We start from the raw sequence: 144179 nt of genomic DNA on the forward strand, positions 1-144179 counted from the left end.
TAAAGCCTTTTTATGCTGGCAGATAGGTGAAGAAAGTGTTGTATTTGGAAAAAAAATATTGTTGGGGTAAAAATTTTCATTTTCCACCTTGACAGCTTGTAATGGGATGGGAGATACCTGTGAGAACAGGTACTAAACTCACAATCAGAGCCTGGAAATGGCCCTGGCCCACTAACCGAGGCGATTACCACGGACCCTCCGGATTTCCACTCAGGGTTTGTAGTGAAACTATGTGGTATGAATATCAATAGCCTTTCCATGCTATTTCAAGCTTTTCTAGTGGCTAGCAGGAATCCCTCATCGTTCATCTCAAGCACAGGGTCGAACGAGGCGAGATTCCATTTTAACATTGGGGGAAAACAAGATTTAGGATCTTATTTTAAAATCATACAGCTCCCTGAGCTCTTTGATGAATACAATGACAAAAAAGACCAGCTCGGTCCAGTGTGAATTTTCTGTTTTTTAATGATGGTTAGTGCTGGTTTATATGAGGGTCACCAGTGCTGCTTTACCATTTACAGTTATTCATTTTTCACACACTTTTATCCAAAGTGACTACATCACAAGCAATTTGTCTCATATGAGTCAACAATATTCACAGTAAACAGCCAGGTTTAATGTATAAGAGGTGCATAAGAGCAAAGGTAAAATGCAAAAAAAAAAAAAAAAAAAAAGAAATAATTAACATAAAATTACAGATTTTTATATAAAATGCATTTTTATATTCTATATAATTTATTTTGTATGAATATTACATAATAATGAATATATATATATATATATTTATACTTAAAGCTGATTTTAATTCAATTTTATTTGTATTTAGTTTCTGTTCAATCTTGTGTATGGTGTATTTATTTAATTTCAAGTCTTTTGTAGATTTTAAGGAATATTGTACATACATTGCATGTCTCCTTAATCAAACGCACCTTATCCAGGTCATCAGCTCATTATTAGAGACTCCAAGACCTGAAAAGGCTGTGTCAGAGAAAGGAGACATGCAAAATCTGCAGTGTTGGGGTGCCTCCAGGACCAGGATTGGGAACCTCTGCCTTAAACAAAGGTGTTGAATGGGCTTTATCTTGCTTGTCTAGTTGGTTTAGTAAAAAAGCAAGGGTAAAATAAGTGGTTCCCCTCCTGTCAGGAAGTTATCCCTAAAATTAATCCACGGTATTATCCTCACGTTCCCCAATAAGAACTTGGCGCATCTGGTGCAATAGTCTTGACAAACGTTCAAATTCTCCCATATCCAAGTTTTATAAAAGTTTAATTCCATTTCCAGATATTGCCTTCATTTGTCTTCCACATTGCAGTTACTTTAACGGCAATTGACATTCCCATGGGATTCCTTCTCAGCCTGCTCACTTCCCCATCTGATTCACATCTAATATTCACGCTGGTGATGGACATTCACCAATTGCGTGGGGACCATTATGTCTCTCTTCTGATCATCTGTTATCTGTGCCTGAACATATTGGGTCATTGATTTTAGGAATTGTCGACCCCCATGTCATGTGTCAGAAAAGAAAAATAATAATCTTGAGTTTCTTCTTAAATATATATATTTTTTTGCTTATTGGTAATATACATAAGGTTTATGGTATATCTCATGTTGTTAAAATGCTAATTGAATTAGTGTCATGTGAGTTACCATAATTGAAAGTCATTTGGAACAACTTGAAGGTGAGTAAATGATGGCGATTTATTTTTGTGTGAACGATCCCTTTAGCAAGACTTCCATGGAACTGATATATTCTTTTATAATTGCTGTAGCAATGCCCAAATCAGAATGCTTTACATCCTCTTACTTTTGAAACATTGTCTGTATATTATTCTGTTCTAAACATTGCGTGGTTTATAAAGCAACAGAGCGAATGAGAAAGGGCAAGAGAGACAGAGAAAACAAAGGAGGATGCTTTTTGACCCTGGTGATTTTAGGTCACTCAACATAGGCAGCGAGAAGCGAACACGCAGCTCACCCACAAGAGGATTTACAGACATACACGGATCTCTATCAGATCGAGAAGACGGGGAGGGGGAAAAAATAGCAAAGTGCAGCAAGGTCATAGGAAAGCTGTTAATAATGCAATAAAACATGTACACGTACACCCGCACACAGGCAAAGACAGGACCATCTGGTCTTGGACATGTCCTCTGTGGAGATTAATTGGTGATGGGTAGCTGTAGTCCTTCTGTGAGGAGGGAAAGATGGAGGAGAGGTAGGGGTACTTCTGGTGCTGCCATGAATCAGTACATCTGTTAGGAAGATAGGAACGATAGGAACACCCACAAGAGGAAAAGACCTGGGGCCACAAATGATGCTTATAGATGGATTTGGTGTTTGAGAGTATTTGTGTGGTCTTGTCTAAAGTCAGGATAATTATTATTATTTTTTTATCACAAAGCATTGCGGATCTCAGGACTACAAAGATCAAAGTTTTTGTATCAAGGAATGAATTTGGAGGAATCTGTGTTCTCCCCTTGTCTATCACTCAACATGAGATGAAAATAACACTATGATGATGAAAATGTCAAATTTATGTAATAAGGATGTATAGTATTTATATTTTATAATATTTATATTTAAATGTTTAAAGAATAGTTTACACATCAAAACTGTAAATTTGAATTTAGATATTAAATGGTATTGTATAAATTATATTAATGGCATTAACTATAAAATTCCAATTCCATTAATTAAATTCCACTTAGCTTCTTCTTATGTTGCTATAAGTAGTAGGACCTACTGAAAATGAAAGAAAACATCTAAAAGTCCCAACTGTATTGCAATTTATGACAGTTTACATGATAAGCAAACACATAAGCAAAATTAGCTTTAATGTTGATGGTGGTTTTTTTCTGTAGCATTAATAAGTTGAATATATATATATATATATATATATATATATATATATATATATTAATATATATATATATGTATATATATATATATATATATATAGAGAGAGAGAGAGAGAGAGAGAGAATTTTCTATATTTCTGCTTAAATATAATTCAAAAGATCACCAGATTTTCATGCAAGTCCAGAAAGTTGACGGGGTAACCTAATCAAAGAAATAAGATGAAAATATATACTTTGTCATTTATTAATTCAGGAAAATGATCTAATATTACATATCTGTGAGTGGCAAACGTATGTGAATCTCTTGGATTACAGTTCTTTTGAAGAAGAAATTAGAGTCCATCTCTTTAGAGGTGTTTTTAATCAATGGGATGACTATCAGGTGTCAGTGTGTGCCCTATTTTATTTTAAGAACAAGAAGATCTATCAAAGTCTGATCATGTTTGTGGAACTAAATCATTTCACGAAAAAAAAAAAATGGAGGAAATTAAAGACCACTGGTCCACCAACAAAGATCACTCCAAAAGCAAGATGTGTAATAGTCTGTGAGGTTGCAAAGGAACCCAGGGTAACTTCTAAGCAGCTAAATGCCTTTCTCACATTGGCTGATGATAATGTTCATGTGTCCACCATCAGGAGAACACTGAACAACAATGGTGTGCATGGCAGAGTTGCAAGGAGAAAACCACAGCTCTCCAAATGAACACTAAATTCTTAATTATACCAGCATATTCTAAAGGAAAACATCAGGACATCTGTCCAACAACCGAATCTCAAGAGAAAGGTTATGCAGCAAGACAACGACCCCAAGCATACAAGTCGTTCTACCAAAGAATGGTTAAAGAAGAACACAGTAATTGTTGTGAATTTTGTAGAAGGACCTAAAACAAGTTCAAAGGAGAAAACCAGTGTTGGGGTTAACGAGTTACAAAGTAACAGATTACAGTAACTATATTACTTTTTTGGGTAATGAAGTAAAGTAACGCATTACACTAATAATATTGGTAACTACGCTACTTTACTACGCGCTTTCCTGCGTTACACATGCCGTGTTTGCATGCGTGCAAAGTTCTGGGCCGGGTTTTCCCGATAACGATTGATCTTAGTGCTTAAGAGTTTTCTACGAGTAATTTTACGATCGTTCATTATTGTTTGACGTGCGTTTCCCAACATTGGACGTAAAGCAATCGCACAGCTGTGCTTCAAGTGCTACGTAGGAGTCGCTCTCCGTTTGTCAAGTGCTGAAATGTCATCTTATAGACGGTTTCATCGGGCGCACGTGCCTGGCCCTAAATTAACTTCCGGTCTGTGTTGTGTATATCGGTCTGGCTGCGGTGCCTTCTACAAACGCAGTTAAAGTCAAGGTGATGAGTAGACTGAAGATGGGCTCAGCTGGTTGTGATGTGGGATGTGTTTCCCATACATTTATTTATTTTTGGAAACGATTTTCCAAAAGGCTTTGTTGAATAAACATGAGCACGTACTGCACGTTTAATAATAATAATAATTCCTTACATTTATATGTTTAAATATCAAAACAAGACACAGGTGTTTTTATAATCGCTGTATTTCTGAATGAAGACTTGCATGTTATATGCCTGATAAAGCAGTGTTTGTGAGCTCAGCGCTACTTTGTTTACAGCTGTTATTGGGGAAACCTCTATTTCTCGCGCTTTAAAGCATCTCCTGCTTAACATTTCTTCCATGTTTTATTTTTAATAGTAAATCCCCTTTGTTTACCAAAAAATAAAGTTTGCTTAATTTTCAATATTTAAAAGAAAATCTAAATGAATGTTTTATGCCTTCATTTGATAACCAGAAAAATTTCTCAAAACAGAATTTCTGAGGGGAAAAAAACATTTCATAAGGCTATTTTAAGAAAAATTGAATAAATGAAGTTGTTTTTATGCATTTAAATAATTACACATGCTAAAAAATCAAACATATGGTGAAGAAAAAATAAAACATTTCATAGGGCCCTAAACATGTAATTTTTTTTAACTTTTAATAAATTGCTATGAAACTGTTATGATTTAAATTAATTAGACATTCTTTTTGATGAATACAATTAAATTTAACCATTAAAAAGGTGTTGAGAAAAAAAATAAAACAGAAAACAGAATTTGGAAAAAATTCCCTAAAAAAAGTAAAAAAAAAAAGTAAAGTAAAGTAATAAGTAGTGAAGGTACTTTTCAAATGCAGTAGGCTAGTAAAGTAATCTCATTACAATTTACAGAAGTAACTAGATACTAGTAGCTAATTACATTTTTTGAGTAACTACCCCAACACTGGAGAAAACCAACCAAAATTACAGAGTTGAAGCGTTTTGCAGTTCGTCACACTTCCGTATTATGTTTTCTCAGAATATGCTGTGTACATGTATACAGGAATGTTAGAGCATGTTAACATTAATTTCAATGTAAATGCTCAACTTGATGCATGTTTGTGCTTTTGTGTGTGTTTTCTGTAGTTCTGCCGCTGGGTATATTTTTAGAGAAGCATCTCATCTGTCACTGGTTTGGTTAACGCTCAAGTAGGAGTCAAGCTTTGACTCACAACCTCAAATGTCACAAACTGAACCCGCGTTCTAAACCCGACTAACACGTCCTCCTTGCTGCCCTCAGAGAGACTTTGCTGTCACATATCATCTGTCTCTGTGAATTACGAACATGCAGTGCTGCTAATGTGACTAATCAGAAATACACACATAGGGATGGGAACCGAAAACCTTTGAAAAAAACCGGAACCGAGAGCAATTTCTAAGTTTCGGTTCCGAAAACGGTTCTGGTGCAACACGTGACCAAGCGCTGTGAGCAGCCTTGCGCCGGTGTTCTGAATATTCGACGTTTCCCGTAAAGCAGCGGTTCTCAATTGCAGTCCTCGCGCCGCACTGCTCTGAACATTTTGAACGTTTCTCTTAGCGCTTCAGACATTTGTTCTATTCAAACATAAGTGCCCTGCGAAGTGGACATCACAGGATATTCAGCCATGATTCCAGTTCGAAGCGAACGTAGCTATATGTTCCAATCAAAGTGCACTGAAGTGTGCAAGACGTGAATTTAAATTGTTTTGATTTACAGAGGTATATGATGTCACAGTTGTCCATGTTTAAAGATGCTGCACAGCACAAATCAGTGAATGAATGTTTCGATGTGAGGTAAACTTCAACAGATTTCCCCTGCTCAGGGAGTAGGGAGCAATGAACAATTGGAACACAGTTCATGCACGGAGTTCATGTCTAACGAGCTGATTATCTGAATCAGGCGTGTTAACAAAGAGAAACGTACAAAATATACAGAGCAGTGGGGCGCGAGGACTGGAATTGAGAACCGCTGCCGTAAAGGATGTTACGAACCGAATAACAGACACGCCTCCCTGCCTCTTTAATTACTGAGCACATTCATTCCAATGACGCGAATCCACAGACTCATTGCGCTGTCCCACCTTTAATTGCCGAACACATTGTTTCCCACGACCATGCGCGTAATTTGCAGGGGGGTTACGGGGGTCATGACCCCCCAAAAATCAGATCCAACTAATATAACCCCCCCAATATCATCACATCATTCAGATTAAAATAAATATGAAATAGTCAGAATGAATACTTTTGTTCATTTTCTTTATTAATTTCATTTGCCAGCAATAAAGATAGTATCATATTTTAAATAATTTGTAATGTACCCCCCCGCCCACCGAACCGACTACTTGGTATTACCCAACCTGCTTTCTCTACCAAGTTTGTTCACTATTTCGCGCAGTCGATGGGATGAATGGTTGGAGAAAGCTGACGGAAAGATGAGAAGAACTCTGAAAGGCAGCCAGACAACGATTTTTCATTGTTTGTCGACACCAGCCAAAAAAAAGAAAAGAAAATCCCTGACCGCTATTGCTAAGTTAGCTGTTAAGTTAGCTCAGCGTTTCTCAAAGTGTGGGGAGTAGAGACATGACAAACAGGTTTGGTGCCCATCTTTTTAATTCCTTTATTTATTGACCATACACTCAAAACAAAACAAAGACACATTTAAATGTAAGCCTTACTTAACCTTTTCTCACGTAAGTTTAAAAGTTTTTCAAGGCGACCGTTATTGATCGTAGTATCGCTTTATGGTTCCCATGGAGATGAATCATTCATTGCTTGTCAGCGCTGAATGACTGATGATCTGCTTTTATTTCCTTATATATATCTCATATTCTGATTGTCAAATATGTGCAAGTGGATGTGTTTTGTTGTTCAAACAACTTTAGTTGGGCTGTATTCGCAACGTATTTTAGGGATCTATCTTATTAAAATACCTAAAAAAATACGTAATTTCTGAATTTGATGTTATCAGAGGCTAAATGCAAACACAATTATTATTTTTTTAAATCTACTTTTGAGTCGTATTTCATGCAAAGTGATAATATAATTGCACTTTCATTTTCTCTGTTTGAAAGTTTTTAATGCAGTTATTTGATGTTAAGTTTTTAAAATGTGATGTTAATAAAATACATTTTAACAGTTAATCTTAAAGCCTAGTTTATTAACATTTTGTTGGGGTGATTGGGGACAGGTGGGGCTCGGAAACCTCTCCTATCTCTGAAGTGGGGAATGGCAGAAAAAGTTTGAGGAACCCTGAGTTAGCTGATGATGTGTTTTGTTGACTGGAGTTGGCTGGATAGATGTTGGTTTTCCAGTGTCGCATGAGGTAAAGCCAGAGGCTGCCAGGGACTGTGTAGAACCAGTGTCACTCAATTGTAACTTAAGTTGCTGTTTGCTCCAATACAGTCACCCGTTTTTTTTAATAATTTTTTTAATAATAATTAAATTATGCAAATTAGCATGTTACCTTTTACACAAGAAAATTATTCAATAAATAAATAAATTAATAAATATGCCGCGAGTTTAACCCCCCCAATGGTAGACCCAAAGTTACGCCCTAGCCCACGACTGTATGTGCACTCGCGCCTTTGATAACTGCACATCGTTTTGTCTGACTGTACATCTAACAGCAGCGCGCTGCACCTGCCGCCACTAAATTACATTATATTTGTCCCATATTGTCATTAATATACATACTGGCTTCATCTTGGACCACTAAATAAATAGACTGCTATTGTTATGCAAGTATGAGGGTTAGATTATTTAGTGTACAGGTCATTTCAAGAGTGATAAACAAAGTGATAGAACATATTTATTTTAATGCATTTTAAATGTTTAAAAATGTGGAAAAACCACTCATTGCATCACACCATCTCCTGACTGCATTATTATTTGTAAAATAGGGACTTTATGGAGAGTGTGTATACATGTTTAAGTTTAATCTTTTATATTTCATTAATTAAGGGAAATTAACAAGTGTCTCAGCCCTCAAGGGAATATTTGGCCAACAAGCTTATTCCTGCTTGAAAAGCAAAACGTTATTAATAGAGTAAAAAACATCAACTTTGAAACACATGCTGATTGATGGACTAGCATTACTCAACATTACTTACTACCTTCTAGCAACGCTACATTCAGTGAAGGTAAAATAGTAAAAAACCAGAAGCCGAACCAGAAAATTTCTAAAAATACCCAACCCTACTTATGAAGATCTGTACACTGTAATATATGTTGCATTTTGACATTGCCAACCTTTAAATTAAGTTGACAGTAAGTAATAAACAGTATTGAGCATTGAGTAGTTGAAGTGAAGTGACATTCAGCCAAGTATGGTGACCCATACTCAGAATTTGTGCTCTGCGTTTAACCCATCCAAAGTGCACACACACAGAGCAGTGAACACACACTGTGAACACACACCCGGAGCAGTGGGCAGCCATTTATGCTGCGGCGCCCTGGGAGCAGTTGGGGGTTCGATGCCTTGCTCAAGGGCACCTAAGTCGTGGTATTGAAGGTGGAGAGAGAACTGTACATGCACTCCCCCCACCCACAATTCCTGCCGGCCCGGGACTCGAACTCACAACCTTTCGATTGGGAGTCCGACTCTCTAACCATTAGGCCACGACTACCCCCAAGTAGTTGAGAATTGTGCATTTTTCCTTACCACTATTTCTCAATAATTGTTTAATGATTTTAATGGAACCGTTAGGTGGAACCGGAACCGGAATCGGAACCGGAAAATTTCTAACGATTCCCAACCCTATACACACACATACACACACAAACGCATATGGGTGAAATCTGTGCACACCATGTGACATGTTTAGCCCCTTCAGCCTAGTGTGGAAAAATCCCCTGAGGAACAGTGCTGAGTGTCAACCTCTCATGATGGCTAATTACTGTTGATGTATCCTCCATATAAACCAACCACATACAGAGAGAGACAGATGGAGAGAGAGGAAGAAAGAGCAAAAGTAGAGAAAGTGCAAGGTGGAATTTACTTGGGATTTTCCCCTCTGTCAGCAGGATTGTGGGGTATGTTGAAAAAAAAAGGTATAGTTCACCCAAAAATTGACATTTTGTCATTATTTACTCAACCTCAAGCTCTTCCAAACCTGTATGAATTTCTTTCTTTTGCTGAACACAAAAGAAGGTATTCTGAAGAATGTTGTTTACAAAACAGATGACGGTCCCCATTGACTTCCATACTGAAATTTTTGTAGAAGGACCTGAAGCAAGTTTATAGGAGAAAACCAGTGTTGGGGTTAACGAGTTACAAAGTAACAGATTACAGTAACTATATTACTTTTTTGGGTAATGAAGTAAAGTAACGCATTACACTAATAATATTGCTAACTACGCTACTTTACAATGCGCTTTCCTGCGTTACACATGCCGTGTTTGCATGTGTGCAAAGTTCTGGGCCAGGTTTCCCGATAACGATTGATCTTAGTGCTTAAGAATTTTCTACGAGTAATTTTACGATCGTTCATTATTGTTTGACGTGCGTTTCCCAACATTGGACGTAAAGCAATCGCACAGCTGTGCTTCAAGTGCTACGTAGGAGTCACTCTCCGTTTGTCAAGTGCTGAAATGTCATCTTATAGACGGTTTCATCGGGCGCACGTGCCTGGCCCTAAATTAACTTCCGGTCTGTGTTGTGTATATCGGTCTGGCTGCGGTGCCTTCTACAAACGCAGTTAAAGTCAAGGTGATGAGTAGACTGAAGATGGGCTCAGCTGGTTGTAATGTGGGATGTGTTTCCCATACATTTATTTATTTTTGGAAACGATTTTCCAAAAGGCTTTGTAATAATAATAATTCCTTACATTTATATGTTTAAATATCAAAACGAGACACAGGTGTTTTTATAATCACTGTATTATCTGCCCTCTAGTGACATCAAATCGAATTGCAAGAGTGATGATTGTTTTCAAACAGGTTTCCTAGACATTTATATAATATATTATTATATGTAATAGTAATAGTATTGTGAATAACATAATTTCCAATAATTCATTATATTAAACTACAGTAGTTGGGACATTTTATATATAGTAATACATGTACTGTACAAAACATCTTTAACTACATTTGTGTTTTATAAAAAAACAAATAGGTCATAAAAAATAACGAAGACATAATATGCAATAAAACTCTTATAACATGAAGAGTCAGAGATAAATAATATTCCTATCCAAGCCAAAACTATTCCATCCAATCCTGCATTGGATTTACATATGCAAATGTGAGGCAGCTTCGCATGCAGTTCCGTAATTAAATAAATTCCAAGCTTACAAACAAACGTCGCTTTCTATTTCCTTCTCTATAATAGAGTTACCACAGCAACGTGCATAAGCGGCCAAGCTCATCAGCCTACAGTTCTCCAATTCCAGTCTGTCTGGTAGCTGGCTAATGCTAATTTTTGCCATGTGACTGGAGAGTACTGTCTGTCTGTGAGGATCAAACACTGTGATAACATCAGTCCAGATTCTTGACTTTGATCAGTCTGGTGGTGAGATTAATGCCAAGACCTTGAAAACTTTTTATTAACTAAAGTTCATTTGCATTTAAAGGAGTAATATCCTAAAAATTTGGAAGTAAAAGACTTCAGTGTTAACATAAATAAAGAGAAAGAACTTTCAGTCCTTCTACTTAATGCATAGCTTTCTTCTTCTTAGGATACATACAGATTCTTAAATATTAACACAAAAGCATGAATAAAGTAAATGTTAATGTTGATATTAATATAAATTAAGGTATTTTTCTTTTTTGTAGAAACCTCTTATATATGTTATGTTTGTAATAACAACTAATAATAAATAATTAGGGCAGCTGTGGCCTAATGGTTAGAGAATTGGACTTTTAACCTGCAGGTTCGAGTCTCGGTGCTGGCAGGAGTTGTAGATGGGGGAGAGTTAATGAACAGCGCTCTCTTCCTCCCTCAATACCCATGACTGAAGTGCCCTTGAGCAAGGCGCTGAACCCTCAGTTGCTCCTCGGGCGCTGGATATATAGCTGCCCACTGCTCCGGGTGTGTGTTCACAGTGTGTTCACTTCTCACTGCTGTGTGTGTGCATTTGGATGGGTTAAATGCAGAGCACCAATTCTGAGTATGCCATACTTGACTTTCACTTAACAATATAAAAAGACAAAATCTCTAGATAAAGATGGCTACTAGAAAGTGTCATACAATTTACAGATAAAAAATATGACCTAGAATCAGAGTTATGTATTTTTCTGCTATCATATAATAAATTGATCTTATAAGAAAACTCATAACTTCTTGAGGTGAATAAATGAATGTTTGCTGGAACCACATAGTTAAATGCCAGCAATGGAAGGCAAAAACAGACACTGACTGGCTGTGTTTTTATAGTTGGTGTCTTTGTTTTTGCTTTCCAGCACTGACATTATTGTTTTCTAAATCTCAAATTCTTAACATGACAAATATAATATGATCAATTATATTAGGCATTTTTATTCAGTCAATATTTTTACACTTCCATTCAACACTTGTGTCCTTTAAGTGTCAGTTATATGTGTATTTATTTATGTGTGTGTGTGTGTGTTTATCACATTTGGTGAAATGTTCTCTCTCTGTGTGCTGAAATCAGTGTGATCTTCAAAAGATTTAGGGTTTTTATTTGAGCTTGGAGGTCACCACGACCTGCTCTACACCGTGTATGTGTGTGTGTGTGTGTTCGTGCACTCCGTGGACCTCCTCTACATATGGAATGAGAGGGATTAAAAACCCCATTTGTGTTTGAAGGCAGAAACGGTTTCGACCTAAGACCACCAAATCCAGGCCACACATTGCAAACCTCTCTCTTTCACTCTCTCTCCCTCTTTCCGTGTCTCTCTCCACTCAGCTTTTTGATACATCTTTTTCATCTCAAACCAAACACTCTCCTTTTTCATCACAACATGGATTTTTTGGCCAGATATGAATGTAATGGATGAATAGATATTGTTCTGCAACATGGTGTGGGCTTTTCGTTTTTGCTGATGAAGTGTTAGGACACAGCTTTGTGTGAAATGTTGAGTGTCTTGTGAACAGGCCAAGGACACTATAGATAGACAGAGTGAGCTGTTGCCAGAAAGAGAGATCAAATTGCAGCGTTGCGTTAGAGTTTGCATATTGATAACATTTCTATCTCTCAATCAACCACACACACACATACAAGTGCTGGTAGCACCTCATCCACACTGGCTCTAACGAGGTGTAATAAACAATTTGATGGCATCTTAAATGAGTCCAATGTTGAGCTGTTTATGTTGTAGTTTACCCATCTCTAATAATGGGTAGAACCTTTGGGTTTGCACATGTGATTCGTGATTCGTTCGTGAACTGGATATGACAAACTGCTTTGTTTTGAACTCTCTCTCACAACAGACACGGAAGAGAAGACAATGCTGAATAAAGTCGTAGTTTTTGCTATTTTTGGACCAAAATGTATTTTCGATGCTTCAAAAAATTCTAACTGACCCTCTGATGTCACATGGACTACTTTGATGATGTTTTTCTTACCTTTCTGGACATGGACAGTATACCGTACACACAGCTTCAATGGAGGGACTGAGAGCTCTCGGACTAAATCTAAAATGTCTTAAACTGTGTTCCAAAGAAGAACGGAGGTCTCACGGGTTTGGAACGACATGAGGGTGAGTTATTAATGACATAATTTTCATTTTTCGGTGAACTAACCGAACTAACCTTAAAGTATATTAAAGAAACACTCCATCCAAAAATAAAAATGCAATCAAGCAGTGCAACACAAAAGTAGATATTTTTAAAGAAATATAATTTACCCCAAAATGACCAGGGACTATCAGTCTCTGAAAAGGACAAACAATACCATTACATGTGTTTATTCAAGTGCGTAACTGTGATCTGTGGAGTGTTTTCTGCTGAAGAGATGAACATATTTCCTGTCTTGTTCTGCTCTGGCCTGGAAATCAGTATTCCATCCTTCCACACAGCGATTAGAATTCCACGAGTGAGACTCTGGAAACAGGCTACATCCTTACATGCAGCTTTCAGATCAAATACCTCAAATGCACTTTTCATGTTTCATGGGCTAATTAAGATATTAATAATTGACACTCCTGAAAGTCGACACAGGCTGGAAACTCTGAAATAGCTGGGCATTCTTCTGGAGAGTACCGCAGGATCTGCCTGAGCTGTTGTAACATATTGTAAAAGCTAAAAATCAATAATAGTAGTGCTGTTATTGCTAACTAAAACTAAATCTGTTCAATCTAAATATGTTACTGATTTTCAGTAATTAAAGCTGAAATAAAATCTACATATAAGATGAAAATATTACTTAAACACTTATTACAAATAGCACTTTTGCAGATGTTTACTTAAAGTACCACAATCACTAAAACTAAACTAAAACTAATAACAAAATGACTAAAGCTTAAACTTAAAATAACATCTGATAATAAAAAATTAATTGAAATAAAAATCTAAATATGAACAAATAATACAATATTGACACTAGAATAACACTGCAATAAAATTATATATGTATAATATTTTGCAATCTTTATAGATGTAAACATTTTTTTATGTTTTATATATATATATATATATATATATATATATATATATATATATATATATATATTTTATGTTATATATTTTCAATGTTAATGTAAAGTAATATTGAAAAAAATATTTTTCAGCCATTTAATGGAGTTGTGTTTTATTTAAATGTAACATTTGAACGTAGCCTCAAATGTTTCTCCATTTGCTCTCCTTTTATTCTCATTGCTGCAGTGGAGAAAGTATTCCTCTCTCATTTGTGTTTTTTGTCTTTCCTATCGGTTCATAATGAAGATCTTTCTCCTCAGCGAAGTGTGTATGTGAGAACATTTCAAGCTCATTTAAGCTTGTCATTAGAAAGGGAGGCTGTGCACACATGGCACTTGCATTTTCTCTCCATGTGGTAAAATGGAATGAGCTACACAAACAACATTTGAAGATCATAAGACTCTCTTCCAATGGTTGCCTCTAATTGGAAGGAAACTGTGTGTATATTCATATTCATTTATTTGTATTCATTGCAGTGTGGGTCAGAGCTGTCTGGTGAAGAGAATATTAAGAGGCCTTTTAAGGCAGTAGATTAAAACAGTGAGGCAGTATTAGAACCAGACGAGTAAATATAGTTCTAATTTGCCCCTGCAGAAGAGCAATAACTGGTCAGCTCTAGCACACACACACACACACACACACACACACACACACACACACACACACACACACACACACACACACACACACACTCACACACACACACTTTGTTTCTGTCTCACATTACTGAGAACTTATTCTCTTTAGAAGACCACAAAGATGCAGTTCTGTCACAGACCTTTGTCACCATACGGCCTGGTGATCCGTTTGAATGCAACCAATAGTTTTTGTTGTTCCCCCCTGAATGATACTCTTTCTCATTCTCTGTTTTTCTTGTTCATTTGTTCAGCAGTTTGATTTGTTCACTGAGGGCTTCTGACTGTTCCCAGAGGAGACGTGGGCTCAAGCATCATAATCTGCTGTGATTATGTGTGTGTTTGTGTGTATATATGCGCCAGTTTGTGTAATGCCTCAGGGATAGCCATGGACTGTTCAGCTAACCACAGTTGTAAACGTTAACAATAGATGAAGAGAGAAACAAATGAAAGGGGCCACGACAACGAATCTACTTATCCTTGGTCTTTTGAACTAGTTCACTGTACAGTGAAAAAAATTATGTGACTTTCAGAGCTTTCAGAATAACTAAGCTGCAAAAATGAGTCAGTCTGACCTTTTGGATATATTTTGGGTTATCAAATAAACACACATAGATACCGGGACCACTCACATTTACAAAACATAAGGCATAAAAATGTGATAGGAGGACAGCTTTTATGATGTATATTTAGCAAACTTGCCAAACATCCAAAACAATGCTGTGCTGGGCTAAATGCGCTCATTGTATGCATGTACACATGGTGGCATTTTCTTAGCTTATCACTCACAAAGAGCTTATAAAACGTGTAAAAGAGTCAAAACATAGCCCAGAATTCCTCCGTTGTACACAAATAAAGATCTGCTTCAAGGAGACGGCCGATTCAATGCCTGTACGAACTGTAATGGGCAACACAAGATGAAGGAGCATTCTGTATTTTTTTAGGGTTGCATCTTGTGACATTAAGCCCTGTTATGTGTTTGTTTAGATGTCTTTGGCTCATGTTGTGTTCATGAAGTGGACCGAGACCCATTTATGGGGGTCTATTTCGCTGGTTTGGTGCGCACCAAGGTTCAGAATGCAGCATTGAGACTTAAAATGAACCGCTCTAACAGAGCAATCGCACCAGTTAGTGTGAAAAATTAACTAAAACTAAATAAAAAGTTAGTTTCAATCCAATCAAAGTGTAAACAGACCCTTAAAAAGAACAATTGTTTTTGTCAGTTTTTTTTCCAGACTTAAACAATCCAAAGAAACATTTTCCTGCTATAAACCATGTAAATAGTAACTTTTTTTTTTTACTTTTATTTTGAATTATGGATTTTGAAAATAATAATAATAATAATATCTGGTAGGAAGACAGAGAAGAGGAGTCAAGTGAGAGGGGAAGCATGCATATGAAGAAACACCTCAATGTCTGTGGATATGCCCACATTCTTCACTTAATATACATTGTGTGGGTGAAAGGCATAAATACTTCAAAAAATATTTTCTGGCTTTGTAAATATCTTTATATGTGTGTGCTATTGTGTTTGCATGTATTGCTTTCCCTGTATATATGTGTGTGTGTGTGTGTGTTTTTGAGTTCCTCTTAGAACTGATAAGGGGCTGCTGTCTATTCCCTAACTAATTATTATGCAGATTTTTTTCTGTGAACATCCAGCTCTCTGTGGATCACAAGGCATATTTGCACATTACAGCAGCACTGCACACATACACACTGTTATCGGTCCAACAAGCACAAAGACGTTTGAGCTTTTCCCTCAACTGAACTTGCCATCTTTGACATTTGGACTTATGTTGACATTTGGAGCAGGGTTGATAAAGATGTGTCAACAAGAGCCAGAACCAACTGAGTTTAGTTTCCAAAGACTTTTTAGCCCTCTTTTCAACTATTTCAGTCTGTTCTCTCTCTCTTTCTCTAGCCCTCTTCAGCTCTTTTGTTTCAATTGCCTTAATCTACGGCATGCTTGTGCAAACAACACATTCGGTAATTATACTGCGAGCGCCTTGTCAGAAGAACCTGTTATAATTAATTATTCATATTATCTGCCATTGTGTTTTAAAGTGCAGCCAAAGAATCAAATTAGTTCTTTCTTTCGCTCTTTTATATATTCTCCTTCCGCCACATGTCGTCTGATTTACTGTTTTTTTTTTATAAAGCATGACCTTCGACGGCCCTTCTTTTAGTACGGAGAAACTGAATGGGAAAAAAAACAAGGTGGCAGTTATCACACGCTCACAGGCAGATCCTCGCTTAATGCTCTGTTAGTGTGTTCATAATCCATTACATATTCCATGGAAAATACACTGATACTGTTGTACCTTCCTTTATTTGTCTCTTATCATCTCTCTCTTTTACTTTAAGAGTAATTGTTGCTATAAAATCACTCATAAAGGGGCAGAAGAGATAAAACAAACCTGACATTGAGTTTGTCCCCTTTGTATGAGCCTGATTCACAACAAAGAACTGTAAAGTTCTTCTTGAGAAGGTTTAGATCCAGCAAGACAATTTTTTTTTTTTTGTGAATTTTCTTTAGGATAATGTCCTCATCATGTTAGGTTTGATTGCTGTGTCTTGGCATGCAGACTTTTAATACCAGGTGGAGAAGAGGACATCATGTAAGCAAAGCTGACAAACCATCCTAGAATTTTAAATCAGCTTACCCTCCAGGAAACATATTCCAATTATTTGTATAGAATTGGTTGTTCCGCTCACTGATTGTTCACACTTTGCTCTTGTTTAAGATGCACTGTGTAATTTTGCCTCATTAAAAAAAAGTTTTACACATAAATAAATGGAAAGTATCTTTGAAAGTACATTTTAAATTGTCTCCTCTTCTCACAGTAGCCTAATGAAAGTGGTTTTATTTTACATGGAATGGCTTACCTTATTTTACCCCCAGCCCCAGCGAAGCACCGTCACCAATTCTCTTGTACACTCGATTCTGATTGTCATCCATGGTATGCAGCAGTCATATATTTCCTAATATTTCCTGTTATCCATGGTAGGCAATTTCAGAGAGGCTAGCAATAGCAAGCTAGCTTTGAAAGCATAAGATCCCACCCTCCCTGCAAATCACTTTCCTAAGCCACGCCTCTTCCAAAACACATGAACGAGCAAAGAACAGACCAGAGGCTAACCAGCGACACGATGAGAGACACAATTAGTGAAGGGTTGAATGCAACATTGTCAGATTACTTCATGTCTCATTCAGCAGTCAGAAAACTTTACAGTACAAATTGCATAACATTACAATAATAACTCCATTCTTGATCGGTCTTCAATGGCGTAATGGAACACGCTGATGACGTATCATGTCTGCACAAACAGGGTCCATGGAGGTATGCAAATACGTACATTGACAGGCAGGTAGGAAAGCCTATCGTAGTCCTCGGACTGAGGGACATTTTAAGTTCCTATGTAGAGTATTTTGTCAAAATAAACCCTGTCATAAACTCACATTTTAATTGTATATGGACTTTAAGACAAAACAACCATGTGAATTCAATGTACCTCTACCTCTAAGAGCCTTGTTGTTGTTCGTCAAATAAAATATGGTGTCCCTGACCAAGGTCCATAAGCAGACAAACTAGAAAGCATTCTACCATGGTAACTGGATTGTGCTAATGTCCAGTTGTGTCTGTTCATCAGAGATGAGCCGTCTTTTTCATCTCTCACACAGTGTTCATTCCTCCCCAGTGTAAGCTAGCCTTACATCTCTCACTGTAATGTGCAGGTAACCCAATTCCTCTCTTAAGATGCTTAATTCTTTTTTGAGGGGGGCAATGGAATGGTAAGTGATACACAGACACATGGGTCGGAAATAGTGGGTGTGGGTGTAAATCATGCACATATTCCCTGGTTAATATGTGTGAGGGTACGGCTGCTTTAATTACACCATAATACACCATAATTACATGAAATATATTCCATTCATATTCACAATTTTGAGCAGATTATGAACATGAAATTATCCAGCCATGGCTTCCTGTTTCAAAGAAGTATAAATAAGAGGGAAAACAAAGGCCAAATTCCAAATTAATCACCCATCACAATGAGAAAAACCAAAGAATATATTTCTGATGTGCGGCAAAAGGTAACTGAGCTTCACATATTAGTGAAGTGGCTTTAAGAAAAGAGCTAGAGCAGTGAAAATTCCCATTTCCACCATCAGGGCTATAATTAAGAATTTCCATTCAACAGAAAATGTTATGAATCTGCCTGAAAGAGGATGTGTGCCTATATCATCCTAATGCACTATGAGGAGGAGAGTTTGAGTGGCCAGAGACTCTTCAAGAATCATAGCTGGAGAATAGTACAAAAAGGTTGAGTTTCGGGGTCAGAAAACCTTGAAAAAAATGCTAAAACAGCACCTATCACCAGATTGGGAGGGCTTCAAGAAAAGAAAATGCTTTCACCAAAAAACAATCTCCAGCATCTTCAGTTGTCAGACACGACTGGAACTTCAAATGGGACTGGTGGCTACGGTAAGATGTAACTAAAAAATAGCTTTTTAGCAACAAACACTCAAGATGGGCTTGTTGCACATAGGGATAAAAAGTACCCCATGTGTACAATGAAATATAGTGCTGTATTTTTAATGTTGTGGGCCTACATTTCTGCCGGAGGTCCTGGACATCTTGTTTAGACACATGACATCTTTGATTCTATCAAATACCAACAGATAAAAAATCAAAAAGTGACATCTTATAATGGGCCGTATTTGGATCTTCCGACCAGACAATAATCTAAAAACAAACCTTAAAAGCAACACAAAAATGGGTCACTAGGCACAAAACCAAGCTTCTGCAATGTCCATTCCAGGTCCCTGACCTGAACCTATTGAAAATGAGTGTGGTGAACTGAAGAGGAGAAGTACCCTCAGGAGCTGGGAATCTGAAGGATCTGGAGAGATTCTGGATGAAGGAAATGTCTATGATTTCTTTGTCTATTGTCTTTCCTGTTATCTATGATCTCTTGACAGGTGTTCTCTAACCTCATCGGGCATTATAGGAGAAAACCCCTATACTATTTTGGCAAATGGAGGTTTCAAAAAGTATTGAATAAAACAGAAGGTTGTATATTGTGATTCATAATCTTGTTCACAAGCGATGTGTAATTGGCATACCACCATAGGCTATATATGTGGTTCATTCAGTCAGCAGCTTCCTCCACAGTGTCATTTCTCCAAAATATTGCTGTTATGAACAAGGCTTCTGAGGACTACTTAACTATTTTTGAACCCTTTGGTTTTGCTTTATTTTATGTTTGATTCATTATGGATTCCATCTTATCCACCTTATCATATATATATATATATATGATATTATGTATAAAAAAAATGAAAGATGAAAGGTAGAACTACTGTATATGCTAGTGGAACCTGGTACAACCATAGTTAGCTAATATTGCTTTTGGGAAACACAACCCAGAATAGTATGTCAGGACATCATTTATCTGTGGATCCAGAATAATTAGTCACATGACATTTATGGCTCAGGTGATTGGCTAAAAAAGTAACCAGAACTGAATACCCATGAGAAAAGATGGCAGACAGCCAAATAACTGAAATTGAGATGAATGGGAATGCCAGCAGATAGCTTTCTCCAAGTATTATAGACCTCCTTGGTACTGTCAGCTGAAAACGGAAACTCATTTGAGAAAAAAAAAGTTATTACGTTTTTATTAAAAAATATTAAGGAGACAGATATCGTTTTCTTTGCAATAATATGCAACAATGAATTTTTCACAATAAGACCAAGGGGCAGCCGGCAGGAATGTATATTGAGAAAATAAACAGACCATTTTGATTAATGTTGATTCAAAATTTTTTTTTTAAACATTATGAACATCAAAACATTATTAGATTAATCTTGATAGCATGAACATTTCAGCTGTGTACTGAGTGTTTGAGCTTTGAAGTAATGTGATTATCACTCTTGTAAAACACCCTTGACTAATGCTGTGAGAGTGTCAAGCACTGTCAATACTGTGTCATTTGTGGATTGGATACACTGGCCTTGCACGCTTTAAGTGGTGTCACAGATTAACAACAGAGAACTCTAAACAGCATTCAGGTATCAAGAACTCTAGTTCAACACAATTACCAAAGTTAATGGGATCATAAGGGTAGGCTAACATCTTGTCATGAAGAGTGGCAAATGTCATCATTCAGGAAAAAAAATATATATATACATAATTAAGATTATCATCACAGCTGATTACCTGCACCTCAAGGCCACAGCCGAATCACAGCCATACTGAATGCCAAAAATCAAAAATGAAAAAGGAACTCCAAGGCACTCTCAATTACAAAAGTAAAAAAGCCTTTATTATTATGGCTTGGTCACATTAACCTTCTAAAAAACTTGTTTTTTAGAAGGTTCTCCAACACGTTTCGGCTACATGCCTTCTTCTGGGAGTTAACTCTCAGAAGAAGGCATGTAGCCGAAACGCGTTGGAGTTTTTTAAAGAGCACCTCTATTTTAACCAATTTTGGAGTCCAGGAAGCGCTCCTCTACCATTCCTTTTTCACAGCCATACTGATAATCAGTTCAGTAAAGATACTTTCTGTGATATTTATTTCATACAATTAAATAAACAAGATTTTAATATATAATTCACGAGTTCATGTGCCCATATAATCTTAGCGTAAGTGGTAAACAGATTTGGCTTACTGTCTGCTATAGGGGCTCAGAGAGGACACTCTACACAAGCTCCGTTTGCCCCCCATAACAGGCTAAATTTTACAAAAATGGATGAGAAGAGGAGGAGGTGGGATGCCGAAAGAACTAACAATGGGAAGTGGTAAGATGCTGGTTTTTATACATTTGGTATATCAATTGGAAGATTAGATGGGCATACTCCTTCCAAATTTCTGTTTAATAACTTCACTAAATGACATTTCAGATACAGTTCACGCTTAAAAATAAAGGTTCTTTATTGATGTCAATGGTTCCATGAGGAACATTTAACATCTATGGAAACTTTTTTTAGTTTTTTAAATATTGGAAAAAAAATTCTTTAGATTATACAATGTTCTTCATACTAAGAAATGCGTTGTTTTTTGAGAACTGTTCACTGAAAGGTTCTTTGGGGAACCCAAAATGGTTTTTCTATGGCATCACTGCAATAAGGCCCTTTTTTCGTTTTATGAGGTTATGTCTAGTTTTTTTTTTTGTTTATTTTGCTCCATCATCAAAAATAGATCGTTTGAGTACCAAATTGTTAAATTAACACAGGCAAGGCAAGTTTATTAATATCGCACAGTCCATGCAATAATTCACAGTGCTTTACATAGCCATGAAGAAAAAATATCTAACAAACACATACAACTGAAAAGATAAAACTATTATTGAAATAAAAGCACAATAATGAAAAAGTTTTATGTTTTTATTTTATGATATAGGCAGGCACATTTACAAAACTTCTATGGCAAACAGTGAGTTTATGCCGCCCGTTTAGGTTTAACAAACAGTGACATTCATGGTTTGTGAGGCTTGCATATTTTTCTCTTTCCCTTGTGTTTTTAAATATTATTCCCTTTTTGTTCCTTCCAGCTCTTTTGTCATCTTTATTTTTTTTTTTTACAGAGTTATTTTTTCATGAACATCTGCTGGTATTGATTCATGTCTCCCTTCAGAGCCTGAATTGGAAGAGGAACACATGCATCCAAAAACACCCAAACACCACACTCCTATAACCTCATGGATTAGGGGAAACGCACACGACCTGTTGCCACCCACCCACTCTCACACTAATGACCTTCACAGAATGACACAAAGGGTGTGATATAAAGAATGGTAAAATGAAATGAAAGAGGATAGTGAGATAGTGAGAGAGAGAGAGAGAGAGAGAGAGAGAGAGAGAGAGATTGCTTGTTTATGAATTTGTGATAATTATTGCAAGCAATCAAGCACTAGCAATAAATCTTACCCATCATAAACACTGCCAAAAAGACATTATGAGAAAATCTGACATTCACCCAAACATCATAGTTAACAATAAATAAAACTATTGTTAATAATGATAATAATAATAACTTAAGGAAAAAGAGTGATCACTATCAGCAGTTAATGCCATACTATGGAGTAGACCAAATTTCAATTAAATTAAACTCAGCTGAAAAATAGTTATTGTCATCGTTTTTTTTAATGCAGCAACGCCAAAGCAAACAAAAAGTGACAAATAAGTAGTAAGAAAATAAATAAATAAAATAAAATAGGGTATTAGTAGTTATTACTTATATAATAAAATGAATATGAAATATGAATTACTAAATATTAATATTAGAAAGAAGATTTCTTAGACTGCTACTTATATTTCTCTAATACATTTTATTGAAACCCACAGATGACAGGGAAAATGTTTAGAAGTATATGAATCTGTGCTTTAAAATAGTAATTACACAGATATTAAACTGATATTTACACTGATGTGACAGCTATTGCACAGCGCGCGCGCCCGAGCAGTACGTACGCGCTCCCGTCCTCCGTCGTTGAGTTAACCCGGACGTGAAGACGCTCCATAGAAAAATATCCGATACGGTAAAACAGCTTACCTTCAAACAAAAAGGTAAGTGAATAAACTCAAACACACCACAACACACCAGGAGAAGTCACATATTTCGGTTTTAGCTTTCATTTATCTTCGTAAGAGTGAAAACAGCGCGTTAAGAGGATATGTGTCGTTTAACGTTATATTTCAGCTGGTTTCAGGCTGCTGTTGTGGTGCTATCTAGCTTAGCCTCTTGTTGCGCTTGCCAGCCTTATTACTTTATGACTTTTATATAACAGCTATGTAATGTGATTTTAGCAAAGAATTTCTGTGTATTGATAGTGGAACATTTTAACCTACAAATGACTGAGAGTTTGTAATCAAATTGGTGATTTTATGACAACTGTCATGTTACAAATGAGGTTACTTGCTTTTCCACCTGCTCCAGTGTGTTGTGTTTACTTTATTTCTTTTCACTAAGTGTGTTTTGTACGGACATATGTTAAATGCCCTGTATGCGTTTGTGTGCAAATGTGTGCACTGTCACATCGACTTACTGCAGTACTCCAGTATTGTTGTAAATGCTTGTAAGTTGTTTTTGGGCAGAGGCCTGGGTGTCAGTGACACAGAACTTGCTAAATACTAATCCCGCATTGAATGTGACTAGATGGATCTCAGGGCGCATGCGCCGTCTACACCTAGCGCATCCTGCCAAATAGAGGGCCGTGGTTGTGCACACGCGCAGTGTGACGCTGCAGGGGCGCTCTTTGCCAGAAATTGAGCCGCGTTCATGATCGTGTTCACGCAGACGTGTTGAATGGGTTGCTGCATTGCAGAAATTAGGAACAGCTGACAAGTTGGGCTGCCTCGGGTGCTTGTGAAGCGGAACAGTGTGCCACTCACGGATTGTTTGTGAGGGTGGTTTCAGATCAGCTCTGGGTCCCCAGTTGGTAACTTACTCGGGAAAAATGTGCTGTTTTGTTGAGTTTGTAGGAATACACTCCACTTTAACATATCAGAGCTGGAGAAACCTCTAGTGTTTCACACACACACACACACACACACACACACACACACACACACACACACACCCGGCACATGTAATATGACTAACCCAATGTACTCAATGGTGTGGAAGAAACCTGCTTGGTACCACCAAAAACACCTGTTTTGCCACTTTGGTGGTGTAAATGTCCAGCACAGGGGATGGTTGTCATTTTGAACTCTGATTGCTTTTAATGCATGGCTGTTTATGTTTACATTAAATACAAATATTGTGTTAATTTAATACATATGTTAATTTAACACAATATTTATAGTTAAAGACACAGTACTGTTCAAAAGCTTGAGGTCAAGAAATAAAAACTTTTTCCAGCAAGGATGCATTCGTTGTGTAAAATTGACTGTATGTATGTATATATATATATATATATATATATATATATATATATATATATATATAATATAAATAAATAAATAAATAAATAAATTGTGCTTTTGGTGAAAAGAAGCTGAATCAAGGCCACACATTAAAAAAATCCAGTTTTTAAACTTTCAAACTTATCAAAGAATAATTTTGTACTTTTTATTAATGCGTTTATTTTTTTATTATATTTATTTTATACCCACGTTTTATTTTTTATAAGATTTATATTTTCTTTTATTTCCTTTTTACTTTTCCACGTGACACATGGACATAAGGGAAGCTGTACTTGCGGAGCTCCAGTGAATCATTGGTTGAATGCTCACACTGAAGCATCAGTTCAAACTAATGATAGAGTTTGGAGTTTTCTATGGGATGTGTCAGATCAACTGGACAGTTGCAAGATATTTTCACAGATTCACATTGTTGAATTATTTTATAGTGACTGAATTCAGTTTCTTATCCTCATAATTTTGTCATTAAGCTACGTTGTCATCAATGTCGTTGATGAGTTCTAAGGTTTGTGTTCATTTTGTAATCACAGAAAAAAGACTCCCAAAAGTATTGTGAGCCTAAGTTTATTGTAAACCAGTTGCATCAAAGGTTTGGAAATGTGACCCACTGGCATAAAGTTGGTTTGATGTTGGACATTAGATATTTGCAAGTTTTGCAATGATTCAGCGGAGCTCCGCAAGGACCGCCTCCCTCACTTCCATGTTGCTCAAGGAAAAGTAAAAAGAAATAAATGAATAAATAAACCTGGAAATAAATACATGTGGGAATAAATGAAATAAATAAACGCATGAATAAATACATTTAAAAATAAACAAATAATAAATTAATTGAACAAATAACAATAAATGAGATAAGTAAATAAAAGTTACAAATAATACATGTAAAGGAAAAAAGTAAAACAAATTCAGGTATAAATTAAGTTACAAATGGACTATATTTGTTTTTATCAAGTCATTTATTTCTTTATTTATTTTCCTGTTATTTTATTTGTTGACTTATCTATATATTTATCTATATACATTTTTAATTTCTGCAGGTTTGGTCCATCATAACAGTCTTTAGTTCAATCCTGCCTTGTAACTCCCATATGAATGAACTGAAAATGCCCACTCACTTTTTGCTAGTGGCTTCGTTCATACAGTTACAGAGAGCAATTTTTTGAGTGTGTTGGAGAGATATGGAGACACAGACTGTGTGAAAATGCACAGCTAATGCAGTTCTGGAGATACGTGTTTTTCTAATCTCTCCAATGCCCAGTTCTTAACCCCAGCTATGAAATAATAATGCAACTGAAATGTTGAAACTCCTCTGGGTATGCTGCCCTTTTTAAAAGCCTCAAACTTCTGCCATCTGTTGTTGCAAACACGTTCTTTATTTCCATATTTATTCTGGCATTTTAGCATACGTCCTGAAATCAGTCTGACCCACTTCCCACTGTTTTGAGAATTTTAAAGAGCTGTATCTATCTCTCCTTGACTGTGATATTCATGTGAGTTCTGCTTTGCCTTCCTTCTATAAAATAGCACAATGAAACATCTATTTGCATCTTTAAATCTATTTTGAATAATTCTGCAGATTTTTTTGTCCCTAAGAAATGCTCATTAGGATTCATCCAAGCTGCTGGCATTTAATTCTAGCATTTAATACAATTTATAATATGAGCCTCTCAAATCTCTCTGAATAGTTACATGTAAATTTAATTTACAGTAATAACACTAAAATCTGTGGCTGTTATGAGGAATCTGGGGTGTCTCAGCAGGTGTGTCAGAAATGACAAATTCTTTCCTGTAATCAGCCATGTAAAATGGGGCTGATGGAGCATCTCTGAATAAACTCTTGCATTAGGCGCTGATTAAAGTCTAGGGTAAATGTGATGGTTTCTTTCATTTCGGAGAGATTTACTACCGCAACTCTGACTTGGCAGTTTCCGCTATTTGAAAATAAAGTAATCCATCAATTAGTCTGCAGCTCTATCAAAGCCAAGATATTAGGCACCAAATTGCCTCGAATGATGAACAGTTGTAATTTATGAACGAACCCGAGACCAGGCAGCAAACTGCTGGGCTGAAATATTCAGATTGTTATTATAATTTTTTAAAGCTGTTGTTTTTAAATAATCAGTAATGTTAACAGTAGTAAATGGCTTGCTTGGGTGTAATAAACATGGATGAACCATATACTCTCAATGTCTGAATAATATGCAAAATACAGCTGGTGGCTTTGAAAGAGGAAGGAATATAAAACATTATAGCCTGATGATTTTAAATGTATAGTCCTTCAGTCCATCAGTTAATGTCTTGTGAAACAAAAAAAGTGTTTGTAGGAAACAAATCTCTTAAAGGGAACATCGGATGCCCACTTTCCACAAGTTTGTAGTATTCTTTAGGGTCTTCATGAAATGTCTGCAACAGACTTTGGTTAAAATTCCTCAGTAGTCATGTGTAAAACAATACTCTTTTTAGCTTGTTAAAAACAACTTTCTTTGACCCGTTTCATTGCATGTCTCTTTAAATGCTAATGAGCTCAGCTCAACCCGCCTCTCTCTTCCTTCTGGAGGTGCAGCGGGATCACGAACAGTGGGTACTGATCCATTCTTGAGTTTTAACTTTTAAGCAAAAGTACCTCTTGTAAATAAAAACAATTTAAATTCATGTCTCAGCATACTTCAGTGGACTTTGAATGGAACATATACATTTGCTTGAACTCGAAAAAAATGAAGACTCTTATGTTCACTTTTGCATCATGGGGGTCTTTATTTTTGTTCCAGCTGTTCGAGCACAGAGGAAATAGTGGACAGCGTACAACTGGCTGAGGGGCTGAGATATGTTAATATGGGACAGTCCATCATTGGACGTGGGCGGGGCTTGAGCAATATTATGTCATATTGATCAGAAGATCAAAATGGCTTGATAATTGACACTGTTTAGGTTTTTTGGGGAATTAAAAAAGTATTGAATGGATTTTTATCATTGTAGGGGGGTTGTGTCCACACACTGCTAAGACATTATGATGTAGTCCTCTATTCTGTAGTTAAAAAGTCATCTTGTCTGAATCAGTTGAGAGATATGCACAGATCAAGCATTGCTTACAAGTTAAATACAGTTCTTAACAAATATGTTTGTGGATTTTTATATGAGAGGACAACTGGGGATATAGGTTTTTTTTTTACTGAAGGAAAACTTATGGATTATAATTTTTTTTTTCTGATGGTACCCATTCACTGCAGAGGATCCAGTGGTGAGCTAGTGATGTAATGCTGAATTACCCCAAAATTGTTTTTGGAATGAAGAAACGAACTCATTGTCATCTTGTTTAAATCTGCTGATCAGTTATCATTCAATGGCATGACTTGTTAACTGTATTTCTTGATAAATTGTGGATATTTAATTGTATTATATAGTAGTTTTTTTAATGTAAGTGCTAACGAAAAGCTTTCTTCAGGTATTGTAGACCTCATTAAGTAACATTGTTATAATTGAAAGTGGCAGGGGGTTATGGGTAACAGAAAACATGCTCTGCACCCATTAATGTGACAGTTTACCTATCATGGCCAAAGAGCATGTATTTCGGCTCAAGCTGATCTAAAGTTAAATTAATCTTTGGATTTATTCTGTGTGTGTGTTATTTTCGAGGTTGACTCTTGTAAGATGACTTGTAAGATTTGACAGTGAATGGTTTATAAAGAGAGATGGGCCGGTTCAAGAGTGTGTGTTTGCGTGCATGTTAAAGTTCTGGGAGTGAAGGAGTCACCATGTGTGGGTGAGAATAGGCTCATGTTTCACACAGACGGTTGCACTGAGGACACGTAGTGGCTAGGGATGTAATGGTATTACATTTTTTTTATCATGATTATAGTGACCAAAATTATCACGGTTTGTTTAAATGTGTAGAATCCACATAAGCTTGTTTTTCATCAGCAGGTCAAACTTTACAGCAGGGCATGCAAATTCGCTCTGTTTTTTTGGCCAGATGGAAGCTGCTCATAGACTGAATGTAAATATAAGTCTCGGTAAATCCACTCTCTGACAGCAGGTGGCGCTTATTGAAAAGCTTAATTAGAGCCATTTCCCGTAACCTTCGTGAACAAAGCAGTATTGCGATTAAAACACTTCCTTTAGGTATTAATGGAGCGAAGATGAAAACAAAATGCCAGCGAAACGTTTCTGAAACCAGTCAGAACCTTCAGAGGTACATTCATATAATTGATTCATATATTCATTTGTATAATTCCCTTAGTACTCTTTTAAAACCTCCCAGTTTTTTCCGCCCTGTTTTCATTCAAGACGAAACTACTCTGCATGCTGTGCGCATGTGAGAAGTTTCTGAAAACTGTGGTTTATGCTGAACAGTATTTATTTATTGTGAGTTTTTCAAATTGTGGTAATCTAATACGGTTTTATTGATAATTAAAATATGAAATGGTAATACTAACCGTGGGGAATTTTATCATGGTTTATCATCAAACCGGCATTCGTTACATCTCTAGTAGCAGCGATTGAATTAGTTTAAATGAGAGGATGGAAATTTAAATATCGATTGGGGTCTCAAATGCCTTGTTAGCTTCCACATAAGGGCTAAAATATTTTCCTGCTCCTTGTCTGAGCATGCAAGTGTCTCTGTCCATGCTCACATCAGAGTGAGCTTATGTCTGATTATATTTGGATGTAAGGAGCCACAGAAGGCGATGAACTGGATCTCACTATATATCTGTCTGGAAGGACTTATAGTGTGCAAATTGTAAACTCAGTAATTAATTTTTCCCTTGTTGTTATTAGGGATGCACGATCATGATTTTTCATGGCCGATTCCGATACCGATTTTTTTTACAAGCAAACTGGCCGATTCCGATACCGGATTCCGATTTTTTTTTTATCTTTAAGCAACAAACAAGAAAGAAGTAAAGTGTGCATAAACAAGATGTTTATTTGGTATTTAATAGACCAAACTGGCTTTTGTCCATTGAAAACAATAACCGAAACCATCTGAAATGATTGGCAGTAACTGCACAGTAAGTATCCTACATTCGATACAAACATAGATGGCACAGACATCAACATTTAGCTTATGTTTTTGAATTGGGTTAAAACTACATAGAACTGGCCTTAAATTAAAACATTAACTTTAATCATATGAAATTAAAGGCAACAACTGCATAGTTCTACAGTCCAAACACCACAATCAACAAACATTCAATACGATGTTTCTTTATCAGCATTCAGTATTTTAGTTTTTAAATTTGGTTTAAAAAAAAAAAAAAAAAAAGGTCGTTACCAGTGAGACTAAATAAAAGTATGCTATATAAATACATTATACATTATTATTAAAACAAAGATGCAGTGTTTCATTCTTCCAATAAAAAAAACTTGGGTAATGATTCACATCTATATTTTTTTACTTGAGCCAATGAAAAAGAAATAAAAATTGTCTCAAGTTAAAAAATATAGATGTGAATCATTACCCAAAATTTTTTTAATTCGACTAATGAAACAGTTTTATCAGTGTTACAGCAGGTGATTTTTAAATCAAATTAAGTAGATGTAATTTTAAGGTAAAATAAAAATAAAGTTTACTTCTGGCTTTTCAAACGTGTATGTAAAGTTCTACTTTACAAAAAAATAAAAAAAATAAAAAAACATTTCAGTTTTGTCACAGTTTAGACTTTTTCATTTTTCATCCAACAAGTGAGAAGTTGAGCTGAACGGTCTCCACTTGTGCAGTGCGCGGACAAGTACTTCAATGAGCGCAGGGAATGGACTCTTATTTTGTGCAGTCAGCAGTTCGCTTCCTGCTGTGCCAGTGCTGAACGGCTGTCTGTGTCCTGCGCACAAATGACATGATAGTGAATGATTACAATGTAGTCTTTGCACGCAGGCGCACTAACCGGAAAAATCGGCCGAAAAAAGACCAAAAACCGGCCGATTGCCGATCGCGTATTTTAAGCAAAAACCATCCGGTTCCGATTTAGGGCCGGTCAACCGGTGCATCCCTAGTTGTTCTCATGGAGACACTGTACAGTTTCTCCCTCTCTCTCCCAGACTTCAGAATTCTTGTTGCCCTCATTAGTATTCATGTAGACGCTACGCACTAAAAACATAGACTGTTTTTTACTCTCTTTTTTGTAGCATATATATATATATAATGTTTATATATTTATATATTTTTTTTCTCTGAAGTTAACTCATAACCTCAGTCAAAGTTTCTTGCATGGAGAGTGTGATGTATATTTAGATGTTTTTCTCTCTGTCTGGGACCCTTTGAATTAAAATTAGATAAGATTATTGCTGCTGCTGTATCTTAAGGCATTAGGGCCCTAGCCACTAGGGACACTAGATTGCAAAGATCTTGAGTTTTTGTCTAAAGGCATATCCCTGGGAGCCTGACTAAATGTAATGTTTTGATGTCATGCAATAGACTACTTTTAGCCTTGTATTTTTGGCAGGACAATCATGATGGACAGAATAGGAGGGTGCCAGAGAGGAAGGCCTTGGGAGTATGACTTGCCCATTGGACTGTTTGATTGTCAACTATTTTTCGGACTATAAGTCGCACCTGAGTATAAGTCGCATCAGTCCAAAAATACGTCATGACGAGGAAAAAATCATATAAGTCGCACTGGACTATAAGTCGCATTTATTTAGAACCAAGAACCAAGAGAAAACATTACCGTCTGCAGCCGCAAGAGAGCGCTCTGTGCTGCTCAGTGTTGGCTACAGGAGCACTTTTGAGCAGCATAGAGCGCCCTCTCGCGGCTGGAGATGGTAATGTTTTCTCTTGGTTCTTTTCTCTTAGTTAATTTCTCTTGGTTCATGTCAAATTAATTTTGATAAGTCGCACCTGACTATAAGTCGCAGGACCACCCAAACTATGAAAATAAGTGTAACTTATAGTCTGGAAAATACGGTACTTGAGATTCTAGATCCCTAACAGCCACTAATGTTCTAACACGCACATACACATGCTCACTGAGAGTTGTAAAAAAACATTTAAAGCTGTGTCAAAACAGGCAGTTACCTTCCTGTCCAGACAGTCAATGACTTGCTGGACAGCACTTTTAAAAGAAGGCGCCAGACTGCTTTCCAGGTGTCACATGTAATGATCTAAAACACATTGAAGTTAGCTTTAGAAATATCCAAGGGAGTATGAAATGACTGTTGAAATTAATGAAATTGATGTTCATAAATTAACTTACAAATTTTAACTGCTCCATCAGATGCCATTGTTAATTTTGTCTTTTTTTCTTTTTTCTTCAACCAACTGCTGACCTACACAAGATTGTGGGATATCAGACAGCTTAGAATATATCTACGCTAAAATTGACCAGATGGAGTCATCTAAGTAGGCAGGATGGATTTGTGCCTTGTCGAGTCGTTCTACCACAGTTTATTGTTCAAGTTTCAAACACAGACTTAAAACTTTGTATATTTCAGTCTGCAGTGAAAATAGAGGCATGAAAAAACAAGTATGTTTGCATTAGTAGAATGTTTTGGGGCAGAAAAAGGTGTGTGTGTGTGTGTGTGGGGCTGTGCTGTATATCGATCTCTCTCTTTCTACAATCTGGTGTGTTTTCTCACTTGTGTGGTAATGAGCTTGATGAATATTCATGAGGCAGGGCTGTTGGCAGCATGTCTCAGGATTCCTGTGAAACTGTTGTGCTGGAGTGTCTGAAGGTGCAGAGTAATGCTGCATGTCTTTGATTTAAAAGCTCAAATGGGTCTACCAGTGACCTGCGTGGTCTTAAAAAATGTTCAGATTTCGCTTTTGCTAGGCTTTGTGCACTTCATTTATAAATATGTATATAACCAATATTAATTTACTAAGAATTTTATTATTATTATTTATAATAATAATAAATATATACATGTATATTTTTTAAATGTACGGTAGTAATAAATTACCCATTCATGATGATATTGGTTTAGCATAGTGATCATGTAGTTATTACAAATAATAATAACAATACAAAAAATTGGTTATCAGACAAAGCAAAGTCTGTATTGTTCATAAAAAGGTGATATTGGTTTATTGGTCTGTAGTCCTCCTGTTTTTTTTTCTTTCTCCTTCACTATTTTCTGTTCTTCTCGTGTTGTTGTTTAGAAGTTGTCTGCTCTACATTATACGTAAGTACATTTCTGTTAGGTTGAGGCTGTTTTACACTGAAAGCTGTTCAGTAGAAAGCCAGACTGTGTTGTTGTGGAAGTTGATAACTATCATTTTCTATATTTTTCGGTTTGTTTGCTTTGTTCTGCTCCTGTCTATCTCTTTCTACTTTCTCTCCCTCTTTGGATGTCAGCTTCTCTCACTCTTTCTCTCTGTGACTCGTTTAAATACCTGTCTCTCCCCCTCTCTTTTTTTTCTCCCTCTCTGTCTCCCGCTGTTATGTGTCTAACTGCTCGTTAAGCCATCTGTAAAACCTTTGATCTCAAAGCTTTGCCACTCAGCAGACAAACAGAGAAGTGTGTGTCCGACTTAGTTTTGTTACACGTGTGTGAGAGATGAACAAACTCTGAGCACGTGTGTATATTTAGCACAGCATTTCTCAAGAGAGTTTTGGAATGAAAGTCCAGCAGGATCCATATTTTGAAGCACTTAATACTAGCTTCATTATCGTAATTTGTGGATCTTGCAGTATAAACTATTTGAATTGAAGTGAGGTATTTATTCCAAACAAGCTCATGAAAAGTATTCTCTTCAAGAATGAGTGACTTTATGAAACTGATGCAGGTGGTTCAGGAGTCATGAAGTGTAGTTTTAAAGTTAACAGTTAACTTCTGACTGAATCAAAGCAAGGTTTAGGATGTGAAGTGGAAATGTACCATTGTAAGTGATTGGAAATGCACCTCTTGCTTCAAATTCCTGGTGGGTTGTAGTCTGCTATAGCAGTCTGTCATTCCTCTTCTGGCCTTGCCTAGACAAACCTTTGACTATTGGCATAAGTTTTATTCTAGTGTTTGACTGATAAGGGTTTTTAGTAATGGCCACTATGATAGGTAAAGTGCAATGTGGTCAATCAATGATATAATGCTGAGATATGCATATCATTATATTCCATGTGCTTCCTGATTCCAGCCAGTCAAACCTAACTGGAGTTAAGCCAGAGACGGAGAGAGATACCAACCTCCTTGACTCTGCCTTTGAAGACAGGGTAACTGTCGGTTTGGATGTGCCTTGATAACCAATCACATTGTAGCCTTGAGTTATAAGATAAGTACCATTTTAATAAATAAGTGCTGTAAACTTTGCTAATCTTGGAGGCTTTCCTTAAAGCTCCATTTTTAAGCCACATTTTTGTGAGCTAAATTCTCCAGATGGAGCTTGAAGTGTTGTAGGCATGTCCTCTGAGGCTTAGACACAACTTTTATCTGCATATCACTGATTGGCCCGCTAAGATGGCAAAACAGGCCTAACCATCTGTAGCTGAAGAATCCGGCCTAACTTGAGCTTTCTTACTGTTGTTGAAAAACCCACTGAAAATTAGCATTGGATATTTGAAGTTCTTAATTTATATTAGTCCCTAACATTCTGTTTTAAAAGGTAATACATCAGCATAGGAATGAAAAAAAAAAAAATGCCCTCAAGTCATTTCATGGGGTCTTTAAACATTAGTGGAGATGAGTTTATGTTTGCGTGTGTGTCAGTGGCTGAAAAGACATCTTTCAGTCTTATCTTTTCATCAATGAGAGGGACCACTCAGAGCGGACATGTTTGCTCTCCTTCATCTCACTCTGCCTCTGTGCTGTCCATCCAAACGGGTGACCTGTGGTCTCATCTCATCAACACGTCTGCTAGTGTAGAGAGCTATGCTTCTGATCAAAGCTATTTGTGTCTCTAAGGGCTCTGATGTCATTCTCATCAGATATGATGTCTGGATGCTAAATAGACCTGCTTAGAATACCTCCTGACAGCCGTGCACATACACACTGATGCCTGTTATAGCGCTTTGTCACCTTCGTCTTAGGAGCAGAATCAATTAAGTTAGTGTAAAAGACTTTATCACTCATTCAACCAGACAGTTTTTTTTTTGTTCATCCATCTCTGGTGATGTCTTGGTTCTTTCTTTCATTTCAGTTCTTCTCTCTCTTTCTATCACTCTTGTCATCTGCAGAAAATGCGTGCTTCTTATCAGTCTCAGTCTTCTTAGAAAGCAGAGGCAGTTTTATTGTTGTTTGAACATGTTAATTTGTTCTGGGTAGAATGGTGTAGTTTTGACTAAATTGAGATCTCATTCTTGAGTCTACTCGTCTTGCATTGTGCACATTTGTTTTTACTGCATGTCAGGCATGTGATTTCTTAGCATAAAATATATAATAAGTATATTTATCAGTTATTTTTTGTTTTCGAAAATACATAAAAAATGCAGTTCATATTTGAATACACCTCTATGAATGTTTTTATTTTCTGAAAGTTTTTTTCCCCTGAAATTTTTGTAAAATAAATTATTGAAAAGAAACCTTTATTCAGAAAGTTTTTTTATTTTGTTACTTATTAGAATGTAAATATATTTTAAACCTGCTTATTGCATATGTATTATTTGAAAATTATTATTTATTTATTAAAAATACAATTTATTTACTGATAGTAAATTTGAGGAAACGGTCTCACGCTCCTTCCTTTTTTTTTGGAGCTGGAAGTAGTTGTTTTGTCTGCCTGTAAAAAGCCTGTTAAGTGACTGTGATACAAATACCTAAGTGTAAACACCCTCCAAAAATGTGTGACAGAACATTTGGCTGCCCAGCAATAGGATTGCCACTGAAATAAACTGTTATGTTTGCAGGTAAAGGAATTGTATATCACAATTATTTTGGTTGTGCAGAGACACTTTTATGTGGCCAGGTAGAAATGAATTGTACATCCCCAATTGGCAAACAATCCAAAAAGCTCAATAAGCATGAATTGCAAATACCCCCCACAATGCCCCATAGAAGTTTTTTCATCTCTAAACCTCCGTGTGGCGACACACATGTGATCTATTAGTCTCATTAAGCCAACAAAAAAAAAGTGTATGAATTTTTTTATGAGAGGTAGTGCTGCACATAGTGTGAGGGTTTTCAGCAGGGGGTCTGCCAATTATTTTATTCTCAAAACCATTAGTGAGAAAATTAAAATGTGTTAAAAATATAACATTAATTTAACTACAGTCCAAGCTAAAGTTCAGCTGAATGAGTCATAGTCCCTCCCACATTAAAATGATTATGTTAAATTTAAATATATATCACCATTGTTAGAAATACGTGTGTATGTGTAAATGCAGACTGTATTCCTTCACACCACTCCACACAGATAGGATAGAGAGTTATGAAATGCAAATCAAGAATGCAGATAAAGCATTAGAAAGGAAGAATGTGGTTGATTGGTGAGAGGACTGGTAGAAACAGGAAGAAAAGTGAAGCACTTTTGGCAGAGAGCGTCTGATCATGACTTGTTGCCCTTGAATGTCTTCTGTTAAATGTGTGAAGGGGAAGCATTTATCTTCTGTATACCTGTGTGAGCGTGTCTATCTGTCCTCCAGCTGACAGCAGCACTCTTCATGTTGACACGTATTCTCTCTTATCATCTGTTTTTACACACTACAGCTTCACTCTGAAGAACACACCTGTACCTCTTGCTGCCTAATGCTGCCTTCAAATTCTTTTGTGAACCTATTTAGATGTTCCTCAATCTGTTATTATGAAGTGATGGCCGTACAATTAAGATTTAAAAGTGTCATATTTTGAAGGGTGCTTTCCCTTTTAAGAGCACCGCATGTCCGAGTGGTGTCTATTCATGCATAAGATTATCTGTAAGCACTTTCAGAACGCTTACTGTTTTTTATAAATAAGTCGTTCAGATCCACTTGTTATAACTCTCTGAGCTCTATCCACTAACAAGTGTTTTTCAACCATCTAATCCTTATCCCAGAGTTCCCTCCTTTATTATTGTAATGACTTTTTTTCTCTCATGCAAACAGTATACACACTGCAAAAGCTTCAAAAGCTTTGGATCAGTTTAAAGCAAAGTTTTTGAAAGAACCGCTAAAACTAAGTGAACTTGTGAAATTTTATTAAAACTATTTTATAATTTAAAATGTGATTTATTCCTGTGATGACAAGGCTGAGTTACTGAGTTTTCAGTAGCTATTACTTCAGTCTAGGGCTGAAACGATTAGTCGACATTATCGACAGTGTCGACAATAAAATATTGTTGACATATTATTGTTGTTGAGTAGTCGTTTGATTTAATTTGACCTAATTTAGAGCCTGCAATAATGCGGTTTGACCAGTGTGGCGCTGTAGCGCAAGACTGTAATTCAGCCCTCCTCGATGCAATTCAGAGAAACTCACCCGAGCCGAACCGAATGAAAATGACGCACACTGTCCTCTCAATAACGAAATAAACAACAACAACAACAAAAATCACTGCAGTGTGAAAGCAGCAGTTAAAAATGCATCTTATTACACCGATGTGGATGTTTGCACAAGCTCAGTAAAGCGTTCACGTCACGTCTATAGTATGTTATGCAATACCTTAAATCAAGCAGCTTTACGGCATTAAACATTATTATCAAATATTTGATAGTCTGATAGTTTGGTTTGCAGAGATCAAAGCTTAATCTAGCTCAGGGCTGTTTTGATTATAATAATCCAGTAAGGTATTTTAAGAGAGATTACTCTGCCAGTCAAAAGGTTTTTGAATGGAAACGTTAAGGTTTTTTATTTTTTAAAGAAGTCTCTTCTGCTCACCAAGCCTGCATTTATTTGATCCAAAATACAGCAGAAGCAGTAATATTGTGGAATATTCGTATGATTTAAAATAACTGCTTTCTATTCATTTATCATTTATTATTATTATTATTATTATTATTATTATTATTATTATTATCAATATTTAAAACAGTTGAGTTGTTGTGTTTTAAAAAAAATTCAGGATTCTTTGATTGATATAAAGATCCAGAGATCAGAATTTATTTGAAATAAAAAGCTTTTGTAACATTATGCGCAATACCATTCAAAAGCTTGGAGTCAATATCATTTTTTATTTTTATTTTTTTATTGGGGTCGGGAGGGGGTTATTGTAGAAATTAATACTTCTATTTAGCAAGGATGCTTTAAATTGACAAAAACATTTATAATGTTACAAAATATTTATATTTCAGATAAATGCTGATCTTCTGAACTTTCGATTCATCAAAGAGACCTGAAAAAATTATATTCAGCTGTTTTCAACAACAACAATAATAATAATAATAAATGTTTTTTGGAGCAGCAAATCAGTATATTAGAATGATTTCTGAAGGATCATGTGACCGGAGTAATGATGCTAAAAATGTTTAAAAATCCTTCAAAATTTGACTGTTTTTGCTGTACTTTGGATCAAATACATGCAGGCTTGAAGAGCAGAAGATACTTCTTTAAAAACAATGTTACTGTTCAAAAATATTTGACTGGTAGTGTATATTGTGAATAAAATTGTCTATCCAAAAATTAAACATCTAATCACTTACCTTTATTTTGTTTCTTATCCATATTATATATTTACAAAAGGAGATGTTAGGCAGAATGATGTGTCATTCAGTTAAGTTTCATACAGTAATTAAATGGTAAATAAGAAGGTTTCTCCGTCATCTCATTTTGTGTGTCAAATATACTTTTTTGTATAAATTAATTGTATAATAATTGTAATTACATAATATTATTACCCAAAGCTGAAGTGATTAGACTTTATTTATTTATTCTTTTATTTATTTATGTATAACTGTATTTTAACTAATTGCAAGAGCTGAATAATCAATCAAATTCTATTGATTAATCAGTGAAATAATCAATGTTTAGTCAATTAATCATTCTAATAATCGTTAGATTAATCGATTATCAAAATAATCGTTTGTTGCAGCCCTACTTCAGTCTTTATTTAGTGTCACATGATCCTTCAGAAATCATTTAAATATGCTGATTTGGAGCTCAAGAAACATTTATAAATGCTGAAAACAGCTGTGCTGCTTAAATTGTTTTTGTTTGTTTGTTTGTTTTTGTGGGAACTGTGATTACTTTTTTTTTTAAAGGATTGTTCAGGATTAATTTTTAAACAGCATTTATTTGAAATAGAAACTTGTTACATTATAAATGTATTTCCTTCATTTTGTTATTTAGTTTTGATCAATTTAATGCATTCATATTGAATGAAACTATTAATTTCTTTTTAGAAAAAAAAACAAAAACTAAATCTTGTTGCCCAAACATTTGAAAAGTATATTTTTTTGTTAATAGATTTCAAAAGGAATATTTAAAATTGGTTTTATGCACTCTTACCCAAGGGTTGGGTAAATATTGGACAGAACGCATAATTGGTTGATTCATTTTTACTATAATACTAACATTTATTTTACTTTATACATGAATACATTTTTGCAAATTAACTTAAATAAAACTTTTGTAAAATACTATGCGCATTAACTTGTTTGCTTCATAAGATCCTTTATTTTCCTTTAATTATATCATATTTACAGTATAGAATATTTTATATATCGTTTTAATATGTAGGCCATACATATTGCCTATATTTAAACTCCTTCAACAGACACTAAAAGTCAAAATTAAACATTTAGAAGTAATTCACATGTAATCAACCAGTCTCTGTAATCCTGGTTGATTACATGTGAATTGATTACACACCATAACGGCACTGGTTCTTGTGCCCGAGCTGGAATTGCGTTTGGTGGCGAGCTGCTAACTTCAGACCTCAACCCTACATTTCACTCACAGTCATAACCTAAATGCGCTGTGGCTGAGTCCATAACTTGCCCATAAACATTCAAAGTACAAACCCGATTCCAAAAAAGTTGGGACACTGTACAAATTGTGAGTAAAAAAGGAATGGAATAATTTACAAATCTCATAAACTTAAATATTATTCAAAATAGAATATAGATAACACATCAAATGTTGAAAGTGAGACATGTTTAAATGTCATGCCAAATATTGGCTTTGTGAGCTAACAAAGTTGGGACAGGTAACAATAAGAGGCTGGAAAAGTTAAATGTACATAAGGAACAGCTGGGGGACCAATTTGCAACTTATTAGGTCAATATGCAACATGACTGGGTATAAAAAGAGCCTCTCAGAGTGGCACTGACTCTCAGAAGTCAAGATGGGCAGAGGATCACCAATTCCCCCAATGCTGCGGCGAAAAATAGTGCAGCAATATCAGAAAGGAGTTTCTCAGAGAAACATAGCAAAGAGTTTGAAGTTATTATCTACAGTGGATAATATCATCCAAAGATTCAGAGAATCTGGAACAATCTCTGTGCGTAAGGGTCAAGACCGGAAAACCATACTGGATGCCCGTGATCTTCAGGCCCTTAGACGACACTTCATCACATACAGGAATGCTACTGTAATGGAAATCACAACATGGGCTCAGGAATACTGCCAGAAAACATTGTCGGTGAACACAATCCACCGTGCCATTCGCCGTTGCCGGCTAAAAACTCTATAGCTCAAAGAAGAAGCCATATCTAAACATGATCCAGAAGTGCAGGCGTTTTACTTTTCTGTGGTCAGATAAATCCAAATTTGAAGTTCTTTTTGGAAAACTGGGATGCCATGTCATCCGGACTAAAGAGGACAAGGACAACCCAAGTGGTTATCAGCACTCAGTTCAGAAGCCTGCATCTCTGATGGTATGGGGTTGCATGAGTGTGTGTGACATGGGCAGCTTACACATCTGGAAAGGCACCATCAATGCTGAAAGGTATATCCAAGTTCTAGAACAACATATGCTCCCATCCAGACGTCGTCTCTTTCAGGGAAGACCTTGCATTTTCCAACATGACAATGCCAGACCACATACTGCATCAATTACAACATCATGGCTGCGTAGAAGAAGGATTCGGGTTTGGGGTGGCGTTGGCGCAGTGGATAAGACACATGCCTTTGGTGTGAGAGACCCAGGTTCGAATCCACTGTGAGACACCAATGTGTTCCTGAGCAAGACACTTAACCCCGTAGTTGCTCCAGAGGCGTGCGACCTCTGACATATATAGCAATTGTAAGTCGCTTTGGATAAAAGCGTCAGCTAAATGAATAAATGTAAATGTAAATGTAAATGTAAATGTACTGAAAATACCAGCCTGAAGTCCAGATCTTTCACCCATAGAAAACATTTGGCACATCATAAAGAGGAAGGTGCGACAAAGAAGACCTAAGACAGTTGAGCAACTAGAAGCCTGTATTAGACAAGAATGGGACAACATTCCTATTCCTAAACTTGAGCAACTTGTCTCCTCAGTCCCCAGACGTTTGCAGACTGTTATAAAAAGAAGAGGGGATGCCACACAGTGGTAAACATGGCCTCGTCCCAACTTTTTTGAGATGTGTTGATGCCATGAAATTTAAAATCAACTTATTTTTCCCTTAAAATTATACACTTTCTCAGTTTAAACATTTTATATGTCATCTATGTTGTATTCTGAATAAAATATTGAAATTTGAAACTTCCACATCATTGCATTCTGTTTTTATTCACAATTTGTACAGTTTCCCAACTTTTTGGGAATCAGGTTTGTGTTTATGTTCTGTATCTTTATGAATAAAAATCATTGATTTTATGCAAGGCATCAGGCCTTTCCATCATGCGAAAAAAGACTGATGCAATGCTCATTTAGGTGACTCACAAAACACCCCATATGTTGCTTTGCATAAAATTGAGTTATATATATACAGCACAGTAACGATTTTATAGATAAAATGAGATGTACACAAACCTGTATTTTACAGAAGAAATGCATAAATTTGATTGCACTTAGAACTGCTTTTTTCTGAAGAGGATGCAAAAACCCCATGATAAATAACTCAACAGCTGGGTAACGTCTTACCCAGTTTCAGTTTAACACAAAAATTACCCAAACAATGGGTTGTTATGTTTGACCGAGGAGTTGGGTAACAAAAACAAACCAAATACTGAACAAATAACCCAAACCCAGCATTAGGGTTGAAAAATTGCATGTATATGTAAAATGGCAGTTTTTTTAAATATCTGAATGTACACTCCTAACTTTAGTCAGTCAAGCATTATAATAATGAAGTATTATTTAATAATAGAACTTGCATATTTGTCATTTTAACTGAACTTCGGACTGGTGGTGGTGCTTTATTTTCAGTGTTTTGTAAAAACAATTATTGGGACAAAACAAAAATTCTGATAAGATAATGATACGAATTCTACTAATAAGAACAATATAAAACACAGTAAGGATTAATTCATGAATATTAATCAGATTGTGTGCGTTCGTTCAAACTGATTTGCTGAAATCAATGCAGGCATGATAATTAATGAGCACCAGCCAATGAGATTTGCCATTTGTGCATTAGCTCCACCCACTACTGGAGAAATCTTCAGTTCTTAAAAGCTGAAGAATTCCAAAGGAACGCCGTTAATTTGACTGGATAATACAACAAAGAAAATCGTACGTTTAATGACCCACTCCTGATAACCGATTCATAATTTATGGCTGTTATCAAAGAAAATTTAATGCAGAGACAGGGTGTATTAAACAGTCTTTACACGTGATCCATCTCTTTCTTTTTTTATTCTTCCAATTTTATTCAGCTCACTCTTTCACTGCGTTTTAGCTTTTCTCTTTGTCACAATTTCTCTGTCTTTCTATCTCTCCCAACAGTAGATTGTTGTCCAGTGCTGAGTTGATCATCTGTCTCTTTCTGTCTCTTCCACTCTCTCCCTTCATCTCTTTCTCACTCTCATCGCTCCTGCTCACAATCATTCTTTGGGTACTTGAAACACCTTTTGGCAATAGTTATTTGATTAATTGTTGAATCTAATATTGATTGAGCTGCACATGATGTTTAAAACTGAATTGGCATTAGTGTTGATCTACTTTATTTTTATTGACCTTACAGGCCTCTTTGTTGGGAATAGTTTTTTGCCTTCTTGATTAGGAAGTGTTTGCTTGAACCTTCGTCTTTGAGAAGATCTGTTTTTGTACTGTTTGTTTGTGAGAAGTAAATCAGGAAACTATTTGTTGTCTCTGATTTGTGTTTATCGCTGTCTTTCAAAACTTACTGAGCTGCCCACCATGGGATAGACATCATAGATGATTCTGTGACACCCAGAAGTGCTGAGTGGCATGTTGGCAGCACACTATATTTTGAGACGCAGCCTTGTCTAACCTCCATCAATCCTTTGTCAGATGAAGGGACTTGTTTCGTTTAAAACTCTTTGTGGCAAAAGGCGTGAAAATCAGTAGTATTGTGATTGTTTTGTGTTAAATAGATACGCTTTAGGCTCAGTATCAATTTGAATTATTATCATGCATGTCAAGCAATTAGCTGTCTAAAGCACATTAGATGGCATAATAACTTACTACTTCAGTCATAGAGCAAAGGTGAGAATTCTGTGAAGCGTAGCACAGCTGCACTGGTTTGAAATGCCTTCTCTGCTTCCCATCGAATGTGTTTGCTTTTTTTATTGTGGGAAGTGCAACTGACATACGCGGTTTTAAGTTGATCATATTTGAAAGTAATACACAGTTGGGATGGTTCACCCAAAAAATTATAAATACTTAGGCTACGTCAAACGAAGCCAGAGCTTTCCCTATTCTATCTTTTTTTTCTCCCCATCTCAAGAGATATAAATGCCGTATCCGTCCGGATGAAACGCCTATGCCATACAAAATGTATGTGTATACTAAACGCGTTTCTGTGTGGACGGGTCCTTAGTCCCCAATGAGGCAAGTCCTCTCATTGAACTCAGACTTAGAATATAGCACCCAAGCACATTTTTTTTTTTTTTATCTCTACAGCATCTTTTCCCATTCCCATTTATTTAAATGAAAAAGTGAACATTCTTTAAAACTTTTGCTTTGATCCACAAAATATTCATAAAGGTTTGGAATGACATGAGTGCCATAAGTAATTTACATATGTAAACTAGTCATAAGGGTCCGTTTGAGATTTGAGAAATTGAGATTTTTACATTATATGAAAGCTGAATACATAATCTTTCCATTGATTTATGGCTTGTTAGGATAGGACATTTGGGCGAGATACAACTATTTGAAACCTGGATTCTTTAGAAAAATCTAAACATTGAGAAAATCGCCTTTTAAGATGTCCAAATGAAGTCCTTAGAAATGCATATTACTAAGTTTCTTACAGCATTAAGTGTTTTCTGTTCTTAAACCACTTTCCCTCAAGGAAACTTAAAGCATATGAGATAAGCTGTCTTCTCGGCTCATAAAGGCTACATCTGTGCAGATGATTCTGTGATCAAATACAATCAACTATTTAACATGCTCCACCGCACCACCCAGTACATTTAGTCAGAACTGACTTTTAGTTTGTGTTATTAGGATTTGTCATGGATTCCCTGCATTTACGGCCAGCAAAGCAACATGTGGTTAAATTCGATTAGTGTTATTATTTTTTGAATAATAATTACAGATTGAATATTCTACTATATGAGCAGACCCCTAATATATAAACATATTGATTTGACTGTTTGAAACATTTTATGTAAGTGAGGGAAAGTTGAGACAGTGAAACATTATTGAGGCAGAATTAATCTGGGGCAAACCTGTCATGGCAATGCAGGGATTGCATAGATCTTGTGAATCTGCTGGTAATCATTGGTTGTGCTTTGAAATGTCAGCGGCAAGTTGGGTTGTTGGAGTCATCTGAACTTTGAGTGGCACTAAAACACTTGACTGGAAGTTCTGTAGCTGATGCTTTGCTCCAAAGCATTGCAGTTCAATGACATGAGTCATCTTAAAAGGGCTTAATTCAGTAATTCAATGATGAGTGCATCATGTGACCCAGAAATCTGAAATCCAGAAAAAACAACCTGCTGTACTATACTGGACACACACACACACACACACACACACACACACACACACACACACACACACACACACAGATACTAACTAAAGGAAATGAAGAATCCAGCCCTCGGTATCGCTGTGAGCAGGTTTTTGGATGATAATGGTGTTGAGCTGGGGAGATTTGGGCTTCCCTGGTAGAGGAGAGCAGTTAGAGCTGAGCTTGTGTTTGATGTCATGTCTAGGGGATGATGGGATTGATTTCTGAACTGGTCCGAGTCCTTCAGGGCTTCAGAACGATCAACTCTCCTTGATATGTTCCTCTGCTTTAGATACCTGATCACCAAGCGCTTTGGCAAGACATTTTAGCATTATTGTGGGCTGATTTCATAATGGAGAAAAGCATGTAAAGTTTGTACTCAGTCAAGAATGTTATTATAAAATTCTGTTTAATGATACTACTTTTACAGTTTTCGTTACTCAAGTGTTGCATAACTGCAGCTTTATTTCAGACCTTTTGTGATGAATAACCATGTCATTTGGTTTGTGGCCAGATTTCAGATATAAAGTACAATTAAAATTCAGTTGTACAGTGTTATGTGTTCTGTATGAAATGTACATTTTATTATAAAACTATTCATAGCATTGTTTTTTTCTAATTAATGCTAAAATAGAGTGGTTTCAGTTTTATAGTTCCCTTTATCTGTACTCTCATTTCATGACATGTCTCGATGACCTCACAGCATTTTCACAATTCTCTTTTCTTCTGCTTCTTTTCTTAGATCTCTTTCTGAATCATTAAAAAAAAATCAAAACTCATAGACTCACTCCTCAGAATCGGTGGAGCTGTGAACTTCTGTTGGAGGAAGAGAAAGGCTGCCACATGATGCCACATCTCTGCCTCATCACCAGAAGGTAAGAAGAAACATCCGGCTGCTGGGTAAAAGACATGCTAGGCCTATTGAACATGATGAAGAGGAACAAAACTTTTATTTGGCTGTTTTGTATTTTTGGTATAATGCATGTATTTTGTTGAAAAGCTTAAATTAGTCTCAGGGACACTTACACTACAAACTAGACTGCACATGAGTAAAGTGATTCAAATGGGGAAATGGAGTGGTTTAGAGAAGAGCAGGAAGAGAAATATAAAATGGACCTCTTTAATGGCCAGAGAAGGACACTGGGAGATTTTGCTGAGATGTGAAGTGTAGGCAAAAAGAAAAGGAGACGAGCAGAAATGAAAAGGTGAAGGTTTGGTGTTGAAGGATGCATATGTGAAGCATTTGGATGAGAATGGGGTACTGAAAGTGGCATTTTTACAGCGAATAATGGACTGCTGGGTGCTGAAAGGCTGCTGCGTGGAAGTAGAGGAGGGTAAAATCTGAAGGAAAGGAATAACACGTGAGAACTTTTGTTCAGGAAATAATGTGTTTTACATCTATTTTTCTGTGTCAGACCACGTACCAGCATCCAAGAGGTGAAGGACTCAGACCGAGAGCACAAACAGACTCGTCTGCCAAGTTAAAACGCACCGCCACACACCCCTCTCTCAGGTGCGTGTAGTACGGATGACCCTGTGGTGATCACAGGCTTGAGTGCATTACTACCGACAAGATAATTAGCTGCTCATGACCTCGTGTCTGTTTTTATCCCCGTCTCTGTTCTCTACATCTTTTTCAGCATTAGCCTATGGCTCTTTTATCTCTTAAAGGGGTGGTTCTGAGTTTTTTTTCTAGGCTTGATTGTGTTTATGGGGTGCAGTCTAACATGTTAATGCTTCTTTAAAAAAAAATAAAAAAATTCTTTATTCAACACCGCTCTGCTCTAAGAAACTCACTGATCATTTCCTGCTTTCATGAAGCGTCTCCCTCAGAAATAGTTGATGGGCTCTGATTGGTTAGCTAGCCCAGTGTGTTGTGATTGGCTTAACTGCCTCTAGTGCATGTCTAAACGTCCTGCCCCTCACGGCATGTGCTCCGGTTGTTTTGTAAACAACGGGGTCGTTAATATCGCTTATCAGTTTGAGTCCGCTTGAGAAGCAGAGGATATTACTGAAGAGGATCGTGCAGAACCTGTGTTTACCTATTGTAAAATTAAGAGATTAATGTTCAGACTTTTGCATATTATAACCAAGAACTTGGATGTGGGAAATAATTGCATTAGATCCAAAAGATAGTTTTAGCAACATAGCGCAGATGCTACAGAACACAGTTAGCTGACTAGCTATATAAGATTGTGTGCTACACTAATATTAGAGCTAGACGATAGTATCATGTATCGACGATAGTAGGATATATCAACGACAGCAGATGTCTCTGTCGATAGTCAAGATGATATTAGGCTCATTCTCCTATTAATGTATTAAATAATAATAATATAAATAATAACTATTATTATTTTTATTAGGCGGCCTATTATAATTCGGCTATCAAAATGTCCAGCTATTTCACTTCAGCACCGCGTTTCTCACACACACACACAGCGCGCGCAAAAGTGGATGAGTCTGTAGCCGGTGAATGAGTCTCCATTCACAAACAGACGTAGTTCGTCTGCAGATATAAGGTATTTCATTGCAATTTAACAAGAAATCTGAATGGCCTATATATGTGCAATATTTTAAACGAGCCCTCACTAACTGAGTTTAATGCCCCAGTTATGTTAGAACGGTCCGGAGCGCTGTATGACTAAAGCCTCTGTTTATACTTTCCGCGTACGCGAGTCCGCTATGGACCGCTAGTTAGGCGTGATGGAAAAATCATCATCGGAGAGTGTGCACGGAGGCTCTGAGCGGACGACCGTGTGTCTCCTATTTTCTATGACCGCGTGGACAAGTGTCAGTTAGTAGGCTTCAAAAGCACAATTGCACATGTGCAGGCAGTGTGAAGAAGCCCACTGCTATTCGAACCTGTGCAATCCATCAATAAAAGAATATAAAGACAGCCAGATGGGCAATAATTCTGTGCAGTTGTTTGTTCACATGTTTGTTACAGAGTGGACAATCAGCATACGCTTTCTGAAGTATAAATGGAAGAAGTCTGCGTCCGCGCTGTCCTTGTGTGCGTCCGGATCGCTCATGTGGAAAATATAACACAGGCCTAATGCATCAATTCAATTGAACTTTACTCCAAATATATGAACTTACCTGTTTTGAATACTTTATATTTAACATGTTCGTTTGTGTCCAATATTAGTGTTAAACTGTTGGACTTTAAATGAAATCTACTATTGATTTTCACCAGAACATTTAGACTGATAACTTCCATGCGCAGATGCGGCAAATTTGTCACAGGACGCGCGATATGACAGTTGCATCTGACTATATATGAACTAGCTGAACTAGCTTTAAATACATTAATTTTATATTTAATGTTAGTTTATCAGTATGTCTGAAAGTATATTTTTTCAATTATTGGTGATTCCATAGGCTCTCTCTCACGCACCTGTGCGGTTTAAAACACTAAATAGTTATGCTATGACAAGAACAAAAAGTCTCTCTCTTGCTCTACCCATGCTAGCTAATATATTACTTTACAGGCATTACTGGCTTGTTCTTTTACATCTATAATATTATAAATTGACAGTTTATTGCTGGTCTGTCGTTTTACATTGCTGTAATTTAAAGGGTAATTGCAAAGCTTAAAGGGTACACTATTATAAAAAAATCACAGCTTCAGTGTGGCATCAGTAAGAAAAAGTATAATTTCATAGATATTGTTTATAATAGTTGTTCATGTTAAAATATGTATGGACTTAATAATGACCTAGACTATGTATTTAGCAAAATCTTGTCATTTTTATAATTATTACACGATTTTTTAAAAAAAACAGATGTTGCTGCTCCAATTAAGCTCAGTGTGATCTTTTTAAGCTCTTTTACATTGAATTTCTATGTAAATACTTCATAAACGTACTTTTAAAATATTAACTGATGGTCGTCACTTTAAGTTAATCGATTTTCTATGGATTCTGTCAACTCAAATCTTCAGGCTCTGAGCTTTTGCCACTAGCATCAGCTTCTCCAGACTGTAAATCTGTGGAAAATCGGTGCAAAAATCGTGCAATGTATTCCAGGCTTAAGATACTATAGATAAGTTGAAATCCATTTAAAAAGAGGTTTCTTCTGTGTTCATCTCCATGAATTAAATATTTTATTGGTTTGTTTTATTAGATTTTTGAATGTAGGTTTTTGAACGTGGACTAGTATAGATTTTGAAATGTGCTGAAATGATACTTCACTATGAATATATAACTGATCGACTTGAATGCCTTGTTGCTGGATTTTAGTGTTCAGTTTCTATTTATTTAATTTTTTTGTGATTGACTTAGTACCTTCAAAGAAATATACTTTTACAATTATTCTTTAAAAGTTTTAAAAGATTTTTATTTTTATGTATTTTTTTATTTTTTATATATAATTTTTTCTACTGAAACCAATATCTTGTGCACTCAGTGTAGATTTTGGTAAGCTTTTCCCCGAATTTTTCAAATGTTTTTTTTTTAATCAATGACATGCAAGACAAATTATAAATGAACAAATGTCCATTGGACAAAATGGACAAAATGCTGAACATTTCTTTGTGAAATTGAAACATAACATTTTAAAACAAAATCTAATAAATAAATAACACGAATAAAAGAAATCTCGTCATGTAAAGAAACCTGTTAGCTTTGTCTGTGCTGTTTCCATTCAGTTAGAGGCAACCACTGAATTTTAAACAAAGTAGTGCAGCGCTTGACCCTATTGATGAATGCTGCTTTAACATGCATTATACAGATGAAAAGAAAATATCATCTAAACTTTTCTAAAGACAATCAATTACCCTCAGAGATACATTCATAAAAAACTCCTACCCAGTACCACAACTCTATCACAATTCATTTAATATCTCAACCGATTTTAACTGTCACGTATTTGTATCGATTTCAACTGGCTCATGGTGCATTGTTACATCCCTGTTATTATTCTGTTTAGAATATTATGCTTCAATACTACGTTTTATCACTCATTTAATATTCCTATAATTCCTTGTGCAGTTCTTTGAAACAGTGATATAATGAAACCCTAGTGAGGTAGTGAAAGCATGACAATTACTGGCACTGAGCTGAATCCATATAGATAATGAAAGTAGATGTTAGAGGGGTTTTATTTTGCGTTCTGGGTGTTTTTTCATTAAAGAAGTGGTAATTTAATTTTACAATACCATTTTCCACCCATTCTCTGTCATTAAGTGTTACAGTGTTCATGTGATTTTGTTTGAAAACACCAGTATGTACACTACCATCAGAAGTTCAGGGTCAGGAAGATGTGTTTAATGTTTTAGAAAGTCTCTGATGCTCACAAAGGTTGCATTTATTTGATAAAAAAATACCATAAACCAATGAGAATTTCCTGTCGATCCGCTTTAGACACTTTAGTATGGTGATTTTTTTGATTCAGTTTCAGTGATTACATCTTAAAAATGCTTTCATGCAGTGTGACAGTGCTTTGCAGACGTCGTCGCAGACGTATAGTGGAAATCCCGGAGTGTGAAGAGTCAGTTTGTTTGCAGTGACAGAAAGCCTCTGTTGGGGATCGGTTTGCACATTACAGCACTCAGCCGAATTTGAACAGTGACTTCCTCCCGATTATTCAAGAGGTGTAAACACATGCAGTGTAAAATCCTTCCTGTTTCAGATGTTGCCTGAAACAAAGGCTGCGTTCAGAGGAGAAAGTCTCACACTCTTACAGTGTTTCACATTCTGCTTTTTAAAAAATAAATGACCATTCGCAGCTTATTTAACTATTTGAATTTTATTCCCTGTCACATTCTGGTGTGTGTACATAAACACTAGATGTAGAATATTCAGTGGTGTGTGTGTCTACCAGTGGCTAGCGGTGACTTTTTTTTTAAACCGGGTATGCTGAGTGCTAAGATTAAGACCAGACCCCCCACCCCCCTCCTCATTGCTTTTAGGACACATTCAAAGAGGAAAACACCATGGCAGGTGTCGATTTAAAAGTATGAACATTCCTACCTTATTTGTCAACAAAAATTAATCTCTAATCCTTCTATCATTTCAGGTTTATCCATAGTAATTAATCCTCTGGAGTCGATTAACGCGGATACGCGTTATGAGGTATTTCCTCCTGATAACCCCAAAAATAACTTAAATTACTCTTTCAGTTTTTATCGTACAGATAAGAGCAATACATCAATTGAATCTGTAAAGGGTCTACTTCTTTTGTATACAGACAAAATAACAACAAAATTTTGTGCACTTATAAAATAAAGATAACAAACAAAGTGTGCTGTCTGCAGCCTTTGTCTCCACTTATCTTTATTTACAAACACGTCATTAAAATGAACTGTAACTCCGTGAATACTCAACGAAGAGACATGAGAGAGATATCTATAGAAAGCCTGACACATCTACTTTTAAACTAAATAAGTGCTGCCGAAAACAAATATTCTGTGTTAAAGTAATCCATATGAAAACAACGCGATGTCTGTTTTTCATGTCTCCCTTCATTATATCTAATGTGACCGCGCCGAACGCGCTATTCAGATTCAAACTGAAGCGTGCGGCTTGAATACGCCCACACCACAGAAGACAACGCAGAGAGACTGTTCAAGTTTTTTTATTTTACTGTTTGCTTCACGATGAGAGGAATAAGACATAATTCACCCCAAAAAGATGTGACGTGGTTGAGGATTTGAGAAATGGATTTCCTCAGAAAAAAATAATGAAGCACTTTATTCAGCAGAGATCATAAACATGAGTAAGTCTCTTTTTATTTATTTATATACTTGTACTAGTTTTCACATAACGTGTAAACATTTTCTAGTTTTCTAGACTTTTTCCAAACTATAATTCCTGACTAAATGTATAATCAAGTGAAACATTATGAAGTTTCAATAACAATATACAATACTGTACCATTCAAAGGCGTGATGTAAATAATATAAATGTTACAAATAAATGTAACTGTAACAAATGAAACAAACAATGCTGTTCTTTCAATTTACCCCCCCCCCCCCCCCCCCCAAAAAAAACTGAAAAAATATTCTCAGCTCATTTTTAACATTAATAATAATAATGATAATAATAATAACAAGAAATGTTTTTTTTTTTTTTTAGAAAAAAGATTGTTAAAAGGATTTCTGAAGGTTTGTGTGACTGGAGTGATGATGCAAAAAAAAATAGGTTTGAAAAACAGCTCTGATTTTTCCTAAACAAACTGTTTAACTGCTCCCCCAAGTGGATATTAAATTATGTTGTGGGATAATTAAATATATTCTAAATAAACTACAAACATAAAATTATATAAATAAATCTTGAATATAGATTTATTTTGTCGTCACATTCTTTCTTGTAACTCCTTCCTCTCAGTGGCATAGATGATTGAATGGCTCATTATACAGCTCATTATGCAGCTCATTATGCAGCTCATTATGCAGGCCTTTGTCTTCTCAGGTGTAAATCACAATGATATTCATGATAGTTGACGCCTACTCGCATATGACTTTTACCAACAAAAAGTGTCTTAGAAAATTTAAATCAATATATTGTTTTCTGTGAGTGAGTAAACAACATGATTTTCACATAATTTAGAAAGAAAAATTCTAGGCTACAAGCTCCAGTTCTCAAAAATCCCAGGAACCAATGTTCTCTATGTGTTTTATGGCCTTATTCAAGTGTTTTAACATTTTTAGTTTTTCACTAACCACGCATGTTTTTTTTCTCAAAAACAGAATCATGTACATACATGCTGCTCACATATTATTATAGCCCGGTTTGTGCTGATTACAGTGAGATTAGACTTTAGCCACTTAGATGTGTATAAGAAACTGAAAAAAGCACAAATGTCAGGGCATGACAAAACTTCTCCGGGCCCCAAAGATAACCTTAGGAGGGTTAAATTGCTAGAAAACTTTTTCCAAGTAAAAACCGCCAAATAACGTTTAAACGTAGTTCCATTATGATATTAAGAGGACATTGAGTATTCAGAGGATGGGGAGATGGGTAATTCCCCCACTCTGCATAGACTGAATTGTATGTATGTATTCATTCATTCATTCATTCATTCATTCATTCATTTGTTTATTCCCAGTGAATGGGAGATAAAACTCCCTCCCCGGTGACACTACTCCAATAATAGACCATGCAAAATACAAATGATAATTTTCCCATTCCCAATAAATTTCCCATTATTATTTACCACTTATACATTAACTTCTTCAACATTGTCTATTACCAGATTTTTTTTTTTGTGGACTTTTGAAATTTGCTTAGCTTGAGAAAGCATGAAAATATACAGTTATGATGTTTTTTTCTTCATATGATTTAGTCGAGTTAGTTTTGCATCAAACGCAATGTAATTTTCAGCAATCGAGATCTGGCAGCAACAGCTAGCGCATTTTTCTTCTCGGACAGCTTACCTCGTGCATGAAATCAGCCCCATACCAGAAAAACACTGAGAACACACTACAATCCTGAAGAGTCATAGCTGCAGAGTGGAGGTGAAAAAGCTGCACATAATCTGCTTGCCTGGAAGCTTCCGTCACGGACTGGATTTACAGAAAATTACAGTTGTTTTTAAAGAAATAATTTTACATACTTATTCCCAACCCTTTTTAAGCTTGGTCACATCTCAAATGACAAGGGATCAACTTATAATTATGTTTAAATTAATTAGTCTGGGTATGCGGCACATTCACATATATGGACGGAACGCCACTGTTGTGTACATCAGGTAATTGGGTGGCAGAGTGTTGGTAGGTCTTAGTTTAAAGCCACATGCAGGTTCCATAACTATACAATCCTACACACTCTTTCATGCAATCTCATACATTTACTCCGTAGGGGTGAAAAAATTCCCATACAAAAAATAAGAACCATATGGTTAGCCACCCACAGTTTGTGCGCATGTTTGAACCATGGTTCATCCTGTGTTTAATGACGCTTCTGAAAATATAAATACAGTCCATTTCTATGAGTTGTTTGTCAAATTTTAAAGGCAATTACGATACTTGGAGAGGGAAAGAAACGGCAAACCCATGTAAAATTAACTTTGCAAACATATATGAGCATACTTTGTAACATGTCTTTGCATAGAGCAGTCAGAGCCAGACATACTGACAAACCTGTTTGAAGAGCTCACCAAATATTTATTTGCTGTAACAATAGGTTCTGCATTTACAGCTTTGAAACATTTGTTTTTTCTAGATTATTATTGATTTGCATTACTTAACCTGAACAAAACCTTTAAGATAGTCAACAAATTAGATGCTAATGAGTTTTCCAGCAGCATCGTTTTTGAGCCTGTATTGGGTATCTCTGGTTTGTGATGCTTTACTTTAGTTAAAAAGTCTATCAAATTAAATCTATTATTCTATTAAAAAATAATCATTTATGAAGACATCTTAGTGATCTTATTATGAATGACTCATCACTGCATGTTAATTTTCTTTTTAATTTGATCTTGTGATATTTTTGTGAGACAACCCTAACCCAATCATAACCTATGAAACAACACTTCTCTCAGATGAGGCATGATACACTTGTCCAATATTTTAGCATAACTAAATCTCACTCCTTTAATACAATTGACTGCAAGCTCACATTCAGATCAGCATCCATTTAATAAATAACTGATGGCTGTTTTTTTCTTTTTTGATTATGTGTATCACCTGTACATCAGAATACAGTTAAAAGATGTGATGCTCCACTGATCCACTGCATCTTGACTTTTAAGGATGGAATTGCTAGAAATGTTCTGGTAACTATTCATCCTATTCATTGCATTTCATTTCCTTCAGTTGCTTGACAAGTTAAAAAGAATTGGCTCTGCTGAAGGCACTTTTGTGTGTTTGTTCAGGCCCGTTTAGGGGCCAGTTAATTGAAGTTAACTTTTATAGGGTGGGTGTTATGTGTAACTGGGGGGGATTAGTTTATTTCTGTAACTTTGAACTCTGCTGGACTACGGGAAGGACGTTGTCGCCCCAATCTGTTTTGTATTAACTTTGTGATGAGGTCACAGGGGAGAGGGATGCTAGGTGACTCAGCACGGCAGGTCTTAAACAGGTCTTTGTTTGTCTGGTCATAATAATCAAACATCTCATTGTGCTTTACTCTCTCTTGTTTAGCCGTCTTCATGATTTCTGAACAGTTGGAGCTTAGTTTAAATGTACTCACTGCTTTTTGAAGTGAAATATGACTCAAGTCATTGCTGGCAATTAAAAATATTAGAAATTACTTAATTGTTCATGTGCCATTTATTCATAATTAACTTGGAAACAGCTTAATGTATTATTTCCTATGGTTTTGTAATTAAATATTACAAAGAGTTGAGTTACATGGATCATATTCAAAATATAAATTGTTTATTATATGTTTAGGTGAATTTCAATTTAAGTGAGGGGAAATTAGGTTTAAAACAGATTTTTTTTCTTCTTTTGTTGGCTCATTTGAAATGTGTCCCCTTCTCATTTCATGTTTTTCTTCAGCTACTAGTTATGTTTCAGAGTACGCTTATGAAGAGAAAAAAGTTGTTTTTCCTTTCGACTCTTGAGTCTCACAAGAAGAAGAGTTAGACAGAGACACAGAGGGCTTTCACACATGGCTCAAGCTCGGCTGTTGAGCAGTATTAGGATGTGTGAGAGTGTCTTTTTTTCTGTATGTGTGTGGAAGGAAAGAAGTAAATCAACAGAGATGAGAGACAACTGTAAGGACAGCCAAAGAAATTAGCAGCTACTGAGCTACTTTGTGTTTGGCACATTGCATGAGCGAGGGTTCCTGCTAATTATACCGCTTTTATGCTTCTAAAGAAAACCTTTGAAATCTATTGAAGGGGGATAATTGAGCCTGGCAATGTGTTACCTGGCAAAGTCAAGTTGAAGGTCATTACTAAAAATCTAAAAGGACCTGATGATCCATTTGAGAGCAAATCCTTTGTTCCTAATGTAAAGATGTTTTAACTCTACTGATGTGCTTCAAACACCAAATTCAGCATGAACAACAAATTAGAAAAGGACCTGAGGGTGAGCCTTGGGGAACGTCTGACAATATGATGGGGTTTTAGTGGGTGCTATTTCCACAAAGCAGATTGGAAAATCCATATTTTTTTTTTCCTATTTCTAAATTGCATTTAAATCTCATCTGTCTCATCTTCTTTGTTGTTTCTTGATGATGTTTTTTAATGTGCTTTCAGGTGGTAGTCCTCAGTATTTTATTCCAAGAGAGAATATTTTGTAGACTCGTTTTGGATGATGTACAGTGCAGAAGAATAAAATGCACCTCTGTCCTGCCAATGTTTTCAATCATAGGTAGAATTAGATTTGGGGCATATGAAAGACTATATCGACACTCTTAAATTGTTTTATTGAGCCTTAAAGACCCTACAAAATGACAAATTAGAACAACGAGAGACACGCTGAAGAGGGTGGTATTAGAATAAGAACAACAGTGCATTTTAAATATACCATATTAACAAGCAGTGAGTTAACAGTTCTAACCCACACAGCTCCTCACCTCTGTAGCTTTAGAGGTTGTAGATGTAGCGATTATGACTGTGGGTTTTGTCAGGTTGCAGCTGAGTGTTTTTGCTAACTGTATTGTTGTGATGGATAGCAGGCGGCAGGTCTCAGGCAGGGGGCCCCCCTGTGGGGCCGGTGCCCTTTCAAAAGTGACACTCACACTCATGCAAACTGCTGCAGTGGAGGAGAATAAGAATATAACTATACTACTTAAACGTGGAAGGATGACAACCAGAAGTCATGTTTAGACAATGTGGTTCATGATACAATTTTTAATGTGGCAAATAAGCAGCATGTGATAATGTGCCTTACAATTTAGTTATACAGTATTTCTATAATACAAGTTTTTAGAAGTTTAGTGTTGGTTTTATTTTTTATTTTTCATTTCAAGTTTTTAAAATCTCTTACAACGTTTTAATGTGATCAACAATAGAGTAATGTGAAAAATTACAATTTAACATAACTTTTCAATTTATTATATTTTAAATAAAAATTTGAATTTATTTGTAACAATGCAATTCAATCAATCAATCACTTTTATTGACCCCAAACTTTTATGTGTTTTTTTAAATTTAACATTTGATTAGTTCAATGCAAAGCATGCTGGGAACTACTAGTATCCTGATCTGTCCAGTTATATTTATTAAGCTAGAATTTTTTTTATCCACAAGTAAGCATTATTTTATTAACCACATGTTGTGAATCAAGATTGTGTCGAATGATGATATATGTTTTACAAGTGTAGTGAGCAGCAAAGCAGCCTTTTTATGTTAGAAAGACAGATACAGGTTCCATTATAGTGTATTCCACATTTTGTGTAATTAGGTAACCATGTTGAGATCGACAAGACTATATATATGTATGCATGTGTTTGTTTACAACCTAGATATTTTTGGGGGTTTTACTGTGGTGTAAACTTGAGAGAGTCAGCTGTCTAATTGATCACACTGCAGCAGTGTGCAATGGCAAACTGTTAGCACACACACCACGGCTCCCTAACTGTGTCTTAACCAGAGAGACACTGCCACTCTCTTTTTCAGTAGGGGAGAAAAAGCGAAGGGGACTTCAAGGGGTTTTCTTCTACTGCAGCCATTTTTCTTGACTTCATGATATCAGTTAAAATTAAGCTGCAATTATATACACTTTTTAGTTGAACTTGGTAATGATTAGATGTGCATCCAATTTGGACATTTCTAGTTCCACACATGCTAAAATGTCCAAAAACAATCTCCAGCATATTCAGTTGTCAGACACGACTGGCGGGTGTCGCTGTTGGACAGTGTTTTCTCTACTTCCTGTTGGCCTTGTGTAACATTTTGTAGCTCCGTGTAGCTGTTTTTATTTTATTTTTTTCTCTAGAATCTTTATCTTACTATCACTCTCTGTTTTTTAAAGTGGTAAAATATAACTTAATTCACACCATATTTCTGATATTATCGATCAATCTTATCAGATTAACTTTGATCGTTCACTTTTATTTTATTTCCGTGAGTGCAGTACACCTGCAAAGCGTTAGCATTCGTTAGCTTGTCATTAGCGTCTTCATTCGAACCTATCGCTGTTTTCTTTTCTCCTCTCCCTCGCTCCAGTTTTTCACAAGTTCATCAAACAACCGCAGTAAGAATTTTCATCAAGCACGGTGAGTAATGGCTTCTCCTATCATTGTTTCTTGCACCTCTTGCCACATGTACAGTTTATCTATCTCTGTCGCTGATGAGGGATTCACATGTGATAAATGCAGGGAAATAGTTAGGCTGACAGAGAAGATTTCAGAATTAGAGACACGCATCCAAACTTTAATTGAGGATAGTAAAAATGTTAGGGCTCTAGATACGGCTTTGGATGCGTCTAGCTCAGGGATTCCTGTACATTGTTCGGTTCCGGAAACAGAGCCCCAGCAGCAGGGCAACTGGGTGACAGTGAGGCAGCGTAGTCGTGGGTCAAAACACCGCTCTTCTGTTCCGATCAAAACATTAAACAGGTTCTCCCCACTCAGTGATGCACCCACTGAGAAACCTGATGAAAGTGCTCTAGTTATTGGTGATTCTATTGTACGGAACGTGAATATAGAGACACCAGCCACCATAGTCAAATGTTTACCGGGAGCCAGAGCGCCTGACATCTTGGCAAATTTAAAAGTGCTGGCTAATGCTAAACGTAAATACAGTAAGATTGTTATTCATGCCGGCGCTAATGATGTTCGACTTCGCCAGTCGGAGATCACTAAAAATAACATTAAAGAGGTGTGTGAACTTGCAAGCACGATGTCAGACACTGTAATATGCTCTGGTCCCCTCCCTGCTTACCGTGGTGATGAGATGCATAGCAGATTGTCATCACTCAATGGCTGGATGTCTAAGTGGTGCCCACAGAATAACATAGGTTTCATAGACAATTGGACGAGCTTTTGGGGCAGACCTGACCTGTTTAAAAGAGATGGTCTTCATCCCTCCTGGGGTGGCGCCACTCTTCTCTCTAGAAATATGGCAAATAGTCTTAGTGTTTATACTTGACTAACTGGGGCCCAGGTCAGGAAGCAGACAGACTGGCTAAACCGACCGTCTGCTAGCTGCCTCCCGTCACAGAGGTCAGTTAATTCTCAGCACATAGAGACTTTTTCACCTAGATATCACACTATAGAGACTGTGTCTGTTCCCCGAACTAGAAAAAACAAAAAACGTCCAAACCAGGTTAAGATTAACAATTTAATTGAGGTTCAACAAATAAAAAACAGAAGCAATATGGATAAACAAATGATAAAGCTTGGCTTATTGAATATCAGATCCCTTTCTACGAAAACACTTTTTGTAAATAATATGATCACTGATCATAATATAGATGTACTCTGTTTGACAGAAACCTGGCTAAAACCTGATGATTACATTATTTTAAATGAGTCCACCCCCCAAGATTACTGTTATAAACATGAGCCACGTCTAAAAGGCAAAGGTGGAGGTGTTGCTTCAATTTATAACAACGTTTTCAGGATTTCTCAGAGGGCAGGCTACAAGTATAACTCGTTTGAAGTAATGGTACTTCATATAACATTATCCAAAGAAACAAATGTTAATGATAAATCCCCTGTTATGTTTGTACTGGCTACTGTATACAGGCCACCAGGGCACCATACAGACTTTATTAAAGAGTTTGGTGATTTTACATCTGAGTTAGTTCTGGCTGCAGATAAAGTTTTAATAGTTGGTGATTTTAATATCCATGTTGATAATGAAAACGATGCATTGGGATCAGCATTTATAGACATTCTGAACTCTATTGGTGTTAGACAACACGTTTCAGGACCTACTCATTGTCGAAATCATACTCTAGATTTAATACTGTCACATGGAATTGATGTTGATGGTGTTGAAATTATTCAGCCAAGTGATGATATCTCAGATCATTATTTAGTTCTTTGCAAAATTCATATAGCCAAAATTGTAAATTCTACTTCTTGTTACAAGTATGGAAGAACCATCATTTCTAACACAAAAGACTGCTTTTTAAGTTATCTTCCTGATGTATCCAAATTCCTTAGCATATCCAAAACCTCAGAACAACTTGATGATGTAACAGAAACTATGGACTCTCTCTTTTCTAGCACTTTAAATAAAGTTGCTCCTTTACGCTTAAGGAAGGTTAAGGAAAACAGTTTGACACCATGGTATAATGAGCATACTCGCACCCTAAAGAGAGCAGCCCGAAAAATGGAGTGCAGCTGGAGGAAAACAAAACTAGAGGTATTTCGTATTGCTTGGCGGGAAAGTAACATATCCTACAGAAAAGCATTAAAAACTGCTAGATCCGATTACTTTTCTTCTCTTTTAGAAGAAAACAAACATAACCCCAGGTATTTATTCAATACAGTGGCTAAATTAACGAAAAATAAAGCCTCAACAAGTGTTGACATTTCCCAACACCACAGCAGTAATGAGTTTATGAACTACTTTACTTCTAAAATCGATACTATTAGAGATAAAATTGCAACCATTCAGCCGTCAGCTACAGTATCACATCAGACAGTGCACTATAGACCCCCTGAGGAACAGTTCCACTCATTCTCTACCATAGGAGAGGAAGAATTGTATAAACTTGTTAAATCATCTAAACCAACAACATGTATGTTAGACCCTATACCATCTAAGCTCCTGAAAGAGGTGCTTCCAGAAGTCATAGATCCTCTTCTGACTATTATTAATTCCTCATTGTCATTAGGACATGTCCCCAAAACCTTCAAACTGGCTGTTATTAAGCCTCTCATCAAAAAACCACAACTTGACCCCAAAGAACTAGTTAATTATAGACCAATCTCGAATCTCCCTTTTCTGTCCAAGATACTAGAAAAGGTGGTATCCACACAATTATATTCCTTCTTAGAGAAAAATGGTATATGTGAGGATTTCCAGTCAGGATTTAGACCGTATCATAGTACTGAGACTGCTCTTCTTAGAGTTACAAATGATCTGCTCTTATCATCTGATCGTGGGTGTATCTCTCTATTAGTTTTATTGGATCTTAGTGCTGCGTTTGACACAATTGACCACAACATTCTTTTGCATAGACTTGAATACTTTGTTGGCATCAGTGGAAGTGCATTAGCATGGTTTAAATCGTACTTATATGACCGCCATCAGTTCGTAGCAGTGAATGAAGATGTATCCTATCGATCACAAGTGCAGTATGGAGTACCTCAAGGCTCAGTACTAGGGCCGCTACTCTTCACGCTTTATATGTTACCCTTGGGAGATATCATCAGGAAACATGGTGTTAGCTTTCACTGTTATGCTGATGATACTCAGCTCTATATTTCTTCGCAGCCCGGTGAAACACACCAATTTGAAAAACTAATGGATTGCATAGTCGATATAAAAAACTGGATGACGAGTAATTTCTTACTGCTAAATTCTGAAAAAACAGAGGTGTTAATTATAGGACCTAAAAACTCTGCTTGTAATAACCTAGAACATTGTCTAAGACTTGATGGTTGCTCTGTCAATTCTTCGTCATCAGTTAGGAACCTAGGTGTGCTACTTGATCGCAATCTTTCCTTAGAAAGCCACGTTTCTAGCATTTGTAAAACTGCATTTTTCCATCTCAAAAATATATCTAAATTACGGCCTATGCTCTCAATGTCAAATGCAGAAATGTTAATCCATGCATTTATGACCTCAAGGTTAGATTATTGTAATGCTTTATTGGGTGGTTGTTCTGCACGCTTAGTAAACAAACTACAGCTAGTCCAAAATGCAGCAGCAAGAGTTCTTACTAGAACCAGGAAGTATGACCATATTAGCCCGGTCCTGTCAACACTGCACTGGCTCCCTATCAAGCATCGCATAGATTTTAAAATATTGCTTATTACTTATAAAGCCCTGAATGGTTTAGCACCTCAGTATTTGAATGAGCTCCTTTTACATTATAATCCTCTACGTCCGCTACGTTCTCAAAACTCAGGCAATTTGATAATACCTAGAATATCAAAATCAACTGCAGGCGGCAGATCCTTTTCCTATTTGGCGCCCAAACTCTGGAATAACCTACCTAACATTGTTCGGGAGGCAGACACACTCTTGCAGTTTAAATCTAGATTAAAGACCCATCTCTTTAACCTGGCATACACATAACATACTAATATGCTTTTATTATCCAAATCCGTTAAAGGATTTTTAGGCTGCATTAATTAGGTAAACCGGAACCGGAAACACTTCCCATAACAACCTATGTACTTGCTACATCATTAGAAGAATGGCATCTACGCTAATATTTGTCTGTTTCTCTCTTGTTCCGAGGTCACCGTGGCCACCAGATCCAGTCTGTGTCCAGATCAGAGGGTCACTGCAGTCACCCGGATCCAGTACGTATCCAGACCAGATGCTGGATCAGCACCTAGAAAGGACCTCTACATCCCTGAAAGACAGCGGAGACCAGGACAACTAGAGCCCCAGATACAGATCCCCTGTAAAGACCTTGTCTCAGAGGAGCACCAGGACAAGACCACAGGAAACAGATGATTCTTCTGCACAATCTGACTTTGCTGCAGCCTGGAATTGAACTACTGGTTTCGTCTGGTCAGAGGAGAACTGGCCCCCCAACTGAGCCTGGTTTCTCCCAAGGTTTTTTTCTCCATTCTGTCACCGATGGAGTTTCGGTTCCTTGCCGCTGTCGCCTCTGGCTTGCTTAGTTGGGGACACTTCATCTACAGCGATATCGTTGACTTGATTGCAAATAAATGGACAGACACTATTTAACTGAACAGAGATGACATAACTGAATCCAATGATGAACTGCCTTTAACTATCATCTTTGCATTATTGACACTGTTTTCCTAATGAATGTTGTTCAGTTGCTTTGATGCAATGTATTTTGTTTAAAGCGCTATATAAATAAATAAAGGTGACGACTGAAACTTCAAACAGGACTGGCTTCTATGGTCAGAAGAAACTGAAAATGATCCAAAACAAACATCGAAAACAGCACAAATGTGTCATACTGAGCACAAAATGAAGCTTCTGCCATGGCCTTTTTAATCCTCTGACCTGAACCCTAAAGTGGGGTGAACTGAAGAGAAGCACCACCAACATGGAACTGGGAATCTGAAGGATCTGGAGAGATTCTATATGAAGGAAATGTCACTGATCTCTTGTCAGGTGTTCTCCAAACTCTTCAGGCATTATAAGTGAAAATTCAGAACTGGAGAACAATAGGGATGTTGCAATAATTGTGGCCAATGTGAACTAGAGAAATACTTCTTGGTATTGTAGTACTTTTAAAGTTTTTTATCTGGTGAATGACACATGATGTAGCCCAGCGGTTCCCAATTACAGTCCTCATGCATTATCAGGTGTACAATGCATTTTCTGCTGGTTGATATTCCAAGACGTGCTTGCGGCTAAGTTGCTGGAGCAAATTGCTCGTGTTGCCGCCTTTGGCGACAATTTTAGCCCGACAGCACTTGCATAAAATGGATATTATATATGCATAATCTGCCTGCAGTGCATATTCAGTCTGCAGCACGGACTCATTGTGCTTTCACACAGAACGTGTTTGCAGTCCGCTACTGATCCGCGTCTGTTTAGTCCAAAAACACAACATTTGTTCATTGTTTTGATTTCATATCATGTAAAAAAAAAAAAATATATATATATTTTTTTTTTCAGCATTGTAAATCTTTTATCACAGAACAGTAACAATCTTTCATATAGACATTAGTTTAAACTCAATATAAACAATGCATTATTCATGCATTTTTACTTCTAGGTTTGTATAATGAGATGCTCAAGCAGGCGGCAAAACATTTAAACACAATAACTAGCCTACTTGTTAAAATATTTACAATTAAAACACCACAGACAGAAACAGTCTCGTGCATTTTGCATTATCACAAGCATTCCCACGGGTCTTAATGAACTTTGTTTTTCTGCTTCCATAAAAGTGAACATAATATTGTTTTCCTTGTTTATCTAAAAGTGCTCTTTTTCTTGTTTTAAACCTAGCCAAAAATGTGACTGCATTTCCATGTCAATCCATGTTAATTTTTCCCGCGAAAAATGCACTTTCACTTTAATTCAGCGGCCTGTAGCACAGCAAAAATAAAATTTTACAGCAAAAATATGACTCAGTACGTTAACAATCGCTGCACTGCTGCAGACGCAATGCTCCTTGAACGCACTGACGGACCGCAACCTCGTGCAGTATGAACACTGGAATCCGTTAACATGGGTGTGTGTGAAACAGGCGTTATAATGTAACACCAGAGCACTGCTGTGTTTACCCTCACCACGCCTCGCAGTCGCTGCTTAGAAGTGCAACATTGTAAAGGGTCCGTCTGAAACATTGTCTCGCGGCTGCGGCCCAGCATAACGTTCGTTCCGAACGCTGAGTAATTAAATACACCGGTATGGCGGTATATTCCAAATTAACATCGTAACGAAAATATACACCGGTTTTCGGTAAGAATCGGTTTACCGCCCAGCACTACTTGTGCACATATTTTGCATGTCTTGATTGGTTAACACGACCAATTCGTTAGAAGTGAGCTATGTGTATGAACTGTGTTCCAATCGATATGATCCCTACACCGTGCTCATTGCTCCCTACTCCCTGCTCCCTGAAACAGAGGTTTACTTCATTTCGGAACATGGACCGGAATTGGGAGCCACTGATGTAGCCTGTTGTACAACCCGAATTCCGGAAAAGTTGGGACGTTTTTTAAATTTTAATAAAATGAAAACTAAAGGAATTTCAAATCACATGAGCCAATATTTTATTTACAATAGAACATAGATAACATAGCAAATGTTTAAACTGAGAAATTTTACACTTTTATCCACTTAATTAGCTCATTTAAAATTTAATGCCTGCTACAGGTCTCAAAAAAGTTGGCACGGGGGCAACAAATGGCTAAAAAAGCAAGCAGTTTTGAAAAGATTCAGCTGGGAGAACATCTAGTGATTAATTAAGTTAATTGATATCAGGTCTGTAACATGATAAGCTATAAAAGCTTTGTCTTAGAGAAGCAGAGTCTCTCAGAAGTAAAGATGGGCAGAGGCTCTCCAATCTGTGAAAGACTGCGTAAAAAAATTGTGGAAAACTTTAAAAACAATGTTCCTCAACGTCAAATTGCAAAGGCTTTGCAAATCTCATCATCTACAGTGTATAACATCATCAAAAGATTCAGAGAAACTGGAGAAATCTCTGTGCGTAAGGGACAAGGCCGGAGACCTTTATTGGATGCCCGTGGTCTTCGGGCTCTCAGACGACACTGCATCACTCATCGGCATGATTGTGTCAATGACATTACTAAATGGGCCCAGGAATACTTTCAGAAACCACTGTCGGTAAACACAATCCGCCGTGCCATCAGCAGATGCCAACTAAAGCTCTATCATGCAAAAAGGAAGCCATATGTGAACATGGTCCAGAAGCGCCGTCGTGTCCTGTGGGCCAAGGCTCATTTAAAATGGACTATTTCAAAGTGGAATAGTGTTTTATGGTCAGACGAGTCCAAATTTGACATTCTTGTTGGAAATCACGGACGCCGTGTCCTCCGGGCTAAAGAGGAGGGAGACCTTCCAGCATGTTATCAGCGTTCAGTTCAAAAGCCAGCCTCTCTGATGGTATGGGGGTGCATAAGTGCATACGGTATGGGCAGCTTGCATGTTTTGGAAGGCTCTGTGAATGCTGAAAGGTATATAAAGGTTTTATAGCAACATATGCTTCCCTCCAAACAACATCTATTTCAGGGAAGGCCTTGTTTATTTCAGCAGGACAATGCAAAACCACATACTGCAGCTATAACAACAGCATGGCTTCGTCGTAGAAGAGTCCGGGTGCTAACCTGGCCTGCCTGCAGTCCAGATCTTTCACCTATAGAGAACATTTGGCGCATCATTAAACGAAAAATACGTCAAAGACGACCACGAACTCTTCAGCAGCTGGAAATCTATATAAGGCAAGAATGGGACCAAATTCCAACAGCAAAACTCCAGCAACTCATAGCCTCAATGCCCAGACGTCTTCAAACTGTTTTGAAAAGAAAAGGAGATGCTACACCATGGTAAACATGCCCCGTCCCAACTATTTTGAGACCTGTAGCAGAAATCAAAATTGAAATGAGCTCATTTTGTGCATAAAATTGTGAACTTTCTCAGTTTAAACATTTGCTATGTTATCTATGTTCTATTGTGAATAAAATATTGGCTCATGTGATTTGAAAGTCTTTTAGTTTTCATTTTATTAAAATTTTAAAAACGTCCCAACTTTTCCGGAATTCGGGTTGTAATAATGTTATCTCTGGTATTCTGGTCTGTGAACATAAATGCGTTCAGAGGGCGTGGCTTTGGATGGTGATTGGTAATACTGAACAGATAATACTGGAGGACAGTTGTTGATGGCCTATGGTCCAGAAAGGAGCAACGGGTCTAAGAAGAAGAAACTTTTGAATGTCCTTGTCGAATGTCCTGTTTGATTTGGAAATGTCATCTGGAAATGGGTTGCAATCAACATTTCATGTTGAGTTTAAATGTGTTTTTTAGATGTCAACCTAACATTAACCCTAAATGTATTGCATAGGGGTTTTGAATAAGGTCAAGTAAAAAAAAAAAAAAACGTCTGGTACTCTCTTCCAACATATCTCTTTCATTCTGTGTCTGTGGAGAGAGAAAAAAAGAGACCGGATAAAATTAAACCAGAAAGAAAAAAGTCTTTGAGAAATTTGACCCATCTTCCCAAAGTTATATCCTCTCTGTGGACTCCTCCCCAAACCCATTCTAAACCCCTCCCCTTTCTATATTAAGCCACTCCCCTTCTGACAGTGTCTAGTTGATTTGTTGGAAGAGCTTAAATAAGTGAGAGGTCATCTGATGGTTCTCATTTCCTCACAAGAAGCTCAATCCAGTAGGCAGAGTCTGCTGGGCGAGGCTGTATGTTTCTCTTTCAAGTCTTAACTAAAAGAGAATTTCAGTGCAGAAACGCTGTGTGCTTTCTCTCCCTCATTCTCTCTCCCTTCCCCTCATTAATTATTTTGACTGGGTAACGTTTGCAGTAATGAATTCCTCGAGGGCTGAATCCCCTTGCCTGGCACCAGTCTCATCCCACCCGCCTCGAATGTGTCAGCCGATCAGATCTCAGATGCTGTCTGACACTCCTGTAAACTGTCAGTTGTATAAGTGTGTTGTAACACTTGTTTCTATTGCTTGGTCGGACTTGAGTTTGATCAGATATTGAACCCCACATTCTCTGTATTATTGAGCTCATAGTCCTGTTAGATTTAGCATCACAGTTGTGCGCACGCAGAATGTCCCGTTGTCTGCTGTAAATGCTATGAATCTGCTATGAATCACAGAAGGATGCAAACATGTGAGCTGCCTTTTGAAAGCTTTTTATTCAGAGAAAGCAGCAATGAATAATGCTTCATTTTAGGGCTGCAACAACTAATTGATCAAATCGATTATTATCGATAATGAAAATCATCGACAACGATTCTCAACGACTCGCATGTACAACTTCAGCCGGTCGCAACAAGTTAAAGCACTGAATAACGCATTTCTATGCACAAAAATGCATCTAAAAATAGTGGAGTAAAAGTATGTGATCCAGGCTGTAATCCTGTCATTCACTTTGACAGAGACATGCGTGCGTCCTCAGCACAAAAAACCTTCAGTTAACGGCAAGCCTTTCCATATTTGTATAACGGCACGTCCTGACAGTCTGGGTTAAGTTGAAATCTTTACTGAAACACAGTAGAGAGGGAGACACTGTTCAGCGCAAAAACATTCACTGTGCTGAAATATCCATTGTTGAACATTAAATTTATGTATGAAAGTCAACATGAGGTGCGAGTAATTTATGAGAGTACTAGGAACTGCGAAGGGACAGCAGCGTGTAATTGTCTGAATATAAATATGAGACGCTTTTACAGGAAAAAGAAATGACAGTAAGAGGAGAATGTGACTGCGATCAAAGTACATGCCTGGCATGATTTTGCAGAACATTACTGTGATTTTTATTTGTCTTAATTATTAGTGGTGCTTGCCGGAGGCAAGGCATCACTATTACTATTCGCCTTGACAAAACTTTGGCGCGCTACTCCTCCCGCATTTTTTGTCACAGACCCATGAATGAGATGTCAAAACGTGCGGCTTATTGAGGAGAGGTGTGCTATGACTTTTCTAAGCAATCGGAAGTACAATATTCGTACAGCGGACGAAGAAAATGTGTAAAAATATTCCATTGACTTAACATTGGAAAAACTATCTGACATCATATCTTTGGATCAGAAAGTCATAGAGGCTTGGCAGAGGGCTCTTTTGACTCGGCCTATCAAGCAGTCCATAAGTAGTGACATAACAACTTCATAGCCACGCCCTAGCAACCACTTTTAGCACCCTAGCAACTGTTTAACAACATATAAAAGCTATTTGTCAGCAAAATAACTATATAGAAACACTAGATCTGGCTTTTTGGATTCAGGCTGGCAAATAGTCTTTAAATATCACCCCATAAACTATATAGCCACATCATAGCAACCATGTAGAGTACCCTAGCAACCATATAGGAATATAAAGAGCATATATCTTGGATCCACAACATCACACAGGCTTCATGTGTGGCTACCGGGAGCAGAGTTTTGCCACTGCAAGCACCACTCACATTTTCTTCAGGAAATGTACATTCTAGTTATCTTTATTATTTACATTTTTGATCTAGAGATTTAAACTATATTGCCTACAGTGATAAACACATTTATTAAAACAAATGTATGTAAGGTTTTTAACCAGTTTTGTAAGGTTTGTGCTAGTGTTGTCAAAAGACCCGGTACTTCGGTACCAAGTCAGTACTAAACAAATTTAAATGTGACGGTACCAGGTTTCTTTAAGTACCGGTAGTACCGAGGACCCGTTCAAACCCGGTTCAGCGCTATGATTTCCGCGAAGCAGAAAACGAGGACGGAATCTCAAAATCCAGTCATGAAAATGAAACTTACATTTTAATATGGACAGTCATAGAATTTGTCAAAGTTAGCATAAATTAATCAAATCAAATCTCCATATGGACCAGTATCTGTAAATGTTAAGCCGCAACTGTTGCTTGAAATATGAATCCGTGTTCTGCGCGTCTCTGTGTGAATTAATGAATGACAGAGACGTGCGGGTTTGTTTACTACATAGACTGAAGCGCGTGACGCTTGCATTAATTTCAGCATCTGAGCTTCAGAGTTCTCTCTCCATCAAGCGATCTTTTCAGTTTCTCACACATGCAAAAGAGAGAGAGAGCGAGAGTCTTACCACGCTGAATCGACACGCTATATGTAAACTATTCTTTATTGTCTTTTCCTGTAATGGAGTTCATATAGAATTATTCATATTAATTTTTGAACAAGCAGAAGACATACCGGTTTCTCCGGTAGTGGGCGGAGCTAATGCGCAAATGGCAATTTCATTGGCTGGCGCTGATTTTGTACCGTCCCTGTTTTGATTTCAGCAAATCAGTTTGACCGAACGCAGACAACGTGATTAATATTCATGAACCAGCAGCTCATCAATTCATAGTGCATTGGATATACATTAGTATGATAGTAGAATTAGTAGTAGTATTATCTTTTAATAATAATAATTATGAATACTAATTAATATGATCTATTACTATTTTTTTACAGAAACCCTCAATGACCAAAAATATCTTAAGCATCACCACCAGTTTTAAGTTCAGTTAAAATGACAAATATGCATTCATTAGGCCTAAAAGTTAATTTTGTGCTAGAAATATTACTATTATTTAGTAAAATGTATGTGATACTGTTACTACTGTTGAAAAAATTTATAAAACTTTATTTTTTAAAGAAATAAATCACAATATTTCTTACATGTTTTAATTTTAATAGAAAATCCCCTTTATTTACCAGAAATAAAATGTTTAAATTTCATAAATTAAAAGACAAATTAAATTTGGGTGAAACTTGTTTACTGTTTTTCATAATTATATAACTTGTAGAAAAACTTTAAACACAATTGTAAATAAGTATAAAGAATGGCATTGGTTTTATTTTTAGTGCTAAAAAGTTTTTTTTTTTTAATTAGCATATTTTTGTGTTTTGCTTTGGTACCGAAATTGGTACCGAGAACCGTGGATTTTCACTGGTATCGGTACCGAATACTGAAATGTTGGTACCGTGACAACACTAGTTTGTGCCATTGCAGCTCTTAACTAACAGTACTGGTAATTACCAAAATCTATTTTTTGCTTTCTGTATTGGTTAGTCCTCAAATATGCGTAAGCTCTTTAGTTACAGTAGTAGGCTATTTCTAATGCTATAATATAATTATTTCTGTTATCTATGAAAGAAAGGCAGAACAAATAGTCAAATGCTTTATAATGTTTTTTTTTATTCAGATAACCAATTAGTCCAAAAGTACATAAACAAAGCCAGCAAGCATGCAAGCTGTTATCAAAGGCAAAGGAGGCCATTTGTGTTATTATGTGAATAAATACTGTTTAGTTGTTTCGGTTTGTTATTTGGCCAATAAATGACAATAACACTTTTAGATTCAATTTTTTTTTTTGACAGATTCCTAAAATATTTGTGTTTTCTCTATTATGACAGGTGGTCTAATAAATTGTTAAGCACTGTATTTTTTCATAATGTTAGTTGCAGCCCTACATTATGTCATAATTTGTGTGTCTGGGGGTGTGCAAAGATGCTAATTTATATATATGTTTTTGATAGGGTATCTGATCTTTTTTTGCAGACTCGGGTGTGAATTCCATTGAAAAAAAAATGCGTTCACATCAACCAAACAAACTGTACTCTGACTTCAAATGGATTTTGATTATCATAGTTATGTTTGTGAACTGTGTTACACATCAGTAAGGGCTCGACAGTGTGAAAAGCGCTTGCATGTGTGACTAAAAATAAATGTGTAAAATGCATTTAGGAGTGTGTAAATAAAAAAAATAGGCTCCTCTGGATCCTTATAGTGTTAAATTCAATGTTTTTCAAATATAAGGTTATAAAAAAAAACTTTAAACATCTTAAATGGTACAACATATGTCTTAATTAATTTAAAGAGGTCCTGAAAGGCCTGCATTATTGGTAGTAGTTTAGGGTAGTTTTCAGGAGTGATGATATTACTACGCCGAGGTCGAAGTGCTGCGAAGTGCTCTTCTGCCATACGTTGTAGTTAGAATTATTTATCCGCGTAAAAAAATTGCCACCTTAAATTTTGTGCCACCATACTTACACGTGTAACTACTCATGTAACCATCTTCAAATAGGGAAAACATGGAAGTGTTTGGTGGCTTCTAAATTCATCCCTGTTTGGATCCTAAGGAATGAATGGTGCTAAGCTAAATGCTAACATAGTGGTGCTGTGTGCTACAGTGATTAAGTGCATGCACTGAAACGGTAGAGAGAGGCTACATATCAACTCGTCTAAGATGAGGGAAGAACATTGGAAAAATGGGAAAATGGTGGTGTTTTCCTTTTAAGGTTTAAACATCATTGTCTCTTAAATTCCTACATGATGTGTGTGTGGTTCAAATTATGAAGTCACATATTGAATAGTTTGCAAACTAATGAACAGGATATTCCCCCTCTTATACCTCTCTGACAGCTGAAGTGTATGTGTGTGCATCCCAGGTTATCGCCTGTGTAGACCCAGACAGAATCACAAGATTTTCTAATTGGAATGCATTTAAGTGTGTTAAATACACCTGAAGATGCTGCACTTTTAATGGTAACTGAAAACCAATCACCAGAACTTTATGGATACAGACTAGAACTTTGCAAATAATTATATTTTTCTGGAAATACTTAAGATTTCCTGTAGTTGTGTGTAGTGGTCGACCGATAAGTTTTTCTGCATGGCCGAAGCGTTATTTTGATGGCGCACCAGACTTTTAATTTTACGGACCTGAGAACACACGGTGCTCACACTCTCCCTCTTGATCACGGTCTTCTTTAACAGTTCTGTCTAATATGGATAGAAGTTCGTCTAATAATAAGATAGAAAGGTTTAACAAAGGAATTAATGTATACAAAAATGATTATAACAATTGCTTTTATATTATTAGTAATAGAAAGGCAAACGTTATAATAATTTCTCATTTGCCATCAGCATTAAGCAAATACACATTTTTATCATTTAAACAAATCTTTGAATGATTAATGAACATTTAATATCACAAACTTTGCAAACTTAGTCGAATCCAGATGTAAGATCTTATGAATTGAATGCTTTAAACTTTAAACTCGTGATTTCAAATTATGCTGCGCTTTATGCATTTGCCCACTGTCATATTCATGTCATTTTCTCTGCTGTATGTAAAATGAATGTTACCTTTATTTGAAAAATATGATTCCCAATGCACACAAACTTCCCAGAATACTGAGTGTCCTGTTGGTTACAGTGTTTACTTCCTTTTTAATTATATTTTTATAAAAATTAATGGTTTGTGAAAAAATACTTTGTCATCTAAAGTATAAGTATGTTTATTTTACACATTTGTTTTTTAATCCATTGTCAAATGATTTCAAATTTCTTAAATATGAATTAAAAAAAAAAAAAAAAGTATATCAGCTTTATATCGGCTATCGGGCTCCTTGCTTTCCAAGATATTGGCATCGGCTGTCGACAAACCAATATCTGTTCACCACTAGCTGTGTGTATGCTGAATCTGTGAGGGCCTTTCCGTTGAACTTACAGTTGTGTCATGTAACTTGTTATTTGTTTGTTTGTGTGTGTGTTTTCAGTGCTGAAAGGTTGTTCGCTGATTCGTGAGTGATTATTGTGTTGCATAAGGTGAGTTTGCGTTCACAGTGCCAAAAGATGAGCATACAAAGACAACTGGAAATGAAGTTCAGAAAATAGATAATTGGAGACACATGATGGGAGACACGCACGTGGAAATTAATTGGCAGGAAGTCAGTGCTGATTTGAATTGCAAATGGACACCAACTTGTTCCCTGACATGAATGATTAATATTTTATTGTGTTACTGAGTGAAATGCCACAAGTGTTTTTCAACAGAAACAAATAGCACAGAGGAAGGAGGGGAAAAAAAGAGTGATTGGCTTAACTGAAAACAATGAGATACAAGTTAGTGAATATTGGCCTGGGCAATACATCCAATATTATTGTTTTCATGGTGAATTTTCTGTATAAATTTTAGCAATATTGTGAATACCACAATTGTTTTTTAAATAAAGTCAAATTTCACAATGTCTGTTGTCTTTATATTGTCTCTTTTAACTTTAGTAGCAAATATGGTGAATTGGTAAGTTAGAGTTCTGTAAATGCAATTGTTAATTGAATCAAATTTCAGCAACAGAAAATGTTTGAAAACGGAAAGAAAATAAAACAGTAATGTACAGTAGTTAGTGCTTGTCCAATGACATTTTGACTACCAGTGTCTGTTTTGTGCACACAATGAGGTTAAGTCATAACAGGTTATGTCTTGGGACCAAAATGCTAAATGCTAAAGTAGCAATATGTCAAATTTGTTAGGGGCGGTCTGTCACCAACGAGCATTATTACAACTGGTTTAATTTATAGATGTTTTATAGAAAGTTATAGATTATAAACACTTCATTAGCCCGGTTACCAAAATTTATTTATTGAATCTTTATTTTTGGCTAAATAGACATAATTTAGTTTTTGATTTTTAAAAAATAAAATAAAAAAATGGTGCATTACAAATTTTTGGTAAAACTCTGATTTAAAAAACTTTTGTGTCACACCCAAATATATCAATTGTTCAAGGGTAAAATTTTATTAAACAGTGTAAATTTGTAGCATTATTACTATGTATTATTATTTTGCTGCATATAAATAATTACATATTCTTCCTTGTCTTCAAGATGTTTATTTTTAAATAGATTTTACTTCAACATTTTGAACCTGCTTGACTATTCAGTCAAAATGATTCTACCTCTAATTGGAAAATTCATTATTTTAAGCTGTTTCAGAGCAAATATATGAATGTTGAGATCTATTTTCTGTGTTGTTAAATAGCTGAAAATTATTGGGTTATAATTTAACTATGACCCAGCCCTAGTGTGGAGCTGGGAAATGGACGAGTTGCTCTGTACTCCTGGAAAGTTTTGAATTGACCTTTTTTTTCTAATATTTTCTTTTTTTTCCCCATCCCCACAAATACTTTGTTTTGCACTTCATTTTTTCCCCTCCACAGCTCCACCATATTCTCTCTTATTCTCTTTTTCAAATCCTCGCACAATTTACAGATGGTTCTGCCAGGCCGTGGTCTATCTTTTCAGTCAGATGCTAATTAGGGGAAAGAAACGTCTCCATCTCTCGCGCGCACAGATGAAGGGACGTGCAGGTTGAGTGAGAAAAGGGAGAGAGGAGCGCAAGACAGTAAAAAATGGAGAGAGGAATGAGAGATGAAAGGGTGATGAGGTCGCATCAGATTGAGAAAAGAGAGGGACAGTACTTGTATTTTTTTCTTTTAAGTTTAGCTAAAATCAAAGGTCCCCCAGTCAGCGTGTCTGGTAAATGTTCAACTCTTCATAACTCTCTGATCTGACAAAAGAAAATTGTGCTCTTCAGTGAAGTAAATGAAAAAGTTATCTATAAGTGATGTATTTTAATAGAGATTTTTCTACCTAGCTCATGACCGTTAGGCTCTTTGACCATGTGTTCTTTAAACATTTATAAATGTCATTTATGGAGCGAGAAATTTACTTTTCTGTTTTAATTGGTTATCAGTCACGAACTTCCCTTGGACTGTTTTTATATCCATTAATTAGCCTTATTAATGACTTAGTGTACTGTTTGATAAGTGGACAGTTTGGTGTTTCTGGTCAGTTCATTAATGGCTAGGGTGGAACCAGCTAACGATCAAAGTTCCTTAATTAGCAGCAACAAGAGGAAAAATAAGGATTAGTCCTGAGGTTCTGTTTATTTATTTATATATTGGTCTGAAGAAAAAAGATTGAAAAGGTTCAGAGGTTTGAGGGGAAATGAACAAGAGGGCCAATAAAATAATGAATGTGCTTTTCTCCTGGAAAAGAGAGGGAGGGATTTTCAGAATTTCAAAATTAATTGTTTTTTCTCCAGCATTATAAACACGTAGCTTGACTGATTTAAACTCGCTGTAGTTGCTGATGGTGCTTCCGGATCTGGTTTTTGCTCTGACACCAGTGGCAAATGTAGACGTATCAATCAGACGGAGATCAAACAGGACACAAGATGTGGTGGTTTGTTTGATATAAAATATAAAAATATGAAATGATATTCAATATAAATAATAAGAGATATAAATATAATATAGAAATATAATAAATAAGAGATAAATTGTGCTGTGTACAGCCTCATTGATTATAACAGGACTTCGTGAAATTGCATTAAACTGAAATTTTTCAAAACTTTTCGTTTTTGAAAATCGAAGTTTAAAGATTTTGAAATAAGTTCTCAATCTGTTTTTGCTGTCTGTTTTCTCTGCTACAGATTGTAAAACGAATGAACTGGACAGCTCACTGAAAAACACCCCAAGGTTCTGCCTGCATTCCTTTTATGTTCTCTGGGTTACGCTGAACACGAGTGTTTGCCCGGATCCTGGCGGCGGCTGTGTAAAACACATGTGTGCATGAGCATTATTTGCTTTTGATTGAGAAATCACGTGTGTGTGCTTTGTCGGGGACGTCCTGCGGTGGCTGGCGTAGTGACCATCCCCATACCCCACCCTCAACGTTCAAAACTGGCGATGTCCAGGGTGCCGAGTCCTCCGCCTCCTGCAGAAATGACCAGCGGCCCTGTGGCCGAAAGCTGGTGTTACACACAGGTGAGTGAGTGAGTGAGTGAGTGAGTGAGTGTGTGTGTGTGTGTGTGTGTGTGTGGTTCTGGGTCAATAGGTGAATCTGTATACTCTGCGACAGGGGTGCTCAATTCTGGTGGTCTACCTTCAGAGTTAATTCCATGTCTAATCCAACACACCTGAACTAGCCAATCAATCTTCATGGGTTTACTTGAAAATTACTGGCAGGTGTGTTTGAGTAAGACTGGAACTAAATTGTGCAGGAAGCTAGATCTTCAAGGTGTAGCAGCCTTGGTGTACCAGACACATTTTAAGTCTGAAGTCTGAAACTGTTTTCTATTTGAATCTTTTATAATGTTTATTTTGTAATGTATATAATTTATTCCTGTGATGCAAAGCTGAATTTTCAGCATCATTACGCCAGTCTTCAGTGTCACATGATCCTTCAGAAATTATTATGAAATGCTGATTTGATGCTCAAGAAACATTTCCTATTATGTTGAAAACAGTTGTGCTGCGTAATATTTTTGTGGAAACCATGAACATTTTTTTAAGGATTCTTTGAGTAGAAAGTTCATTCAAAAGAGCAGCATTCATTTGAAACTGAATTTATTTATAAGAATATAAAAGTCTTTAACTGTCACTTTTGACCAATAAAACCCTTGCTGAGTAAAGTATAAAAAAAACCCCAATATTTTATATAAATATAAATAATATAGGCATATTACATTATACTAAATCCAATATGTGTTTGAGAAAACATCTCTGTATGTATCTGAATGATCTGTGTATATGTCTGTCTAAAAAGATATATGGCTATTATCTTCTCTGTGTTCTGAGTGTGTGTGACTTCACAGGACCCTCCTGCGTGTTCAGAATCCCCACGACTAGTGAAACATGTTCCATTAATGCTTTCATTTATCTTGCCATCATTCTCTCCCACCGTTTTTGTTTGAGGTCTTTTTATTCCTTGTTCTACCCATCCTGTTTGTTGTCAGAACATATTAAGATAAAAGGTGGTTTTGATGTGTTGCTTTTTGAGGTCTTGGCCAACACTTGCCGATCTAATGTAGGAATGGGGGAAAAAGTAGATGGATAAATGGAAGAATGAAGTGTCTTGTTTGTCTTGTGTGTTTGTCCAGATCAAAGTGGTTAAGTTCTCCTATATGTGGACCATCAACAACTTCAGCTTCTGCCGGGAGGAGATGGGCGAGGTCATCAAAAGCTCCACCTTCTCCTCAGGGGCCAATGACAAGCTTAAATGGTAAGATGGGGAGGAGCGCACATGGATTTGCATCTTATTTTAAGTTGTCATTTTAAGTTCTTGTCAGATAAACTCTATAAAGTATAAATCAAAGTCTAGCTGTTGATGTATAATTCTTTGTGTTTGAGCAGGTGTTTGCGAGTGAATCCAAAAGGTCTGGATGAAGAGAGTAAAGATTATCTGTCACTCTATCTGCTCCTGGTCAGCTGTCCCAAGAGCGAGGTTCGGGCGAAGTTCAAGTTCTCCATCCTTAATGCCAAGGGCGAGGAAACCAAAGCTATGGGTGAGATTGCAAACTCCTAAGAATATATATTTTTTTATTTAGTGAAGAAAGCAGTACAATAACGTATATACCGTGCTTTTAGCTTCCTTTATTTAAGTTGTCTCTTGTTTGATGTCCATCCAGTTTCAACTAAAAATATATAAACCATTTTTAAATAGATTTTTCAGCCAAAATAACTATATAATTTCAGTGATATTAACTCTTTCCCCAACATTGACTAGTTGAGTTATATTTTGGTGAATTGCATATTCAAATATTCATACAGCAAAAAATATTCTGTAGGCCATCAAATTTGAGTGAAAATCTTCAAAATCGCTGGCGGTGGCTGGCAAAAAAAATAAAAAAAATGCTGGCGGAGAAAGTTAAATTGCTCATACAGTATTTTTTGTCATGCCGTCCACCTCTAATCTAGTGTATAATTTGATCTCCTTAAAAGAAAAAACATGCATTAGCAGAAGTAAATTTCGTTTCCACATAATCATCACAATCAGCATTATGAAACATTTATTTAATCAGAGAGCATTTTTTGCACAAGCTCTGTATGGCTTGATTCCTTTAGAGACCTGTAGATCCTACAGACACGGATACCCATACATGCCAACCCTCCCTAATTTTCCGGGAGACTCCCGAATTTCAAAGCCCCTCCCGAAAATCTCCCGGACCGACCTTTCTCCCGAATTTCTCCCGATTTCCACCCGGACAACAATATTGCTACACCATCCGTCACTGGGCGCCGTTTTAGACCAAACGCTTGCGCTCCCAAGGCGTCTGTCGTTGCTATGCAACCAAACTGCGCTCTCCATGATGACGACGAAGAAGTATCAGCAAAGGATTAATTGATTTCTAGCCTCACCTCGGCTCGCATTAGCTTTACTACTAGATATATTTCTGGAGATGAGAAGGAAAAACCCCCCTGGAAAAAGTAGCGCACCGTTGCTTCCATTATGAGCGTGCTCACCGCGGCCGCGCACCTACGGTTGAAATAACGACCTTGAGCGCGAAAAAGATGCGATATGTGAACGGCCCCTAGAAGCAGACGTCTGAAATGAAAGGCAAGAACAGCTATTTATTTAGCTTTAGACTGTTACATGAAAATTTAAAAATGAAATGTCATAATTATAATGTTTTGAGGGTTTACTTATGTAATTGTTGCATTAGGCTATGAATTAATAAATGTTTATTGATAAGATCTAGCTATTTCATATCTCTTCATTTACAGTAGCTAACAAATTAGGGTCTAACCTCCTGAGGAGAGGCCTTAAGGAATTGAATTTGTCAAATAAATGAATTTCATTTTTCTTTGCGTTTGTGTATGTGATATTATATATGACGACACATCGTTTGTGTATGTGATATATATGACGACACACAACATCCCCCCCCCCCCCCCCCCCCGGTCCTTTTTAATATCTCCCTAATTCTGAGGTCTCAAGGTTGGCAAGTATGCGGATACCTGTGAAACAAAGTTCATCTCAGAGTGGCATGTCTTTGAAAGTGTGATTTCTCTTGTATTTTTTGGGAAAGTAATAACATTCAATGTGAACTTTTCCCCTTATAATATTAAATTTTAGGCAGGCGGCAGTGTTTTAATTGCGATTTTTGCGAAGTGCGATTGTCTGCAAGTGGGTTTCAGAGGGTTTGGCCTTCAGTGGCACTGAATTATAGTCACTCAGAACACAGAACAACTTTATGCCTGATTTCGCTTTTTCTGCCAGCTTTTAAACCAAGTATTATTCATAGTTGGGGGTGTGTGTTTCTGTAAGGTGGTTTTGTTATTCTCATAGGAAAAATATTTCTGACATCCTGGCGTGGATGTTAAAACCTGGTGAGTGCGCATTTATAAATGAAATATTGAAAAGATCAATATGCATATGATATGAGTGTGGGTGTGTGGTAGGTCAGTGAACTCTGTAGCTTGCAGGGTCGTGGAGTTTATTAGTATAGAGAAGAAATGGTGCAGAAGAAGTGTGTGTGTGTGTTTGGTTAGGAGCTTTAGTATACAACTAAACATTCTACTTTTTCAAACAGTTGAAGAGTTTTTGCTCTGTCCGAAAGTTCAAAATTCGGCCATCATTTACACACCTTAATGTTAATCCCAATGAGTTTTTTTCTTCCATGGAACATATATTGTAAAATGTAAATGTGAAATGACTGTTTTCAGTGCACCTACAATGAAAGGACTATACTTTTCAAATTGGATATAAAAAGCAACAAAAGTGAATGATAAAGTAACTCAGTATGTTGTGCATTACAGTATATTATAGCTGTTTTGAAGGCATATGATAGATTTATGTGACGAACAGACTGAAATTTAGGTGGTTCACCGATAATCTCAAATAATCAAAATAATTAATTAAAGTTAAGTATTCTTTAACTGCTGCAACTGATCGGGAGATAAACTTTTGAACCAGATTAGTCTTAGTCATGACAGAAATTGTTATTTTTTTATTACCCTTTTATTTATTTATTTTTTATTTTTTTTTGTACTGAATCATTTGCCAAGTGCAGCTGGGGCAAATGTCAAGGTTTTAATTAAATTTTAGTGTGTTCCTTACACACAGCCTCAGAGGACATGGAATATAGCACACAATATTTTTGACGCCTAAATGCTGCTGTTTTTGTGTAATTTTAGAGCTTGACGTCTCTAGTCTTCTTCATCCACTTCTGTTATACTGAAAGAATGTCAAGGATATTCACCTTTTGTGCTGGACCAAAAAAAAAAAAGATTGGGAAATAAAGTAAATGATGACAGAACTTTCTGAGTTCTTTAAAGCTCTCCTCACTAAACATCTGCCCGTGTTTATAAGGGACTTACAGTAGATGCTTTCTCTTATCTTTGTTTACAGTGAACAGCAATTCACTAAAACAATGTTGTATAGTGCTGTACAAAAAACAAATGCACATTAGCATTGAAAACCAATGTTCTTCAACATGTTTTATACAAGCCTGTATTAAATGTTATACAAAAGGTAGCGAGCTCCGTGTGGCCTGGAGAGATGAAACTGATGTGCGAACGGCAGTCACACTCATCTTTTTGAAGAATCTCATATATGGGCAGAAAATCCGGAGCGAAAAAAGAGAAAAGGGTGCCATATTGTGGCAGCGAGATGAGATGAGAGGTTGAACAACCCCGTCTCTCATTATTTTCTGCACCTTAATTGGTGAGAAGGCGCTCCATGTGTTTTGCCCCACACTCCCACTTCTCCTCCAACTCTTTCCTCTACTCAACGTAATCTCCATTTAGCGCCCCTCCGGAATTGGGGAGGGGGATGACATGCTTGGGGCTTCCCCAGGGACATGGGTGTGCCAACAGCCACCGTACATTGATGGGGAGAGTTTTAAAAGCGGGACGGAGGATGAAAATATGGCAGCAGAAATTGCTCTATAGGTTCTGGATCATTTAGAATCCAATTTAATCCTGGCCTCCTCCTGGGGGAGAGTGAGATGAACGAGAGAGGGGTGGGGGAGCAGAGGTGGAGAGAGAGAAATAAAAACATAGTAAAGTGCTTTAATTAAGAGGGCTGTGAGAAGGCACTGGGACTCTGCAGCATGACTTGTGTTTATAGAGTCAGTCATGGGCATGATGATGAACAAATAGAGGTGCAGAGGAACCTGTTCTTCTCTGAGGATCAGTATTCAGGTTTGACTGACAGATGAAACCAGTTTTAGGAATATATTTCAGTTTATGCCACATATTATAGACTCGCTGAGAATTAGTTAATCTCTCTTTTTTTGTGAACAGGCTTTTAGAAATAAAGATGCTGAAGGTCAGAGGCATTGGGCTAATAAAGAAACTAAAGATTCACACAGTTGTGGATTGGATGGATGTTGGGTAGTGTATAAACTACTCAGTTGATGGGCCTTTCACTGCATGCTGTGTGTAGTTATTAAGATGAGACTGCATGCTGGCAGATATTGATTCGGAATGTGCTTTATTGGCTATTGACCATTTGATGAATATTTACACAACAGAGCTTTACTGCTGTTGCTCTCAGCCCCGTGTGGCCTGTAGCTGTTAATAGTCGCATAGATCAACCTTTATAACACTAATGGTTTCACTGTAAAGTCACAGAAGGATGAGGATTTCATTTATAGTTTTTTTAGCAACATTTGCTGAAGCTAATTGAGATGTGTAGGTCCGACATGCACATTGATATAGAATAGTTATAATAGTTATAAAATTATATAAAATAGTTCCTGGTAAAGTCAATTCAAGTCACCCGCCACATCTGTGCTAAAAGTATCTCCATTCAGCTGGAAGCAGGTGTTAATTTTAATAACCTGCTAATAACCTGCTATTAAACTGTGTCTGTTTTTGTTGCTCTAATATATAGTTTTTAGTTTAACAATACGCAGCCGGACGATTGAGTAAAATAGTGGGGTTCACGTAGCAGCTTAGTCCAGCCGAGAGCCACCCCGAGACATTTTTACAGATCTAATCGAGACAAGCTGATCAGAGCTGATGGTTTATCATATTAGGGAGTTAAAGGTGTTTTGCTCTCTGTCTGTTCGTATAGGAGTGTCAAGGATAGAGGACACTAGAGGATTGTGTTGATGCTGTTGTGAAAATCAGTCAGTTTACTCATGTTGTTGTTCTGACATTGTGCTACTAAACTCTCTATTAAAAGTCAAAAATGTTTTTGTTGTTGTTGAGATCTCACTATATTTTCAATTTAAGTGTAATGTTGCCAGACTTCTGACTATTCTTGTAAAATCTGTCCAATTTACAGCTTTTTCTGTAAAAGAACTGCTCGTTTAGACGGTGAAGCGACCATCTAACTAAAAGACCATCTGCTAAAAGATATAATTTGCTTGCTACAAAGTGGCTTGAGTATATTTCTTGGAATTCTTTCAAAGACTGGATGCCATGGTCCTTGCAAATGTTGGCAAATCCAATGAGGAAATCTTCTTCAGCAGTAAAACCAGTGTATCCTGACACCTGAAAATGCATATGTGCAAGCCAACTGGATTAGAATGGGCTATTTCAGCCAACTTTTGCTTTGTGTGTGTGTGTGCGCAGTACACATCAGGTCGTCGTCTGTTGGCAGTCAATGGGTGTTTTGTCTGAGGCTGAGACTACTTGACACCCTCAATGTCTTTCTTAAGGAGTTTGAAATTGTGGTGTTGCAGTTTAAAATGGTTTGCTGTTGAACTCAATTGATGCATGCCCACAGAAATTCATCAAGTTTTGTGCGCTTACAGATATGTTTTAAAGTATGGGCAAACAGAACTTGGCCTTTCGACCTTCCTGGCTTTCTGTGTGTGTATGCTTAGTGCATTTGCGATCTGAGCAACCTTCTCTCTTTCTTTCGTCTGAGTGCCAGGACATTAGGCACTGTGCCCCAAAACCCAGCGCTGGGGCCTGAATATGTATTACCACTGACTGCTCTTTCTATTTCAATGCTTTAACTCTATCTTCTCCCTCTATATATGCATAATCCATCTGTCAGTCCTTTTCATTGGAGCTGTATTCTGTCAGATGTCCTGAAACACTCCTCCTTTCTGCTTGTGTATTATTGTCTACAGAGGCCTGACCTTGGTTGGATGCCAACAGGAACTTGCCCTGCCCTCCTGCAATTGGTTAGTTGCTAGATGTCCCCAATGAAAGCACAAATTTAGCCAATGCCCTGATCTGACCCCAGACCCAATCAGCGTCTCTCTTCTTTCCAACTCTCTCTCTCTCTCTCTCTCTCTCTCTCTCTCTCTCTCTCTCTCTCTCTCTCTCTCTCTTCTTTCTCTCGCTCAGTCTTCCATTATGTGCATCTGTGGTCAAGGGTTATGCTTAAACATCTGAAATAGTACTGTTTTTGGCCTTTTTTGTCATCAAATGACCAGTAAAGCTGATTTCACCTGAAGTGTGTTCATGACCGTATGGTGTGGGGTTTGAAAATTAATGTTTTGAAATTCTGCTTCTCCTGTTTAATAGGTAAGTAACTTGATTTACTGAGGAGTTCTTGATTCTGGGAGGGTTAATTACCCAGCGGTCCATCAGCGTCTTCTCCAAAGCAGCAGAATCAAACCTGCCATCTGTGAACGCTCCTGTCTGTCCAATTCGAGACATCACAACTCATGAGCAATACACGCAGTCCTGTAAGCAATACTTCAGCAGAGGCATAACTTAGACCGATAAATTGGCTGATACTTGACTATTTTGTGATGTATCATTTATGTATGTCTCATTAAATTGCACTATAACCTCTTGTTCTCTTGCTATATAAATCTGTAAGATGTGTCCACTTAACTAAAAGACAACATTTGTAATTTGTTTTAATTTAACACAAATAAATTAATGTTAATTTTATTAATGTTAAAATAATTTAATAAATTAAATTAAACACAATTTTGCACATTTCCCAACACCCCCTTATCCCCCAATTCTCATTATTGTAAATTTGTGAATGTCAAATTTTCAAAGTGTTAATAGATCTAAAATACATTTAAAATATGTAGTGTTACATCTGTGTAAAAATAACCTGGAGTGGACATGTACTGAATTATCACATTTCAAAAATACATGTTTCTAAAATTGGCTTTTTTTCCCCTATATGTCAAATATAGTTATCATAATAATTATCATTATATTGACCATTCTGCTGTTGGATACCAGCAGCAGCTATTGCAAAGTAACTGTGACTTAAGTTCTGATTTGAAAGGTCTTCCTGAGGCATGTCTTTGGTTGCCCTTCCATTGCGTAGATATGTATGACTGTCACAGTTGAGCTGTAAACACAGCCATTTCACACCATGTACACACACCTGCACACACACAAACAAACAGCAGCAGATTAACCAGCAATGACTTGAGCCCCAGCTGCACTCGACCGACAGAGAAAAGAGGAAAGATGCTTCACTAGAGAACGAGTGTAACGCTTAGGAATAGAGGATGTCACACTTGATAGAGTGGGCTTGTCACACATACCCACTGTGCAACAAAGGAATCTATTCAGCTCTCCTTTTTTTCGCTCTTCCTCACTTTTTGTGTCATGCATTTCTCTTCTCTCCCCTTCTGTGTATGAAATCAGTGACTAAGGAGAAATCCTCCAGTAAGATTTTTGTCGGCACATCTTGATTCAGCATCTATTTCTTGTGCTTTATCCTCTTCTTGTTCCTTTTTCTTCTTTTTGTTTTGGTTTCTTCACTTTCTTGTCTTGTTTTTCATTCTCTTGTAAATTCTTCAATTCTTATTCTTGTACCTTTTCATCTTCGTCGTCTTCCTTTCTCTTCCCCTTGTTCTCCTTCTTATTCTATCTCTTATCTCTTTTCTCTTCTCTTATTATTATATTTTCAAAATACCTTCCAGCATTGATTATGTGAACCTGATCCTGCGGGTCAGCTGAAACATCTGCAGTCAAGATGGAGTGAAGGTTTGGACGTAATAGCTAAAAAAATACAAATGAATTCATGGATGTTTAAGTTGCTTTGAAAGAAACCGCAGGAGAGTGAAAAATCACAGAATAATCAGACTGGTTATAACGCAGAAATTGATGGAGAGCTAGATTATAGACCATGCCAGATAGGCAGAAAAGCCTCTTAAAGAGTATTTGGATTCAGATTAGTCTGAGATATGTATGAGATGTCTTGCATAGATTGTTTTTACCTCACTCTAATACTTGACTGAATTAGTGCTTGTTCTATATTATGGTGAAAGTTCCTTCGATGGGATTTTGTTAACAGGTCATATAATTACAGAGACCTGGAGCAAGGCTGGTTTTCTGTGTCCATCTAATACATTTTTGTGCCAATATGCTGTATTTTTTTTATTTTTGTGCAGAGAGCCAGCGGGCGTATCGCTTCGTACAAGGAAAAGACTGGGGGTTCAAGAAGTTCATAAGGCGAGACTTCCTCCTCGATGAGGCCAACGGCCTGCTGCCTGATGACAAACTGACACTCTTCTGTGAGGTCAGTGATCCACGAACAATCATATGCTGCACTTCCTTTCATAGGTTTATGATATACTACTTTTCAAAAGTTTGGAAAGGTCTGTAAGTTCTAAAGTATCATACTCAGCCAGGTTGCATTTTTTTGATCATTAAAACAGTTGTATTGTGAAGTATTATAACATTTTCAAATAACTTTTTTCTATTTTAATCTATTTTAATATATAATTCATTCCTGTGATAATTTTTTTAAGCAACCATTACCTTAGTTTTAAGTCTCATCATTCCAATATGCTGATTTGATGCTCAAGAATCATTTCTTATTGTTATCAGGTTTGAAAACAGTTGTAATCTTTTTATATTTTTATCAAAATAAAGATAGATTTTTTGATAAACAAAAAGTTAAAAAAGAAGGTAGATCAAAAGTGACATTAATCCATCCATGCTAAATAAAATTTTTATAATCTTACTGACCTCAAAGGTTTGAATGGTAATGTAAGTAGAGAAGTTTTTTTTATTTGAATACACAGTTGAATTTGCACTATAGTCATAGACATTCAGACGGATGCTTTTAGTTGTAGCGTGTTTTTTTTTGTAACACTTTTTTTTTTTTATACTGCTACAAAGGTTGTTTAGATAATGTGTTAAAAACAGTGATAAAAAAGTCTCAAGGTCCTGGTTTTTTTGGGCTTCGCTCCATCTAGCTGTTTTAGAACAGAAGAAAGTGCTTTATGTAAACAATCCCAAAGAAACATATCTGATAGGGGTCAGGTGAACCTGAAATCAACTTATTTATACAAGGTTTCCTTAAGACTAATTAGTCTGCTTGTCTTGAAAATGTGTAGTTTTACACATCCTAATCAAGATGGGCAAACTTTCTTCTCCTCCTCCTCTCCGCTCTCTTCCTGTCTCATTATTATTTCTCAGCATTGCCTCCTCCTTTCTTCCTCCTTGCACCATTCTTTACTCAGTTTTCCTCCCACAATTCCTTTCTCATTTTTTTGCCTACATTTGAGGTGTTTCTCTCTATTTCTCTGTGTTCTGTTATGTGCTTTCTTTTTAGGTGCTATCTCCTTAAATAAGGGCCTGAACATACCTTACCCTCTCTCTCGCTCTCTTTTTCTCTCTTGTTTTAAGGAGAGGGGTCCCATTAGAGGTGAAATACTTGGTGTTGTTGTGGCCGGTGAGATGGAGGGATTTAATTCTAATTCTGGTTTCTTTTCTCAGCATTTTAAAGATTGCTGAAAAATCAGTCTAATGACTCGCTAGTTTTAGCTAATGATTCGTTGACTTTGGTAGCAATATTTTCTTGTCCGACCCACCTTTTCCTTTTCTCATTGCATTTCTCTTTTTTTTATATTGTTCTCTATATTCTCTCTCCTTCACCTGTACTTGCTTTCTCTTTCTTCTTTTTCTTTCTCACCTCTTCATCCTCCAGCAGGTAGATTGCTCCTAGTAAATAAATGAGCTCTACACTTCACTCTCTCCATCTGACAGCAGCCATCTTTCACTCAGTGCAGCCATATGCCACACTGAATTCTCTGAGATCCACTACGGATGCAACATCTGCTGCTGATATATATGTACACACACACAAACACACACACACACACACACACACACACACACACGCGCGCACACACACACAAGTTTAGACATGGTATCAAGTTGGAGTAGTTTACTTGAAAAATGAAAGTTTTTATTATTTACTCACCCTCATACTTTTGCTCTAGCATCTTTTTTGAAGCTCAGAGCCTTAGTCTCCATTCTTTGGAGTCGTATCTATATGAGTGATTACAGTAAAGTACATTTCTTCAAAATTTCACCAAGATTTTTTTAATGTTCATTTTCATTGGTAGTCCCTTTGCCAGATGTTATTAGGCATAAAGCTAAAAGGAAACAAATAAAGAAATAACAACAATGTGACAAAATTATAAACAACAATATAAAATAAAGTTGAATAGCAAATATAATACAATAAGTAAAAAAAAAAAAAGGATAAATTATTGATATGAGTTAAGAAAAAAATAATAAAGATGAAGCAGCAACAACAGTGTTGATATTTTGAGTTGCCTCAGACTTTTAAATTGTACTCTATGTTCCAAAGAGGTTTGAGTGTGATATGAATGTAAGGAAATGGTGATAATTTTCTTTTTTTGAGTGAACTTTCACTTTAAGATGAAGATTCTGTACCTTCAGCATCTGCTTTGTTCCTCTTCATCCTGTAAACATTCACACTACATATGTGACAAACTGATGCGTTGCGATCTTCTGAAAACACCTCAAAATGCATTCATCTTTACCTCAGTGTTGTGCTTGTTGCATCTCTACAAAGAGTGTTTTCAAAGTCAGGAGTCCCTTTTCACGGATGTATGAGGTCGGTGGTCTCTCGACAGAAGAGTCAGCTCGCATGCATACATAATCGCATACAGTTCAGTGAGATGAGACGCAGATGCTGGTGTCAGAAGGAGGGAAAGAGAGGAATAAGATCAGGTGAAGGACAAAAAGGGAGGTTTGCGATCAGGGCCAGACTTGAACAGCTTGAGTGGAAATGATGCGTGTAAAAGCGTATGTGTAGTCTGAAACAGAATGACTGTATAAACACTAACTCTCTGACACAAACGCACAGCTGCTTGTCTCTCTCTCTCTCTCTTTTTTTTTTTTAGGATGCAATGAAATAAATTGGACACATAGTTTTGACATTAGATATGCACAGTTTCTGATAGTTTTGGACATTATGACCAAAATCCCAAGTAATTTTATATCAAACTAATGATATGTCATGATATAGTTATTTTTGCTTTAAATTTAACCTCAATATGATTTCTATATTACACAAGGTAGCAATGCATTTTTGAATGCAATGCATTGTTACCCAGCAACTGTAATCAACCGGGACTGGAGTGACATGTCAGAACACACTTCCCATTACAATCAATGAAACTTTTAGAGGTAAGAGTGCAGGCTATTGTTTTCTGCTTGGTATCAATAAAAAAAAAAAAAAAGACTGGACTCTGGGTAAACGACAGTATGAGTCTCTACCAGCTGATCTATTTCTACCTCCACATGCTGCTATATGTATATATAGTCCAGCTGTATTTTGTTTTCAAGAGAAATGGAAAGGAAGGAATCGTGTTTTGAATAACATCTGCTAGACTATAATAGCTGTGAACACCTGCATCAGTGTGTGCTGATTTTGTTACAACTCTAAATGAGATGGCATAGAAAATTCAGCAATGCTGCATTAATGAGCAAATTAGCTTATTTGATGTGATTTGTTTTTATTTTTATAACACTACTTGATATTAGGCCACTGTCAAAACAAACACATAATAGCTTTGATAGATTGAGAGACATGTCTGTCTGTCTGTCTATGTACAGACTGACTCAAATCTGTATTGTATCTGTTGTGTTTTTTATCTGGGAAATGTTTAAGGTAATTCAAGTTTAATTGTCTCTTTCATTGGTGTGCAGTGGGGGTTTGGTTGTTATTAAGAGTTGAAGTGAGAAGATACAGTGTGGTAATTCTCTAATTAAAGTGTGTGTAAATGACGCACTGCTTGGTTTGATTAATCAATGAATTCATTAGGACCTGGACAAGCTCATTAGCACGAGCCTAATGCGGTGCTAGTAGTCAGGACTGCCGCTGTGTATTTATAGATGCAGGAAGTCACCTGGAATTATTGTTTCTCTTTTTTTTTTTTATCTCGTCTCTTCCTCTTTCTGTCTTGCATGCCACTAATGAGTGAGTGATGAATGTCCACACATGGTTTCACTCAGCGAGTTTGAGTGCGTGTCGCAGGTTCATTAATCAACTTCAGTGGAAGAGAAGTGTACCCACACTCATTTACACCCTCCTCCCTCATTAGTTTCTGTGTTTAGATGTACACACAGTAAACAGTTCAGTCATACTTGAGTCCAGACAGCACAGAGCTGTTCTAGCACCCATCTCACGCTGCTCATTAAACTGATGAGCTTGACTTTAAAGAAGTGATCCTATTTCTAAGGCTGAAGATGAAGTCTTGTGATTGTAGACCGACAGATAGACAGAATCCCTGTCACTTATTCACCAGCCTTAGGACATATATTTCCTATTCATTTTCATAAAAATCTTCAATAATCTTTAATTCTTTAATCTTCAATAATAACACTCGGGCCATATGATTTGTTATGAATCATGATATTACAACTTCATGATATTATCATGAGGCCTTTTTGATCATGTTTTGTGTTAATTTGAAATGTAAAATTTTTTTTAAATAATGTTTATGTATATATATATATATTTCATTTTATTCTAGCTTGAAGCTCTATGAATGCTTCTTAATAGACTTTTTTTTTTCTGGTGGGGCTTTAGTTCAGTAGTTTTAATAGTGGTTTATGATGTTGTTTGTGGTGTTAGTGCAGGTGTTTTGGTGGTTGTTTCTGTTGTTTTGCTGGTATTGCAGTGTTTAGGGTAGAATTGATGTGTTGTGATGCCCATAACAGCTTGTTAGTTTTAGCTTTATGTACAGCAGGAACGGTGAACAGGAAACAGTTATATTTTTTCTGCTCCCAAACCTGTGTTCATCTTGCTCGTTTTCTCGTCCTCTTTCCTTGTTTGTCCCTCTCCTTCTCATCTGCTGTCTTTTTCGGTTTTCCTTTAGGGGAAAGTCTGCTCCTCCATTAAGAACATACAAGGGTCCTTGACATTTAATTTCCTGTTTGTGGTGCTCTTTTACCCTCTACCTGTGTGTCATACTCGCTCTCCTCCATCTCTATCCATCTCATTCTCACTCCTTTTCAGTTTTCTTTTGTGTCATTTCACTCTTGTCGGCTTATAATCCCTGATTTTACCTCACATTCTTCACCTTTGAGCATTTTTTGAGATCATTTTGCTGAGAAATTTACAGTTTTCCTGCATTACATTAACAGACTTTTCAGATTAGAAATGAACATTGGGTACTTGTCTTATGATGCTGTAGACGGGTTCAGGGGTTTTGCTCATTAAATAAATGTGCCTTATATGGCAGTTAACTTGGTGTGAGAACCTGTGGCATTTCAGCATGTGTGTGTGACTCCTGGAGTGAGATAAATGAACCTACTTATGTCTGCGGGAACAGGTGGCTAAGTCAGCATGGTGGCCCGCCACATTCACATACACATACACACGCTTACACACACAGACCAGTAATAAATTGAGGCAATTTGTGTAAACTAAGAGATAACTAGACAGCTGCCCTTGTTGAACAGTTGCTGTAGTGTCCCCCCTGAGCCACCGTGATCAAGATCTACCATATTGGCTCACATATGGATGTCCTTAAATGTGTCATTAAAATAAACATAAAAGTTAACCCTGTACACATGAATTTCGTGTCTTTAAAGTTTGGTTGGCTTATATGTGTGTGTGTGTGTTTTGATGGCCATTACCATAAGCAGGGTGTCTAATAGATGATTTAATCCATAATTTATGTAATAATGTGTGTGCTGAGTATCTAATAAATGATTCAATCCATAGTTTATGTAATTATATGTTTGCTGAGTGCTTTTATTATTTACTCAAAATTTACTTTTCAGAAATTCTGACGCACTGCACTGATTTGGATTTGCTTGTGATGTGTTAGGTGAGTGTGGTGCAGGACTCTGTGAACATCTCGGGTCAGAACACCATGAACATGGTGAAGGTTCCTGACTGCCGGCTGGCAGATGAACTAGGAGGACTGTGGGAACATTCCAGATTCACAGACTGCTCGCTGTGTGTCGCCGGCCAGGAGTTTCAGGCACACAAAGCCATACTGGCAGGTAAAAGTGGGAAACACACACACTTGCATGCAATTTTTTTTTTTAGAGATTCACATATGCCGTGATTACAAAAAAATCACAACAAATGAACATAAAAAACTTCCATTAACAAGTTTATTTGTACATTTTAAAAGTTGTTGAAATCGTGTCACTTAAATAAATCTCCCTTCGTCTTCTTTCTCTGTGTCTGTGTTCAAAACCAAAGACAGCTGTCTTATTGCTCAGACAGTCAGTCAGTCACTTAGCAGACAGCTTTTTAGTCTAAAGCCACCAGAGCTTTAGAGATAACCAAGTCATTATGAATGCAGTGCCGATATCTTGTTAAAAATGTATCATAAGTTGAAAATGTAAATGTGTAAAACAGTGAGAAGTAAACTCAGCATTGAGCTCGGTCAGACATATAACTACCGCCCCACACGCGCAGGATTGTGGGATATCATAGGCAGCGAAAGAAGCATCTGTGCTTTCCTCAGTAATCGACCAGACAGAGGTATCTTAGACATGATGTTAGTTAACATTTGAATCCCTTCCTAGTGATGTGTACTGCCTGAGAGGGCAGATTTTTTTAGGTTTGAGATGCTCTTCTCTCTCTCCCGCTGTCACTCACGGTGAGGCGGGATTCCTCGTTATCTGCCTATACCTGGTAGTGCTCATTATTCGCTGTGGAGACGGAGCTGATTGGCTGGTGTCTGAGCTGTGATTAGACTGTATGTGTGTGTGTGAGGGACTTCACACACTCCTTTAAAACGAGTTCAAGTTGCCCTAGACAGATCTGACTCCATATTCTGACTGACAGAGAGTGTGAGGTCTGAGGTTAATCAGCCAAATGGATCGCCAATTGCACCAAGGCACACGTTGTCTGCTTTGTTTTTGATGTTGATCACTGAAACGTTTTCTCTGAATCTTTGTTCACCATCCCTCATAAGATTTAACAAAAAAGCACTTTACAAATAAACCGAATTGATTACATCATTTGCCAAGCTTCATGAAAGCAGTACTTTTCCTTATAAAAGAGTAGACAGTATTGTAGCTTTTTTAATGGTTTTTATAGTTGTTGTTTTTTTGCTTCAGATCAAAGTTTGTGATGTTGTGATTCATCTCGGAGCTTGTTGAGTTGATTCATGGCATGAACTCTTTTTCGAAGAACATTTTGAAATTGCCTTTGGAGAACATGAATGGGAAAAATACTTGGGGAACCAAGGCTGCTGAAAAAGTGTTACACTCTATTATAATTACCAGATTTGTTTTTTTCAGACATTTTTGTTGTTTATTAAATCTTTCTCTTTCACTTTCACAGCACGCTCTCCAGTATTCAGTGCTATGTTTGAACACGAGATGGAGGAGAGTAAAAAGGTGAGCCTGTTTCTTTATTTTTATTTTAATCGCACCTTCACTTCTATCTCACATTTTGTCTCATTATACTTCAAAAGCAGTGATGCAACTCCCATCCTTTTAGACCATCACAATCACAGAGGCCCTCACACTTATGTTCACGCACAGCTTGATGTTTTTCATGCAAGTGTTTTCCTGACGTCTCATTTCTGCAGTGTTTATTTGTTTCTAAGTATATTAGCTATCTCCCAGCAGGACTCAAATCCATCCTAACTGTCAGTGGACTAATTTTCAGTCCAGCTGTGTGTTTGGTCTAAAACCCCTGCATTTACAGAATTGCTCAACTGTACCATCTTCCTGCTTGTTTTCAATAGCCGATCATAAATCACTATGTGCCATTTTTCTTGTATGGCTTTTTAATATGGCAGTTGTGTTAGGCCTGATATATAATCGGAGCAGTGGATTTTGTTCATAGAGGCGTTAAAGATTGCGAGTGTAAATCAAGAGGGTTGCACATGTCTGTTTAAATGAAGACAGTATGTTATTTTTAGGACTGTAAAGTTAACACTTGCAATTAGTGAAATGTTTCATGCCATTTATTTAATTTGACATTCATTTTTTGTAATGTAATCCAAGTAAAGAACTCAATTATTGCACCTTAAAAGGAACTGAATGCATTAACTCTAATATATATATATGGAATATATATGGAATATATTTTATATATTTGCAGCAGTGTTGTTATAGGTAATTACAATTGTTAAAACTATTAAAATAGTTTTTAATTCAAATAAAGCTGAAATAATAAAATACAAATATTAGATTTAAAAAAGTTAATCGAAAATACTGCATTGAGAACTAACTAAAAATAAGTTTGAAATACTAAAATGTATTAATAAATAAATAAAAATAAATCAATAATAGAACTGAAATTAAAATTAATTAGATCCAAAAGTATATAGTATAAAAAAAAATGGCAAAAGCACATTGAAAATATAAAAATTAAAGCTACTTCAAAATATTAAGAACTCCAATATTATATAAATAATACTAAAATGACACTTATTTGCACTGATTGCCCCTTACACTTCCCCTAACACACTTCCTGTTGTTCCTCTTATCATCATCAATGATAGTTCACCATCTGCTGATCCAGTCTCTCTCCTCCTGTCGTATCCCCACTTTCCCAGAGTTTCATCATGCACCGTTTTTTGGGACAGGATGTGCTTGCATTTGGGGTTTGTGGAGCAATGAGATTTCCTGTTGTTCCTTTTACTTGTGCGGCTTATTAGCTTTGTGAAGATCCATGCAAATGTGTGAGGCTGAGTGTAGTGTTGAGAGAGAGAGAGTGTGTGCTTAATAGATAAATGATGGGATCTAGGGCTCAGTTTGTGTGAAGGCACGTGTTAAAGCGAGTGTGGCCACATGTACTTGTCTGTGCGTGCGTGCGTGTGTGTGTGTGTGTGTGTGTGTGTGTGTCAGGCTTAGATGATGGATGGGTCTCAGTTATTTGGCTGTGATGTGTGTAGAATATTGATGGATTTGATGTTCCAATAGAGAAAATCTAAAGAGAATTGATAGGAAATGCCTGATCAGAGAGAAGGAGTAAACAGATGAGCCTGTTACACACACACACACCCACACACACACACACACACATATATAAAACAGACTCCTGAAAATCTGCTTAAGAACTTAAGTGACTCTTCACACTGGATCTTCTGGTGTAGTTTGGAGAGCTTTTGATGTCCACATTTTATTTTGTATTTAAATGTTTTTTGTGGTGTTGAGACGTTTAAGGTACCGAGAAAACTCATCTCTTGTAATGCCTCTGTGGCAGGGGTAGGCGTGGTTTAGCGAAGTCTGCAACGGGAGAGCGAGTGAAGAGACGAGCGGCGGTAAGTGGTTCAGGTGAGAAACAAGTAATAGCTGGATCTCGTTGCAGTGATTGGCGTGGGGAACCATTTAAGGAGCGCGACAGCTGGCGAAGGACGAGAGAGACGGGGACTCGTGCTGAACCGAGAAGGCTACAAAGGGATACTGTAGATTGAAGACTGCGAAGTGCGCGCACCTGCCGCGATTGTTTCTTTTGTTTGATTTTTACTTTCTAAATAAAGCATCTCACGAGCCCTGTACGCCGACCCTGGTCTCCTTCCTTTACCTCAATCTGTCAATTCATTACACTGGTGCCGAAACCCGGGAGGAAGGAGAGCATCCGCCATGCAGGCTCCATCAGCCACATCATCCTCGCCGTTTGCGGACATCATTTCATCGCTCGCGGGCCTGCACCAAGAAAACCACCAGGCCCTGCTGGACCTGCGGACCGACCAGGACCACCGGTTCCAGACTATGATGTGGGTCCAGCAGGAGGACCACGAGCTGTTCCGGAGCTTGCTGGACCGGGAGGGACGGATGGGGACGGCCTCCCCCAGCGCCCCGTCCGCCCACATGCCGCTCACCAAGATGGGTCCCGCCGACGATCCAGAGGCTTTTCTGGACCTATTTGAGCGGACGGCGGAGGCATGTGGGTGGCCGATGGAAAGCTGGCCCGTCCGGGTCATCCCTCTGCTGTCGTGGGAGGCCCAGAAGGCGGCCCAACAACTACCCGTCCCAAACCTCCTGGTCTACGCCGACCTCAGACGAGCCATCCTCCAGAGGGTCGGCCTCAGCCCAGAACAACATCGCCAGCGCTTCCGGTCGCTGGAGCTGGCCGAGGCGGGCCGACCCTTTGTGTTGGCGCAGCAGCTCCGGGACTCGTGCCGCAAATGGCTGCTGGCCGGGGACGGTGACGCCGAGTCCATCATCAACGCGGTGGTGCTGGAGCAGTTCGTCTCCCGCCTCCCAAAGAGGACCGCCCAGTGGGTCCAGTGCCACCACCCGGCGTAGCTGGATCTGGCCATCCAGCTGGCGGAGGATCAGCTGGCGGCGTGCTCCGGGGTCGGCGAGCCCCTCCCTGCTGTCTCTCTCTCTCTCTCTTCCCCTGTCTCCCCTTCCCCCCCCCCGCTCCGAAATCTCTCCCTCTCCCTAGGTCCCGTTGGGTGGGGCCACCGAGGGCTGCACCCCGCTGGAGGGTGGCGATGGAGCCTGCGACCGGGGCACGAGGTCCTGCACGAGGGATGGCCGCCCCCCCCCCGCGACGGGGGAGTGAAGACCCTCCGGCTGCTTCCCCACGTCAATTCCCTGAGCCACTTCCCGCCACTGGGGCCGCGGGGAGACCCGGGCCAGCCTGCTGGCGTTGCGGGGATCCGGCCCACTTTGTGGACAGGTGCCCGATAATGGAGGTGGACTCCCGGACGACCCGCAGGCTGCCCCCGATCAAGCCGGGCTGTACCAAATACCTGTGAGTATTAAGGGGGGTACCTATCAGGCTCTGGTGGGTTCAGGTTGTAACCAGACCTCCATCCATCAAAGCCTGATACAATCCGGGGCATTGGATACGGGCCGAATGGTTAAGGTGAGGTGCGTGCACGGGGATATAAGGGAATGCCCATTAAAAGCCATAGGCATTAAATTTCGGGGCCAAAAGCATAGTGTGGAGGTGGCCGTTAGTCCGCGCCTCCGGCATCCGCTAATTTTGGGGACGAATTGGCCTGCGTTTCAACATTTGCTGGGGTGCTTGACAGCGGGTGCCGTCGGGGGAAAGAACCGGCCGGGGGGCGGGGTGAGCGCTCAGGTGGGAGAATCTATCCCAGGGGAGCCGAGCGGCGTGGCGAGGCTAAACCTTGCCAGCCGCGATGACTTTCCCCTGGAACAATCCCGGGACGAGACGCTTAAATATGCCTTCGAGCAGGTTCGCTCGATTGATGAGCAGATCCTCCACCCTGAGCCGTATTTTGCCGTTATTAAAGACAGGTTGTATCGAGTGACCCACGACGCTCAGACAAAGGAAGATACAACCCAGCTGTTAGTACCACAGAGCCGTCGGGAAATGCTTTTCCAGACGGCGCATTGTAATCCTATGGCAGGGCACTTAGGAGTAGCAGCAACACTAAGTCGTCTAACGACCCGATTCTTTTGGCCGGGCATTCACGAGAACGCGCGCAGGTGGTGCGCGTCTTGTCGGGAATGTCAGTTCGTAAACCCACCGGCCGTTCCAACAGCGCCTTTGCGCCCTATTCCTCTAGTGCAGATCCCCTTCGAGCGAATTGGCATGGACCTGATCGGGCCGTTAGAGCGATCCGCACAGGGACACCGTTTCGTGTTGGTCTTGGTGGATTACGCGACACGGTATCCTGAAGCAGTAGCGCTCCGCAACATCTCGGCAAAGAGTGTGGCGGACACCTTGTTTCGTTTAATCTCCCGCGTGGGAATCCCAAAGGAGATTCTCACGGACCAGGGCACCGCATTTATGTCACGTACGTTAAGCGAATTGTACGGATTGTTGGGCATTAAAGCGGTGCGTACCACCCACAAACAGACGGGCTGGTCGAACGGTTTAATCGCACAATAAAAACCATGATCCAGAAGTTCGTACAAGAAGACACGAAAAATTGGGACCGTTGGCTAGAACCCCTCTTATTCGCTGTCCGCGAGGTCCCCCAAGCCTCCACGGGGTTTTCCCCCTTCGAGCTTCTCTATGGACGTCAGCCCCGGGGGGTGCTAGATGTCCTGAGAGAGACTTGGGAGGACAGACACTCGGATAGCAAAAATGAAATTCAATATGTCCTGGACCTGCGGGCAACACTGGGGCAGCTCTCTATGGAGAATTTGCTCCGGGCCCAGGGCAGACAAAGCCAGCTATATAACCGGGGAGCTAAGCTGCGAGAATTTACACCGGGAGAGAAAGTGCTCGTTTTACTGCCAATCTCTAGCTCCAAATTGTTAGCCAAGTGGCAAGGACCCTTTGAGGTCACACGGCGGATAGGAGATCTCAATTATGAGGTAGTACGGACGGATAGAGGCGACTCACGGCAAATCTACCACCTCAACCTCCTTAAAAAATGGAGCCGGGAGGAGTCAGTGTTGCTAGCGACGGTAGTGAGTGGGGAGGAGGATCTCGGGCCAGAAGCGATTATTAAAGGAAAACCCCTCGCACTGGCCCTAGGAGGGGACCACCTCTCACCCTCGCAGCTCACTGACATCGCGCAGTTGCAGGTAGAATTTGCGGACGTGTTTTCGCCCCTACCCGGTCGTACGGACCTGATTCAGCACCACATTGAGACAGAGCCGGGTGTCGTAATTCGCAGCTGGCCGTATAGATTGCCTGAACACAAAAAAAAGGTAGTTCAGACTGAATTAGAGGCCATGCTGGGGATGGGGGTAATGGAGGAGTCACACAGCGATTGGGCGAGCCGATAGTTTTGGTGCCCAAAACGGACGGCTCAGTACGGTTCTGTGTAGACTATCGCAGGGTGAATGCAGTTTCTAAATTTGACGCTTATCCAATGCCGCGAATTGACGAGTTGCTCGATCAGTTAGGCACGGCTCGTTTTTATTCGACATTGGACTTAACCAAATTTGTTACACTTCTGTTCGGCTTGTTCGGGGCCCCGGCTACGTTTCAGTGCCTTATGGATCGAGTGCTGCGGCCCAATGCTGCATATGCCGCAGCCTACCTGGATGATATTATCATCTATAGTGGGGACTGGCAGCGGCATATGGAGCATGTGAGGGCGCGGTCCTCAGGGCGCTGAGACGGGCGGGGCTAACGGCCAACCCGAAGAAGTGCGCAGTTGGGCGGGTGGAGGTAAAGTATCTGGGCTTCCACTTGGGCCACGGGCAGGTGCGTCCCCAAATTGATTAGACGGCAGCAATTGCAACCTGTCCCAGGCCCAAGACCAAAAAGGAGGTGAGGCAGTTCTTGGGGCTGGCGGGATATTATAGGAGGTTTATTCCTCATTATTCGCACCTCACCAGCCCGTTGACTGACCTCACTAAAAAGGAGGTACCGGATACGGTCCAATGGACGGAGCAGTGCCAACGGGCCTTTACCCGAGTTAAGGCGGCCCTGTGTGGCGGGCCGCTCCTGCACTCTCCTAATTTTGCTCTCCCCTTTCTTTTGCAGACCGACGCGTCGGACAGGGGGCTGGGCGCAGTCCTGTCCCAGGAGGTGGGGTGGGAGGACCGCCCGGTGCTGTACATTAGTCGAAAGCTCTCAAAAAGGGAGACTAAGTACAGCACCATATAGAAGGAGTGTTTGGCCATCAGGTGGGCGGTTCTCACCCTTCGATACTATCTCCTGGGACGGGAGTTCACCCTCTGCTCGGACCACGCGCCCCTCCAGTGGCTCCACCGCATGAAGGATACCAACGCGCGAATCACCCGTTGGTATCTAGCTTTACAGCTGTTTAAGTTCAAGGTGATTCACAGGCCGGGGGCGCAGATGGCTGTGGCCGACTTCCTCTCCAGGAATGGGGGGGGGGGGCTGCAGGCCGGATGGCTCCCCGGCCTGAGTCGGGCGGTGGGGGTATGTGGCGGGGGAGGCGTGGTTTAGCGAAGTCTGCAACGTGAGAGCGAGTGAAGAGACGAGTGGCGGTAAGTGGTTCAGGTGAGAAACAAGTAACAGCTGGATCTCGTTGCAGTGATTGGCGTGGGGAACCATTTAAGGACCGCGACAGCTGGCGAAGGACTAGAGAGACGGGGACTCGTGCTGGACCGAGAAGGCTACAAAGGGATACTGTAGATTGAAGACTGCGAAGTGCGCGCACCTGCCGCGATTGTTTCTTTTGTTTGATTTTTACTTTCTAAATAAAGCATCTCACGAGCCCCGTACGCCGACCCTGGTCTCCTTCCTTTACCTCAATCTGTCAATTCATTACAGCCTCCATAGCAGACATCATGTCAAAAGGACAGTTTTGTCCATACAGTGAAAATCACTGAGGACCGAACACCTTTGACTTTCATTATATGGGACCCCCCAAATAATACATTCTTCTTTTTGTGTTCCACAGAAGATAAATACACCACTGTTTGAAAGTTAGAGGTCAGTAAAATCTAATATGAAGATTTGGTGCACATTTCTTTTAAGTATTAATGTTGAAATCAGTTGTGCTGCTTAATATTTTCATGGAAACCTTTTTTTTTGGGGGGGGGGGGGGGTTGAATAGAAAGTTTAAAAGTGCCATTTATTTGAAATAGAAATAGAAATAGAATATTGAAACATTATAAATGTTAACTGTCGCTGTCAATCAATTTAACATTAAATAAAATGATTAATATCTTAAAATATTACTGACTTGGATGGTAATGTTTGGAATAATTGGAATTAAATGATAATGAATGAATTTTCAGTTAAATGATAGAACACACTTTCACTATTAACTAATAGCTTTCCCTGAATAAACTCCTGATTGGCTGCTTATTGATAGTCAGATAGGTAGTTGTAGTAGTTAGGTTTAGGTATGGGGTAGGGTTTAGGGATCTAGACCATGGTCATGCAGAATAAGGCATTAATATGTGCTTTATAAGTACTAATAAACAGCCGATATGCTTGTAAAATGCATGCTTATAAGCAACTAGTGTATAGTGTTCCTCAATCTAAAGAGTTGGCGAATTTTCATGTTTGGCATTTGTGTATTGTGGGTCACAGATTTGAATAAACAAAAGCATCACCACAAACCTGAATGTTCTTAGTGACTCTGTGAGTCTCTTCAGTTTCACCCAGGTAAATGTGTTACTAGTCTTTATGATGGTACTCATATTGAAACTAAAGGGCCACAGTTCATAGCAAAAACTGCAGTCTGCAGGGGGAGGGAAGTAAAACTTTGTTAAAAGTGTGCAGAAAGCCTGTGACTTCAGGCTACACAGACTTTTATTTTCTGTAACAGCCTTTAATAAATAGTTCTGTTTGCTTTTGAGTGAACTTTTTCATTTGACCTTGCTGTGTTTCTGTGTCTGTGGGTGGGTTGGAGTTCCTAACAGTTACTGGATTAATTGGTTTAGCTGTGATGGACGGGTCGGGACGGAAAAGCCTTTGTTACCAGCACGACAATCAACAAAGGGCTTGTGCTCCGGCAGCCTTGGGCAGAAGAGAGAAACTCTCACAGCCATCATTCTGGAACGTTGATCAGGGCAGGAACAAAAAGAGAATGAGTCTTTCTGAGCTAGACATTAATTTGCTTTTTTTTGAGTGACTCTGTCCTTTTGTGTGTGCATATGTTCTTACACGGTGGAGGTCAGTGTTTGTGTGAATTTGGTGTAGGGTGCTCAAGGGACACCGTAGGAGCTCATGAGAGGAACGGCCAGACTATTACACTTCATGCTTTTACAGCAGATTCAACAACCTGAACTGCATCAATTCCAGTTATACCCTATTTTAACCCTTCAAAAGCACAGTCAGTTGACTTTGTCTAATAATAATAATACTTCACTTTGGGTTCATCCATCAAGTTCCAAACATAGTTTGCCTCTGTGTTTTACATAAAACATTGCTTATTAGCGAATGTATGAAGAGCGTCTGTGGAAGTTGAGGAGTCTGACCTGATGTTCTATGAGACTGACTGTGTGATTGACTGGGTTCTGATGTGATCTGTTGTCTAGAACCGAGTTGAGATAAATGACGTGGAGGCTGAGGTCTTTAAAGAGATGATGTTCTTCATCTACACTGGCAAAGCACCCAACCTGGACAAGATGGCTGATGACCTGCTCGCTGCTGCTGACAAGGTGAGTAATGCTCGCACACAAGCACCACATTCAGCTGAATACAAGCCAAACAGCATTTCCTCTTCTCATCTAAGAACAAACGTGCGCGTGTGTGTGTGTGTATGTATATATATATATATATATATATATATATATATATATATATATAATGTATATATATATATATATATATATATAAATATATATATATATATATATATATATATATATATAATGTATATATATATATATATATATATATATATATAATGTATATATATATATATATATATATATATATATATATATATATATATAATGTATTTTTTTTTCATGTTGTAAGCTTCAGCAGCTAGCAAAAAATGCTAATCTTATTTTAAAACGGAGCCAATATCTGCCAACAGCAATTCAACATCTGCTTTGTTTTGACAACACAAGCTCACAGACACACTTTTTTACTGAAGTGCAATCTCTCTGTCTTTAGTATGCTCTGGAGCGGCTGAAGGTGATGTGTGAAGATGCTTTGTGCACCAGTCTGTCTGTGGAAAACGCAGCAGAGATTCTGATCTTGGCCGACCTGCACAGCGCTGACCAGCTGAAGACACAGGCTGTCGACTTCATCAACTAGTGAGTGGTCAGGCTAGGAGTTCAGATTTGACTTGCCACACCACAAAAAATAAAAACAAAAAATAATAATAAAATGCAATAGATAGATTTTTATTTTTTTTCTATTTTTTATTTTACTAGCTTGTTCAGTCTCTCTTTGCAGCAGCTTTATTGGACGGTGTAATTTTGAGTTCATTTGGTAGATGGCAGTAACTTGGCTGGCGTGAAACTGGACTGTGGCCATCTCATTTCAGCTCTCTCTTTCCCCATCTCTTTACAAAACACCCACCACCACAACAACAGCAGAGACGGAGGGAGATCAATAACACGGGCAACACAAAAAATAAACGTGCCCACCAGCACCCCCTCCCAAACTGATTCGTCCTCTCTGCCCTTCTTTTCCTGCACTCATTTTTGCTGCTTATGTTATGTTTATGTGCTCGTCTTTCTCTTCTCAAATGGTTTTATTGCTGCACATAGGAGTCTAGTGTCAGAGTGCAGCAGTTTTCCCACAGCGCCGGACTCTGTCCAGCCATCACAGGACAATGACTGCTAGTGGGAGTATCCCCAATGCTCAGAAAAAAAGAGAGACATTTTTAAAAGAGAGACAAGTCAAAACAATACAGTGAAAATAGAGAAGTTTTCTATGGAGTTGTCCTTGGTTTTTGAACACAGTAGCAAACATGCATCATGGCCATTGTAGTCCAGAACATATGACTCTTATGATCTGGTTGTTTTTCAGTTCCACGCACAAATGTGTGTCAACTTTTTAATTTAAATGAAATCCTGTCCAACATACAGCACACAAGATTTTGGTTCCATAAAAGACATTTCATACAGTGCTTAATCTTGGTAGTTTAAATATATATATATATATATTTTAAAGTACTTTGCACCAAATCACACAAAATAATTGCTGTGCATCTATTCACAAAAACCGAGAGATGCAAAACCAAAAAAGATAATGCGTGAAGGCTTCTAGAAAATATTTCTGGGAGATGTTTCTAATTTATTGCTTTTGATGCTGAATATTTAATAGTGCATGCTTGTTTCCATTTTCAAATTTGATACCTTTGCTGTCATCTACATCACTTACCTCAGTTTACTGACCCACATGTCGTAGTTAATAGCTTGTTAATAGCAAAAGGTTGGACCGTAAAATAAAGTGTGACCATGTTTCTTTATAATGTTATGATGTCCCAATTCATACGATTTAGTTTTCAGTGTTTATTTTTAATTCTTTTAGACAAAATTAAAAAATGGTGTTAGTTATGACAGGTTATCAGCCAGGACATTGTCATTTATCAATATCATTGAATCATTTAATGTTAATGTTATCATTTACAAACACAAGCCTTTTCATACATATAAAAGCTGCCCCCCCCCTGCTTCCACATTATTTTGGAAAGCTTGTGTTTGTAACCTGTTGACCGTGCAGTGACCTTTTAGTGTTGGTGAAAGTGGAAGGCCTGCTGTTGACACTGCGAGCAAGTGCTGCAATTAATGCCAAGTGTTTGGAGGCAACAGTATAGTGGGGTTAGGGGGAGGTCGGCATCTCACACACAAACACACTCCGGGTAAATGTCGTTAAAGGCCATTTTTTTGGTGTGCGTGCAGTGCGAGTGCCCTCAGGGTGCTGGGCTCAGCGAAGAGGATTGTGCTCTCAATGTGTCTCTCTCTCTTTCTCTCTCTCCTAGCCATGCGTCTGATGTGATGGAGACCTCAGGGTGGAAGTCAATGGTGGCGTCCCATCCTCACCTGGTTGCAGAGGCGTATCGGTCCCTGGCCTCCGCCCAGTGCCCTTTCCTGGGCCCTCCTCGCAAACGCCTCAAACAGTCTTAGTGCTGTCCCTTACCGTTACCTAACCCGCACACCTACACACACTCACACAACTGCCTACAAAATGGAGGGGGGGGGGCGCTATACTAGATTAACCACCCCCCTACCAAGCTCTGTCCCTTTAGATGCCTAAACCAGCTCTTGACCTGCCCCTCCCTTCACGTTTTCCAGACAGACCCCTTTGCTGCCCTAACCGTCGGGTTTCTCAGTGTTGGGGAGAGTGGAGGCTGCCACAGGATGAACCCTGCCCAAAAACGTGGCCAATCTCTGCACTAGTCCGGCCATCTATCCCAGAGTTTCTGTGATTCTGTTGGACCAAGGATTCTTGAGCGTGGGCGGATGGATCGAGGTTGAGCTTTTGGTTGGGCAGTTAAACGTGAGATGAATTAAGACTGGACTTTTTACATAACTCTTTCCACTGGCACTACTGTGTTCTCTCCTTCACTGTGTGAACCAGTTCTCCAACTCCACTTCATCCCTCCTGATAGACCAGTAGACATTCCCCTTTACAGTCATGGATGGAGGGATTTTTCTCTGAAAAGGAATAACTCCGTTATTGTTGAACTCATCAATAGGTAGCATGTGTCTTCGTAATGACGACATCAGCGTTCAGTAGATTCCTGTGTGACTTCATGATTCCTGTGTGACAACAAACAGCTTTTTCCAGAACTGTCCACTGTTTCTTGAGAAATTTAAACATAGAACTTGTCATGAACTTTGACTTAGGACCCACAAGCTAACCTGGCTACCAAATGGAGTAGTAGTTCTGACAGTCTTGGTTTGTCTCATTTTACAGGGCGAATAAATTTACAAATCCAATGAGGAGTGTAAAAATGGGGAAATACTTATTGAATTATTTTAATTCTAATTTGTTTTTTCCTTGTGATGTTCATTTAGGATTTTTCCTCCTTGTAGCACTTGTGTATTTGAATCCCGGCTTTCTGTATGAAAAAAAAAAAGCCCAAAAAAAAAACACAAAACTGTCTGCGTTTGTATTTTTCCTTTTGTTTTGTAACAGACACAACATTTTTGTGTTACAGGCTTATTTTAGCGGTTATCCTACTTTCTGCTGATTCCATCCTCTCTTTATACTTGCTCACAGTCATGGATTAGACAAATCTGGAGCTCTTGCTGAAACAAAGAAGGAGAATTGGCTTCTTTTTTTAAAAATTTTATAATTGAATAAAAGCCTGTCCGACTGACAGTATGCAAGGTTTTTGGTTCCATAAAAATAATTTCATGTGGTTTAATCTTGTTTGTAAAAAAGAAAAAAAAAAGCACCAAGTCTCACATAATTTATGTTCATGCTCACAAAAATTGGGAGACAAGTAACCAAATTTGTTACTGATAGAAAATTATTTGGCATAGTGGATGGTTCTTAGCGCTAAAAAGGCTTTCTGAATTACATTTATATATATTTGGGAAGACTTGAGGTAGAGCAAATGATGCATATTTTTATTTCAGGGTAAATTTGTCCATTGAAGGCTTATTAACCTGACATACAATTTTACTGATGAGTCGTCCAGGCACTACAATGCAGGGCTCAGTCTCTTTGCAGAAAGTCACACTTCTTTACTACTTTTTCAGTATATGTTTTTTATTATATTCATATGTTCTTTTTTAATGAAATACTCCCGTTGTTTACTATGCTACCAAACACTTATGTGGCAAACTGTATCCTACAATGCAGTGCTCTCGACTTGACCTTCCATTTCCACATCTGACAAGTGTGTCATAAATAATAACACTTGTAATTAACATTTTCCAATTGGCTCATTTTGATCAGACTTCCAAAACAGACCCTTTTTTAACACCAAATGTTGGATTTAAAAAAGGTAAATAGCATTTATACGGTGCCTCTAAGGTTTTGTCTTGGCCACAACATCAGAACTCGTGGGAACGTGATATGTCGTGGCCATGAGGTAATTTTGCAGAGGTAATGACATCCTTATGTCGTGGCCTCGAGATGTTATGTTGAGGGAACGACATATTTAATGTGTAAACAAACCTGCGTGACCATAGCAACCCGCTATTATCAGAGATTTATTCATTAATATTTCATTTTGAATTAAGAAATTAATTATATTATTATATTAGTTATCAAATTATTATATTAACCATAGGCCTTGGCTATCGGACTGTATTACATGCATCAGTTTATCTTAAATGAGTGTTAAGTATATATATAATACTTTTAAAATTATATATAATATATACAATTTATATATTATAAAGTGCATAATATATAAAAACATTTTTATCCATCCTATAGTCTTGTACTGTAGGTCCAATGACTGATCATCCTTTTCCCATAATATTTGTATATTAGGCTATTATTATTATTATCCTATTATAATATTGGTTATATTTTTATATTCGTTTATATATATTTTTTTTTTCCTTCATTTCGATCTCTTTACTTAACATTATGAATACTTTTGTAAATAATAGCCTAGGCTACTGTTAATGCTCAACATGCCAATAAAGCTTTGATTATGCTGACTGGAATTTTTGATGGAATGCGGTTTAAATTGAACGTGTATTTCATTTTATTTCGGCTAATTAATAGATCATAATTACAAATAATATAGTGTTTCACTGAGGAATTAATCATTTACATAGTTTCATTTGTAAATGAAAACACAACACACTCATTTATCAATTATCTGACAATTATGCAGAAAGTTTTGACTTTATGATTGTATTTATGCCCATGTGATGATAAATGAGCGTGTTATGTTTTCATTTACAAGTGAAACTGCGTTAATGATTAATTCCTAATCAAAACACTTATAATTATGGTCTGTTAATTAGCCGAAATAAAATGAAAGCTAAATTTGAAATTCATTCCAGCAAAAATTCCAGGCAGCATAATCAAAGTTTGATTTGTGTGTCGATCATTACAGTAGGCTATTATTCACAAAAGTATTCAGAACATTAAGTGAAGAGATCAAAATTAAGCAAAAGATTTATATATACTAATATATATGTAGGGGAAGCACAAACACACACCAGACACGGCAGAGAAGATAGAGTACAGCCGTGACATAGTATACATATGTAATATATATACAGTTGGGACCAAAAGTCAAAGTCACCTTTATTTATATAGCGCTTTAAACAAAATACATTGCGTCAAAGCAACTGAACAACATTCATTAGGAAAACAGTGTCAATAATGCAAAAATGATAGTTAAAGGCAGTTTATCATTGGATTCAGTTATGTCATCTCTGTTCAGTTAAATAGTGTCTGTGCATTTATTTGCAATCAAGTCAACAATATCGCTGTAGATGAAGTGTCCCCAACTAAGCAAGCCAGAGGCGACAGCGGCAAGGAACCGAAACTCCATCGGTGACAGAATGGAGAAAAAAACCTTGGGAGAAACCAGGCTCAGTTGGGGGGCCAGTTCTCCTCTGACCAGACGAAACCAGTAGTTCAATTCCAGGCTGCAGCAAAGTCAGATTGTGCAGAAGAATCATCTGTTTCCTGTGGTCTTGTCCTGGTGCTCCTCTGAGACAAGGTCTTTACAGAGGATCTGTATCTGGGGCTCTAGTTGTCCTGGTCTCCGCTGTCTTTCAGGGATGTAGAGGTCCTTTCTAGGTGCTGATCCAGCATCTGGTCTGGATAGGTACTGGATCCGGGTGACTGCAGTGACCCTCTGATCTGGACACAGACTGGATCTGGTGGCCACGGTGACCTCGGAACAAGAGAGAAACAGACAAATATTAGCGTAGATGCCATTCTTCTAATGATGTAGCAAGTACATAGGGTGTTATGGGAAGTGTTTCCGGTTCTGGTTTACCTAATTAATGCAGCCTAAAAATCCTTTAACGGATTTGGATAATAAAAGCATATTAGTATGTTATGTGTATGCCAGGTTAAAGAGATGGGTCTTTAATCTAGATTTAAACAGCAAGAGTGTGTCTGCTTCCCGAACAATGTTTGGTAGGTTATTCCAGAGTTTAGGCGCCAAATAGGAAAAGGATCTGCCGCCCGCAGTTGATTTTGATATTCTAGGTATTATCAAATTGCCTGAGTTTTGAGAACGTAGCGGACGTAGAGGATTATAATGTAAAAGGAGCTCATTAAAATACTGAGGTGCTAAACCATTCAGGGCTTTATAAGTAATAAGCAATATTTTAAAATCTATACGATGCTTGATAGGGAGCCAGTGCAGTGTTGACAGGACCGGGCTAATATGGTCATACTTCCTGGTTCTAGTAAGAACTCTTGCTGCTGCATTTTGGACTAGCTGTAGTTTGTTTACTAAGCGTGCAGAACAACCACCCAATAAAGCATTACAATAATCTAACCTTGAGGTCATAAATGCATGGATTAATTAACATTTCTGCGTTTGACATTGAGAGCATAGGCCGTAATTTAGATATATTTTTGAGATGGAAAAATGCAGTTTTACAAATGCTAGAAACGTGGCTTTCTAAGGAAAGATTGCGATCAAATAGCACACCTAGGTTCCTAACTGATGATGAAGAATTGACAGAGCAACCATCAAGTCTTAGACAGTGTTCTAGGTTATTACAAGTGGAGTTTTTAGGTCCTATAATTAACACCTCTGTTTTTTCAGAATTTAGCAGTAAGAAATTACTCGTCATCCAGTTTTTTATATCGACTATGCAATCCATTAGTTTTTCAAATTGGTGTGTTTCACCGGGCTGCGAAGAAATATAGAGCTGAGTATCATCAGCATAACAGTGAAAGCTAACACCATGTTTCCTGATGATATCTCCCAAGGGTAACATATAAACCGTGAAGAGTAGCGGCCCTAGTACTGAGCCTTGAGGTACTCCATACTGCACTTGTGATCGATAGGATACATCTTCATTCACTGCTACGAACTGATGGCGGTCATATAAGTATGATTTAAAACATGCTAATGCACTTCCACTGATGCCAACAAAGTGTTCAAGTCTATGCAAAAGAATGTTGTGGTCAATTGTGTCAAATGCAGCACTAAGATCCAATAAAACTAATAGAGAGATAAACCCAAGATCAGATGATAAGAGCAGATCATTTGTAACTCTAGGGAGAGCAGTCTCAGTACTATGATACGGTCTAAATCCTGACTGGAGATCCTCACATATTCCATTTTTCTCTAAGAAGGAATATAATTGTGAGGATACCACCTTTTCTAGTATCTTGGACAGAAAAGGGAGATTCGAGATTGGTCTATAAATAACTAGTTCTTTGGGGTCAAGTTGTGGTTTTTTGATTAGAGGCATAATAACAGCCAGTTTGAAGGTTTTGGGGACATATCCTAATGACAATGAGGAATTAATAATAGGAATTAACAAAAGACCACTAGTTTCAAATGACGTGCATGACAATTTGATACAATGCCGAATGTCTTTCTTCTCTTTTGTACTTGTATTTCTTTGTTTTAAATATTTCAACATCCTAAAACTTTAAGATTGTTTTTTTTTTTTTCATTTTCAGTGTGGACTTTTGGACCTCTCTGTATATTAAGCAAAAACATGAACAAATCTCATGCTTACCATTTTTCTTCCTGCTAATGGAACTCGGATCACAAGCTCCTCTATGATTTACCAGTTGCAAAGTCATCGCAATAAGCTTGGCTAAAGTGTTTTCTAGAACAATCCTGCAGGCTGTTTCATATAACAGGTCTGATGAGCAAACCAGTGGATAATATGTGAAAAGGTGGTGGTACTGGCTTGCATACACCCCCCCACCCCCCCCACCCCCGAGATCCTGAGATGCTTCTTATTGAGTTTTTTTTTTTTCTTCTCAAAGCCTCTTAAAATTCTAATAATCTCTCTGGTCTGTTTAACAAGACTCGTCCGAATATTAGATACGTGTGGCCCATATAATCCCCTGTGGGAGGAATGTGTGCATTTTGTGTTTGTTTGTTTGTTTTTGTATAGCGTCATGTTTGTGTGGCATGAAGGGTGTGCTTATAAAGATGTGTGCTGTCATGCGTGCATGCGTACATTCGGCAGAGTTACTTAATGTCACAATTCTTTTTTTTTTGGCTTCCAAGACTGTACATACTTATTTTAACCTCAGTCTGTATGCATCCAATTTGTAATCGAGTGTGCAATTTATGTGGCTATACTGCATGTCTGATCAATACGACATCTGTTGATCGATAGATACGAGAGCACAAATGGCCAATCACCAGTCCTCCGTCTGTCTCTCCATCACTCTGTCTCTTTTATTGAATAGAGGGTTGCAGCGGGTCAACAAGCAGGTCTCTGTCGCTCTCCCAGAGAAAGCTGGAGGGAGGGGGAGATGGATGGATGGTCTTGTGCACTGGCTGTCGAGACTAAAAAGATGGAGAGAGGGAGGACAAGTGGGTTATTGTGGTGTGAAAACAGGAACACAATTACGTCTGATACTGCTAAAAGGGCTATAAGCAGGAACACACAATCGTGCCACTTATCAGCCATATTGGCTGTTAGAGTTAATTATTAGAATTATTTCTGTAAGATAAAGTGACACTGAAGCCTGGAATAATAGCTGCTAAAACATTGATTTGCAATCACAGAAATAAATTTCATTTGATATATATATTCAAATAGAAAATAGGTATTTTAAACTGTAATAGTATTTCACAAATAAATGGAACCTTGGAAAGAGAATTAAAATAATAATAATAATTCCAAACTATTGGCTCGCTATGCTCTCTTTTCCATCACAGCTCAGGATAGAAGGTACTGAAAGTCAGGACTAAAATATTTCATCTTTAAAACCATAATTTACACATTAATAATGCAGGATTGTTTTATATAATAATTATATATTAAGCACAAACACACACACACACACACACACACACACACACACATATTTATAGAGACAGATTTCCTAAATTTGTTATAATTAAAATGTTTATACTTTTATAAAATGTTTTCTATAAAATATAAAAACTATAAAATGATTTTATTACAATTTATGCTTGCATCTTTATTTTTTATTTGTTTATTTTTTCAAAACATGATGTCTCTTATTTTTCTAGTGAAGGCCAGGACTAGTCCTACATCCTCAGTACTGCAAGTTGTGACGAGTTTATCAAAAAGGCAATTCCCTCTTTTAATAGTTTTACAATTTCTCACATCCGTCTCCTCCCGCCTTATTATGTCTCAGCTTTGGCTCAATATATGAACATTTGATTTGTCACTTGTCTCGACTTGCACATCAGATAGATGCCCTCCGACAGCGCTGTTTCTATGACGAATGGAGGATACTGTGGCCTTGTGATAGAACAAGAGATGGATGGATATTTAAGGGTAAGGGAAAGAGATAAACTGCTAGAAAGTGACGAGAGAGAGAGAAGGAGGCGGATGAGACAGTTCTGGAAAGGGGAAGGGACAGAGATGTATGGAGAGGGATGTGGAGAGAGCAGCGGTTGTTTATCTCTTCGGGTGCAAATGTTAGTTAAGTAGACATGTAGACTACAGCAGGGCAGAATAAATACGACCGTAGATCATTATCTGTTGACAGATCTAGTCTCGTGGCTTCTGACCAGTGGTGCTGTCCATCAGAAATGAAAGACTGTTGTCAAAGTCTAGATCTGAGAGAAGATTTTGACCTCTTCACAGCTTTTGTGTTCGCTGAGATAGCAGATAGAATGAGGATAATGGATCCGCAAAGATCTTTTCATCTTATACACAAAGCTGACGTTATGAAATCTTATGAGGCCTCCAAAATAATTTGTCAGCATTCTGTGTTAGCACCCTCTAACTGGAAGGAGCGTGTCTGCCCATTTTCTTTCTAATATGCACAACTGTGTTTTTCACCTTTAGTGATTTTAAAATGCTGTGCCAGGTTAAAAAAAAAGTTACATTTCTGTTAATATGTGAGCTCCCCTGTTAAATGCTAGTTAATTTAGTGTTGTTTGCTAATGTACATTGTGCTGTTTGTGCCCAAGAGCTGATTAGGCAGGGTTTCCAGTCTTTCACAACAAAACACGGCCAATTGCTACTCAAAACTAGCCCAATCTCATTTCGTGGGGGTCCCTAGGGAAAAATTGCTTTCTGGTGGGTAAATACTTATTTTATGGTGGGGTTCCCTTGATGAAGTTTGCATCTTAGGGGCCAAATATCATGTTCTTGTGGTAGCCTAAACCCGCAGACATAAAAAACAACCCACGGAAACAGAGCTAAAGTAGCCCAATTCTGTATATGAGTACGAGTACATCAATATATATATGAAACCCTGGATCACAAAACCAGTCTTAAGTGTCAAATGTTTCAAAATTGAGATATATACGATTTCTGAATAAATAAGCTTTCCATTGAAATTTACAAAATATCTTTATGGAAAATGATCTTTACTAAATATCAATATATTAAGTAAATATATTATATTACTTAATATAATGATTTTTGGCATAAAAGAAAAATTAATAATTTTGACCCACAATGTATTTTTGGCTATTGCTAACAACATACCCCAGCAACTAAAGACTGGTTTTGTGGTCCAGGGTCACACACACACACACACACACACACACACACACACATATATATATATATATATAGCGAATTTGATTTCATCATGAATTTTAATAAATGCAAAAAAGGCAAGTAATTTTTATATCGAAACTTCTTTTTAATGCCTCTGGGGAAAATGTCTGGAACCAAGGCCACTATGAAACAGTAGACAGAGTATTTAGCACACTGTTTAATATTTTAATTAATATTTAAAGTGTTTATATTTTAACAGGTAATTTATGTATTTAAGTAGTTTATCTGAGTTTCGGTAAAAAAAAAAATGGTTTCAAATTTTCTTCCCAGAAAATTTTTAGTGGGAGATGGAGAGCAAACAGACTTTTATCCTTCAGCAAACCCATCTGTTCACCAGAGACGTACCATAAAAATACAATTAAACCAAAAGCCTCTGAAAAGTAATGAAAGCAGATGCTTTTACGCTCTCAGGGGCCTCGTGTCTGTTTCCTGCGCACTCCCTTTCACACACAGTTTACGTAGTGGTATTTATTTTCATACCTTTTATTACCCAAACATTTCATTTGATATCTTTAACATTTACCTCCTTACTCCATCCCACACATATATAAACAAATATGCCGTTCACCTGCATGAATGCTCCAGTCGGATTTCTATTCCTCGATCACTCTAGCTTGTGTTTTTGGGTTTAATGGCTGTGTGAAATAATATATATGTGTGTGTGTGTGTGTGGTGGGGGCTGAAGCAGACATGTGTATTAAGTGTATATTAACTCTGCCATTGAACCCGATGTGCATCTCCCCAGTGGCTTCCACACTAGCTGGCACTGAACGCAGTCAGGAGATGAGATTCAAGTCTAATGAAGCAAAACGCATAATGCTGCTGAGTATAGATGGATTTTGGAATGAGGGAGGTATTGTTTTCGTCCCTTTTTTCTTTTCTTCTTTGGCATGTCTGTCGCAAATATGCATACAAGATTTACAATTGAAGGTCATATTTTTGAATTTGTTTTGCATGCTTGCAGGTTATTGTTATCAAGTTCAGGGTTGTTTCAGATAAAAAAGAAGAAAGAATAAGAAACGACAACACACACACACACACACACACACACACACACACACACACACACACACACACACACACACACACATATATTTCAATATGTTCATTGGTTTTTGCAATGAAATTTGTCAAAACCCAGCCCTAATATCAACAGTATCGCTGTTACGAGCAAGTACATATTATGAATTCTTATTTATATAAAACCATAATTTACAGACAAAGCATTATGAAATTTAAATTATGAAATTTCTTACAGTTTGCAATGCAGCTGCTGTTTTAAATCCAATACATTTGGCTGCTTCCTCCTTTAACAAGTCTCTTTTGCAATCTTTCCATTACACTGTGCCTCATTTACAAAACAATTTGCAGTCAAATGCCTCAAACAAACATGTAATACACCAACGACATTGTTCATTGTTCCAGAAGCTAGAATCCTATGAAGTCTTTACAGAGGTGCAAAGGAGCCGTTTAATCTGGACACATCAATGTGAATGTTCTTTTACTCTTCTATTTGTTCTGTTGTCAGCAGACTCGGGCATGTAGAGTACATCAGAAATGTCATTTTTGCATTGCAACCAATATAGAAAGCAACTGATTATAACAGGTTTTGTTGCTTTTTACACGATGCTTGCATCAGATGTCAACCATTACGCAACTGAGTGCCAGTGGGCGGGGCATATGGTGTGATGTATAAGTATTTGTCAATTTGCTCTGGATGCAGTTATATGCAAATATATGTACCCATGTGACATCACATATCCCATATCTGCCAACTAATTGCAAGTAATATACGGGTAATGTACTGATTTTTAATGCAATAAAGTGCTGTTTATACAGCAGTGCTACTGTGATTATTGTGTTATAGTAGCATTATTTTCTTTTAAAAAATGCTGTATTTAGTATTGGTGTCACACAATCCTCAACAATGGTGACAATAAAAAATAATAATAATAATTGCAGCAATGCATGCTGGGAGCCATGAACATGTTTTGAATGCTGGCATGAAGCATGTCACCATTGTTGTTTTTCATATGCTGAATGTTGATATATGTGAGGGTATAAATGACACAAAACCTGTTTTAAACAAAAAGTTAACAATGACAATGTTTATAAACCTAAACATCAACATTTGGCATATGAAACAACAAAAGTGTTCCAATTTATTTTGTTTTACATTAGTTGAGTTATTAAAACCACTTTAATGCAGTCATTATTAAAAAGTCGTTATTAAAACAGCCATTTATCAATGCAGAAATGTTTACTAACTTTTCTTTTACAACTGTAATTACTGCAGAAGTAACTCGTCAAGAGCCCAACCGAAGCAAACACTGATATCCATGATGGTGATATATATATATATATATACAGTACAGACCAAAAGTTTGGAAACATTACTATTGTTAATGTTTTTGAAAGAAGTTTCTTCTGCTCATCAAGCCTGCATTTAATAAAATACAGAACAAAAATGTTATATTGTGATATATTATTACAATTTAAAATAATTGTTTTTAAATGTATTATACTTTAAATTATCATTTATTTCTGTGATGCAAAGCTGAATTTTTAGTATCATTATCAAATGATCCTTTAGAAATCATTCTAATATGATGATTCCTTATCAAAGTTGGAAACAGTTCTGCTGCTTAATATTTTTTCAGAACATGTGATACTTTTTTAGGATACTTTGATGAATAAAAAGTAAAAAAAAAAAAGAAGCTATGTTTTTAAAATATAAATATTTTGTAATAACAATATACACTACTGGTCAGTAATTTGGGGTCAGTAATTTTTTTTCTTTCTTTTAAATAAAATCAATACTTTTATTCAGCAAGGATGTGTTAAATTGACAAACAATGTTTGGAGAACATCAGAACTTTTAAAAACGTTCCTGTAACGTCAAGAAAACTGGACATCTTTTATTTTCCCAGAACCAAAACTCAATATTTGGAGAACGTTATTATAACAAAGTTCTATTAGCTGGGAAAGTTCCAATTTTATTTCTATTCAACAATGCTATGTGGTGGCTGTAAAAAACTAGAGTGTAGTTACAATATTACAGGACTGTCCATCAGTTTTCCATTATGCATTATCAGTTACAATAAAAACAATGAATACAATGTGGTGATGTAAAATTTATTGTAAAAATTACATCAATTGCTAACAGTGTATGAAACTTGAAGGATGTTTTAATATTACAAAGACCTCTTATATGTCAAAAGATCAAGGGAAATTTGATTTCACATAAGACCCCTATTAGCCTCTACTAATATAATAATGTAAATAAGGTGAAATGAGAAGGGAAAGAGTGACATAGATGGAGCCAGAGATTAGCAGACATGGTGATGAGAAAGGGGTAAAAATGAAGGGTACAGAGGGTGCTAAATCATGTGTGCTATCATTGTAGTACATGTGGGGACTTTTTAGTATGACTGCGATAAAATCTCGCCAAACATGGTACAGGCTCTCACTACTTTGATTTGAGTTGTGCGTATGTGTGAGACTCGTTAGTACTAATGATGCAGGGGCTTAGTGATTAAAATCCCCCCTCCAGACTTCCAGTGTCCCACAATCCCAAAGCAAATGGACTGTGGGTTTAAACTTTGAAAGCCTCGCACCTCACTGGGTTTTAAGACCACCACATGTTCAAATGCAATGCCAAAACACACAGTTTGGGTAGGCAGCTCACTTGGTTTCAGGACAGCCACTATGAATTAGTTTGATTTTAGGAGACAGTAATGCCCTACACCCTTCAAAGAACACACTTCAAGCGCTCTGCCCTGCGAAGGGAGTAGGGCATAGAGATGATCACTTCCATTTGGAATTCCGCACTATTGGTTTCCGCTTGTATATGGCAACACACGTGGCAAAAAATTAAAATGAAATGAAAAGTGTTGACTGCTTTATTACATTTAGATTCGCTCAGCATTACACAATGATTCCTTTTCCGCGTTCTTACAGTGTTGTGCGTTATAACCATTGACTGTTAAATACAAACAAACATGGATTTAGTGTCCGTGACATCACCCATAGGTTTCTGAAGAGCATTTTTAAAACCTAAAGTGGGCAGAGCCGGCTATTGCCATCTTGGTGGGGCATCACTCCTGAATAAACGAAAATGGGCGAAGAGGTGGGACGTGGGTTGAGCTGGTTGCTGACAGTGGTGACAGGAGCAGCAATCCACCTGTCACTCAAGTGGCCACATCCCCAATTATGCAGAATTTAAAGGCTTAATATAATATAAACAGCTGTCATGAAGGACAAAATTAGCTATATAGACCAAAACCACTTTTTGTACCATGCTGTAAACATTTTTTTTTTCTGCTGTTAAGTTGGGCATTTTAACATGGGGGCAGGGGTGGGGGGGGGTCTATGGGATTGACTCCCTTTTGGAGCCAGTCTCTAACGGACAGTCGATGAATTGCAGTTTAAGTCACTTCCGTGTTGGTTTCAAGAGAAAGATCAGAAAGTTGCAGCTTGGTTATAACTAATCACACATGAGTCTGTTGAGCTTATGAACGCAGTGGCCAATCAGAGGTGTTGAGCTGAATTATCGCTGAAACGCCAGAGTTTTGTTGTTCAGTGCGCATGCTCGCTGTCTGAATTGAGCTCTCTTGTGAATTCTCTCATCAGAGACAAATGTGCAAGTGCAGATGTTCGTATGATGCAAGTAGGAGATTCATTCATTAAACAGTGTATGGACAGCTTATAGGTTATAAGGGGAATTTTGTAGAGTGCTTAAACTTGCGCTAGACTGAAGTCAGTCATGTACTTTTCTTTGACAATGTAGTAGTGTTTTTTGGGGGAGCATACGGTTTGATGCCCCCCCCCAAAAAATGTCTAGCTCATTTGATTTCGAGAAACTACCAAGAATTAAGAATATTCAACCATTATGATACGAGTTCAGAGAAATGTGCACCTCGTGACAGAAGTACACTTTCTGCTCTCTTCCGAAGTTAAACCCTTGACTAATGCTGGCTTTATCCTTCACACATTTTCTTTCTTTCTTTCTTTCTTTGTTTCTTTCTTTCTTTCTTTTCCTTTCTTTGCAGTAGCTTCAGTATGACAACACAAACCACTAAAGCTTAACCTCTCTCTCTTTCTGTCCAAGCTTCAGCTCTAATTTTTGACTGTTTCCTTGGTGAAAATGTGCCTTGGCCTCAACCTGACCATTTCTCTCCTGTTCTGCTTTCTTCCTCTCTCTTCTTTTCTGTCTGTACATGTCTTGGTCCAGTTCTTGGCTTTTTTGTTGCACTCTCTCTTTTTCTCTCTTTGGTAGGTCTAGGAGGTGTTGGCTGTGCTGCTGTTGGGGTTTTGTATTGAGAAGGGCTTTAATCTTTAGTTTCACTCAAAATGCAAAGTGAATGAGTGTGTGTGTGTGTGTTGGGGAACCTGTTCTGTGAAAACCAAGCTACTCATCATTTTTAACTACAGTCAAGCTATACTTTTACAAAAGTAGTTAGCCACTGAGCTAAAGTAGCTAAATACTTTGAAGTTATTTATTTGGGCGATGTATTCTAAGTCATCTGTGATAACTATCAAATGATGTAAGATTGCAATAGACAGCACATTTGAATGGATGGAACATGATCAGAATGAAAATGTGAATAGTTTGGGGTAGGTTTCTGTTTCTGTTTTTCAAGTCTTGAATGCTCCTTGATTTGATCAAAAACATTAATACAGTAACATTATGAAATGTATTATACATTATTTGTAACAGCATCCTAACGTTACAGCATTTTTACACAAGTGCCTAAAGCTTTCCATCGTACTGTAGATTTGTAGGAGGTTTTCTTAAAGCATCATGGAGATGTTGCCACAGTTCCTCTGGATTTAGTCTTCAGGTTTTATTTTTTCCTTTCTTGTTTTTCCCGTTTCTTCATGTAATCCCAGACAGACTGGATGATGGAGAGATCAGATTTCTGTGTGAAACACTGGCTGCTGGCAGACTCCTAAACATAGTGTATACATATATTTATGTGTGTATAACAGGTGCGTTTCCTCCACGGAGGAAGTGCCTCCACAAAATAATGGATGAGAAAAAGATGTGTAGTACAAACATAAAGCGATGCTAATATTATAAAATATAACATTAAAAAGTGTATAAATCACTCGTTTTTCTAAATAACTTTTTATCAACAGTGACACCAGCAGGTAAAGTAACAGTAGGAGTCTCCTGAGCCCATTGACCTCCTAAAAAAAAAAATGTTTTGGTGAAAATCACGTGAGAGGAGACTGCCTCTGTGATATGATTAAATATGACTGATTATGCTCGGCTGTGATAAATACTGCCTCTTGTGCATGTTCTGTGTTCGTGAATCAGTCTGAATGAAGAATATGGCATTATTGGGAAGACTCATTAAAAAAATTTAACAGCTCACAAACTTGGATATATAATCCCTTTGTTATTTATAGTAACAAAGTATTGATATTATAGTTAAGTAATTCTCTGTCTGAGACCGATGTTTACAGAATAATTCAAAAATAGTTTAAAGTTAACTATTAAAAAGAATAGCTGAACATAAGTTCACAAAATAAATAAGTTTATAAAATAAATTGTTTAAATTATTACTGCTTTGACTTATTATTTTGGAATAAATGTAAAGTGCTTAAAAACACTTACTTGAGGTTCATACTTGGCTTTAATAAACATTTGTGTGTGTGTGTGTGTCCGGTTTTTTCCTCTCATTGAAAATTCTGGTTTACTCTAAAATACAGAGAAGTAAAATGTAAACAGCGTTTAACCTTATGATGCTGGAAAAAGTAGCTCTTTATTTAAAAAGTTAGATTTTATTAGGAACTGCAGAGATATTGTCATTTTACATTACATCAATACTTTTAGTAAGTTCCCTCAACACTAATTTGTGTGTGTTTAATATCCCACATGAGATGCAGGATCGTTCTTGAAATCTTGTCACACGGGTCATTTTTAGAGGATCAGTTTCTCACATAGGTGTCTGCAGTTGTTCATTAAGTTGTCTGTTCATGTACACATCTGTTCAAACTAGACAGAAATCCAAATGCCTTTCTGTCTGCTTCCTGAGTTTTTGAAGATGGTCTGTTTAATATATCCCGGCTCCACTGTCTTTTTTAGTGTGTGTGTGTGTGTGCGTGTGTGTGCGTGTGTGTGTATGCGCTCTTGCTTGTTAAGTCACTGATTGACAGATGAATCCCACACAAGCTCAGTGCCAAAGAACTCTCCAGACAGAAAGCGTCATGGCAACTTGCAGTTGCTCACTGCGACATCTTTAGATGCTCATGGAAGGAGAGAGTGTGGAAAAGAACTGCAAAAAGGAGGAGAAGGAGATGAAAGAGGAAGAATAGAAAGGGAGATGAACAGAAAAGTGAAAGAAAGGAAGTGCAAAATCCATTCATTGTTTTTCAGACACGAGGCAGAAACATGAAGTCCATCATTCTTCAGAGAGAGAGTTAGCCAAACAGACACACACACACACCATTTAATTCTTTTCTCTTTCTTTTCTGCTTTCTAATCTGGACGTGGTAAGAAGAACTTATCTTGCCATTGAGGCAGGACTTTCTCATCATCAGAAATGAAGCATGACAGCAAACAGATTAAATCATAAAGCTGGACCACCAAACACTGAGTGACAGGATACACCACACAATATATCCAATCAGTTCTTTCGAATTATGAACAGACATTTTCACGAGAATTCTGACCATACACTGAAAGCTAAAAAGCACTTTCCTTGAATATGGTGCAAAATAGCTTCTCAAACACATTTTTTTTCCACCCTTGTTTTTTAAAAAAAAACAGATGGTCAGTGAAAACAGGCATTTAACCTTGAGAGTGTTGATGTTCAACCCTCAGGAGGTCAAATGAAATATCATATGAGTTTTATGCTTTTTATACCTGTTTAGTATTTCCTTCAAATTAATGTAGTTACGTATTTGTCACTGCTGATTGATAAAATGCTCAAATATTTTCTCTCTCCAAACGCCAAAGTCTTTGTTATGAATTATGTTTAAAACTAATCCGAATTTGTTATATAATTCTTCAAAACTCGTCGTCATTTCCAGTATTTTTGTGGATATGTCTCCCAACCATTTTGCAAGTGAAAAAATGAAGACATATTTGTACAGTAAATTGTAATATAAAATATATTTCTGCCTTAAAATATATTATTATTGTTATTATGCCAACCCTTCAATATCAGTTTTCATTTAACTACATTATAGGTAAATTAGAAACTAAAAATGAAATGAAAACCTCTAATGCATTTATTATTCTTAGTTAAGGTTAATCTAAAAACTTAATACATTTAATACAATAAAAAGTTGCATCTGTTAATATTATTTAATGGATCTGAGCTGATATAAACTAACAATGAACAGCATTGTTAATGCATTATTGACAGATTGATGCATTTAACTTTAAAACGTACAGATTCGCCCAATCACCATATTTTATATATTTATATTTTTTTATGTATTTGTATTATAGTTATTCCATTATGTACAGGATAAATGAGGGTCAAATCTCTCTCTCTCTCTTTCTCACCTTACGTGCTTGTTAATACTGTGTGTGTGAGCATGTGTTCCTCTTTTTCTGACTGAATAAACCAGCTGATAAAATCATTTTTATATTTTCATTTCTTTTTAGAGCCCAGTCTAAGGTCTCAGAGGACATTTGGCTTTAATTTAGCTGTGATTTAGTGCGTTCTGGATCAAGCACGAGTCTGATATCAGTGGGGTTCTGATGTTTCTGCATCTGTTTGCGGAACTGCAGGAAATGGAAAAGGCTAGCCGTCCCTGCAGTGCAGTTGAGTTGATTGGGTTCTGCAGAGCCAGCGTTGTTTAACACACTGCAGAGACATAGCCATCTTTAATCTCTCCTGATGCTGCACAAAAACAAAGCACAGATTTACAGATTTAATTAAATATGTTGGGTTTGGCATAAAGGTCTATATACTGTATAGCGTAAGCAGTTTGTGCAGATGTGTGTGCTCCTGTGTCAGAAATTAGCTTACTAAGGGCCAATATTTGCCCCTCTGGGTTTGATTTTCAGGGTCTTTATACAGGGTTGATATATATATACCTTTTTCCCCTGCACCAGAAAATATGCTCTACATATTTATAGTGTTAAAATATTGTTTCTTTTATAGCTGTAATTAGTATTCTAATGTACTTCCACTATCTATAAACCATCTCTTTTCTCTAACTTTTTGTTTTGTGACAGTAATTCGATGAATTGTATCCTGTACAGTGGCTCAGGCCTCCATGCAGTTCTGGGGGCATAGTGATGAGTGAATCATGTAGTTGTGTGTAAGAAAAGTGACATTTTAGGATGCTGAACCCCACTCATGTCTGGAAAGGTTGTGAGATCTGTAAAATGTCCTTCATTTACTATTGTTTTCTCCTTTTCCCAAAAGGTACTGAACTGGTAGTGGGACATGGGAATGTGTGTTTTTGTGAATATTTTACATTTACATTATTAGTGTATGTGTGCTCTTTACTGTGTTATTTACTTTGCCCCCTTTTCAGGGGTGCCATCACGGGGGGAAGTTAGATGATTTCAAGACGACGACGTCCCTTTAAGTGACACACTTTCATTTTGTCACAATACGCACAAGTTACAATATTGTCTCAGCGTTTAAATGATTAGTTTTATTATGAAATCCAAAAATGTCATTAATGTGATTTCAGATTGTTTTTTTTCGCTCTGGACCATGAGTGAACCGATCATCTCTTTTCTCTTTACTACCAGTTAAGACTTTAATGCACGAGAAAGAAGAAGAAGAAGAAAAAAACCCTTAAAGATACAGCACAACGTACTAAAAGGCTTTTAATTGCAGAAAGACAAATAAAACAACTCGTCATCTGACGTTATATTTACCATACCTTTACCTTTTCGGTCTCCATAGATGGTTAGTTCGCTAGAGAAAGGGACTTTAGAGAAGATCACATCGCAAATATATGCAGTATAAATTTAATTTAATTTGAACTTAACCTGTCATTGACTTCTTAATAATTGAATGTACTTTATGCCTACAGTACAGTTCAAACGTTTGAAATAAGATTTGTTTTATTCAGCAAGACTGCATTCAAGTGATCAAAACTGACAGAAAATGTAATGTTACAAAATGTTCAATTTCAAGTAAATGTTGTTCTTTTGAATGCTCTAGAAAATCTAGAAAAAAATATCACTGTTTCCACAAAAATATTAAGCAGCACAGCTGTTTTCAACATTGAAATGTTTGTTTAGCACCAAATGAGCATACTGGAATGATTTCTGAAGGATCATGTGACACTGAAGACTGCAGTAATTATGCTGAAAATTCAGCTTTGCCATCACAGAAATAAATTACATTTTAAAACCAGAAAAAATTTAATTTAAATTGCAGTTTCACAATATTGCTGGTATAAGAGACTTATAACATTCATATATCTAACAAATGTTTAGAGCATAAACTATAGAAACGATATCCTCTTGCATTCAGTACATAGAACTTAAAGTGCGTTTCTGGATCAAAATGACTTAAAATACTGGAGCCGGTCTTATGAGCTTACTTTTTTTAAGCAGGCAGTGCTCTTCAACTTCCAAAGATGAGAAAAACAACAGTAATCCTCATGACTGAAAGCTAAAAGGATCTACAGCCCATGACATACAGTAGAGCTTTTCAGTGCTGAGATTTGGCTTCTTTGTAATAAGATTGCTCTTTCCCGGTCCAAGCAGCCAGCCAGTGGGTTTTGGGTGAAAGAGTTCTCGATGTGAAAGGATACAAGCTTGTAATGGTCCAGGGTATAATGCTGCTGAGAGGACTCAGATCGCTTGCTCAGCAGAGCAAACTTTTTTACACATGATTTATTGTTTTGCTGGTCTACTCTTGTTTGGTTCGGCTTGGGTGTGTTTATTGTGATTTACAGTGTAACAGGTTGCAAATATGTAGGAAAGAAGTGCTCGTTAAGGTAAAAGATGATAACAAATTTACATACAGTAGACACTCAAATTAAACCAGCTGGGTCTTGTTTATGGTAAAGTGAGCAATGAGTGGGCTTGTTTGCTCCAGTTCCACCCTGCCTAGCTTGAATCTCATTTGTAGTAAGAAGACATTAAGACACAAGAAGAGCAAAAAATGCTGAAAATGCACATTTCTTTTGCATTACGTTTAAGATGCTTGTCTGTATTAACGTTTTACTAACTATAGTAATATGACAATGATTGACATGGTGATGCACTTTAACTGTGTTTCTGAGGCTGAAGGTGTTTTCACATGGCTATTAGCTTTTTCTGCATCTGTTTTCATAAGTATGTATCCACAATTGCAACTCCCCCCATGGCTAGACATCTGCCGGGGGTTGGATTTTCCCAGAGTTCCTTGCTACTCTCTTTGGCCTGTGTTAATATTGATGTGTAAAAATAGACATGGCAGTGGGCTGATGATATTTGCCCACCTAGAGTGCCATAATAAGAGGATGTGTTTGCTCTGCGTTACCGAATACAGGACATGGGTGGGAGGAGGAAAAAAAAGGATATTACAGGGAGAAGCATTTTGTAAGTGCCTCCACCCTGTTCACCCAACAATGTAAATACTAAAGGGAAAGAAAGTGATGATTAGATGAGAAAATGAGAGGGGGAGATAGACAGACGAAGGTCTGGGCAAAGGGGAGACCGGAGGATAGAGAGAATTGGATTGTGTTCTGGTGGAGGAGAAAATAAGCGGAGAAAAAGAGGGATATGAATTCTCAAGGACAGATGTGGAACTTTATGAGAATGGATAGGCGTATCACAACACAGGAGAGAGAAAGGATCAAGATAAGTGATGGGAAAGGGCAGGAAACGGTTTGTGATAATTTGAGTAAATGTGTGTTTTAACGGGCTGAAAATAATGTTGCGTAGAATCTGTTTTCACAAAATTAATGACAAAGAAACAGAAAGTAACACACCGAATAAAACAGGAAATTCTGAAATGGAAATCGTATTTCTTTGTAAAATGTCTTCCGATAAAGTATAAAAATCGTTTTTTTTCTGTCTAGTCATCTGGCTATTCAGAGAACAGGGAAAATATGCAGTTCGCCAGACCCAGTGTGTATTGTGGGCTGAGACTATTTTCAGTTGTGTATATCAGTTAGTGAGGTAGGGATGTGGTTTATATTTTAGCTAGAGACATTCATTCTGCATGTGGCATAGTGCAACAGAAGAGAAAAGGAAAAAAAGAGGGAGGGAGGAAGGGAGGAGGTGAAGGTGAAAAGCAAATTGAAAGTGATTGAGTCCTTCAGGGCGGTGGGTTATACTGAGACACTGGCAAAAAGCAGCTGTTGTTCTGTAAATCTGAGAAAGTGAGACTGCCTTTCAGATACTCAAGGACATGATTTGAATCCTGTAACAGCTTGCCAGCCTTCAGCAGTAACATGTTACAGTATGTTTCATTATAGTTGAGAATTATGCCATAAAGCTATTGTTTGTGTATGTAGCAATGACATCTTCAGATGTGGTCAGGTAGCTATGTCCATTCAAAATATTGATTTATTTTCGTGCTTGCTGGATAAATATTCTTATATAACTTTTTGGTAATTCACTAGCACATACAAAATAGCTACAAGTTTTTTTTTTTTTTTTTATATATATATACAACATTACATTTCCTAACGTTTAAGCAATTTTTCAGTGCACAAGTCATGTGCATTATGTACACTGACGTCCAAAAGTTAATGGTTTTAAAGTTTAAAAGTTGATGGTTTGTAATGTTTGTAATGGCATTTATAGTGGAAATCATTCAGATTTCTGTGATTGTTACACCCAAGGAATACTTGTCTTAAGCACCTATAGCTTTAAACGGATGGTTTTCTTTTCTGGAACCCCTTTGGTAATACAGCTGCTCAATATATTTGAAAAACTGTTACTATGATGTCACTGTGTGAACACACTCATTACTCCATTACATTGTCAATACTGACACATGATCTGCTTTCTGATTTGCAGTATCTCACCATACTGTTTGTTGCTTTCAATACACTCAGCATGAGATATCTGTGGAAATTCATTAGATGCTTGACTTGACGCTCAAAAAACTTTTCTTATCGTTGAAAACAGTTGTGCTGCATAATATTTTTGTGGAAACTAACTTTTTTCAAGTTTTTTTTTAATGAATGAAAGAACCGCATTTAAAAAATATATATAAATTCATTGTAGGGTAAATATCTGTAATGATCATTTTAATACATCCTTACTAAATAAAAGTACTAATTTCTTTTAAATCAGCTGTCTTACCCCTCAATTTAATTATTGTTGCTATGTTTAATAAGTATTATGTATTTGTATTTAATATATTGTAACATCTTTTTTTCTTCCATCCTAATATTTTACAGCCAAACATATTTACAGCTTACTTTGTTGAGTAAAACATAGTATATATTGAGTAATAAGTAGTTATGTTTTGCTCTCTACTTCTTGTGAAGTGAGATATGTCAATGGACTTTTTGCTGTATCCTTTCTGAAAATACAGTGTACACTCCCTTTGATTTAGAATTTCACTGCACTTGGTTGACTTCCACTTTCCAGACACTATCAGCCAATTGGAAGATTGATCTGGTTCACTTAATTTCCTGATTCCATTCTGCAGTGATCTCCCAATCATTTCTTTACACTCTATACACTTCCTATTAATGAAAGTGGCTAAAGGACTAAGAAGTTGACTCATGAGGTATTAGGACATTTATTGGTGTGCTGACACTCACCTACCTCTTGAAGAGTGTGTGCTAATGTACCACAGCTACATGGGGTTACATCTCTCAGCTTGACAATTGACTCTAAGGCTGGAGAACTATATTCACGTAAGTGCAACACTGTGCATCCGAACTCTGATAAACAACACGTTGTGTATGAATGGTTTTGGACATCCTGCAGGGCTATTAAACTCAGGCTTGGCACTATGAAAAGTACAAAGAGAGAGAACTAGAGAAACTGTATGTGACGATAAGAAATAGAGAAAGCGCGAGCTGCTGCAGGACTACTCAAACTGTGTCGCTGTGGTTCTCTGTGGTTGAAGGTCGATGCTGTAGCGTCCGTGGATAAAAGCTGCTTGGCCAGTCCTGCACATGCTAATAGAATTAGTGTGCCATCTGTTAGCGAGCAGCATGCCAGCCTGGACCCCTGCTAATTATGATATAATATCAGGAGCAAGCAGCAGATGACTTTTTAAGGGGCTTCAGAGCTGCTAGCAATTAAGAAAGATATATTGAGAAAGTGACAAAAATAAGAAAGTGGAAAAAAGGAGGTGGAAAGAACGTTGAGATAAGCTGGGACAAATATGTTGCCTTAAAAAGAAGTTGGCTTGCTGAAAGACAATGAAAGAAAACAAATGTTTGAGCAGTAGATTTGAAAGGGGAAAATTGGGAAAAAGGAAGGATATCATTCTAAAAGAAACCCAGAACGGATGGGGAAATGTGCCAGTGTTCCTCTAAGCCGATAATGCTCAGTGGCTTTTAAACATATCTTCCTTAAGTCTGGCTTAACCACGTTGCCAGGTGATGATTGTTGAAAATGGCAGTGTGACAGTTGTCCAACAATGACAGTGTTTTAAAAACGCAGGCCTGCAGCCTTTATTGCTAGGCACACACATGCTTGAGGCGTCTATCCATGTTTATCTAATGCTCGAGGCAGGAGAACATTTTACACTATAGGTCCAGAGGAAGAGACAAGCAGAAGGAACAGATGACAGCAGCAAATCAGAGGGTTTTGAGCCTTAGTCATCTCGTAACAGGCTGAAGCAGTCCAAACAGTGGGCCTTTGCCATGAATGCAAGAAACAGAGACAATTAGCTGTGGATGTTGATGGTTTTTGAGCACGCTTCGATCTCTCTGTGAGGGGAAATGAAGAAAAAAGTCACCTAAAAATTAAAATTGTCATCAGTTTCTGGCTCTAATTTTCTTTAAGTCTGAATGTCTGAGCAGCTCTTTTCAATTTGCCCACAGAGGATGGAAACATTTACTGTCAGGATTTGGAGCAACATGAGGATGAGAAAATGTTTTTAAATGTTTTTTCTTTAACCTGATTTATGGAGGTGTCAAGTGTAACCTTACTAAATGTGTGAACTCTACAATTTTCATAGTCATGAAAATAAAGAAAACTCTTTGAATGAGAAGGTGTCCAAACTTTTGGTCTGTACTGTGTATATATATATATATATATATATATATATATATATATATATATATATATATATATATATATATATATATAGAGAGAGAGAGAGAGAGAGAGAGAGAGAGAGAGAGAGAGAGAGAGAGATGTAGATGTATATAGATGTGTCTTTTATGTTCACCAAGGTTGCATTCATCTGATAAATGATATAGGAAAAACATAAATATTACCATTTAAAACATCTGTTTTAATATATTTTAAAATGTTTTTATGTTTTTTGTTTCCTGTAATAGCAAAACTGGATTTTCAGTATCATTAATCCAGTCTTCAGTGTCACATGATCCTTCAGAAATCAGTCTAATTCTAATAAGTTTGGTGAGAGGGTTCAATGAACCTTCTCTTCATCAAAGAATCAGTTTCCATTGTCTTTGTCTAGATGTCACTGCGAGAACCCAGAGAGACTGAGTTACAATCCGCTCCTACATATATGCCTGTAATGAAATCTCTCTCTTTAATGCTTACAGATTAAATGTTTTCTCTCTCATGCTTATTTTCCTTATTTCCTGTTTTAATATCTGCTGCTGTCTCATCCCAGCGTGCTTTCTATCCAGAGAAGTGACCTTGCAGCGGCCCGGTGGAGAGCTCTGAAGTTTTCCTGGTTAGATGAGAGTGCTGTCTGTCTTCTTGTGTTTTCGATTGAAAATGATGCCATTACGCCTGCTCGCCACCTCTCTCTGTCACCCTAACGAAGCATGGGCCGCTGTGTCGCTCATGCTGGCACGACAGGTGTGCGGCTGCTGCCCGCGCCGGCAGTGACTGAAGACTCTCGGCTCGCTGCGGGGCCAGTATCTTTCTTCAGACTCAGCATGCAAACTGCTCTTTCTTTTATAGTCCATGTGTCATATTCTCCTCTAAACAAGGTAAGAATGTATGGTACCTGTAGATAAGTTATGTTGGGATTGTTTTAGTTTACTACATGGATTCAGCAAGTCAATACTTGGACATGTCATTAAACTTCATCCGAAGTGTTGTTACTTTGTGTGCGCTGTGCACTTCAGGTAAGCTCAAGTAAGTTTTGAAGACTTTGTTAAAGCATGACGAATTTCAAAAGAAAACGAAGACCTTGTTGAAGGACTCTCTCCATCTGTCCTCTAACTTTCTAATCCAATTTACTGTGTCGTTTTGTGATTCCAGCTCTCTGTTGTGCTGCAAGTGTATTAAAACACGCTGCGGTCTGACTGCAGGTACTTCATGATTAGACTATGGTGAATAAGATTGAAGTTGAAAATAAAACAGAGTCAAGGCGGAACCAATTGTGTAAGTGCCGCCATGCTTCATTTTTTTTTCTCCACCTGACCATTTCAGTTGATTCGACTATTCCTCTTGAGGTAAAAGGCATTTTTGACGGCTTAAGTGTTTGTCAGACGGCTGTCTTTAATTTGTGATAACAGCACAAGCAAAAGAGGTGGCAGGGATTAATTCAGTCCAACCCACAAATCTGATTGCCTGCATTTGCATATTATTGAGAAAATCTCTCAATTTTATTATTATTTTTTTTTCAAGTGTCCTTTCTCTGGAGCCTAAGGGTATTTTTGGGGCCTGGAGAAGTTTTGTCATGCCCTGACATTTGTGCTTTTTCCAGTTTCTTATAAATATTTAAATGGGTAAAGTCTAATCTCACTGTAATCAGCACAAACTGGGCTGTAATAATATGTTAAATGCATGCATGTACATGATTGTATTTTTGAGAAAAAAAAATGTTATGCGTGGTTAGTGAGAAACTAAAAATGTTAAATCACTTGAATAAGGCCATAAAACACATAAAGAACAATGGTTCCCGGGACTTTTGAGAACTGGAGAATTTTTCTTTCTAAATTATGTGAAAATCATTTTTTTTACTCACTTACAGAAAACAATATATTGATTTAAATTGTCTAACACTTTTTGTTGGTAAAAGTCATATGCGAGTAGGCGTCAACTATCATGAATATCATTGTGATTTACACCTGAGAAGACAAAGGCCTGCATAATGAGTTGCATAATGAGCTGCATAATGAGCTGTATAATGAGCCATTCAATCATCTATGCCACTGAGAGGAAGGAGTTACAAGAAAGAATGTGAGAACAAAATAAATCTATATAATTGTGTTTGTAGTTTATTAAGAATATATTTAATTATCGCACAACATAATTTAATATCCACTTGGGGGAGCGGTTAAACAGTTTATTAGGAACAATCAAAGCTGACTTTCAAACTAATTTTTCGGCATCATCACTCCAGTCACACAATCCTTCAGAAATCCTTTTAACAATCTTATTTTCTACAAAAAAACATTTATTGTTATTATTATTATCATTATTATTAATGTTGAAAAGAGCTGAGAATATTTTTCAGGTTTTTTTAGGGGGAATAAATTGAAAGAACAGCATTGTTTTTACATTTGTTACAGTTATCTATTTGTTACATTTATATTATTTACATCAAGCTTTTGAATGGTATAGTATTGTATATTGTTATTGAAACTTCATAATATTTCACTTGATTATACATTTTGTCAGGAATTATAGTTTGGAAAAAGTCTTTGGAAAAAGTCTAACTAGTAAAATGTTTACACGTTATGTGAAAACTAGTACAAGTATATAAATAAATAAAAAGACACTCATGTTTATGATCTCTGCTGAATAAAGTGCTTCATTCTTTTTTTTTTCTGAGGAAATCCATTTCTCAATTCCTCAACCACATCACATCTTTTTGGGGTGAATAATGTCTTATTCCTCTCATCGCGAAGCAAACAGTAAAATAAATAAACTTGAAGAACAGTCTGGCTGCTTTTTCTTCTGTGTGGGCGTATTCAAGCCGCACGCTTCAGTTTGAATCTGAATAGCGCGTTCAGCGCGGGGGCGTGGTCACATTAGATATAATGAAGGGAGACATGAAAAACAGACATCGCGTTGTTTTCATATGGATTACTTTATCACAGAATATCTGTTTTCGGCGGCACTTGTTTAGTTTAAAAGTAGACATGTCAAGCTTTCTATAGATATCTCTCTCATGTCTCTTCGTTGAGTATTCACGGAGTTACAGTTCATTTTAATGACGTGTTTGTAAATGAAGATCAGCGCAGACAAAGGCTGCAGACAGTACACTTTGTTTGTTATCTTTATTTTATAAGTGCACAAAGTTTTGTTGTTATTATGTCTGTATCCAAAAAAAAGTAGACCCTTCACAGATTCGATTGATGTATTGCTCTTATCTGTACGATCAAAACTTAAAGAGTAATTTAAGTTCTTTTCGGGGTTATCAGGAGAAAATGACTCATAACGCGTATCCGCTTTAATCGACTCCAGAGGATTAAATTCGGCAGGTGCTGAGGCAGAAAGATGATGCAGAAGACTGACGTTTAAAAAATCTGATATTTACAGCACTTGCCTCTGGCGATCTGAGGTCAGTGTCTGCTTGCGCATAGATTTGCATAAATCTGCATGTGGAATGAAAGGAGACGCGCTAGCCAATTTCTGTCTTCATTTAGTCCCGTTTAAGAATGAGAGCGAGTGAGAGAGAGCGGGAGAGCTCTGGAGGGGGCTGCGTGGAGCCTCTCCTGAGCAGATACTCATGTAATTGTGCGTTCAGATGGGTGTAAATAAAAGCAAAGCTGAGAGGGAAATACAGACTCTATCTCTAATATGCCATCTGCTGTTTGTGGGAGCTTGCAGATAAATAGAGCTTGTGATGGATGTGTGGGAATGTTGTCCCCTCTCTATTCCCTCTCTTTCTCATTTCCCCTACATACTTTTCCTCTTTTTACAAGAGTGTGCATTCAGAATATATATATATATATATATATATATATATATATATATATATATATATATATATATATATATACAGAGAGATACATAGTTAGATACTGTAGATAGATAGATAGATAGATAGATAGATAGATAGATAGATAGATAGACAGACAGATAGATAAAAATGTGGATGGCCTTCTAGATCACCTACTATCCTACAATCACATGTGAGGATCCTGCAGGTGGCAGATCGTTTAATTATAACCTATTCCCACAGCAGCTGGAATAATTAAATGTCAAAAAATCATTTTGATCAAGAAAGATTATATGAAACACATGTGAATTCAATAAAATTATATTCAAGTTTTAAATGTGCTTCTGGTTACAGATAGCCTGGGTTTTACACAAGGTGTGGATTTTAAAGACCACCAGTTCGATGGGAGCATAGTTTGCTTTTTGGGTTAAAAGAATTTCTTAATATGAAATCCGAATGATGTAACAATTAGAGATTAGACTGTACAGAAATTGAAATCTACATGCTAATCCACACTATACTCATAGTCACGCAATACTGATGTTGTTAACATTAATAATTTGAGAATAAAGTATAACAATAATAATAATTTGCAGGGTTTGATGTGATATGAGCTAATCGATCATTTGATTAAATTACCATTGGTTTTCCTCAGTTGGTCAGAACAAAGCGTGGCAGATATGTTACTTGTTCAGATGACAATATTTGGTGAACATTCTTATTTGGGTCATGTATTCCTAATAGGCTAGAATCTGTGATTACTAAGTACAGTGAATATCCACACCGGTGCGGTGACTGACAGCTACACATTCACCTCAAAAGAGATTCATCCGCTCTGGATCACAACCAACGCATGGAATATAATTCCGCAGGGAATTGCAATTCCAGGTTTTCAAACATAGATGGCGACAAAGAGGCAAAACTTATGGACTGCAGCTTTAACTTTCTATTCATCAAAGCTTTCCTATAGCTATAATGGTAGAGGACAATGCCAAGGTCATGTATTCAATTCAGAGAAAGCAAAAATTGATAAAATTTCTATTTTAAAAAAAGTTCCCTTCAATGCAATGTAAGTGGCTTTATATAAAAAAGCGTCTGCCAAATGATTAAAGTAATCTGGGAAAAATAAAAATGTATTGCTATCAAGCATACCAACTTATGAAACAGCTTTGCCATCACAGGGATGAATAACATTGTGAAATATATTTAAATTGAAAACCGTTTGTAATAATACTTTAAAAAAAAATCTAGTTTTATAAATGACCATTAATTAATGTATTACAAGCAAACATTAATTAGCAATTAAGAATTAGTATTTATTTTTTTAATTATCATATACTTTAATGAATAATGTTAATTTTATTTATAATAAACATTTCTCTCAATTCATCCACCATCTTGGTTTTATTTTGTTCACTGAGCTTGTTGGATTGTATTCTGGGTTTGCATTTCTCTCTTAAGACTGCCTTAATTAGTTGCTTTAAAATGCTCCCTTATAACTGGACAGTGAGAGTAATCATCCATGTAACCATCCATTGACATCCACACATCTGCAAACAATTACTCTTTAGCTCAGCCTTGAACACGACTGAAGTCAAGAGAGGATCATAAAGGTGCCATTGTTGGACCTAGGCTCTGGAAGGTTGGGCCAGAAGTCTTATCTTCTGGCCCAAACTTTCAACAATTCTTAATTATGTAAAATTATTTATTTTTTTATTTTTATGTCTTATTACTTTTTTTTCTTATTTGTATCTTAGTCTTATATTCTGTAAAGCACTGTGGTCAACTTCTGTTTTGTTTATTTGTGCTATATAAATAAATGAAATGAAATGAATGAAAGCAAATGTGACTTTAGATAAACTAACAAATGTGCTTCATAGTTTTTTTTATCGCTTAAGAGTGTTGAACCTTCTTCTCCTGTGTTCTACTGTACAGATGTGAATTTACTTTTCCTTTGCTATAAATAGAACCTCTTATATTAAAAACAATCAAGCCTTGCTCATATTTAAAAAGTAATGCAAAAGTAACGTAAAAGCAACGTAACGCATTACTTTCCATAAAAAGTAACTAACGTTATTAGTTACCTTTTTAGGGAGTAATGCAATATTGTAATGCATTACTTTTAAAAGTAACTTTCCCCAACAGTGCTCTATGGTCTCTCCTTGTTCAACACTGGCATTAAATGAAACTATATTTGCTTGTATGTTTTAAGTTCTCAGATCATGTGGTGTTTAAGCTCTAGCAGGTGGTTTTTATGTCCAGACACATTCGGCTATCATGTGAAACCTTTCAGATTGTGTCTTATCATTCCATGCTCGCTTTTGCTGTGTGTTATGACTTCAAATGGCAGTATCTGATGGGCCGTTGCCTTGTGGCAGTGCTTGCTTGCCACGCTGTTTTACGAGCACCAATGTCAGGCCATTAAGCGGGCATGCTCTTTTGTAAAGGTTGTCTGCCTCTTAAATGCTGTCGACTTTATTGATGTGCTTCTCTCTCCCACTTTCTCTTTCTCTCTCTCCTCCTCTTCACACAGAAATATGCTGGATGGCCCTGGTTTAAATTCAATTCTTCAACACAAGCCGTTTATTAAGGAGCGAGGGCAGGCTGAGAGTGGAGACTGAGGTGGGGTGAGATGATAAAGCAAATTAATGTCCTCCTTTCGCTGGGAAAAACGCACGCACACACATGCGTGTGCACACATTGCAATGCTATTTAGCGAGCTTGGGGGGAGAGTCAATGGTTGTAAACAGGACTAGTGGCATGAGTGGGAACACAAATCACTGCGTATGACTGCCTGTACACTTCCCGAAAACATTGCTAGGACATGGAGTGAAACGGGCTATCAGTCTTCCCTGTTGAGCCGGGAATTAGAGCAGTGCCCTCTCCACTGCTTAACCTTGTGCTGTTAGGCTTATCAGGGAGAAATGCCTTCACACCGCTGACACCATGACAAATAACACATCACCTCACGCTAACCATAAAATATCTTGTCAATTATGCTAACAACAACCTGCCGAGGCTGCAATAGCCTATTACTTTAGCTCTAGTGATATAGAAGTCACACTTTATATTAAAGGGTTTGCTGTATTTTTTAAATGACACAATGTCATTACTGTAGTAATTTTAGTAATGTTTTATGTGTAAAGTAAACCTATGATGGTTGATATTAATGCTAAAATGCTAGAAGTGTTATAACGCTATACATATAAATGGTAAATCAGGGGTTCTCAACTCTGGACCCCGAGATCCACTTTCCTGCAGAGTTTAGCTCCAACCTGGATTAAACACACCTACCTGCAATTTAGTAATCCTGAAGACCTTGATTATCTTGTTCAGATATGTTTGATTAGGGTTGGAGCTAAACCCTATATAGTGTCCAGCACAACAAATATCACAAATAAATGATTTCCACCAAAGTGAAGTCAAATAATTTGGGAGATTTGATAAGATTTGTTTTTATTTTTTTGATGTTTTAGGATTTTGAAATATGTGACCCTGGAGCACAAAATCACTCTTAAGTCACTGGAGTATATTTGTAGCAATAGCCAAAAATACATTGTATTGAAGCTCCCGTTCCACCACATCCCAAAGATGCTCTATTGCAGGGATAGGCAACTCCGGTCCTGGAGCGCCACTATCCTGCAGAGTTTAGCTCCAACATAATTAAACACACCTGAACAAGGCAATCAGTGTTTTCGGGATTACTAAATAGATACAGGCAGGTGAGTTTGTATGAGGGCTGAAGCTAAACTCTGCAGGATAGTGGCCCTCCAGGACCGGAGTTGCCTATCCCTGCTCTATTGGGTTGAGATCTGGTGGCTGTGGGGGCCATTTTAGTACAGTGAACTCATTGTCATGTTCAAGAAACCAATTTGAAATGATTCAAGCTTTGTGACATGGTGCATTATCCTGCTGGAAGTAGCCATCAGAGGATGGGTACATGGTGGTCATAAAGGGATGGACATGGTCAGAAACAATGCTCAGGTAGGCCATGGCATTTAAACAATGCCCAATTGGCACTTAGGGGCCTAAAGTGTGCCAAGAAAACATCCCCCACACCATTACACCACCACCACCAGCCTGCACAGTGGTAACAAGGCATGATGGATCCATGTTCTCATTCTGTTTACGCCAAATTCTGACTCTACCATCTAAATGTCTCAACAGAAATCGAGACTCATCAGACCAGGCAACATTTTTCCAGTCTTCAACTGTCCAATTTTGGTGAGCTCGTGAAAATTGTAGCCTCTTTCTCCTATTTGTAGTGGAGATGAGTGGTACCCGGTGGGGTCTTCTGCTGTTGTAGCCCATTCGCCTCAAGGTTGTGCATGTTGTGGCTTCACAAATGCTTTGCTGCATACCTCGGTTGTAACGAGTGGTTATTTCAGTCAAAGTTGCTCTTCTATCAGCTTGAATCAGTCGGCCCATTCTCCTCTGACCTCTAGCATCAACAAGGCATTTTCACCCACAGGACTGCTGCATACTGGATGTTTTTCACTTTTCACACCATTCTTTGTAAACCCTAGAAATGGTTGTGCGTGAAAATCCCAGTAACTGAACAGATTGTGAATTACTCAGACCGGCCCGTCTGGCACCAACAACCATGCCACGCTCAAAATTGCTTAAATCACCTTTCTTTCTCATTCTGACATTCAGTTTGGAGTTCAGGAGATTGTCTTGACCAGGACCACAATCCTAAATGCATTGAAACAACTGCCATGTGATTGGTTGATTAGATAATTGCATTAATGAGAAATTGAACAGGTGTTCCTAATAATCCTATAGGTGGGTGTATACACTGAACAAAATTAGAAATGCAACACTTTTGTTTTTGCCCCCATTTTTCATGAGCTGATCTCAAAGATCTAAGACTTTTTCTATATACAGAAAAGGCCTATTTCTCTCAAATAATGTTCACAAATGTGTCTAAACCTGTGTTAGTGAGCACTTCTCCTTTGCCGAGGTAATCCATCCACATCACAGGTGTGGCATGTCAAGATGCTGATTAGACAGCATGATTATTGCACAGGTGTGCCTAAGGCTGGCCACAATAAAAGGCCACTCTAAAATGTGCAGTTTTATCACACAGCATATTGCCACAGATGTCGCAAGTTTTGAGGGAGCTTGCAGTTGGCATGCTGACTGCAGGAATGTCCAGCAGAGATGTTGCCCATGAATTTAATGTTCATTTCTGTACCATAAGCTGTCTCCAAAGGCATTTCAGAGAATTTGGCAGTACATCCAAACAGCCTCACAACCGCAGACCATGTGTAAGGACCTCCACTTCCAGCATATTCACCTCCAAGATTGTCTGAGACCAGCCACCAGAACAGCTGCTGCATCATTTTGCATAACCAAAGAATTTCTGCACAAACCATTAGAAACCGTCTCAGGGAAGCTCATCTGCATGCTCGTCATCCTCATCAGGGTCTCGACCTGACTTAATTCCAAAGACGTCCTGACTCGATGGTGATTGGGAGTTTCTTTCCAGTGGAAAGTGAAAAGAGACATTAGCTGGGATCCTAAGATCTTTGGTGAATGGAAACCCCCCTGGTGCAAACTTAGGGGTCCAAGAGAGTTATAGCTCATCCTCCTCATACCCTTAGGATCTAAAAGAACCAAAGACTAATGGCGGGGCACTGATGTGAGGCCTTTAAGGCCTGAGAAGGTTCACGCCTCTCAGGATGGGCTTGTCCAATGAGAAAGGCTGAAATTCCAAGCAGGAGGTTGGAACTAATGAAGAGTTTTCCAACCCTTTGTGTGAAAGCATGGCCATTTGCAAAATGGAACTCGAGTGGGGGTTCAACAGAAGAATCTTCAAGATTTTTTGAATTCTAACATATCGCTTATGTACCAACATATAATATACTCTTGTTTAGATCATCAGAAGACAAATTCATAGATACCTAACATGGTTAGATTACATAAAAGCTTCTATCATAAGCATGCATGAAACAGTCAAATTCAACAGACAATATACAAGAACAGCAATAATATACACAATGAACTAAAGGATATGTGTGTTCATTCAAAGAGAGGTTTTCTTATGAACTTATTAGAAAAGAGTCCCTTTTTATGTGCATTATGTGTCTGTTTTTGAGAGACTGGAGTTAAGAGTTGCTTAGCCACATTCCTGGGCATTATAAACCTAGTTTTATCAGATAGTGTGCCTTTGGTTGCTATGGAACCAGAGACCTGTTCTGCCTTTTTTGAGGTGATTGTTGAATTTCGGGGGGAAGGGTCCATAGACCCTTTGGTTAGATGGAGGGTCGTTAGATATTATTTGTTAAATAAATGTTTTATTGGTCTAAATGCTACACCTTAGAATTCTAATGATTTATATATACTTAATATTAATTTAGATAATGCAAAATAGATGCATTTTTACTAGTAATCCTAGACTTTGAGACTTTTTGCTCTGTACAACACCACCAATTATCATATTACACTAAAACCAGCATTTAATCACCTTACATATTTGATGATCATATAATGCAAATGACAAAACTGGCAGTGAATCACTGAGTCTGCTTTAGGCTGTTTGGCTGTTAGCATTTGTGTGTTTGTTTTATTTTCTTGCTTGCCAACAATTTAGGCAGATTTATGTTTATGATGGTCGGGTTGGGGAGAGTTGATTCAGATGAGAGAGAGAAAAAAGAGATGAAAACATGATTTGTTAACATCCCTCCATGACTCACTGCACTCCCTCCTCTCCTCTCACACTTTTCCCTCCAAGTAGCAAATAACTGCTAATATAATAATAACAGCAGGAGGGACGCAGGGGTTTCAAGTGTGCTGGGGTGATAGACAGCTTATGTATGTTTTGGAGTTTGTATTCATTTACTTTAAGTGTATTTATGGAAAAAAGTACTCATATTTTCAAAAGATTTGGCAATGGTATGTTTGCTGTTTATTGAATATATGTGTTGGAGTTGTGGGAAATGATTATCTCTTATCTATTTGCATCTTAAGTAAGCTGCATGGTATATACAGTATATTTAAACAGTAGGTTATGAGGTCTTGTTATATTGTGAGTATTGTCACAGCTAAAGGCCATTGTTAGAAATAATACAAAGTGCCTGTGTTTTTCTAATATTAATTACATTTATAATACAGAAGCACTCCCTTGAGTGCCTTATTGCTTTAAGATATTTAAAATACTAAGAATGAAAATAATATTAAATATGCATTGATTTTATTTTGCTGTTGTAAAACATGCATTCGTGCCATTTTCTCTTTCTCTCTCTCTCTATGATGTATTGTCTTTTTCTGAGATTATGGGATAACGTAATGAAGCGTTTTGTAATTTTTATTTTTTTTATTTTAGAGTTTTGTATTTAATAAAGGTGTTATAAAACTCAAAATTCTCTCTCTCTCTCTTCAAATCGTGCTCAATTAAAAAGCAGAAAGTGATGTGAAAGTATAGAAGCATTGTGCTGAGAGCAGTTGTTTGCTAGCGGTATGCTCCTCTCAGGACTGTTTCAGAGATATATTGATTGTTGTCTGCACAACTCTCTCTGTTGCACAACATCACTGCTCATTCATTTATCTTCTGATTTATCTTCTACTTTTTAAAAATCTGTTTTCTGATCTCTTCCTGTCTCAATAAATCTCTCGTATCCTGTATATGCTTTTCTCTTCTGTAATAATAGTCTGGAGTTGTCTGGAGCTGTCCGCAATCATGGGTCCACATTCATTTCACTGGGTTAGTATTAGCTCAGGGTTTATTACTTAAGAAATCTCATAAATATATAGCTGATACAAAAGTTCCAGCGTGTTCAGTGACACATAACGGCTTAACAAATTTTAACAAATTTCTTTTTTACTAGAGAAAAATAGAATAAATGTTTTGACCTAAGGGATTTCTTTAGACATTATAACTGTTCATTATAATAATGTATAAAATATCTCTATAATGTATGTAAAATATCAGTTACTTTATATATTAAGAAAATATATGTTATCTAAAATGTTATTTTACTATACATATATATGTATATATATATATATATATATATATATATATATATATATATATATATATGTAAACATTTTTATTTTTATTTGTTTTTATGGAGGAGAACATGGGGAGAACATTGAACCAATGCATATTGCCAATATCAGTCTATGATAGTATTTAGAGTTAATTTTAGATTACATTAACATGAAAGACTGGCCTGCTGTTGTTCTATTTATTTTTCTGTCTTATGCAGTATGTTAGCAATTGAGGGGAGGTGCTGCAGGACAGATATGGCAAGATTACTTATTTATGCAAAGGCTCTGTGCTGCTTTTCATTTGCGAAGGGATTTACAGGGACACATTCTGGGAAGTAATATTCCGGTGAAGTGGCCGCTCTCTATAGTATATATATATATATATATATATATTAAAAAAATGCTATGTATAAAGAGGGGAGACAGAAAGACGGGTTTATTTACTTACTGATAAAATCTACCCATCCATCCATCCATCCATCCTTCAACATTTTATACATATTGTAACTAATCATAAAATACTTGCCAATGCCAATAAAGCTGAACGAAATCTGAAATTCTGAAAGAGAGAGAGAGAGAGAGAGCAAAAGGAAAAGGACTTTCTCAAGCAAAGTTTCTTACATTTTAGATGTTGTCAGATCATTGACATTGTGTGTTTTAGTGTCTGTCCAAAAAGGTATGTAAACACTTTATGTACGAATCAGCTCATCCTACCTATCCTCCTTCTCTGTTCTACCACCTTTTCTTCTTTCCTCCTTTCCTTGCTCCTGTGCTCCCACGAGCAGATGGTGTGAGGTTGGAGGTGGACAGGTAACAGATGACCCCATGTCCCTACTGATCACACATGCCCTGCCCAGGCCCGCTCTGTCCTCGCTCCTGCTTTCACTGTCTCCAGCCTATTGACCTCGCTCTCTCCACCCCCCCCCCCCCATCTCTCTCTCTCTCTCTCTTCCGATGGTGTGCTCTGTCTGGCCAGCAGCAGATGGTGGAATGTTCAGGAGGAGACGTCCTCTAACCCGGGATTGAGTCCAGAGATCATAGACTGTCCCATCACAGCCCAGTGGAGCTGGACCACAACACACTGTCTGTGTGTGTGTGTGTGTGTTTCTATTTTAATCACTGCTGCTATGAGGCTGATGTAATTTGTTTGGCAACATAGAATATTGTGTGAGAAGTGTTCATGCTTGCTACTTTTTGGTGTGGGAAAACAACGTGAAGTTCAAATTAGTTTAAAGGTGGAGTGTGTAATGTTTTGGATATTAAAACACTTTCTTGTATCCCAGCGGAGTATCCAGAGGCAACTATAATTAAGCATTTGTATTTAATTTCCCTAGAAAGTGCTCTGTTTGTTTGAGCAACCCGACAGTGCTCAGTTAGTGGAATGACTTTGGGTGGGGTGGGATCTGTCTGTCTGACCAGCAGCATTTTAGAGGGTATTAATTTCAGGAGACCTGTTTGAAAACAGTAATGGTGCAGAAATGATACACTTCATTAATAGACAACATGGAATCAAAATGAACACTTTTTGCTTTTGTAATAAATGTCCCAGGTCTTGTTGTGCATGACAGATCAGTGCATGTCATTCTAAATAAATTGAAAAACTTTCCTTTTTGCTGATGAACCCAAGACTGTACAGGTAGGGAAAATCTTGTCACATTGGATTATCTTCATTACTAATGGTAAACACTCTATAATGGACACCACATATTCTGTTGCAGGTCAAGCTCCTTTTTGAAATACGCAATGTTTCAGAAAAAACTTTACCTATATCTTTAATAAAACATAGGGGGAATTTTCATGTAAACTTAAAGAGATTATGTTAGTATTACTGTTACTATTTAAGAAATGTAAATATTTGGATTTATATGATAGTAAGCAGGTCTCAAAATGTATTAGTGAATATATGATCAGTTGTCCTATAATTTAGCTGCTGTCGATGTGATTTTAACAGTTTTTTCTAATTTAAGTAGCTGTCATTTAAGCAATGACATGGAGAAATAAAGAATATGGCTTCAGTTTTAATTAGCAACATCTCGATATAGAGACAGGACAAATTTCAGATGGAATTATTTCATCAGTATGTCTAGCCTGACTGGTCGAAAATGACTCATATCATGGTAAAAATTTTTTATCGTATTGCCCACCTGTAAGTAGTTTAAACAGAGAGCTGCTAGAAAGTCTTAATGCTTAAATTCCCCAGTGAGCAACTGTGGTAAGAAACAAAATCTCCATTTTGGTGAATGAAAGTTAAAATAAAATTCATATGAAATATTTAGGATGGGACTTGATTTAATCCATCAGGAATTGATTAGGTGGTAAAACAAACAAACAAAAAAACGTACCTTTTCATAATGAATGCAGATGATTGGAGCAGAGTGGGTGATAAATAAGGATTCATGACAATGGATTAATTTTTTTTCAGAGGTTATTAGATTTGATTAAAGATTATTTTAAATGTGGAATACAAATGAATAGTCCAATAAGACCATGAATTGCACTAAAATATGGGTCATATTTTTGATTTCATGTGAAATACATACAATGTTCTTTTGCCTATCAAAGCAACACAAAAACTGCCTCTCTCTCTCTCTCTCTCACACACACACACACACACACACACAAACCACCCACACTGACATCTTATCTTATCTTTTGATCCCTTTGTTCTCCATGAACCTGTATGCATTATTTTCTTCTGGCTTTTATCTCATTGTCTTCCCCAGAGACTTACAGGAACAAATTCTGTTTTATTATTATAATTATTATTTATTTATTTTTTATTTATTATTTATTTATTTTTTTCTAAAAATGTATGTCACACCCAATAGCAAAAAAGAGAGTGAAATGTAAAAAAGAAAAGGCAGAATGAGAGAAGGACAGATGGAGGGAAACAATAGAAAAAGAGTGGGTGAACGAAAGAGATGGAGAGTTTTAATTCACAGGGCTGGTGGGATGTCTTACCTCATTTCCTCTCTCTTGATGTGTTCTAATAAGAACTATTAGAGCGCTGAATGATAATAAAAGGCTGGACTTGAGTATATATACTTCCAAGACGTGTGTAAGTGTGAAGATGTGTGTGAGATCTCCAGCTGATTTGAGATGAGTCTTTGTGTGAGATGTAAGCTGTGTTGGGTCTGTAGCATCCCCCCGCCTGCCGCGATAACCATCCAAAAGCTGCGAGTGATAATGGGAGATTTGACTGGCCACGCACACTGTGTTCCCATTATATGTAATCAGTTTTTATTCCTCTATAGCTGAAAGCCCTCTCCCTCTCTTCCTCTTCCTTATTTTCTTTTCTCAAATCTAATTTCTCAGGGCGTCTCCTCCCCCGTTTCATTTTCTCTCTTTAGTCAGCTGCAAATATGTCTTGACCCCCAAAAAATTCTAACAAAACTTTTCTCAGTGGTTTACAGTAGTATCAAATGTACTTAAAAACATACTAAAAGTTTACCAAAGTTTGACTCCAAGAAAGGCCCCATTTTCAAAATGGCAGCCGCCAGGTCCTTAAAATGACCATTACTCCTTTGTATTCCTCCTAGACCAGAAATATTGGTGCCTGATACATGTTTTGGCCATGTAATATTCCAATTAGCATATTTGCATGATAGATAAGCGATTACAAGTCCAATTATATATTAAAGAAATTGGTTACAAGCATATTTATGGGAAAAAATATGTACAATTTCCCTTAAGTACAGGTACATGTAAAAAAGACAAATATAATATCATGGAAAAGTTATTTGTTTTTTTGGAATTTAATTTAAAAAAGCAAACTTTTTTATATTCTAGATTCATTGCACACAAACTGAACTTTTTAAAGAGTTTTTTGTTTGAGTTCTGATAGTTACGACTTACAGCTTCAGTATCTCAAAAAAATTAGAATATTTTCTCAAAGATCAATCAAAAAAAGATTTACAAAACAGAAATGTTCAAGATCTCCAAAGTAGGTTTAATTATGCACTCAATACTTGGTTTGGGCTCCTTTTGCAATTACTGTCTGTGGCACTGCAGGTTGCTTTGATGGGGCCTTTAGCTCCTCTGTATTGTTTTTCAGATGTTACTTATCTTCCTCTTCACAATACCCCATAGATTCTCTGTGAGGTTCAGGTCAGGTGAGTTGGCTTTCCAATCAAGCACTGTAATATCATGGTCAGCAAATCACTTGGAAGTGGTTTTGGCACTGTGGGTAGGTTGTCAGGGTTTTGCACTGTCACTTTGTTTTATGTTTTGTTTCTTGTGTATAGTGCCAGCACATGGCCTTGTTAATTGTTTTCTCGGCCATGTGCTCCTTTAGCCCGTCCTCCTTGTTTTCTTTTTACCACACCCTCTTGTTAGCCTGATTAGTCTTATTGTGCTCACCTGTCCCTCATGTATTTTCCTCTTATTTATAGTACCCCTTACCCTTTTGTGTTTGCTGGTTCATGGTCATTCTCACCCCCTCTGTCTCTGGCTGAATATGTGTCTTCTTGGTCTTGTGTCCTTGTCTAGTCCTTGTAGTTCTATGTTTTTGTCTTGCCCCTTGTTTTAGTAATTTGTTTGTTCTTGCTTTTGGCTTTTATTTTTAATATTTAATTAGTTTTTCTAGTCTTGATTCTTGGTTATGTTTGATTATTCTCTAAGTTGGTTTTGCTGCCCCCTCTTTTGCCAAGTATTCTGCCAGTTGTTTCCTGAAGCTTTCCCAGTGGCCTCCCCTAGCTGTTCCTGTTTACTGTTTTCCTGTTGTGGTATCTATTGTTCGCTTCACTAACCTCTTGTATCGGTCTGTTTTGTCAATGAAACCTTATTACCTCACACTGCAATTGGATCCTCCCTCCTAGATTCCATAGGTGCTAAAATTAAATCTGCATCTCCATTAAGCTTGTCAGCAGATGGAAGCATAAAGTGCTACAAAATCTCCTGGTAGATGGCTGCATTGACTTTGGACTTGATTAAACATAATGAACCAACACCAGCAGACATCACGGCACTCAAATCATCAGTGACTTCAGAAACTTCACACTGGACTTCGGATTCTGTGCCTCTCCAGTCTTCCTCCAGACCTTGATTTCCAAATTAAATGGTAAATTTACTTCCATCTGAAAAGAGGGCTGTGAACCACTGAGCAACAGTCCAGTTCTTTTCCTCCTTACCCCAGGTGAAATGCTTCTGATGTTTTTTCTGGTTCAGGAGTGGCTTGGTTTTAGGAATGTTACAGCTGTAGCTTTTCCTGAAGATGTCGGAGCGTGGTGACTCTTGATGCGCTGACTCCGGCTTCAGTCCACTCCTTGTGAAGCTCTCCCAAGTTCTTGAATCGGCTTTTCCTGACATTCTTCCCAAGTCTGGTCATCCCTGTTGCTTGTGCACCTTTTGCTACCACACTTTTTCCTTCCAGTCAACTTTCTATAAATATATTTTGATACAGCACTTTGTGAACAGCCAGCCCTTTCAGCAATGACCTTCTGTGGCTTACCCTCCTCGTGTAGGATGTTGATGATTGTCTTCTGGACAACTGTCAAGTCAGTAGTCTTTCCCCCAGGGCCGGCCCGCGGCATAGGCGGTATAGGCAAATGCTAAGGGCGCCACTCATCCATAGGGAGTGACATGATATATTTTTACATATATTTTTTTATAATAGGCTACTATTTAAAAACCATTAATTTGAAATACTACCAAATAAAGCAAAAAAAAAAAAAGTCTGGCTCTTCAATCTTCCCCCGCCCATCGAGTGCTTGAAGTGCGTCAGAAACAGAGCGCGCGCACGGTCAGTTGTTGGTAATTTGTTGTGTAGCGTGCCCGACGCCGCATCCAATGTAGACAGCACTGCTTTTGTTAACACACAGCTCGTAGAAACGGGCCTGGCAGCTCGCGCCAGTTCTAGGCACGGTGAAAGTTTCCTGATTGTGTCTGAAGGCCGAATTTACATGACATATTATAAATGAGCATAGTCTGCGATAGATACAGTGCCAAAAAGAAGAGAAGAGGATAAAGACAGAGGTAAAGAGATGTAGTGAAAGAACAATTTATTGGATAGGAGTAAGATACTATAATTTCATGGCAGTTATTTTTACCTTAAACTTAATGTTAGCAGTTGTTCTGAGTTCTGAGTCCCCAGACTGTGATTTTGTACAATCATGTCAGTTTTAAGACGCATTTTTTTATCACTTTTTTATTAATGTTTTACTCTACAGTTGTGCAGTTTTGGGGGGATACAGTACAGGCCAAA

The 144179-nt window shown here is 37.4% G+C and overlaps 1 protein-coding gene across 2 annotated transcripts; it reads left to right on the top strand.

The window, feature by feature from the left end:
* Window positions 1-22914: 22914 nt before the first annotated feature.
* On the top strand, window positions 22915-103528 carry LOC132148976 (speckle-type POZ protein). Of its 2 annotated transcripts, XM_059557822.1 has the most exons (12): window positions 22915-23035; window positions 44985-45117; window positions 45658-45755; window positions 74681-75014; window positions 76130-76251; window positions 76383-76534; window positions 84305-84432; window positions 90014-90191; window positions 91489-91544; window positions 100002-100124; window positions 100588-100730; window positions 102407-103528. In XM_059557822.1, exons 4-12 carry the CDS (start codon window positions 74937-74939, stop codon window positions 102549-102551), a joined length of 1125 nt encoding a protein of 374 aa, XP_059413805.1. In that variant the 5' UTR covers window positions 22915-23035; window positions 44985-45117; window positions 45658-45755; window positions 74681-74936; the 3' UTR covers window positions 102552-103528. The 2 variants fall into 2 exon arrangements, with proteins under 2 accessions (XP_059413805.1, XP_059413804.1); XM_059557821.1 differs by lacking the exon at window positions 45658-45755.
* The last annotated feature ends 40651 nt before the right edge of the window (window positions 103529-144179 follow it).

Source organism: Carassius carassius, chromosome 9 (genome assembly GCF_963082965.1).
Source record: "Carassius carassius chromosome 9, fCarCar2.1, whole genome shotgun sequence".
NCBI lineage: Eukaryota > Metazoa > Chordata > Actinopteri > Cypriniformes > Cyprinidae > Carassius > Carassius carassius.

What these genes read in the sequence shown, in the direction of transcription:
- LOC132148976 (XM_059557822.1), top strand. Translation starts at nt 74,937, where the DNA reads ATGTCCAGGGTGCCGAGTCCTCCGCCTCCTGCAGAAATGACCAGCGGC. An exon ending in AACTGACACTCTTCTGTGAG is followed by an intron (nt 84,433 to 90,013) that starts GTCAGTGATCCA and finishes GTGATGTGTTAG; the next exon opens with GTGAGTGTGGTGCAGGACTC. An exon ending in AGATGGAGGAGAGTAAAAAG is followed by an intron (nt 91,545 to 100,001) that starts GTGAGCCTGTTT and finishes TCTGTTGTCTAG; the next exon opens with AACCGAGTTGAGATAAATGA.